The following is a 144179-nucleotide window of genomic DNA, read 5'->3' as shown; positions in this document are numbered from 1 at the left end:
CTTTCATAAAAGTTTCCCAATATGTCCTTTGTATGTAAAAGACCCGCAGCAAGAATGGTGCCAACCGAGGCTTTTGCAATGTTGCAGTGCAGGATCAACACAGCACGATAGTCGGTCGAGAACACTGCCATAACAAGAGTCAAATTCAGCAACTGTCCTGCGTTGACTAGTGCCTCGTTTATTCATGCAGTTCCAACAGGTATGTTTGGGCATATCATTGACTGTGAACCTGCTTCAAGACATATGATTCCTTTTGTGGATTCCAAGTCGTACCTCCTGCACTTCATTAGACTTAGTGATGCTATTGGGTCCATTGTAACATTTGCTTAAGGGCAATAAGGACAAGTGTCTTGATGACAATCTCTATTGGAGGTTTTTCTGGCAAAGTAATCTGAAACAGAACAGAGTTGTAGCAGTTTTGCAAACCTTTTGGGTATCTAATAATGAACCAAACTATAAATTGGCAGCAACTATCTTGGAATCCAATATGGCTACCATGATGTAAATGTTCTGATTGTTCTTCTCGATTCATATAATGTTGGTTTCATCACTGAAGTTAATTTTCTAACCTTAGTGGAGGCTGAAATATTGACCAAATCATGAATTCATGGCAGCCACCTTGGATTCCAATACGGCAGCTACACACAGCACTTGCCAGATTGGCGACATGACTTTTTTGACATGGAACAACTCTACCTGAAACGCACTGCTGCTGCACGTGGCCATGAGTTGTCTATGGAGTGACAGCTTTATCTTTTTTTTTTTCACCCTACCATCTCTGAGAAGCAGCAACATTCAGATTTGTTCCCCTAAGAGTAGTCATGGAAGAACCCTAAAGCTAAGGAATGAGAGACCTTTCATAAAGTATGAGCATCTATGCTATGTCATCGTGCTGCTGGTTAAACGGAAGTAATTGTTCTACATGGTCTTTAGTTTAGCCTGCACCTGCTTCCTTCTGACCTTAGGAAGGGCATTTTATGCTCACAGTCTCTAACATCTCCCTCCACTATAGTATTGGCCCAATGAAAAAAAATATTTCCAAACAAAGCTCAGTTCTCACATAATCCCTGGACCATTGCACCTGCAACAACGCTACAACACTGCTATCACACCTATCAGCAAAGGTGTTTGAGGAGCAGTGTGCGATTTCTCAAAAAAAGATTGTACATACAGTCTGAGATTTACCGCTGCTTGAATAATTGAATATGCTACCACTTTTAAGAGAGAAAGAAGCCCTCTTCAAGAACCTACATGTTTCAGATATTTTGTCAAAATTATAACTTCAAATTTTGGTGCCCTGGGTAGTGCTAGGTTGTGGGGGAAGCCAGCCCTTACTTCCTCACACAAGGGATGCTCAGTGCCAGCTCCCCAAACACAGGCTGTGATGAGATCCCTGGGGGCTGCCCTTTTTGGCACCCTTTCTAAATCAATGCTTGGGGCTGGTTCCTCAATTGCCCTCCAAGTTATGCCTCCCCCAAGTTTTCCTTAGTGCACTTAAGGGTGTTGCCAACTGTTGTGCTTCTAATTGCAAATGCTCAACCTGTGGCATTTTCTGAAAGGCCCTGCCTTTTGAGCAACGCTGTAAGACATAAGTTGCATTAAAAAGTGAATTGTAGTCATTTCTTCTGGGAGAAAAGAATATGACTGAAATATTCTGAAATCAAAAAGCAAGCAAAAGCCCTTCACATTTTATGATTCCTAAAATCTTACAGACCACAAGCCAGCCTCCAAATTGTCTGGAGTTTGACCCACTCAGGACATTCAAGGCTGGCACTACTGCTCAGGCCAGCTCTACTAAGCAACTGTGCAGCGGATAGTTGGCAATCCACAGTGGGGAGCTGGCAGAGAGAGTGATTAGGGGTTGAATTATGCCCTTGGGAGTGTCTCAGTGGAGCAGTGCTTCTCTAATCTGTTTTTTGGCACATTTGATTTTTTCTTTCTTTGTTTTTGTTTCCCTCAAAGTCCAAGGGAAAAGAGAGTAACAAAAGGAGGATGGATTTTAATAAAGTCCCCCATGTCTCTATATATATGTGCTTTGCTCTATATACATGTACTTTGCCAAGTCCAAAGGTGCAGAACCATCCTGCCTTCTACTTGACTTCAGACTGACATGGCTAACAACACACCTCTGCACAGGCTCAGAATACAGATCAGAACAGCTTAGAAAGATGCAGCTTAATTTAGAGGAGACAGTATAGCCTGTTCCATGGCTATACTGAACAGGCCATTGGGGACTGGTATTTGTTGCTGCCTGCAGAGCTTTAGGTACTTTTGTGCTGCTGAAGAGGCTCTGAAGTGTTTAGAAAGGAATGGAGCTGCTGCTGCCTTGTTACTCAAGCACTGAAGAATCCAGATGACGTACCCAGATGTTTTGCTGCCACACTAGACTGAGGAAGTGTCTCCAGCAGAGAAGATAAGAAAGGAATGTTTCTGATCTGAATGTAGACATGTGTACATGGCCCGATAAAATCTTGCACTAAAGCACGTGCAACAGAAACAAAGTAAGGGAAAATGTGAACATAGAATGCAAGTCATTTTATCTCCAAATAGTTTGGTTCTCAATACTGCTTGCAAATGTCTACATACACATTAAAGGCAGAATCTATTTCCTTTTATGAGACCAATATAAAATACAAAGCCACATAATTGCAGTTTTTGGCACTTCCAGGCAGCTTGAGACCCTGTTTTGCTCTTTGACAAAATACCCTGCCAGCTGAGTGCTGGAGGACCCCCCCTCCATGTTTGAGCGTGGAGTGGCATTCTACTCTAGGATTCTAGATTTTGTCCTCTGCCTGGCATTTGTTGGCCATGGAAGTCCCAACAAAGCTGCTTATGTATCAGTGGTTAGGGTACTTGTAACCATGTATCAATGGTTGGGGCACTGGGAAAACAAGACCCTAGGCTCTCCCTCACTTACATGGTGATTAAATCTCTGTTAGTCCTCCTTCTCAGTACAGTGCTTTACCCACCAAGCCACACATTATGATCACATAGAGCCCTATTTCTGCGGCTGATCCACTAGAACATGTATAAGAGGCAGTGGACCTATGTGATCTGAAGTCATGTAGGGCCTACTATTGCAACTTTTACTCAGGTTGACGTCTCCAATGAGGAGTCTCGCTGAAGTTGCAGGGATTATCCACAAGAGAAATCACTAGCCAAACAGAAGTACAGACTGTAGAACTGGGTCCTGGATCTGTCCAGTTCCCTTTAACCATCCAATCTACACCTTGGTAAAACACAGTCACAATAGTATTTGTCTTCCTTCCAAGGGTGTTGGGAGGATTCTTCAATTTATGCTTGCAACGTGCCCCAAAGCACCTGGGGGACAAATACTAAAAAGGTTGTTAACCTTTTGGAACCAAGCACCTGATAAAAAATGGAGTATGGAGGGTTGTTCCAGTTCAGAGGAGAAACTGATGATGGACTCTGATTTTTCTCTGATGTGATCCTATTTAGTTACAAAAAACGTTAGAGGTCCTGTTAACTTGAACACAGGAGGAATCAAACAACAGGAAACAATGTCCATTATCCCGGATCCTTTCCAGCCAGCCCTCTACCTAAAATCTTGCATGACTGTTTTTACAGATATGCTATTGGTGCTCCTGCAGCTGAGCTCTTCTCTTGCCTTCTGAGGGACTTCTGAGCCTACTTCTTCTCTTGCCCCTCCAGTTACAGCAAAGCCCCTCCTCCTACACCATTCAAATTCCAAAGGGATACACCAGATGTCTGTGTTGTGGGCAGTGACCTGTGCCAGTGCTTTGGGCTAGAGGCCACTCGTATTCCATAGAAGAGCTGACTACTGAATAGTACTTTCAGCTGTCTTAAATGAAAGGTGGAGCTTCACCCACCAGATGCAACCACATGTCAACCAACCCACATTATTTTATTTCTATTATCTTATTAGTATACTGATCACCTGTAACAGCTGGGCACTTGCTGCTAAACCAGGAATACAGATGCCCCGAGTGAGCAGCATTAAAAAACCATAAGAGATGGTGGCAGTGATGATGTGATTCTTCCAGTGGGGAAAAAGAGAGCGATGAATAAAAGTTAAAACAAGCATATGTCTTACACCATGCTCTGAAGTGAACTAGTTTCATGCTCAGCAAAGGAAGCAACTTCTAGAGGCAAGGAACCTCAGCAAGTCCTAGCAATTATTTATTCATCATAACTATTAATTTTTCATGATTATGTCTTCTAAGGGAGGAGAGTGCACCTTCCATAGTACCATATTTAGAGGTTTCATTTCACTGCAGCCCTATAGAGCATTCATGTAATACCAGCTTGTAATAAAGCATGTCACTCCCACAACCTGCTACAGTTCCCACAAGAAAAGATTTAAGTGATCTAGTTATTAGCTGAGGGACCTTGGTGAGCTCTTAAGTGAGTTTTCCTGAACACTGCTTTTAGAATTGGATTCAAATGTTATTTTAGAGGTGGGGAGCATCAGAGCTTCATCCTCAATATAAAGCAGAGAAGTTATTTTTCCTTTGACAGTACTGGTGTTAAAATTAGGCATATATTTCTACAGTTTGTCTTCAGCTTCCCTTTTTCAAACCACTGGCACCTGAAAAGATCTTTTTGTGCTGTGATATACTTACTCTATAAAGAAATCTCAAGGTGTATTTAAACTTTTTCAAGAATTAGCCAAGTATTGGAAAGGCCAAGGTCAGTTACATAGGTGTGTTGATTTATTTCACAAATTATCCACATTTCAGATGGCCAGCACAATTCATTTACAAAAGCAGAAGCACAAAACCTCCAGGAAAGAATAAGGTTCATTCATCCTTGGGGACAAGGAAGTATCAACAGTCAGAAGGGTCTGTGGTGATATTTGCCCTTCCTGGATGTAAGAAAGCAAGAATGCCTGGGACTCCTTCTAACAGATATTGGCAATGACTCCTTTGTGAAGGACCTTTCCCATCCACTTAGAAACATGCAAGAATCCCATCAGAATAAAAGAAACCAACATTCAACATTGGACCCTCATTGACTCAGTCTTTTTCCTCTGTATGAAGCCAGCTAATTGTCAGCCTACCAAGTAATTGTCAACTACCAACATCTAGCACCCCAACTGGTCAGCATTTAGGTCAGCACTTGCTGCAGAGGAAGCACTCATAAATAACCATTGATGAGTACAACCACACTAATCTGACTGATCCTCTCTCTACTGTCTGATTCCATTAGACACTGAACATACCCACTCTGCCTCCAAGAGGCTGCAGAGATGAACAGAAGAAGCTTGAAATCCCTCAGATCCATCGTCTCAGTTGGAATCCAAAAAGCCATTAGGGGCAACCCTTCTTCCAACTTCACCTCAGTGGCATAGGTCTACTAGGCTTAAGTTTTCTCTCACTTCCTGTTCTTTTAGAGCAAATGTGGGTATCCCTCCTACCCATTCTCTCCGTGCTCAACTTCCTAAATGTATGGACTGGAAGAGCCTACTGTCAGTGGTGCAACCCTACCAGGGCAGGGCCTTGCTGTCTGTATGCCCCAGCTCACAGAGATGAACAAGTGGTAGTGGATTTACACTGTACCCTACTAAAGAGTGAAGGGATAGCTGCCACATCCATCTCCTGCACTCACTGTACTGAGGTGCTTTCAAGCACAGTAGTACCAGGAGCTACCTACAGAGCAACACAGCCACCCATGTCACTACAGTATGCACTATAACAGCCCCAAGTGATGTGCCCAGAATCATACAAGAAGTCTGTGGAAATGGCAGGAACTGAACAAGTTATCTGCCTTGCAATTCTGTTCTTTACCTCTAAGATCTGCCTTCTTTCTACTGGAAAATGCTTTGCATTTTCCTCCCCTTTGCCTTCAGACCAGTCTAAAGGTTCAGTCACTGCAGTAGGCTAACAGCACCCCAGTGGATTAGCAATGCCCTTAACCTGTCAGGGAATTGCTTTCACCCCTTCACCCTGTTTAGATTGCCTAAATAGAAGCCTGTTCTGTACCACTGCCCTGTTCAGACAAGCTCTACTGCTTTGCTTGCTGTGCTGAGACAAGTAATAAAATGCAGTTATTCTTAGAAACTTATTCAATTTCTCCTTAGGTTAAAAAGACTGCAATCCACTAGCTCTTCTTATTGCAGATTATGGATGATAAAGATGAAGTGGAGATATAATTTTTCTTGACAGATATCCAAAGCTCATTCACACTGGCAGGTAGGCTATTCCTCCACTGAGTTTACATCCCCTCCCCATTTATTTGAATGCAATAACCTGAGTTAAGAGACATCCAAGTTATACATTCTATCTACCTTTCCTGGAAGCCCTGACATACCACTACCAATTCCTGTTGGTTTTGATGGGTTTTGTGTACCCAGAGATGGGGCTTCAATGTTTATTTTCTTTTTGCAAGAAATGTGATTTAATATAAAGACATGTAACATATTTCCAAACCCTGTGTATTGTTTGGGGGGTGACAATGTGCAATACCTTATTTACAGACAAGCTCATAGACTCCAAATAACTTAAATAACACACAAGTGACAGAACATGAGATAAACATACCATTTACTACCATTTCACCATTCCTGCAAATGACTGTATGCACATATTGTATGTATCATGGCATTCATAGATTATTCATACATACTTTTTGTGGCCTGGAATACAAGATTTTGTGGTACACAGCACTATTTCCCAGTGATATGGGAAACGTTGCCACAGACTGCACTTCAGCTGTTGTTTGCCATTTTAACATTGTTATCATTCATTCCAACTTGCTGGTGCCTCCAACATACAGACAAGGATATAGTTATATTAATATGAAAACTTTTTATATTTCTTGTTAACTTATTTTACTGGAATTTGTCTTGGATGATATTACATGAAAAGTATGAATGGCATTAAACTGTCATCTATAAAGAACCTAAATATAGAGGATTCCTCCTCTTGTCAACCAGGATTCTCTAGAGAGGGCTGATATCTATCTGCTGTATCCTGTTGTTAAATGTAACCTGTAGATCTCTGAGTTAGCTGGAGGACAGGTGAAGGCATAAATAGGCAGAAAACTCCCTGTTGACTATGCCCCAGGTGACATTCTAGTGCATTGTTTTTTCCTGCTCACAGAAAGAACTTTTGTTCATGAAATGCAGAGACTGCTACCACTTGTTTTGCATGAAAGCAAGTAAATAACAAATGCACAGGACACCTCTCACTTAGGGGAATTCACATCCTTTTAGAATCTATTTAAGCACAAGTAGGTTAGATGTGCATCTCACCTAATGGACTTATGAGAGGGGATGAGTGGCTTGTGTAACAGGAAGCTTAGGGTTTGTGATACTTTCAGGGAGCAACTGCAGCAGTATGAGCCCAGGCAGCTGAGCAGGGGTTAGCTTTAGGAAGAAAGGCAAGCAGCTTATCAAGCCCAGAGTGAACTCCTGTGGGTGGCTGGGGACATCACCTGACTGCAAAGGGGCAGAGCTTAGGGAAGATATAAACCTAGGACCTGAGTGGGCTGGGGACCAGGGGGTGGTAGTCTGGCCTTGCAGAGCTGCTGAGCAGGAAAGATGCAGAAGAGTTTCTGGCTGACACCTATGCCACCCTGGGGAAATGCAAGTGAGATGTCGCTGACTTGCCAGGGGAATAGGACTAAAGGTAGTAGGGAGTTGTGTGGTACAGCCAGGGAGCTGATGTTTATGTTCAGATCTGGTATGGAGTTTGTGTTTATAACCAGAGGGTTTATGCCTTTGTTATTACTTAAACTGGTAGACTGGGTTGGGACTATCGGGGTGGAGGAGATCCCAGCAGTGCCTGGACAGGGTGGAGATAGGGCCAGGGAGACCAAGTGCCAAAGCTGGTGAGGCAGAGGCTGGAACCCAGAAGCCAGGTCCAATACAATGGTCCTGGGCTAGAGAGCCCAGCAAGAGGAATGGGGTGGAGGCTGTGAAGGCCAAAGCCCCAACAAGGGAGAGTGATTGAATAGCAACATCTGGAAGGCATGGGCATTGCTGCAGAGGAGGTTGGAGACCACTAACAGCCCATAAGGCAACAGGTACCCTGGAGGCACAGATGGGTCAGGAAGGCCCACCTAGAGTAAGTGCAGGGCAAGAACCAATAGGATACAAGAGGGATCTGGTGGTGGTGGTCAGAGGGACTAGTTTGCTATAGCACCCTTGGGCAGCCTCCCTTTTCACATTGTAATAATTCCAACAAAAGCATGGCAGGAAAGGGAAGCAAGTGGGTACCCTATGGCTGAAAAATAGCAGGAGCTATGTGGCCACCAAGTGATGGTACAGCTGCCCCTGTGGCCCAGCACTTACTACACCTGGTACAAGCTTTACTAACCAGAGCTACAGCAAGGCCCAGAAACTTCATTATGTTTTGTGGGGTGCATATGTGGGTGCTAGTATAAAATCATGCCTTTAACATTTTAACTGACTTTACCAAATATTCTTTGCTATGAAATAATGAATCAGGCATCCTTCATAGAAAAGAAGGGTGGATATCATTTGGCTCTTCTGTAGGCATTTGTAATCCAAACAGGATTCTCTAATACAGCTTTCTATTTTAGGAGAAAAAGCAGCAGTAGCCTGGGCCCCCAGCAACTGAGAAATAGTTGAGCTGAGTATGCATCTGTGAGTGAGGATATAAGGAAAAAAGACTTGTGGAAAATGCTTGAGATGCAGGAGATGGGTATGGGAAGCATTCATAGGAACAGTGTTAAAGGGAAAACAGAAACGTAATTGGGGCTGGGGGCAGAAGAATAAAAGAGCACTTGAGAAATAAAAGGAAAAAAGGGCTAGCAGAGAGGGAAATGAAAAAGAAAGAGGGAAAGCATTTAAGTCATAGTAGAAAACAGGAAGAAAAAAATACCAGAATTAAAAACAAAAAAACAAAAACAAAAACAGAACACATTTTGAAAGATGGTAGGGGTGTATGAGAGGGGAATGTTGAATCAGAGTGAGAGATTTAGGGAGAAGGAAAGGAAAGAAAAACTGGATTAAAAATGATCACTGTAAAAGACTAAGGTAAAGAACTCCTGAATGAAGAGAGGGAGAAATGACACAAACAAGAATGAAATCAATCTGAAAATATTGCTATGGAAAGTTTGCTGCTAGATTTTAAATCTATGAATAATAATGCAATTAAAATACACATCTAACATACCTACAATACTCATATCTTTTTATACATATCTCAAGATGTACAAATATAATATCATACATACAGCTATAAAGATATAGATCATATATATAGGTTTATATGTTATAATCTTATTTATATGAAAGAGATAGGGATAGGGTCCAGAAATATCTTGAATATTGCCTAGAAAGGCAAAAGTAAATAATATTTTATCTTTGATCAATGTATTTGTTGGATAAAAAATGTTAATACAAGTGTGTAGGTGGAAAGCATTATGAAGTATTTGGCATTATGACAGACTGCATACTATAGCTGTTCTCCATGTGACTAGTATTTCTTATTTGCTATTTGGGAGTAAAGTATAAAATCTAATGGGCTTAGTGCCACTGGACTCATTTCTACACTGTGATTTTTTATTTTTTTTTTTTAATAAGAAGCAGAAAACTCTTTAAAGCACACATGCTTTATTCCTTGCTACTTGATTCTGAACCACACTTACAGGTTTTGCCTTCCTATTTTCAGACATTCACCAGGTTACATTGTCTGTCCGACTTCCCTTTAGGCCTATACTGGGTCTGCTGTATATCTTGTTCCAGGCTTTGCAAATCTTTCCTATTATGTTACTTAAGATGATGTTTACACAAAATTAATAGATGAGTAGGTTTGTGGAAAATGGCTAACAAAATAAAGTCATAGTGTTAGTGCCACATCCTAGCTTCTCCCTCAAGTTTAGTCCATGTACAGAGCAAGAGCAAAGTTCCTTTTCTAACTTCTCATAAAACTGTCACTCTTCATAGGGCTCATAAAAGATATATGCTCTGTGTTGAGGGCCAGATACTATTCTACTTGTTGCATCCAAGTGGGCTTAGGTACCCAAGTGTGATTCTATTCCACCCTGATCAAGTTCAGAAAATCTGTTAATGCATCTACTTGTGTAACACGCTGTCATCTGATCTCAGAAAAACAGAGGAGGAGGAATCATTCACATTTTGTGTTAATGATTTTTCAAGGACTAAACATTTGAGGGTGAAATAGAATTGTGCTTGGATACTTCAGGCCACTGGAAGAGAATGGATGGGATTGGATAATGGACATTAAGACGGATTCTAAGTTCTCTCTGGTGCCATTTTTCCATGGGAAGGTGGAGGGATTATATATATATATATAAAAAAAGTTTGTTAAAAAAAATTAGAGCTTGCTCTTCAAAAGCCACTTGAGTGGTTCCACCCAGGAGATGTTAAGGGAAGATTTGGGGTGTGGACCAAGAACACTGCTACATAAGAAGCACTCTGCTTCAGTACTGAGGAGGCAGGGTTTTACATAGGGCTAGGGGGTTTGGCTCTAGAAAGTTATAGAATGAAAGGACCAGAAGGGACCTGTAAGAACATCAAGTCCGGTCCCCTGCCATAGGCAGGAGGTTATTGGGCTCAAACAAGCTCAACGAGGTGTTCCTCTTGAACACCTCCAAGGATGGTGACTGCACCACCTCTGCTGGAAGTGTGTTCCAGATTCTAGACACCCTTACGGAAAAGAAGTTTTTCCTAATGCCGATCTAAATTTTTCCTCAATTAGCTTATGCCTGTTGGTCCTCGTCCTCCTTGGGGGTGCCTTTCTGAAGAGTTGCTCCCCTAGATCTTTGTGTTCACTCTTGACATACTTGTAGGCGGCCATCAAGTCACCTCTCAGTCTTCTCTTGCTGAGACTGAACAGGCCCAGTTCCTGGAGTCTCACCTCATAGGGCCTACCCTCCAAGCCCCTGATCATATGGGTGATCTTTCTCTGTACCCTTTCGAGCTCATTCACATCCTTCCTGAAATGCAGTGCCCAGAACTGGATGCAGTACTCCAGCTGTGGCCCCACTAATGCTGAATAGAAGGGGAGGAGCACCTCCCTAGATCTGTTAGTAACACATTGGCTGATGCAGGCCAGGAGTTATTTTTGCCCTGCTCTCAACTTCATCACATTGTTGGCTCATATTCATCTTCTGGTCGACTGTCATCTCCAGGTCCCCTTCAGATGTAGTGCCAGCTAGTCGATCACCACTCATGTAGTTGTGCTGAATGTTCTTTCTATCCAAATAAAGGACCTGGCACTTGTTCCTATTGAACCTCATCTGATTGCATTCACCCCATAGGATCAGTCTGTTGAGGTCATTCTGGATCCTTACTCCATCCTCAGATTTGCCCGTATTTCCCCACAGCTTGGGTGTCATCCTCAAACTTAACCATTGCACTTTCCACCCCCTCATCCAAGTAATTCATAAAGATGTTAAAGAGCATGGGACCAAGCACTGATTCCTGGGGGACACTACTAGAGATGGATGAGGGCATGCCATTGATTACAACACTCTGGGATTGGCCGCTGAGCTAATTGCCAACCCACTGTAGAGTGGTCTAGGCCAGTACCCTCCAACTTAATTGAAAGGATCTCATGGGAGACCGTATCAAAGACTTTGCTGGAGTCTAGGGAAATGATGTCAACCTCATGTCTCTTGTCCAGTTGGTTAGTTACTTGATCATAAAAGGACACCAGGTTTCTTAGGCATGATCTCCCCTCTACAAAGCCATGCTGATTGCTTCTTAATACCCCACCAGTTACAAGCTTACAAGATCTTTAGTACTTACTCCCCCAAAGAGTAAGAAATTTTGCTACAGGAAGATATTCTGTTCTTTAGACTGGAATAATCACTGGGTGTGGCTATGCTTTACTGCACAGTAGCATAGTTTACTATGCAGTAAGTATGTGTATCTACACATGCACACACTTACTGTGCAGTAAACCTTGCTAATCATGAGTAAATTTGCTATCTGCAAATCCAAGTAGCAAATTGACTTGTGATTACTTATTGCACAGTAGTGCTTGTGTAGACGCCTGACCAGGAGCAAATCTGCTCCTGGGCAGCTGGCCACCAGGGGGTGGTAGATTTCTCCCTGCCTCCAGGAGCTGCCTATTGCTGGGGTGGGCTCTGCTACTGGAGCCTGGGCAGGGACTATGTCCCCCTGCCCTGGCAGCAGGGAGTTCCAAGCCCCCACTCCAAAATCATGACCAGGGAGCAGGGGCTGGGAGAAAAAACTTACCTTCCAGCCTGATTTCCATGGTTGTGGGGCTTGTGCTGGGAGATCCTTATGGCTGGGAGATCTTTATCTCCCAGCACCAGTTCCGTGACCATGGGGCCAGCCCTGGGAGATAAGGATCTTTCAGCACTAGACCTGTGGTTGCAGAGTTGGTTCTGGGAGCTCTGTGCTGGCAGGGGCTGGGGAGCCTGTTTCCTGCCCAGCTCCATAATTGTGGAGCTGGGTAGGGAACAGCCTGGGGAGCTTCCCCAGGCTGTTCCCCACCCAGCTCCATGAAAGCAGAGTTGAGCAAAGAACAGGCTCTCCAGCCCCCACCCCATGATTTTGGAACAGGGTCAGGGAACTGTTTTGGTCAGGGGCAAGTCCTGGACCCATTCCATGATTGGGTTATCAAGGCACGGGGGTTTGGAAAGAGCTGCAGGGGAGGGTGGGTCCCAGCCCCCTGTCCCAGTCCACCAGTGGGGCAGCCAGCAGCTGCCTGGAAGCATTTACTCACAAGTAGTTTACTCATGAGTAAACTGCTTCAACATCAAATGCACGTGTAGACACACCTACTGAGAAGCACAGTGATCATTGGAGTGAATGTGATGCTTGCAAGATCTGTGTCTGGTTCCAGTCAGCTGTCAATAACAAGCATGAGCTTCACAGCACCAGCCCAAACTCTTTCCCTGGGAAACTTGGCCCTTGATACTAATTAGGTGCCTCTATATGAGACATGGATACCGCTGCACAGTAGCATTGTGTGGCAAAAAAACTGTGCTGAGATGCTAACGTACAGTAGCATTACTTAAAAGGCGTTCACTGACACTACTGCACAGTAACTCCAGTTAACGTGCATTTTTTTAGTACTTGATTATACAAGTACTAAATAAATGTGCAGTAAGCACTGCACAGTAGCGCCTCATGTAGACAGGCCCATCATCTCCAAAAATTCCTCCCTTTGTAGGTTATGTTATTTCCTTTGCCTGTCCAGTGAATTTGTGTGTTTTACTTTGGTACTGTTGCAGATAGTATCTTTTGTCATTTATTTACCTGTATAACTGGTTTGCATATATCTTTAATAACCATACGCTCATGATTGTATGTCCTGAGTTTTATCTATTTATTGTCTAATATCTCTTGTTTGTTTTTTTTTAACAGTTATTACTTTCTTTCTCCTTTCTCTAGTTGGTCAAATACTTCAGGCCCTATTTGGATGTTATCATTGTAGAGTTCATTTGCATATTCTGCCCTTTATTTGCGTATTGCATTGTTTTCAAGTTAGCAGTTTTCTATTCCTGTCTTCTACCACCATTGTTCTTGCTTAGTGTGTTTTGATTGTCTTCAGGGTCTCAAATGCTTTCTTGCTGTTGTTCTCAAAACCACTTTGAATTTCTTCACACTTGTTTAGAATTCAGTCTTCTTTCATCTTTCTTATTTCGCTTCTTACATTCCCATTTGCTTCTCTGTAATTGAGACAGCCAGATTCTGAATCAAAATGTTTAGCTTTCATTGATCACCTTATATTACACATTTCCATGATTTTGTTGTTCATCCATGGTTGATTCTCTTTCTCAGCTCTTCCAAGCAAGTCTTCTGATGTTTGTTTGATTACAAGAGTGAATCCATCTATAATACTAGCATTAAGGAGTGGTTCAAATTTTCCTGCAATTTTTATGCAAAAGTCAGCCTTTATTGTAGAATACCTGATCTTTTCTAGGTCATATTTGATTATTGGCTTGCAATCTTCTTCAGCTTTATTTTCATCATTACTAAATTGTGATCACCGCCAACAGCAGCTCCAGGAAATTATTTGGTCTTATTCAGGGTCATTCTCAATTAGAATCAAACAGATATGAGAATATAGCCTAACTGATTCTTGCAGGTGACATCAGGAGACATCCATGTCATTCTTCTTGATGGTTTATGTAGGTAAAGCGCGTTGGCAAATACAAGGTTATGTAGTTGTGTGAATTCCAGTAGTCTCAGGCCTCTGCTATTTGTTTCCTCCAGTCCATGATCCCCAGCTATGTTGTGCCATTCTCTATGTGCATCAGTGCCAACTTCACATTCCAGTCACCTTGTATGACAAGAATGCCTTTCTGTGGTGTCTGAGCTATTGTTTCTTTGAGTATGAAGAAACGGAAGAATTTTACAGCATCAGTGTAATTGCTGGTTTGTGCATACACTTGGATGATGACGACGTTGTTTGGTGAGGAAGGTATTTGGATAGAAATGATTCAGCTTGTAATTGGCTTGCACTCTAAAACACATTTGATCAAGTCTTTATGTACCAGAAAATCCAACTCCTCTCCCATGACTCTTTTCCTAGCCACTGTACCAAAACTTGTGTTCATCTTCTGTTAGGAGCTCTCCTGAGTGTTCTCATCAAACCTCTACAAGTCCAAGGATGTGTACTGTTACACATGGAACAACAACAGCAAGTTCTTCAGGTTTACCTGTTGTATGCAGTTTTCTCACATTCCAGATTTCAGTTGTAATTTCTTGTTTGGTGAGTTTGATTCTTGACCCAGTAGCATTGCTGGCCTCTCTACCTTGGGTGTGTTCAGCAGAGGAGGTCAGCTCAACAGTAGCATACTTTTCAACTTCATCCTGCTGAGTGCCAGTGAAGGGTGCGGTCATTGTAGATCTGGGCATTGACTGGGTTGGTATGAGGTTAGTTGAGTTGCTTTGCAACATTGGTGATTCTCAGGCAGAGTGACCTGGTGGGGTATATCTCCTCTACAGGTATGGATGGTCATTGGCTTGCAAGGAGCTGATCCACCAGGAGGACCTGGAAGCATTGAAAAGGACATCTCAAAAAAAGAAGTATAAGAAGCCATTAGAAGCCGAAGAATGAGAAAGCACTTGGGATAGACTCCCTACAGAACTCTCTTGAAGACAGGTGGCAGCATAACAAGCATGCTTCACAAAATTTGCAACATTGAAAATGTGGCCAACCCAGTGGATGAAATCAGTCATCATTCCCCTTCCTAAAAAAGGCAAATCTCCACCAACACAAACTACCTCACCATCGTTTTGATCAGCCATCCAAGCAAAGTACTTCTCAGAATAATACTGAACAGGCTCAATCCGCAAGTAGAGACTGTGCTGGCGGAAGAACAAGCTAGGTTCAGGTTAGGGAGAAGTACCACAGAGAAAATCTTCAACATCCAAGTACTATGTGAAAAGTACCATGATCACCAAAAAGAACTTCACCATAACTTCATAGACTTCAAGAAAGTTTTTGACAGGGTGTGGCACAAAACATTTTGGCTCACAATGAAGAAGCATAACAACAGCAGATTCTTGACAACACTAATACAAGAACTTTACAGCAATGCAAGTAGTGGACAATAACACCGTTGAATGGTTTGTGACTTCAGTAAGAGTGTGCCAAGGTTGCTTGCTGTCACCATGTCTTTTCAATTTCTTCCTCGAGCAAATCAGGTCAGATGCCTTTAGAGAATTTCACAGGAACTGTATCAGTTGGAGGGTGGAAGATCAACAGTCTGTGCTTTGCTGATATCATTGATCTGATAGCAGGGATGTCTGAAGAGCTTTAAGAACCTACAGAGATGCTAGACAAAACTGCAAAGAGCTGTGGAATGGAAATAAACACTGAGAAAAGCAAAGCGATGACAACCTCCAAGATCACCAACAGCAATGCTAATGGGAAGATCAGCAATGAAAAACTAGAAAGAGTAACAAGTTTTAAGTATCTGGGAGGCATCATCACAGAAAACTTAACATCTGAAAAGGAAGTCAAGATCAGAATAGCCATTGCCACCAGTCAACTGACAAAACTAAAGAAAATCTGGACAAGCATGTGAAGTATGGACACTTAACAAGAAGCTGGGGAACAGAAATGAGGCATTTGAAATGCACTGCTCTAGGAGACTGATGCATGTCTTGTACACTGAGCACTGGACCAATAAATCTGTCAAGCAGCAAATCAGTCAAGAAATTGGAACCTATGAACCATTATTGGAGGTTGTGTGATGAAGGAAGCTGCAATGGTTTGGACACATCAAGAGAAGGCCAGACACCCTTGCCAACACCATAATGCAGGGCACAGTGGAGGGAAAGATAAAAAGAGGTAGATCCAAGAAGAGCAGGGAAAACAATATTAAGGACTGGATGGGGCTTCAACTGACAGAATGCACTAACCTAGTCAAACACAAAGCAGAGTGGAGGAGGGTTGTGACAGCATCTACATTGATCACAGTGGTCTTGGGACTGACCTGACTTTCTTTCTGGCAACACCAGTGTCCAACACTTGTGTCCAGTTTAAAATTAAAAATACAAAAGAAAAACTCAGCATCATATTGATTTCTGGTTGATAGTCCATTTATGACCTTCAGCAACATTGTCCTTGGCTCCTGTGGAGAATTTCTCTGAGCTAGAGGTGCTGTTATTGTCCTCTTTGCTCATGCTGTGCACAGCCTGCTGGCATGAGCAAGCTCTTGCAAACTTGATAAATCCATTGCTGTTCTTGAATATCTTCCAAATTCCCAGTTTTGTCTTGGCTTATGTTGCTTGCCACAGTTTTCTCTAGTCTCTGACTTGGAACCCCACTTGGTTTTCTGCTTCAGGTCTCTTTTCCTGTATAATTTTGGATTCTCTCTAATCTCTACAGTGTCAGAACACCCTACAAAAGTTCATTCTGGACTGGACAACTTCGTTTCCATAGTATATTCTTATTGCTTTGTTGGGGGTCAAGTCTTGCTCTTTCAGTAGGCTCTGGATAAGCAATTTGTCCCAAATTCCAGTCACAGTCTGACTTCTCATCAGAGATAAAGTTTAGTTCAATAAATGTAAGATAAGTTCTGAAACCTTAAATCATTTACAGATTCCTGCATGTTCCCCCTTCCCTTTCATACTCCCCATGTGTAATGCAGGGGTCCTCACATTTTCAGGCCACAATTTCTTAGTTACCTTTTGCCCAAGCTAACCAAAAAAATATTAAAACAATCAAGTGCTTGAAACCCAGCTTCTGCCAGAAAAATGAGTCTGGCTGTTGGCAGGCACCCACCCTTTGTAGACATACAATATGTCTCCACTGCAAATGGCAGTATAGTGTAGAGACACCTGAGCTACCTTTAAACTGACACTTGACTAGTCACAGCAGCAGGAAGCCATGCCTGGGCTAACTTACCTTGCCAAGTAACAGGGTCAATTTATTCTTGGCAGGGTAATTTAGTCTGCATGGAGTCTGCAGTGTTGATATACCCACAGAGAAAATCACTGTCTGAACCTCCTCCATTTGTCCTCCACATTTCCACGATGTGTTAGCTATGCTGGGGCTTTTAACTGATCCATTTTTTCATTCGGGGTACTCTCTTACTCTTGCATTGTTCACTGTTTCTCCATGCTTGAACTGCTAGTAAGATATGTGCTTTATTCCCTGTCCAGGTACAACTGGTTGCGGATAGCCCCATCTGTATTCAATGTCTGGGCAACCTGGCCCTCAGAGGCGTACTCCCCAACACCACAACCTCCATGGAGCAACTGCATAGCTCAGGAGTGCTCAGCTCCCAGCCTACGGGCCAGCTCTGGCACCGGGTCATCTGGCCCATGGCACTCCCCACTAGTTTGAAAACCTGGCAGTAAGGGAGGCACCATGCCCCTGCTTCTAAATTTCTAGATTTGTAGGGAGCCCCATGGGCTAAATAGTATGGTTCTGTGGACTGGATTGGGTATGCAGGGCAAAATCCTGACACATGGGGCTGGGCAGGGGGTGACACGGGGCCCTGGGTCCCCATCTTTGCCTGTGGAGCCATCATGGAGCCTGAACTGGATTTTCAGGGCCAAGTGGAGGTAGCACAAGACCCAATCCAGTCCATGCACCAGCCCTGCGATTCTCATTGAGCATGACTGGTATAGCTCATCATCAATAGCTTGACCAAAGGCTTCTTCTGCCTGCTCTCATCTTGAACCAGTTTCTCAAGCCAGATGATGATTTGGTTCATGATGACTAGGTAGACACAAGGAAACACAGTTTCTCCATACATTTACTTAGTCTAATTTCTCACATACAGGTGCTGTTAAAATAGTTAGTCATGTTCAATAACAATCACCACAGGGGGCTAGATCCACTGGGGTGAATTAGCTACTGCAACAGGCAGCCTAACCTGTGAGTATACTCACACCAAGTAGAGTCCACAGGCCCTTATATATTGCATGAAGAAAGTTAGCACTTCAGAATTGGCTCCACAAAAGCCAGCACTTTGAGCCACCTGAGTGGGGTGATAAGAAATGCCAAGAAAAAGGATGAGGCTTAAACCCCTTCTTTCAAACATAGCCAGGCCCATAATTCTAGGCTTCAGGGAGGCAATTTTCTTTCCTCTGGATTCGTAATCATGACCCCTCCCCTGGATTGAAGAACCTATGGCAGAACAGTCCTTGCTCACAAGAAATACAGCCAAAAGGATAAGGAGGCTCTAGTCTCTGTCTGGTTCCGAGCAGGCCTTTGAAGCCAAAGCTCCTGCCTCCCCAAACAGTGCCATAACCCCAGGGCCAGGGCATTAGGCTGGCAGAGGAGCAGCACCCCAACACTCCCTCTGATGGGCAGGTGTGTTCTGTGGGTGACATGGGTGAAAAACACCTGGCTTGTGAACCCTGCCCAGGGTTAGATGCCAGACTGCCTGCTATCAACCAGCGTTGAATAGATATATTAGGACCAGAGCAGAAACCTAGGCACTTCAAGAACTTGAACCTGTTTCTACCAGTCTTTGGTGCACTAGAGTAGCTCTCCCCAGTGGCTAAAGCCAAGGGCTCTAGTGGGTAGTCAGGTACCAGTGAGAGATCAGAAGGCAAGTCAGCAGCCAGGGAACCAGAGCAAAAGCCAGGCCCAAGATACTAGGCTGAGGTCAGATACTAAAGTCAAAGTCAAGCCGAATCCATAAACCAGGAGGCAAGTGGAGGCAAAGAGTCAGAGCCAGGAACTGAAGAGAGAAGGTAGGGTCAGCTAACAAGGAGCTGGGGGCAGCAAATATACACAAGCTAGGTGCTGCCTGCAGCCAGGGGTACTGTTGCACACCAAGGATCAGGTATTAGGCTGGTTAGTTCCTTTATTGAGGAACTGGAGCCAATCGGGTAGCAAAAAAGTTGTGCAGACTGAAAAACAGGGCTGAAGGCCTGAGGGTGAAGGTCTCCCGGTTATTGAGGATACACAGATCTGGGCTGTAATATTTGTACTGCACTGAGATAGGGGAAGGCTTTAGCCCCCCCTCAAAACTAAAACATTTCTCTGCTTTCAGGTGAGGACCACACGTCCAAGGCTGATTACTTGAGCCAACAGAAAGAAGAATAGGGAAGGGGGCCTGGGTCCCAGCTAGAATAGCTTTGCTTATTAGCCTGGAGAATGTTAGGAAACATAGATGTCACCCAGTATTAGGCAAGAGTGGAATGGGTATTTGAGGACTTAAAGTTTTGCTGTAGGCACCTAAAGCAGTGTTTAAGTACCTAAGGCCCTTTATGCACATAGCACTGTGTCACTAGCTCCCCAGCCTGAACCATTCCAAAAAAAAGTCATTTTTTTTATTTCTTATTAAATCAAAGTGGTGCTACTGTCACCTTTGGACTAGTCCATCTGTCACATGCAGGAAGAATTATTTCAGGGGAAAAACCCATAAAAATTTTGGAAGCAGAAAGGCCAGGACTAAAGGCAGGGTTTTAGCACTGCTAGGAAACAGGCCAGCCCAGTACTCTCCATCTATAGATTTGTACAGAGCTTATTATTCCTGTTTCACAGAGGTGGAAACTGAAGCATGGAGAGGGGAAGTGAATTAGCCCAAGGCCACTTAACAGGTCAGTGGCAATAGCAAGAACAGAGCACAGGTCTCCCGTCTCCCAAGCCAGTGCCTGCTCTGTTGAATCCCAGCATCAATGCAAGGTCAGTCAGTAACTGCAGCTGAACACGAGCGATGAACTTCTTTGGTTTCCTCAGACCAAGGCTTCTCTTATAGGCCAGGGCTGAAGGAAACTGGCAGCGTACAAAAGGGTCCATCACTCCCACCTCTGCTTTAACTAGCCTGTAAATAGGCAGGATTCCAAGCTCCACATCTGTCAATCTTGCCCCTTTCACCAGCAGTAAATTCACTTTTATTACAGTAATAAAAAGCATCCTAATGGCCTTCTCTCCTTCAGCAGTGAAAGATTTAAATTTCTGCCCTAAAGAAAACATTTTTATATGATTAAGGCATAAATCACGTTGGATCAATGGGATTAACCTATATTTTTACGCTTTAAAAAAAATCTTATCCCTCGCCCTAGGAAGGACAGGGGATGGCTCTTGAGGTAGAAATATTTAATGCAAGCCTGGCAAGGACAGATGGAATGATTCTGAAAAACATGAGGTGGTATGTAGCATGCCTGGGGAGGGGTTAAACAGGCTGAGATAAGTATCAATATTCAAGTGTGGTAGAAGCTGCACCGGAGGTCAGCACTTTCTGCTAGTGCTGCCAATCACAAGAAGGGGTGCCATGTGTCCAGCTGACTGATAATCCATTTTGCTTACTGCTTCGTATGCTGTGAACACTAATAGGGGAAATAACACTGCAGGTTTCCTGAAGAAAGCTTCTCCTTGAAAGGGTACTCACGCTTTGTTGTGCCCCTGTAACACCCACCTCTTCCTGGGACAAGGTGAGGGTGCTAGGGAACACGATGTTGTCCCTTCTCTAGGAGCAGTTGTGTGAGCTAGCTCTATATTTTTACTGGGTGGTGTGTAATTAGATTTCCCTGTGTCCAGGCTGCAGCTACAGCTATAAGAAATCAATAGACCTAATGGAAAAGCTGTGCATGATTGCTAGGGCCCTGCAACAAATATGGCAAATCCTGTACTACTCTAGCTCTCTCAACGCTACCTGTTAATGGCTTTAAATAATGCAGAGCTATAGGAACAAACATGCTGGCTTACTGCATGGTACACACAATGCGGGAAGGGACAGGATGCTGTGGGCCAGGTTCTATTGCACCTGTTAAGCATAAGTGAACTGAGCTGCCCAAGTGCGATCCTGTTCCATCCTGCTAGTGTTCCTCACTGCTTTTTTGCGACTCAGTAAGACTGATTCAAGGGGAAAACTCCCAATCATGGGCCTGGATGATGAAGCAGGGAGAGGCCAGCAGCCTCTCTACCTTGTCCTGTGAGTGCTGCAGCTGCTGCAAGAATCTCAGAAATGTATTTCAGTTTCTTCTACCCTCATTGGAAGTCAGGTGATTCCTCGCTTCCCAGGGAAGACCCTTTTGACAATGACTTTTACCTGCCGACTCCCACACTGCTGCAAGGTGGTAGGATCAAAAACCAGCTGGCTCCAAGGTGATGCTGCTGAGGAAACTACGCTGGAGCAAAGAGTGCGAGAAAGAAGCCCTTCACACTGTATGCTTGCAGATGGGGTCTGGTAGATAATGCTAGTGGATAAGGAAAGCAAAGATCTCTACAAAAACATTGGCCCCAGTTCAGTATTGGTCAAGGACTCTGTTTTGTGAGTGCCACCAGCCCTCCACATTCACACTGATTTCAAACTTTTACACAGCTGGCATTTTTTGGAGAAGGTAAGAACTGGGATGAATTGCTGTATGCACGTGGCTTGATTTCTGCCCCCCCTCCCCCAGCAACTGCAACACGAGGCAAAATTATTTTGGCCTTTTTTTAAATCTGCCTTTGCAGAGCAGTTAACTGCTGTCATTCTACAGAAAGCAAATGTAACACTGCTGAGACGCCCGCCTACGACCAGCATTTCAAACGTGATTTTTCCACCAGTGAAATGCAGAAAATGTGATTGTTCTCTGATTGTAGCTGCCTCTTTCTTGCTGCACTCCAATGTCAAGCTTGTAACAGTTGTGTAACATCAGCAGTTCATCATGAATAAATCTCTGCAGCTCTATATTCAAACAGTGATTACCATTTACAAGACCTCACAGGCTACAAGACAAAGTCCCTGCCTCAAAGAGCTCGCATTCTACATAAAATATAAAAAAGGGTGCTGACATTTATAACTGCTGCTATAAATCAATTTGTTTTATATAGATTTTCTTAAATATTTATTGATATATCAGAGGCTCTTGAAAAAGTCCAAACCATGGCTCAGGCCTGCAAGTGCATGAGTATGCCAATTGCAAAGAGCACAACAGCCAGGGTGCTTCATATGTCAGAGGACTGCTGTTAAGGCAACACCTGTTGTAGTGCCAGAACATTACATAGGGCTCTTGTAAACATGATACCATTACCATGTACGCATGACAAAAATGTCACTATGTGGCTTAATGGTGTCACGCTGTACATGTGTGGGAGTTTTGGGGTTTTAAATAAGTTTGCATCATTGCAAACTAAACTACATCCTGATATATAGTTTAATTTGCAATGATGCATTGAAACCATTAATCAGCTCACCCCCCGGCCGTGAGAGAGGTGGGCAGGCTTCGCAGAAAAAGGGAATTGGGCCCTTCACTGTTTCTGTCTTCAGATGGCACCTGCTGAAGGCAGAATCAGTGAGGGGCCTGATCCTTCCCCCACCCCCCGGCAGAGCCTGCCTTCCTCTCCCATGGCCAGAATGTGAGCTGCTGATGAGCCAAGCAGCTCCTGAGCTGCAGGGGACCCCTGGTCCTTCCCTCCACTGTGGTGGCATGCCCCGCTGGATCTACCCAGGTGGATTGCTAGTGGGCTGGGTGCTGCCCCAGCTTGGGGTTGGAAAAGATTTGAATTGGGCCAGGTGCTGTCTCTGAGCTGTTTTGAACTATTGCCACTGTGATTCTGTTTCCAGCTCTGCTACAGATACACTGTGAAGCCCTGAGTAAACTTTCTTTTCCACATTTTCCTTTCTGGCATGCAGAAAACATGTTTTAGCCGAAGGCCCCCACAGCAATTTATTAAAGAGAAATCTATAGCAAAATTCATTTCTGTAGTAAACTGCTGTGGGGCCTTCAGCTAAAACTTGTTCTCTACATGCCAGGAAAGAAACTGTTGGAAAAAGTTTGCTCAGTAGCAGAGCTGGAAACAGAATCACAGTACCATCAGATCTCTGCCAACCAGGAGCAGTTATGACATTTGTGTGTTATGCATCATTGGAAATGATGATGAGTGGATGCTCCTTTTCATGGTGGAATATTTGTATTAAATGTAGTAAAATCAAATCAGGAAGCATAATAAGGCATATCTCTGCTGCTTGCTTAGCCATTTTTTTTAAGGCACACATCTCACACTGTACTGCAGGGATTGGGTGGTTATAAAAACTCTGTATTCAGTTGCAACAGGTTCAAAATACACAGATGCCACTATTAGGGCTGTGCAAAACAGCACCATTCCGTTTCAACTTCCATTTCGCCATTTCAACAGGACAGTGTTTTGTTTTGAGTTTTGTTTCATTTCAAAAACACTGTTCCATCTCGTTTTGTTGAAACTGTTTTGCTATTTCAATGCTGTTTCAAAGTTTCACCCGTAAGCTATAATGGGGATGCACAAAACTGCCTATAACTTTGTCATTTCTTGCCTGCTTTGGATGAAACTTGCAGGGTTGGTAGCCCCTTCTGAGGCCAAGATGCCTGCCAGGTTTCAATGAGATAGGATCGGGATCTGGAAAACTGCACCTCAAAGTCTTGAAAGCAAAACTTGTGTGACGTGTGTGTGTTCAGGCACAGCAGGGTGAAAATTGCAGGCATGGTAGCCCCTGCTAAAGCCAGGAAGCCTGCCAACTATCAAGGAGATAGGTGCAGGGATTTCTGGGAAACTGCACCTCAAACTGTTCAGAGCAAAACGTGTCACTTGTAAGTGTGCAGGCACAGAGAAAGCTCAGTTCAAACAATGCTTTTTATGCTATTTTTTTATCCCTCCCCCAGAGCACTGGGATTGAAAGGGACCTCAGGGAAGGATCACAGTCACTGACCAACTACACAGTCAATATGAGAACAGTCCTTCTCCCGTTTTCTCTCTCCCTTTCCTTAGTTTCTCTTTGGCAGCAAGCAAGCCCAGCTTCAAAATTTGAAACATTTCAAAACATTTCGTCTACCCTCATTTCATTTCAAGGCTGTTTCAAAGCCTTTTGTTCCATTTTGATTTTGCTGTTTGAAGTCCAATATTTTAGGTATCAATGAGATTCTCACAAAAACTGTCGCTCAGCTGCCACTGTACCAAAAAATGCCAATCTACCTATAAGCATCTAAATGTTTCCACTTGCTCGTACAAAACCACTTGAGTCCTGAACCCTGGCAGGATCCAAAAGCTAGACATTTTCCTGCCTGTTTGCTCAATGGGATCTTATCTCACAGGCAGAACATGGGTGGGGAGGCTAGTCATTCATTTGTGGCCTGTAAGAGACTGAGGTGCAAATCTCTCTTCTGCCTAATTGAGTGAAAGAATACCCCTGTCAATGGAGCACAGAGACATTCTTGCTCTCAGCTCTGGCCCAGTGATACTCTTATGTAATTATGGAGCAGCTTCAACAGAGGAGCTTCATGACACCCACTTCAGAACATCTTACAAGCCTATGAAACATTTCCAGATGTCAGATACTTTGGTTCAACATATTGCTCCAAATCCAGCAGTGGAAGTATTTGAACCTAGCTGTCCTACATCCTAAGTGGAGGCTTCATCTTGTGCGTGATAGGTAGGGTGTCCCTCATTGGGTTTTCTTCACTGTAACAGGGAGGCAAGCTCTCACCTGTCACAAGGGATGTTCCATAGAAAACTTACCAGGAGTCAAAGAAGTGGTGTGCTGGTGAGATGACATCATCAGGCAGTGTCCAGGCGCAGTAGTTTTCCACACCTGAAAAGAGATTTTGATTGAAGACTGGAAAGGAAAACGGGGTAAAGCAGTTAAAAGACTGCTGCCAGCAAGCCACTACCCCCAGAAGGGGACAGAGTCTGAGAGAAAGCAACTGAGTGGGGTTGCAATAACCTGTGTGGAGGCACAGGATCTTATCAGCAACAACTGGCTAGATAACGGATGCTTTCCCAGAGAAGCAGGAGCAACTTACCCAAGGAGGAGAGAGGTGACACCCTCTAGCAGCTAAGAAAGAAGTGGATCTGATAAACAGTGGGTTGAACCTAGAGAGAGAGAGAAAGATAAATGAACTGTTAAGGTGAACTCGGCCAATAATGCCTCTCTAGCTCTAAGGACAGCAATATATTGAAATTGATCAGACTGACTGATTCCTTTGCATGTGACTACATCAGGTATTTTTCCTCCGAAAACAGAGAGGAAGTAAATATCAGCTTGGCTATATCATCTGCAATATTCCTTTGTTTAATTATTTACATGTTCTCCCATTAAGGCGCAGCAGGCGAGTTGACAAATGAAGATCGCAGCCAGGTTTCAGATATAGATGGAAGAACCTTGAGACACCCAGCATACCTGTAACATTCAGAAAGGATTGAATTGGTTTGACAGCCTGTCCCCCAGAGAGGATCATGGCTGTGACAAGTGGAGGAAGCTGCCTTCTTTCTGCCCACAATAATGCTTCTCCTAAGCATTTCTAACTGACTAGCATAGGTGGCTTTCTATCCTGCTCAGTTTCTGTGTTTCTCCTCACTCTCCTCATCCCCAAGTATAGACTGAACATCCAGGTTGGGGATGTGCAGTTCACTAGTGGTAAGGCACCTAAAATCACTGTCTGGATTTTGCCCCATATATATGTGTATGTATATATATACACACACACACACACACACACACACACACACACACACACACACACACACACACAAATTATTTTGCCAGAAACATGGCAAATTGCTGTTTGATGAAAGATGGGGGCAATTGTTTAACATCCCTATGTATCTGTTGACATTAGAAAAACAACTCCAGTCAGAGCAACTCAATGAAAACCACATTTTCTAATGAGAACATTTCATATGTGAAATGCATTTCCTTGCAGAGATTGGAATGAATACTCAGGGGAGGAAGATGAAAAGAAGAACAGTGAGACAATCAGGTTGCAAATCAATCCAGTTCCAAATGCCAGTTTATTTTCTTTGTTCCCCTGACTTTGAAAAGTGCTATGCAAATATCTATCAAACAGTGACTGACAACAATATAGTACCCTTCATCCACAGGTCACAAACTGCAATTTTTTCAGGCAGATTTAAGATTTTCTATCTAAATACACACACACATCTGTTCAGCTGATGATGTGAAAGTTAAAAGTACATAAAATTAAAAGGATAAACTTTAAGACAAAAAACACTCTTTGAATATTTTTCACAATTATATTGCTATTACTATATGCTTATACCTAAAACCACTGGGAACAACCATTACAGAAAATGTCTCCTATTTTTTTTTAACTTCATACAGTTAACAAAGGTTACTTTTCCTTCTTCCCTTGTGCTCTGTTAGTTTCTTGTGTTTGTATGGGTCTCTCTCACAACAACAGAAGAAATTTAAGAGAATAAAGTTGGTAAAAGTTGTCAGTTATGTAAACCTGCCAAAGGGGCTCTGGGGTTGTGCAGCTCTATAAACCTCTTAAAATCTAGTTAAATTAAGAAATGAAAAAGGGATTAAAGTTAATAGTGTATTTTAACAGTATAAAAATACCCTGCAGGAACACTAAAGTTATTAAAATAAACAGCCATTAGGAAGCAAGGGATATCAGATTTAAGATTAACTTTAAAGAACCCCAAACATTTGAGAGAATGGAAATATCCAAATAAGGTACAAAGCTCATTTTCCCTTCATAATTCTGCCTTCCTAGTGATACCATAAGGAGAATCAGAAACGGATACAGTCTTACCCATCATAACTGTCTCATTGCATCCATGGTCTCCCCAAAACAGATACACCTGTATTCTATATAATTGAACAAATGCGTGCTGGAGGTCACTCGTCCAACAAGTTGAAGGAAAAGAGCTGAAGAAAGGGAGGGAAATCTACCAACTATAACATCTTGGAAGTGGATTATCTGGTAATCTGGGGGTGTTTGCTGAGGGGCAGAACCATGCTTTTTTTGAGAAATGAGGATAAAGCAGTTCTTCATGGAGTAACTGTACAAGCTGGCCCACCTGAGATAGACAGATTGAAGACTCAAAAAGGCAGAGAAGAAAGAAGAGGAACTGGAAAGGGGTCCATCCTCCCCGTGCTGTGTGGAAACTTGAATTTCAGTCCAATGGGAAAGTTAACGTGTGCAGAAATGACTCTGTTCTGAAGCAGAACAAAACTTGGAAACGGGCAGAAGGGACCTGAAACTGGACTTGCCCAGCATGTGGGCGCTGGCTCCCCATCACATCAGTTATAGAGCTGGACCACCCACCAACCTACCTGGTGGATGAGACAGGGAGCCAGCCAGTAGGAAGAAGACAGCCACCGAGCCCACAGCCTGGTAGCCCTGCCGCTGCAGCAGCTTGTCAGCTGGGCAACCAGGCAACTGGAACCAGTCAGCTAGGAGAACTGCAAACATGGGTGCCTGGGCTTCCCCAAAGGATATTCAGCAAGTGGCCAACGAGGTTGCAAGGGGAATCAGGAAGGGGAGCTGGCAGATGATCAAAAGTTATGTTGAAATCGACCCATTCCAACAATGGTTCCAACAAACTGGTATCTTCCAAAAGAAAACCTTTCTGACAGAAAAATTTTAAGTGAATTTAGTGCTAAAGATAAATGCTGGCTTGACAAGTCCTGGAGGCCAAGGTAGACTCTTCTCACTTTACATACCTGGATTACACTTGCCCAGTTTCAATTCTGCTCTCTGATGAAACAGAATTGTTGGCAGTAAGGCTGTCCCTCTCACATTTAGCCCAATAGCCTCATGGTTAGGGTACATGCCCAGAAAGTAGGCGATCCAGGTTTTAGGTCCCAGCCCTCCCCAGGGAAGGGCTTGAAACTGCATCTCCTATTACCTGACAGTATCAAAACAAGCCACAAGTAAACATCACCTTAGTGCTCCTCTTCAAGCTGACCTACTAGGCAAGCCAAAAGAGGAAGATGCAAGCCCTGGGGCAATAAAACAACCTGAAGGGTGTATGGCTTAGTGAAATGAACACTGCCCTAATTAAGACAGAGCCCTTGGCTCTTATTCCCACTGGGGTAGGAACTTCTCAACTACTCCCCTTCCATAGTCCCCAATAAGTATTAAATACCAGTTGCAGTGGCTCATCTTCAGGAAGAGGGCTGGAGAAAAAGCACTGGATGATAACCAACATGTGGCCTGATGGCTTCAACATTTTGCTAAGAAGTAGGACATACAGGTTCAAAACATGCCTAGATGAAGGAGGGTCTGGGTAAATACCCTAACTACTAGGCTATAGAGCTAAATCATGGGATGGTCCTGCTCCTTTTCTAGTGTCTAACCATGAGCTTTTGCCCAGCTACAATTGCAGGACTTACCTGGGTGAATGTACAGTACCTTGTACTCGCCTGGTTAAAACACAGCCCTACAGAGCACATTCAGTAGGTGTGAGAAATGCCTGTGCATCTAGTACTGAATACTAAATGGTGCATAAGTGCCAAAAGTTGCTGTTACACAGCTGTACAAAACCATGCCCCTTATGAAGGGCAGTTTATGTTATCATACGCTGTCAATCATTCTTTGGAAGCAATTGTAGAACTGCACACCTTGCTCGAGTTATTTAACCCCAGCAGTTTTTCCTGTCCAGAGCAGGGAGGCTGGACCCAATGATCTCTTGAGGTCCCTTCCATCCCTAAACTTCTGAGTCTAGACATATAAAGTGAAACAGGATTTTGCCTCTAGTTCCTCTGGTCACCAACAGAAATGCAAGCTTCCTCACTTTGTTTTCTGCCCTCAGTCAATGTGTTCTTCCTGATCTGGAGCAACCGGGGTGGGGGGGGTTCCTTCCAGGCTTTTCTTCCCTGTCAATAATGCCAACAAGACTGCCAGTTTGTGCCAACTATGCTGCTGGCGGTAGTTTTTCAGAATGTGGGCTCCTGTTCACTAGGAACTGACCTGGGAAAAAAAAGGCCATCACATTCTAGGGGCATTTGTAGATAACACTTTAAAGTAGGTTAAATGCTTTTTGCACCACTTTAATGGCATTGCTGTTTGCACATTCAGCAGTGTATTGTGTGTTAATTCCAGATGCTGTAGCACAGTCAGTGGCGTAACGCTCCTTAAATGACTTTGGGATGAAGCAAATGACTTTGAGACACTGCAAAGTAAAACACCCAAGAAGTTTTAGTTTCCTACCCCACAGCTGGAGAGGGAAGCAGTGGGCTCCGTGCAGCTCAGGGGCTGTGCAAGCAGCCCATCAGCACCCTGGTGTTGAGCCCAAAACTAATCTGCAGTCTAATTATTGCTATGCCAAAATAGCAGCTGCAGGGTCCAGTCAACGAAAGGGTGGAACTTCACCCCTTAGACCACTTCCAGCCCAATCTCCCATATCTAATCACCATTAGGTTGGACCTGAGAATTAACTGAGATATGAACTGGCTAATTACCAATCACTCCACAAGACTACAAGTGTTAAGGTTCACAAATGAGACAGTTTATATAATTGATATTTACACAGCCTATACAGTTAAACATCAAACATGTAACCCATAACACTAATTCAATAATCTCAGGTGCAGGGGACTCAAATTTAGATAACGGGTTGGGGAAACTTCATTCAACAGCTTGGCACCATAACTCTCTTCACCCGAGTCTCCGGTATCAAGGAATCACCGGGCCTCAGGTAAATCTCAGGGAGAGATACAAGGGATAAGGGTGATCCTGACAAGGGGGCAGAGGGCTGCTACTACAGCGTGTGCACACTCAATGGGTAATGCTGAGGAGCCAACCCTTGCTTTCCTGGTGAGATGTCTTATGGTGAAGGACATCTCCTTAGCTCACAGCAACCAGGCTGGAATGCCATGCTCCAAACTGTGATCAGTCCATGTGCACACACCAAGCCGCTCACAGTCTGATCACTCTTCTTTTTCTATCTCTCTCTCTCTTCATGCATCACCACCACACCAACACCAGCACACACTCACTTACTCACCCATGCACACCCACAGCTGTTGATCCCAGCCCTTTTTATTGGGCTTCTGCACTCCACACTTCCTCAAAGTGCACGTGCCACACTATTCTGGGTGGGCCTCAGGTGATTACATAATGGTATTAGTATATAGTTCATGCAGAGGTCAGACAGTGACCTACTTAACAGCATCTTAACCATGCACCATGTAACAAATCCATCTTGGCCTCTACAGTGGAAAGGTAGGCTCCACAGAAATAAAAAATAAAAAAAAAAAAAAAAGTGGTGAGCCTGATCTTCCCGCCCCCACCACCGAGCCTGCCTGAGCTGTGCGGGGGCACAGTGCTTCACTTCACAGCTGCACTGCCCCCTGGGATTGCCACAGCCCGGTGCCTGTGGGTGGGTGCCACTGCCATGCAGGGAAGCACCTCTCCTCCCCCTGCAGCTCAGGGACCACTCTACCCACCAGCAGCTCACCCTTCCCTCCCTGCCGCTGGAGAGGCAGGTGAAGATCGGGGTCCAAAACGGGTGTACATACTTTGCTTTAAATTGAAGCGGTGGTTTTTAAAAAAACCACCGCTTCAATTTAGGGAGAATTACACCCCCATGTTGTGTACAAATGCCCTAAACAAAACCAACAACTTCTGAAAGACTAATTCAAGCTGTTCCAGTTTTCTTCTGTCTCTATTGTGTATAATATAGCTGGAAAATTCCTTGGGGTTTTTGTGGGAAAAGAATAATAAAGAATGCCTTCAAACAGAATTCCTATTTGTTATTAGCTTGTGGAAATTTGCCTTATTCTAGAAGCTGTGACTATTTCATGCAGAGATCTCATCAGATCTTACAAGTTTAGTAGGGCTGGGCTATATCAGTTCCTAGGTGAGAGATGTGAGGAAAAGTTATTAGTCCATTCAGTAAGTACTAATCTTCTCTGTAGGCAGGTCTGCTCTAGGAGAGCAAGGTGCTTTTAGTGCAAATTCAGCTTATAACAGCAAAACAGCCGTTTTAGCACTATACTTCATTCTATCGTTACCACAGTTTTGACAGTATAACTGTGTCCACACTAAGGACTTCTGTTGGTCAGGAATCACAGCTCTTTGTACCGCTGACTGACAGATCCAAAACAACAGAAGCCTGTAGGGGAGATATGGCCTACACTGGCATTGTGACAGAAGCTACCATCTTTTGGTTGAGGCTACCCTAGCTGAAGAAACTAAAGCTCTTGTAGCCCTTTATGGGGATCTGGGCTAGTCTGACCCAGATAAATACATTTTGCCAACCAATATTACCTTTACCAATCCAATTCAATACAGCAATCTTAGAATCATAGAATCGTAGAAAATGAGGGTTGGAAGGGACCTCAGGAGGTCATCTAGTCCAACCTCCTGCTCAAAGCAGGACCAGCCCAAACTAGATCATTCCAGCCAGGGCTTTGTCAAGATGGGCCTTAAAACCTCCAAGGATGGAGAGTCCACCACCTCTCTAGGTAACCACCAGTGCTTCACCACCCTCCTATGAGAAAGGGTTTCCTAACATCCAACTTAAACCTCCCTTGCTGCAACTTGAGACCATAGCTGTCATGTCACCACTGAAAACAGTCTAGCTCCATCCTCTTTGGAACCATCCTTTAGATCAGGGCAAGCAATTATTTCAGGCGGAGGGCCGCTTACCCAGCTTTGGCAAGCTGTCAAGGGCCACATGGATAGCTTCGCCCCTTGACAAGTGCCCTGCGCCATCTTGGGACCAGTGTCCTAATGTCTTGGGACCAATGTCTCAGGGCCAGCACCAGCGGGGCCCAGAGGTTGGCAAGGGTCTGTGGAGCCGGGCTGGGCTGCATCAGCAGGGAGAGGGGGGAGATGGCTCAGGTCCATAGAGCCCCTGATGGCCAAGACCCTGTCCCCCTGCTCTGGGCCCCACTGCTGCTGGCCCTGGGACACCAGTGTGGGCCTCATATACCCACTCACTCACTCCCGGTACCCCCCACCTCTGCAATATTGCTAAGCGCGGTCTAGCATGTAGCCCCAACCCCCTACTCCCCAGCAGGGAATGAGTTGGTGCTTAGTGTGGGGGAAAAGTGGCCCCTCCCCCATCCTTTGGCCGGCGCTTCCTGCTGCAGCTGCTCACAGCCCATGCAGGGCTGTCCTGAACAGGCATAGGCAGCCCCATGCAGGCTCCAAGCAGCTGCAGCACAGGGTGCCAGCCATGGGGCACACAAGGGGCTGCTTTTCCCTGCACTCAGCAACAGCTTGTAACCCACCCACTGCTGGCCTGGGCCCCGCACCAGCTCCAAACTCGCTGGGCAGTGTTTGCCACCACAGCCTCTAGGCTGCCCAGTGCACGAGCTCCAGACAGGCAGCAGCAAACACTGCCTGGCACGGCAAGTGTGGGGACTGCAACTGCTGCCATCATGCACAGCCCCAGTGGGTGAGCCCTGGCACAGGGCCCAGGCTGGCTGTGGGGGTGGGTTACAAGCTGTTGCTGAGCATGGGAAAAAGCGGCCCCTCACCCACCCTATGGCCGGCATCCCATACTGCAGCCGTTTGCAGCCCATGGGGGGATGCCTGTGCCTACTCAGGACAGCCCTGTGCAGGCTGCAAGTGACTACAGCAGGGAGTGCCAGCTACAGGGTGGGGGAGGCGCCACTTTTTCCCGGGCTCAGCTTTTCCCTAGGCCGCTTTTCCCCGGGGCCCCTTCCTTGCCCAGGGTCCTCCCCTACCTTTCCCCACCTACCCCTCCCCTTACCTGAGCTTCAAGCGGGGTGTAGCCACATGGTCCCTGCTGGGGCTTCTGGCTGGTGGGGGCAGGCCCTGCTATTGTGGGAGCCCACCGGGCTTCCCCTGGGTCCTACTGCCCCTTGTTCCTGTCATTTTTGACAGGATAAATGTTAATTTTCTAAATTTTTTAGGGGACTCACAGGCCAGATAGAACGGCCTTGCAGTCATATTTTGCCCACCCCTGTTTTAAATAAACATTGCTATCAAATCCTCCTTCACTCTTCTCTTCTGCAGACTAAATAAAATCTGTACCCTCAGCCTCTCCTCAGAAGTCATGTGCCCCAGCCCCTGAACCATTTTTGTTGCTGCTGGACTCTGTCCAACTTATCCACATCCTTTCTATAGTGGGGAGCCCAAAACTGGACACAGTACTCCAGGTATGTTGTCACTAGTGCCAAGTAGAGGGGACTAGTTATTTTCCTTGATCTGCTGGCAATGCTTCTACTAATGAATCCCAGTATGCTGTTAATCTTCTTGGCAACAAGAGCACACTGCTGGCTCATATTCAGCTTATTGTCCACTGTAACCTCCAGGTCCTTTTCTGCAGAGCTGCTGTTCAGCCAGTCAGCCCCAGCCTGTATTGGTGCATGGGATTTTTCCATCCTAAGTGCAGGACTTTGCACTTCTCCTTGTTGAACCTCATGAGATTTCTTTTGGCCCGATCCTCCAATTTGTCTAGGTCACTCTGAATCCTAGCCCTACTCTCCAATGTATCTACTACCCCCCCGCTTTTGGTGTTATTTGTGAACTTGCCGAGGGTGCAATCCATCCCATCTTCGAGTTTGTTAATGAAGAGACTGAACAAAACTGGCTCCAGGACTGACCCCTGGGGCACTCCACTTGATACTGGCTGCCAGCTAGACACTGAGCCATTGTTTATATCCATAGAGCCTGACATTCCAGCTAGAATCTATCCACCTTACAGTCTATTCATCCAACCCATATTTCCTCAGCTTGCTTGCAGTAATGCTGTGGGAAACGGTATCAAAAGCCATGTTAAAGCCAAGGTATATTATGACCATGGCTTTCTCTGCATCCACTAAGCCAGTTCTCTCATCATAGAAGGCAATCAGGCCTGTCAGGCATGACTTGACCTTGGTGAATCCATGCTGACTGTTCCTTATCACCTTCTCCTCCAAATGTTTAGAAATGGATTCCTTGAGTATCTGCCCCATGATTTTTCTGGGAACCAAGGTGAGATTTTTCTGGTGGTCTGTAGTTCTCTGGATCCGCCTTCTTCCCTTACTTAGAGATAAGCACACAAATTTTCAAAGACAATGGCCAATGGTTCTGTAATCACATCAGCCAACACCCTCAGCACCCTTTAATGCATTGCATCTGGCCCCATGGACTTATACATGTCCAGCTTTTCTAAATAGTCCCTAACCTGTTCTTTCACCACTGAGGGCTGCTCACCTTCACCCCATACTGTGCTGTCCAGTGCAGCAGTGTGGGTGCTGACCTTGCCTATAAAGACTGAGGTAAAAAGGCAAAGTATTTAAGCCTTTTCCTTATCATCGGTCATTAGGTTGCCTCCCCCATTCAGTAAGAGACCCACACTTTCCCTGACTTTCCTCTTGGTGCTAACATACTTGTAGAAACCTTTCTAGTTATCCTTCACACCCTTGCTAGCTGCAACTCAAACTGCACTTTGGCCTTCCTGACTTCATCCCTAAATACTCAAGAAATATTCTTATACTCCTCCCAAGTTGTTTGTCCAAGCTTCTACTTCTTGTAAGCTTCCTTTCTGCGTTTAAGCTCACTGAACAGTTCTCTGCTAAGCCAAGCTGGTTGCTTGCCACATTTGCTATTCTTTCTGCACATCAGGATGGTTTGACCAATCCTAACCAGTTAAAGTGCTAAGTGGCCAAACCCCACCTGGGAATACATGACAGATTTGGGACTATTCAGCCTAGAAAAGGTAAGACTTCAAGGGGATTTGGTGGCAGCTCACAAATATATCAGGGAAGGGTATCAGGGGCTAGGCGAATGACTATTCAACACAGCACTCTAAAGAAAAACCAGAAGCAATGGTCATAAACTCCTAGAAGGCAGCTTCAGAAAAATGTCATGGTTTGTGTGACCAAACTCTGGAACAGATTCCCAGCAGGGATGGTGCAGGCACCTACCCTGGAGATCTTCAAAAGGAGACTGGACACATACCTTGCTGGGGTTATTTGACCCCAGCAGCTTTTTCTGCCCAGACCAGGGGAGGTGCACCTGATCTCAGGAGATCCTGTCCAGCCCTAAATTTCTGTGAATCTATTCATGCACCCTCAGCAAGTTTTCTTTAAAATACAACCAGCTTTCCTTTCCCCCTCAGACTGTTCCTCCCAGGGATCCTGCCTATCAAATTCCCTGATGGAATCAAAGTCTGCTTTTCTGAAGTCCAGGGTCCTTCACTTCTCACCTCAAACTGCCATGTAGTGCAACTGTATGTGGTTATACATTCCTTGTGATGCACATCCCTGGGTACTTACAGTCTCACGGAAGGGTGATGACATTCAGATAATATTTTGTAATGCTTTGGCATCCTCAGATGAAAGGTATGTATAAGCTGAACATACTTTGCCGTTGACACTTCACTCATGTAGATGTGGCTCAGTAGACAGGGGCAAAGGGAACTGGAGGACATCACCACCAGGCTGCTCCCAGAAAATGAGTTCATACTCATGTATGTGACCACATTGACATTCCACTCTGTGTAGATTGTGCTGATGTTCAAAATACAAGAGGAACCTGCTGCAGTGGGGAGCTGCTCCCCCTGGGGAGGAGGCTCTTCTCAGCCAGGCTGGCTGACCTGCTCCACCGGGCTTTAAACTAAGTCTGCTGGGGGATGGGGGGACTACTGCTCCTGCTGGCCCGCTGAACGGCCCTTGCAAAGCCAGCGGACCAAGGCACTTAAAGGGGCACTTAAGGGAGCCCACCCCTGCCCCAGCCCTGGTACAATCTGTGGGCAAGGCAAGAGCCCCCAAGGGCACACTTGCCTGCCTGTACACTAATGCCAGGAGCCTGGGCAACAAGCAGGACGAGCTCGTCCTCCTGCTCAATGCAAAGAAATATGATGTCATTGGGATAACGGAGACCTGGTGGGACTCCACCCATGACTGGACCACGGGGATAGAGGGCTATACCCTGTACAGGAGGGATCGTGTTGAAAAAAGGGGCGGGGGTGTAGCTCTCTATGTGAAGGAAAGCTACATGTCCCTGCAAGCTGATGTTGGCGACCGGCATGGACAGCTAGAGTCTACTACAGACCTCCCACTCAAAAGTCCCGAGCTTGACCAGGAGTTCGCCCAGGAACTGACTGAGGCCACTTGCTCCAGGACCTTGGTTGTCATGGGTGACTTCAATTACCCGGACATCTCGTGGGAAGATCACTCAGCTAAATCTGAGCGGGCGCAAAGCTTTCTCTCGTGCGTGGATGACCTCTACCTGACTCAAGAAGGGCCAACGAGAGGCAAAGCGCTGCTTGACCTGGTACTGGCTACAGGGGACGACCTAATCGGCGACCTAGTGATTGATGGGAAGTTGGGTGACAGCGACCACGAGCTGATCACCTTCACCATCCGCCGTAAAGCTGGCAAGTCAGTCAGCAACACAGAAGTCCTTGACTTCAGAAAAGCCGACTTTGACAAGCTCAAGAGGCTAGTCAGTCAGGCCCTCAGGGACCATAACTCCAGGGAGTTGGGAGTTCAAGAAGAGTGGTTGCTTCTCAAGGAAGCGATCCTCAGTGCACAAGCTAAATCTATTCCAACACGGAGGAAAGGCAGCAAGAAGGCACAGCAGCCCCCCTGGCTCTCCAGAGACCTAGCGGACCTACTGTGGCTAAAAAGGAAAGCCTACAAAGGATGGAGGATGGGATTCACCTCCAAGCAGGATTACTCCACGCTGGTCCAGTCCTGCAGGGAGCAAACCAGGAAAGCCAAGGCTGCAACTGAACTCCAACTAGCTTCAGGCATCAAGGACAACAAAAAGTCCTTTTTCAGATATGTGGGGAGCCGGAGGAAAAGCAAGGGCAATGTTGGACCCCTGCTAAACCAGATGGGGCAACTGACAACTGACGCCCAGGAAAAAGCCAACCTATTAAATAGGTACTTTGCGTCAGTCTTTCATCAGTCACACGGGATGCCCATGCCTGCTATGGGACAGGGAAATCTGGGTGAGGGGGATCCCCTACCCTCCATCAATGCTGACCTCGTGAAGGAACACCTTGAGAAGCTGGATACCTTCAAGTCAGCTGGCCCTGACAACCTGCACCCCAGGGTACTCAAGGAGCTGGCGAGCATCATAGCCCAGCCCCTGGCACGGATCTTTGAAAACTCCTGGCGCTCTGGTGTAGTGCCCGAAGACTGGAAGAAGGCCAATGTGGTGCCGATCTTCAAAAAAGGGAGGAGAGTGGATCCGGCTAACTACAGGCCCATTAGCCTGACTTCTATCCTGGGGAAGATCTTAGAAAAGTTTATTAAGGAGGCCATCCTTGAGGGACTGGCCCAGGCTAACATTCTAAGCGACAGCCAGCACAGGTTTGTTGCGGGTAGGTCTTGTTTGACCAATCTCATTTCCTTCTATGACTAGGTGACCTATCACCTGGACAAGGGAGAAGAGATTGATGTCATATATCTTGACTTCAAAAAAGCTTTTGATCTGGTATCCCATGATCACCTCTTGGCCAAACTGGCCGGTTGTGGCTTTGGCTCCACCACGATCCGCTGGCTGGGAAATTGGCTTCATGGTCGGACCCAGAGGGTTGTGATTGATGGCAGTCACTCATCGTGGTGCCCTGTGACCAGTGGGGTCCCTCAAGGCTCTGTCCTGGGACCCATACTGTTCAACATATTCATTAACGATGTGGACATTGGAGTCAGGAGTGGACTGGCCAAGTTCGCCGATGACACCAAACTTTGGGGCAAAGCATCCACGCCAGAAGATAGGCGGGTGATCCAGGCTGACCTGGACAAGCTCAGCAAATGGGCAGACGAGAACCTCATGGTGTTTAACACCGAAAAATGCAAGGTTCTCCACCTTGGGAGGAAAAACCTGCAGCACCCTTATAGGCTCGGCAGTGCTACGTTGGTTAGCACTACAGAAGAAAAAGACTTGGGGATCATCATTGACCACAAGATGAACATGAGCCTGCAATGCGATGCTGTGGCTAATAAAGCGACCAAAATGCTGGTTTGCATCCATAGATGCTTCTCGAGCAAATCCCGGGACGTCATTCTCCCCTTGTACTCGGCCTTGGTGAGGCCACAGCTGGAGTACTGCGTCCAGTTTTGGGCTCCACAATTCAAAAAGGATGTGGAGAAGCTTGAGAGAGTCCAGAGAAGAGCCACGCGCATGATTAGAGGTCAGGAAAACAGATCTTACTATGACAGGCTGAGAGCCATGGGGCTCTTTAGCCTGGAAAAGCGCAGGCTCAGGGGTGATCTGATGGCCACCTACAAGTTTATCAGGGGTGACCAGCAGGATCTGGGGGAACGTCTGTTCACCAGAGCGCCCCATGGGATGACGAGGTTGAACGGTCACAAACTCCTGCAAGACCGTTTCAGGCTGGACATAAGGAAGAATTTCTTTACTGTCCGAGCCCCCAAGGTCTGGAACAGTTTGCCAGCGGAGGTGGTTCAAGCACCTACACTGAACACCTTCAAGAGTAAATTGGATGCTTATCTTGCTGGGATCCTATGACCCCAGCTGACTTCCTGCCCTTTGGGCAGGGGGCCAGACTTGATGATCTCCCGAGGTCCCTTCCAGCCCTAATGTCTATGAAATCTATGAAAATGGTCATAGTGCAGTCCCCTTAGCGTCACAGGGCTTTTGAAACTCAGCTTCCCTTTGGGATGGCTTGGAATCAGAAGAGGTTACATTGGGGTGAGCCGAGCCCCACACTAAGGCAGCTAGGTTGTTTCTATTGTGGGAGGTAGGGTGTTGCACACAGTCTTGGCATGCCACATTATGATCCTGAGGCAGCAGAGACATGCCTGTTGCAGCCTATGTGGTGAGGCAGGTTGCAAGATGGGCGTGAGGGCCCATGGTCTTTGCCAGGATGCTTCTTGATGAAAAAAAATTAAAAATACAGGATTTTCCTTTCAAAGATATACTCCCCCCTGCAAAAAAAGGAAGGTTAAAATTAAGTTCATTCACCAAAACTGTGCAATGAAAAATAATTGAAATCATAGAAAAAAAAAAAGTTGACCAAAATTCAGTCAATTTATGTCAAACATTTCCCCCTACAATTATATCATTTTTCTGGGGTGCATCTTAGGGCCTATAAAACCTGGTGAGTTTTGCTGCTCCAAAATGAAATGTCTCCCTCTATGCATAGCTCGCAAGTCTCCTTTTCTTTTATTGCATGAAGTAGTTAACACAGTTGACATTTAAAATTATCCTCGCTGAATCTCTCAGCTTTCCTGGACATGAAAGGAGCAATTCACATACCTCAGCACTATTGTTTGGTGCTCTCAGCAGCATCACAGCCACCCTGCTTTGGTTATGCTGTTTGCATTTCTACAGTTTTCTTGCAACTGGAACAGTGAGAGACAGCTTACATAACAGAAAAAGCAAGATACTGTAGAAGATCTTCAGGGACCTGACAGTCTGCCTTTCCAGCAAACACTGGCAGTTTCTGAGCCTTGCATACCTGGCTTAAAGATCTGAAAGCAATACATACATGATTTGAAATTCTTTTATGCACTGCGTATCATTTTTATCTTTTGCTGTAATTCCTTTTTGCCGGGATCAGACTACTTTGGGAACCAGCTGCTCATAAACTCTGCCTGTGAAGGTTCAGGAGCCTTCCAGAAAGCTTTGGGACAATGGAAAGCTGCTTAATTCTTTGAGCCCTTGCAATGAACAACTCCTGTTGGTTAAACAACACCGTTTTGACACCAAATGCTCTTCCTTTGCTGAAGATGCTAAGTATCATGTTATGCAAACACCCCCAAAGCAGCTAGAGATATCCATTAGGAAGCAGACTCCTTGTTAACAGCGTTTTCCTCAGTGCTGTTTTGAACAACCGAGCTGCATTGTTCCATCCTGAAACAGAGAAGAGAAGGACAAGAAAAAGCATGATTTCCCTAGCTGTGGAACACCAATCATCTTTGGCTGCAAATCAAGTTACACATCTAAAAAAAACCGACTCAAACAACCGCTAAACTTTATTTTATCCACAGCAAATATTATACCACAGTACACTTATAGCCTCAGGTCAATTTTCCAGTTTCTGTTCCACAATACATTTTCATTTAATCATTGTTTATAAAAATAGACATTGTTACTATGGGGGGAGGGGGAAATCAAAGACCGAGGTGACCTTTCCCTGTCTCATAAATTGCCGTACTAAATAAAGTCAGAGCTGTTGGTCTCACATGTCCTCTTCCTAGGTCCTGTGTATCCACAGAGCACCAGGAAGTGCTGTATTGAATGCCATCTAGAATTTTTGAGCTCATCATTCATACAAGATGCAGACAGTATGGTTAAAGGATACAATGGAGCCCTTTGAAGCCCACTCCAAAGTCAAGCTGTAACACTGCTATTAATCATGCTTGCTACAGTGGTGCTGATGGGCCAGCTAAGAACAGGCCTCATTGTACTGAGCACTGTACAAACACAGAGAAGTCCATGCTTGCTACCCTGAAGAGCTTGTGCTGCTCTAAATAAGGCAAAACAGAGCGTGGGACGGGGCATGTCACACACAGTGCAACGGCTGCAAGTAGTATGTTGGTTCCATGATTTGGGTGGGTCTAGGGTGGCCATTCGAAGGGGAGCAAATGGCTGGAAAGAAAAATGCAAGGATGGGGGTGACAACAGTGTCAGGAGAGAAAAACACAGTGAAGCAGGAGTGGAAAGAAGCCGAGATGAAGCAGGGAGGGTGCAGGTCAGAGAAGATGGGAACAAACCGCCAAGCAGTACAGAGCTGAGGAAGTCCAATCAGAGCCACAGAAAGTCCTGTGCCTGTACAGAGGTCCCAGTTCTGCTGAAGATGCTTTTAGCAGCTGAAATCTCTGCAGTGTTCCCCAAAATCTGCCTAGCCAGAGACAAGGGAGACCCCCTCTGGGTGCTAGCACCAAAGAGTAGCGGCTGCCTCTCTTGCATGGTTCTGCATCCATAGGGTGCTTGGAAGAGCGACAGCCTCCATGAGGCCCAATTTTACCATCAAACCTAATGTGAAGTCCATTTTAACTGCTTCTGCTCTTCATTTAATCCCTGAACAAGTAGACTATCAAGTGCTGTGTTATTAACATCTGACTACCAACTTGAACCAGCACTCAGCAGCTACAGTAATAGGATCATAGGAAAGCAAAGCTGGAAGGGGCCTTATGAGATCATTTAGTCCAGCCCCTTGCTCAAGGCAGCATCATCCCTGAATAAATTATCCCAGCCAATGGTCAGTCTAGCCAGCTCTTGAATACTGCCAGAGATGGAGATTCCTGAGCCTTCCTATGTAACTTGTTCCAATACTTGACCATCCTCATAGGATGTTCTTCCTAATCTCCAACCTAAATTTCCTCTGCTGCAGCTTGAGGCCATTGCTCCTAGTCTTGTCCCCTACAGCTCCAAAGAAAAGGCTATCTTCAGACTCTTCATAAATCGCCCTGCAAGTACTTGAAGACTATTATCATATCCCTTCTCAGTCTTCTCTTTTCCAGCCTACATAACCCTAGCTGTCTCAGCCTTTCCTTGTAAGTCAGGCCTCCCAGGCTTCTAATCATGGAGATAACCTACTAATATTGGACTCAGGATTCAGTATAGAAAATTACTTATTACAGGAGGGGTATCATTCTCTTACATCACACCCCATCCTGCTGACCTGCCTCACCACACGAGCTATGGACAGGTGTCTCTCTACCACCTAACAGTTGCAACGAGGCACGCCAGGACCACGCCAAACTTCCTACTGCTCACAACAGAAGCAATGTAACTGTCTTAAGGTGTGGGGCAGGGCCCAGCCCTGTAACCTCTTCCGATTCCAGGTTCTGAAAAATACATGCTCTCATAGCACGCGTCTTGTCGAATGCAATGACCAAGAGACACACTGATCTCTTACATCCCAGGCTGAGGGTTGTTCTTCCATTAGCAAAGCCCAATCCTAGTATAATTTCAACTAACAACAAAATGACACCCAGTGGCAAAGACTGCACACTCCCCTGTTGCTCAGAACAAATAGGACCTCAGTGGCTAAAAATGAAAGGTGCAAAGGGCAATGTACTTTCAAGATGGGTTAAACTGAACAACAGCAGCTGGAACAGCACATGGTCACGTGGATTCAGAGCGCTTTTTCACTTCATTATCCCTGCTCACAAGCCCTAAGGGTCACACCAGTACTTCCCCTTCCTCTGACCACAGCATCCGAGACTAAAAGCTGCCTCTCAATACCTAGCCAAATCACAAAACTCTCTCCTACTACAAAGGACTAAATCGCAAGTCAGACAATGTATGAACACTTACTTAGGTCATGCTTCAGGACTTTGACAAGGGGTCAGGTAAGAGGCCTCTCTTCAAATGCAGAACACTGGGGGTGTGCGCCTTCAGGCTCCACAGTCTCCTCACTCTCACCCTGTGCCTGCATTTCATTGTGCTAGTTTTCGGTGCCTGTCTAAAGTGCAGGGGTATAGGTTGTAGCCGCATTCATCTAAGGACACAGGCAGACAAGAAATACTTTATTTCTTTGAGTAAACCAGCCATCTTTTTTTAGACCAACTCAAAGACTTGGAAAAAATTCTTCTTTGCAAGCTTTCAGGTACAAACACCCTTCATTAGGCAGAGGAAGCATCTGCCAATGGTCTGTGCTTTTCCTGGATGGAGGAGTAAAGCAGACAGAGACCAGTACCTATGCAAAAAGCCAGCCAGTGAAAATTTAGGGTTGGTCAATAGATGAGAGACAGATGGGGGGATGGAGGTGGGAGTGGGGAGGGGGCAAGGAGAATGAATATAGCTGTAGTCAAAGGATGAGGGTGGGGCAGCGGGGAAGGGAATAAATATAGCTGGTAAGAAGTGGAAGGTATACCAGGCGAGTCAGATGTTAAGCAAATTATAATGAGTCTAAACTGCAAGCATTTTGCTTTGCTCCACTTACTCAAAGGGAACTTTTCTTTTTGCTTTCCGGACCCGGGTCTTGGGCAGTGTGGGGTAGTGCTTGTCCCCTCACCAATGGCTCCAGAAGCATGTATAAAGAGGTAGAAAGCAGACATGACGAAGCTGCTTCTGCATAAAAGTGGACCCAACGTTGTCAGGATCCCCAAGTGGCATACAATAGGAGAGCATGCCTGACTGGCCTGTTTGACCCAGGCCTGCAAGTGTTGGGGCCAGTCCTGTTCTATCAGCAAGAGACATGCAGAACATCACCGAACATGCACCGTTTCTGCACCCCAGCATTGGCAGTCAGTGAAGCTGAGCCCCAGGCTTTGACTTTGAAGGAAAGGAAGACTGTACATGGCAGCTCCCTGAATTGCCTCCTGGTTTAAATATGAATATAGGACTACAGCCTGCTCAGATGGGGGGCTAGAGAAGTGAACCTGTTGAATCTTTACTGAGCGATTCATCCATCCCTCAGAAACAACTGGATGGAGAATGGTGGGTTTTGGCTGAGCTGGAACTGGACCTGGGAGGTGGAGTGGACAGTCTGCGGTGGCCTTAGACCAGGCTTTGGAAAGCAGCAGTATCAAAGAAGTCACAAACCCAGCCTGGGGGCAGGGAGCTTTATAAAACAAAAGAATATTTATTCAGAAAAAAAGCATTTCCCAGAAAACAGCTGAAAGCAGTAGCTTGCCATAACCAGCTTATCCACGTGCCTCACTTACCAGGTGGTCTGGAGTATTTCAGTTCTCTGTGGGGCTTGTTTCTTGTTTCACGCCTGTGAATTTTCAGCTCATCTCTCTTTCCTCCTGCCCCTCCTCGGCTCCCTGCCAGGTCTGGCCTGTCATTTATAATGTTATGACCTTTATCATCTCGGCCTTTTAGAACCAGGTCTTAGTTAGTCAATAGGCTTCTTCCCCAAGGGGACAAAACTTCAAAAGACTTGTTCTATCACATTGTCTCAGTACTGAGAATTTGCATTAATTATCCCATAGGCCTCCAGTCCCTACAGGAAGCCTTCTTTATCTGACCCACCTAGCTAGAACAGAATCACTGAAAAGCACATAAAACTACATACCACAAACATTTATCCATATTGTTTATGGATGCTAAAAGCAGCACCAAGCATTCAATTAATCCCTGCCCTCCCAGACACAGAAACTGAAGTTAGTTCCCATACAGTCAAGCTCAAACAGCTGTGGAAGTTCATAGAAGCAAGCCAGTAAGGGTGTGTAAAGTCCTGAGGGTACAACATTTCTGTGACACTGGGTTCAGCCCAGGAAAGAGAATATGCTATTTGAGCCAACATTTACTCTCCCCACCCCCAACATTATCATAGGAAGGGGTAGACAGGCCAGTCTAACTTGTCAGGCAGCCATGTAGGGCAGAAAAATCAAGGGGGTGGCAAAAACAGTGTGCATATACATTGTCCATGCTCACTAAGGGCCACCTTGGGAATCTGGCTACATGCAGAAGTGAGCAGGGAAGATCCAGCACTGCTAAGCTGCAGCTTTAGAGCTCGGCCTGCTGCCCACTCTCACCAGGTGCCAGGTACATTACACGGGAGGACAGGAACATTTTGTTTGCCTAGAATGGCAAAAAAATCTCTGCGCCACTCCTGGGGGTAGGGAAGCCAGGGACCGAGTGTAGAAGACTAAGGCTCCTAATTTAAACTCAGCTCTTATGCCTGCCAAGAACATACCAAATGACACTGTGGCAGTGTGATCTTCCTAAGTTGATATTCAATCTGAAACAACGCTGCTAGTCAGCACACACTACACCAATTCCTTCTCAGCGTGCTATTCATTTTAATATTCCTATGCGTCATTGTTTAATCACTAACTATTTCAGCACCACCATTGAGCTCTTCTGAGGTCACAGACAGCTCTTGAGTACAATAGTTCAACTTTTTAAAGAAAATGTATGCTTAACTCAGTTCAGTACATTTTAAATACAGGAATAAATATAGTTACAAGCAAAGATGCTGTGACACTTACAGAAAAGTCATTTTCTTTCTCTCCTTATTTAATAGGTTAAGAGTTGTTAAATCATGTAGAAAGTTTCCAGTGTACATAAGCAACCTCCTTAAGCACTCTCAATATGGGCCTTTATAACAGTGAATAAAAATCTAACCAGAAAAAGCTGATACTGGCAGCTTTTGGTTAAACAGTTTCTCAGCTTGCTTTAGGATGTGAGAGTATATGGATAAAAGGGTTTGTGTTTAGTACACGAGGCTACTAACATTTTGCTGCTGAAGTGAAAAGGTTGTTCTTCCAGGGATTTTCTGTGCTTCAAAGAAGTAACTTCAGAATTCAGATAGCAACAATTTAAAAGCTATTTGAGTCAAAAGTCCTAATTTCAACTGGAAGGAGTACAGTGCATTCACCTTATGTTAAATTCATTCAAACCCATTCATGCTTAAGGCTGATGCGTTTAAATTTAATGCACAAAAAGACAAAAAGGTAATATCCCAAACATGAACTCTTCGTAGAGAGGTACTGGAGAGTGAAATACACTTCTACATTGTGTAAAATGGTTTTGCATTTGCCAGTAGCAGAGCATCATACCTACAAGTTTTGATTATACCTAAGTGCCCGTGGTATGTGAACAATGCAAGCATTTCTTGTTTTCAAAGGGCAGCTCAGGCTCTTTACAAACTCTTGGGATGGATTTAACAAGGCTCAAGATATTCTTCCTGATGTAGGTCAACAATCACCATCATCTGCCACATACATTCAATTTCAGAGATAATGCAACAATTAACTTCCAACGCTTTTATGTTATAAATATGTCCATTTTTATGTAACCACATCTGCTCTGGCAGAATGGCCTTTGCTCTCTGATAAAAATCTATGGATCCTGCAGGAATTAAAGCCTGGTGAGTTTTGCAGAACTCAGCTGCTTTGAAAGGTGGTCATTATCCTTAATAGCACAACACCACACAGGACAAGAGAGGCCGTCTGTTTAGAAAAATGAGTGTGGGGTGTGGGGAAGAGATAGGCAAGAGGAGAAAAAGAGCTTTTACTAAGCCAGCAATTAAAGCACAGACCAGATAACAAATGCTGCAGCCATTACAGTTTTACTTCTGAGCTAGTGTGACTTGCGAGAGGCTTGGAGATGCAAGTGCTAAGAACCGGAAGATAAGGCATACTACTTAAAACAAAGCTACATGTACCTCACCTATCTTTTGTCTTCTGATCATACAAGAACTCAAGTCCAATTATGTAGACCAAGTTAGCTTTAGCTGCCCTCAGCGTACCACTGATGAACCTTTTCACCTTCAGTGCACAGTATAAACATCAGAGAAATTTGGGTTGTTGATCTCCTGGCTGTGTGTTTATTACCCGAGGCCTCTGGCTACTGTGACTTTGTCCATCAGCCTCTCAGGGTAAATCAGGAAGGTGCTGGGTCGTAGCAGGTAACTCAGTTTGCTACTGTTTATCCATAGTCAGGTAGTTAGCTCACCATTGACCAGAACTATAAATGTTACTCAGCAATCTAGCAGCCTTTAGATGACACCATGTGAACTCAGAACATCCCACAGCCATACCATGTTGAATATCTTCTTGAAGACAATAAAGCAATGAAGAATTCTCTGCACTCCCTGTGATAGTCTGGAACGTAGGGTTTGCTGCACCTTCCCTGCATCTCTGATGAAATACAAATAAATGGTGATGATAATGAGAACAACAACGAAAAAGGTTGTAACACTGAGTGCTTGGAAGTTAAGAAATGCCAAATTTCAGGCCACCCCAGTCAGTGTGGATTTGGTCCCCGTCTGCACTTGCATCACGCTAGTCCTTGATACATGATCACATCCTTTTTTCCACTGGACCTCTATTACATTTGATGTCTATGATGGATGGTGCACAGATTACAAGTGGCTATTCAGTCTTTTTGTTTCCCCTCCATGCTATTTCTGCCATGCTTAGAATATAAGATTATTAAATGTTCTCAAGGGCTTTTCTGTGACATTCATCACCTCAGTATCCCAGTACTTCACAAACAATCCCCCATCACCACACCTCAACTAAGGGGTGGCATTTCCTGATATCATAAAGGGAAAAGCTGAGGAAGAAAGAGATTACGGTCAAAATGTTATCATTAAGGTGGGGTGTCTACTATGGCTTGTCCATAAGATGCAAATCTACCCTGCCTTCTACTTGATATGCTTATTGCCTGACATTTCAGAGTGCTCACCATTATTTATTACCTTACATGTAAGTACAGTTCCCATTGACTTCAGTTGCAGCTGAGTGCTTACCACTTCTCAAAACAGGCACCAGGAGGTTCAAGTCAAACACCCAGAAAAGAAGGAACACACAGAACAGCTGCAGCCAGATGCAAATTTCAGCCACTTTAAGAGAAGGGGAACACACCGCAACAGCTCTTACGGTGTAACTGTTAGATTTAGTCTGGATTTAGGTCCTTGCACCCAGAGACCTAAATTTCTGCAACTCTAACTCTGAATGAAACCAGGTTAAAAGTAACAACACTTTTGCTTCACTCCTAGGAGCATGCAGACATAAAGTTGCATTGTAACATCTTATACAGATATAATTTGGCTATATTTAATCATACAACTGCCCCACCACCCCTAGTGATCACTTCAGACATTTGGTTTATGGGACAGAATTGACAACCATCACACAAGAACTCTGTGGCAGAAGTAGGGATTACATTTAATTTTCCAGGACATCATTCAACTGCTTTAACCCTGAATCTGTCTTTATTTCCTGTAAGCCTTGCCTCACTTGCTGCACACTTTCCAGCTTCTGCAAAAAAGTGTCCTACAAACAGTATCTTTTTTTAATACACCTTCTCAGACCTGTTTCAGTTCATAGCAGATCCATCAGGTGCCCTAAATGAAGCACAAGTCCCATGACAAAAATATCATGCCATCATGAAAATGATCATATGTAAATAAAGGCTGTGTCATAACACAAGGGCACAAAGACAGCAAATTAAGCTAGCAAAAGAAACCTCAGTTCTGCCATTCTTATTTTCTGAGTGCTTGACTTTCCAGGTTAATATTCATTAAGTGTAGGTAATTACTCACAGGAAAAACAAAAGTGTTTTAAAACAATTGAAGACAAAATTCCATCTGGCAGCATCATATTAATACCATGGTTCAGCAGCAGAACTAGAACCTTTACCACCCATGTGCAGACTTAAGCTAATGGATAAACTGATAGGACAAGTGGATTGTCATCCTCCACAGGGAACAGGATTAGAAGGGGAGAGAAAGAGAGACCCTTTGCTGCTGGGTTCACAGATCTTTCCTGACAGCAGAGAAAAAAATAGATTTTGGGAACCTGGGCTCCATTCAAGGCTCCAGTAGGCCCAGACACTTTGACAATTCCCCTAATTGGGACCCCCTTCTGCCCTACCTTCTCTGGTATGTCCCAGTCCTGTCTCTTCCTCATCCTGGCACCTAGCCCAAGTCCCACACTCATTAAAGTGAATCTAAAGCAGCTCAGGCACTGCCTACAGTACACAGCTGTCTGGAGTAGACATACCTCGGGGAGGTCATAAGCCCCACAGAAATTCAGACGTACCACTTGGACTTGAACAAAAAAAGCGAGGCCATGAGGCCAGTGCTGGGCATAGAAGAATGGGAACCACTGCCTGGATTGTAACAGCTAAAATCTCTGAAGCCTCTAGTTAACCCATAAGAACTAAGTTTCAACCTTGAACAAAATTTGGGAACATTTCCCCCCAGAATGGCAAAAGATACATCCTTAGCACAAAGGCCATGGTCAAAAACACCCTGCTCCAAAGGACTGCTGTAGTGCTTCAATGAAAAGGTTTCAAGAATTGTAAATAAAACGTTTTCCTCCAGCCCCATTCTCGGTCAGGACTGAACCATTCTGGCCAAATTATTCCAAACAATTCCACACGAGGCAGGCATCCAGCATGAAACGTTTTAGCTTGAGCAGTTAAAAGTACAAAGTTTTGACCAACTGGAAACAAGGTCTTATAGTCACAGGCTTGGCAACCCTAGCAGGGGGAGCCAATATTGACAGTCAGCCAGTGACATGGTAAAGAATGTTGTTGAGGGAGTTTTATGTAATTTTTTTAATGGAGATTCTTCTCAATTTTTCAGCCTGTTCTTTGTGAAGAACATCTAATAGCACCATGATAAAAATTTTAGTCACTTCATCTCATTTACTTGCTTCTGTTTAAGTACATAAACTGTCCAGGACTTGAGCCCAGCAATGATGATCAATTCTGTGAGCATGTCCAAATGAGTTAAGCCTAATGACTCCTTAATTTTCCTTTGGAGTGTCTAATAATCGCATTGGGTCGGCATATACCACACTGCAGAGTTGGCCATACTGTCAACCCATTCCCTTTTATCAGATAAATTGACTCCCGTGCATTTATCCTAGCCTTGGAAGATGCCAACCTCTGAAGTCTTAATCACAGATGCTGAGATAAGGACATGTCAAAAGACCTCTTCTATTGTTCTCTCTTGAAGGAAGCAAAAGAAAACCTTTCCATTTTTTTCATTCTATATTACACCATATGTAACAGTTTTTTTAAAAAAACAAATCATTTATAAAAGCAGAATTATGGGTGCTTATCTCTATAGTGCTTAGGGTCAAGTTAAACATACTTTAAGGGAAAACATAGTACTCTGAATTAAGAGGAGGGATTTTATTTCTCTCGATTTACAGCATATTATTACAAGAAATGAACTGCAGGTCTCCACCTTCCAATGCAGGTTTAACTGAGATCAAACCTCACTAAGCAGAAATAATATTTTAAAGTCATCTTTTATAAAAATAATAATAATAATAAAAATTGAACACAATGCACTGCATGAAATAACTATAAACTAATTACTGCCTTGGCACCAAAATACCATCACAAGCATTTAAAATCAACTTGTAGCTGAGCAGGCTCAAAAACCTAGCAAACAATGTAGACTATTCTATTTGTTTATTACTCTGTGCTGCCCCCTGCTGTTCCAAAGTGTTTTCCAGCACTTAAAACAGTGGGATCCTTTGAAAATTGTAGCATTAGAGTGGATCTAACGCTGGGGAAAAAAAACACTTCATTTTGAAAATGTGCGATGCCAAAGGCACCACACTAATGCTTATGCTGGATTTTGCAATTACCAAATTCCAACTTGCTTAACCACAGCAGTGCATCTCACTACTTTGCATACCTTAGTATCATAGCAAAAAGAAGAGCTTTCACAAGGTCATCTAGTCCAGCCCCCTGTCCAAGGCAGGTTCATCTGTCTGAAACCATACCATCCAAAGGTCCATCTAACCTTGGATACCTTTAAACCAATGTTAAAGAACCCCAAGTTTGAGACATTAGGCTTTTTCTCCATTGGCAGTTGAGAAAAAATCATGATTCTTCTAAGAATTATGATTTAAGCTGTAAACAGCTAGTTATTAAAATTTAATCTATTGGTAGCATACGTGTAAGTCTTAACACTACATGGGAAAAAAAAAAAATCAAGGAAACATTCTAATTATTGGTTATATTTAAATACTGAACATGTTTGTAACTGGGACAAACCCCAGATGATGCCAAAGCCGTGTAGTAGTAATAAGGTTACAAGACAGTGACAAGGCTTACACAGCCACACGTATACATTTAATACTTTTACATCCTACTTCTCCGCATGGTAGCAGAACAAATCTCTCCCTTATGTTTTGAGCTAGGAAAACGACAACTCTACTTCCAGCTCTTGCAGTTCTTCTGCTTTAACTCATTCTTTTTTTATATAGCACAGAATTAAGTACTATGAGTACAGTGCGCTGAGAAACTGAACTGTTGATAGGCACTTTTTCAGGATGCTGCACTGCTAGGATAAAAAGCACTGTAACCAAAACACTTTGTGCATCTGTATTTGCATTATAAACCCTTGCTTTGGGGAAAAGAAAAAATAGTTACATAAGCAAGTACAAGTGGTTGTCTTGTCCCAAGCATTGTGCTTTTTTATCTCATTTTCACGTCACGAATACCTACAATGGATCTGATTATTTAATAGTTCAACTTGTCGAAGCTTGTCCAGGTCAGCTTTATAAGAGGAGGACAGCCCTCATATTAGCAAGACCTAAATACTTTTCTCGGATCTGCCAACACAATGTTGAGTAGGCAAATTATTCCAGTCTCTCTGCCTTCATGAGTGAGGAGGGTAGCATTTGCTTTTATAGAGCGCTTTGAGATAAATGATGAAAAGGGCTGTACGAGCACTCTTTAACATCCAGTGATTAAATGTTTAGCTAAACATTTACCATTGGGAGCAGTGTCATAACCAAGACAGGGTGACCAGGGCAGCTACCACAGGGTGCCGACTTGGGGAGGGCAGAAAAAAGACCAGTGCCGCAGCCACATGGTCACGCCAGTGATGTTGTGGTAACTGGAAGTCACTGCTGCCAATGTGTGTGGGAGCTGCTCCAGGTGCCAGACCCTGTTATTATACCTCTGATTGGGAGCCTGAACTCTGGGCACATCTGGTGGAGTTTCTAAGAGACTGAATGATTTCAGAACACAACTGAAGTCAATTCTCAGCAGGACATGCGTGTTGAAGTCACTTAGATGCTTCTGAAAAAATCTCATGAAAATTTCTGAATAGGAGGTAGCCTACTCATTTTAAAACAAGGCAGGTTAGTTGTTGAACCCTAATTACTTGTCATTAATAATTACATCTGAGCCACTGTAGGCAAACAATGAAAAGAAGGTCAGAATCCTAGAAAGGCTCATGGCAGAAGGACAAGGGGAACCGTTCCATTTGGCATTCCCCCTCTTCTTCCAAGCTTTTCAGATATATTTTATCCCGTGTTAAAAAATAATGTATGGGTAGCCACTTGACACAGAGATCATCCTATACCGCTTCATAATAAGTCACCCAGAATACAAAGATCAAAGGCTGACATTGCTCTTTCTAGCAGCTATGGATGGGTATAGTGACTTGCTTCTGGAAGATTTCATAGACATTAGGGCTGGAAGGGACCTTGGAAGATCGAGTCCAGCCCCCCGTCCAAAGGGCGGGAAAAGTCAGCTGGGGTCATGGGATTCCAGCAAGATAAGCATCCAATTTGCTCTTGAAGGTGTTCATTGTAGGTGCTTGAACCACCTCCGATGGCAGGCTGTTCCAGACCTTGGGGGTTCGGACAGTAAAGAAATTCTTCCTTACGTCCAGCCTGAAACTGTCCTGTAGTAGTTTATGACCGTTTAACCTCATCATCCCTTGGGGCACTCTGGTGAACACACGTCCCCCCAGACCCTGGTGGTCACTGCTGATAAACTTACAGGTGGCCATCAGATCACCCCTGAGCCTGCGTTTTTTTTTAGGTTAAAGAGCCCCATGGTGCTGTCATCGTAAGGTATGTTTTCCTGACCTCTAATCATGCATGTGGCTCTTCTCTGCACTCTCTCAAGCTTCTCCACATCCTTTTTGAATTGTGAAGCCCAAAACTGGATGCAGTACTCCACCTGCGGCCTCACCAAGGCCGAGTACAAGGGAAGAATGACATCCCAGGATTTGCTTGAGAAGCATCTATGGATGCAAGCCAGTGTTTTGGTCGCTTTAGTAGCCGCAGCATCGCATTGCAGGCTCATGTTCCTCTTGTGGTCAATGATGACCCCCAAGTCTCTTTCTTCCGTGGTGCTAGCCAGTGTAGCACTGCCAAGCCTATAAGGATGCTGCAGGTTTTTCTTCCCAAGGTGGAGAACCTTGCATTTTTCAGTGTTAAACACCATCAGGTTCTCATCCGCCCATTTGCTGAGCCTGTCCAGGTCAGCCTGGATCACCCGCCTATCTTCTGGTATGGATGCTTTGCCCCAAAGTTTGGTGTCATCAGTGAACTTGGCCAGTCCACTTCTGACTCCAATATCCACATCATTAATGAAGATGTTGAACAATATGGGTCCAAGGACAGAGCCTTGGGGGACCCCACTGGTCACAGGGCACCATGATGATTGACTTCCATCAATTACTACCCTCTGGATCTGACCACAGAGCCAATTTTCCAGCCAGCGGATCGTGGTGGACCCATGGCCACAGTTGGCCAGTTTTGCCAAGAGGTGATCATGGGATACCAGATTGAAGGCTTTTTTGAAGTCAAGATATATGAATATATGACATCAATCTCTTCTCCCTTGTCCAGGTGACAGGTCACCTGGTCATAGAAGGAAATGAGATTGGTCAAGCAAGAGCTACCCGCAACAAACCCGTGCTGGCTATCCCTTAGGATGTTGGCTTCGGCCAGTCCATTAAGGATGGCTTCTTTAATGAACTTTTCTAAGACCTTCCCCAGGATAGAGGTCAGGCTGATGGGCCTATAGTTTGCTAGATCCACTTTCCTCCCTTTCTTGAAGCCAAGCACCACATTGGCTTTCTTCCAGTCTTCGGGCACTACACCAGAGCACCAGGAGTTCTTGAAGATTTGTGCCAGGGGCTGGGCTATGATGCTCACCAGCTCCTTTAGTACCCCATGGCATAGATTGCCAGGGCCGGCTGACTTGAAGGTATCCAGCCTCTCAAGGTGTTCCTTCACAAGGTCAGCATTGATGGAGGGCAGGGGATCTCCCTCACCTGGACCTCCCTGTCCCGTAGCAGGCATGGGCATCCCATGGGACTCATGAAAGACCGATGCAAAGTACCCATTTAATAGGTTGGCTTTTTCCTGGGCGTCAGTTGCCCCATCTGGTTCAGCAGATGTTCCCCTTGCTTTTCCTCTGGCTCCCCACATATCTGAAAAAGGACTTTTTGTTGTCCTTGATGCTCAAAGCTAGTTGGAGTTCAGCTAGTTGCAGCCCTGGCTTTCGCTTTTGAAGACAAAGATGTCTCCTTGATCTAGGGACCCACTCCTTTCACCCCAGTTACAAGTATGGGCTATTGCTCATAGACAAAGGGTCCCCTCTGTACAAAACGGTGACATTCATAGAAACCTGCCAAACATGTACAGTCTTTTTGTGTTTGGTGAAAGCTGATTGATTGCAGGAAATTTCCACTATAATGATCTGAAAGGGCCACTTACACAAAGATGCACTTCAGCCCCTGTTTCAAGAGGCTTTAACAGCAGTGTTGACTGCAATACAACTGCTTAGTATCTCTGTCTGATGGCCTTTTATCAGAGCCCTCTTCTGCAGCGTGGAATATTAGGAGTATATGAACAGTAACAATCAAAAAAGATGAGACTGAAAATAAGGCTCAGCCATTTGCCTGTTAGTGCAATGTCACTTTATATTGGGGGGGGGGTTTAAAAAAACAAACAAACAAACAAAAAAAAATCACTTTATTCCAAACTAGCCAATGCAAGAAACAACAGAAATGGCTGTTTGATTATATCTTTGGAAGCAGCCAGGTCTACTCTATGCCAGTGGTTCTCAACCTAAGGGCACCCTCAGCAAGTGCCAACTCAGTTTTCACTCATTTTATGACTACAGAAAAACAGAGCAATTCTGTTGCAAAGAACTCAGAAAGACCACAATGGCTCAGAATGTTTTTCACTATGAATTTCAACCTGAAATTTCTGAGTTTATCTTCAGGTAAAATGCTTCTGGTGCTTGCAGATGTGCATGAGGCTGCTCCAATATACTTCAATTACAGCACATCAGAACAGACTTGATTAATCGAGTCCGCTGCAGCATGCTAATTAGTGTGCTCCAGTCAGCCTCCACATCTTGTCCATCAGCATCCCCATGCTTCAAAATGGCAGTAGGGCTCTCGAATCAACTAAAGCTCAAACAAGTTTTAAAGCGCCCTGCCACCATTTTGAAGTGCGGGGATGCTGATACACGAGATGCTGTGGCGCTTTAATTAGAGTGGATCTTGGAGCCGCTCTAATTAAAGCATCTGCTTCCACCCCTCGAGCAAGTGTAAAAACGCCTTCTGGTTGAGAGCCACTGGGTCAAGATTAAACTGTTCTGTCAAGAGAAGTCCTAACAGAAGTCTGTGGGCTTCTGCATGTTGAGTGTTCTCACACTGATAAAACCCCAGGTTTTGGCCAGCTGAATACTACCACTCCTTTGCTGGCATATGACAGCTGACAAACCAGGTGTGGAAAGTCCCTCACTTTTGTCTGCTGGAGCAAACATCAGTGCTTTGTGCCAACTGCTCTGGACACTGATTTGAGCTTTCACAGCTAAATTTCAAACTGGCAGAAACCAACCCCTACATTTAAATTCTACTTTCATTTTAGGAAAATTCTCAGTTGCTGGCAGCTCCTGCACTGCTGTCCAGAGCAAGCTTATTGAAGTAAAAAAAATTAAAATGAGGGGGTAGGGCAGGGGTTCAGTTCTCTTTGTCTGTCTGTTACTGCTAGAAGTCTTACCAGCTCCGCATCTTTTTAAAATTAGCATCCTTGAGGATAGGGAACTTTTTTGACCATAGCAGCAAGGCTGACTGAAGGAGGTGACAAAAAGGGGGATTCCAGGGAGGACATGTTCGCAGAGCTGCTGAAACCCACTGAAGCGACCAAGAAGTACAAGAGAACCAGAAAGCTTGCTGACAGACTGGCAAGGGGCAGAAAGCAAGCCAGCATGCAGAAAGGGACACTCCTTGTCAAGCCACCCACCCACATATCTTGCAGAAACCAATAGGTTATTGGACCCAACAAAACCCACTGCATATCTCCCCAAGCCTATTTCACCATACGCAGGACACCCTGGTTGATGAGCCCTGCAACCCCACAACAGCCAAAGCACAGGCACTTCCACCATTGCACAGACCTACCACAACCTAAGGAGAGGGCAAGAGAATTAACTTCATGCATACTGATGATCAATTTTCACTTTCTCTTTTCATCTGGGAGTTTGCAAATCCCCTTCTTAATGGTTTTAGAGTCAGCTCTTAGTAACTGGTCCTTTGGTTTGGCCAGCTGCACACAGTTTACTCATTTTGTTTGTCTATCTGCTCAGGTTTCACACATTTTGGCACTGATCTGGTGTTAAAAACCTTGATGCCCTTCTACATGCACCTAGGCATACAAACTCTACCCCCTCTCCCAGTCAAGGCTGGGATGCTTTATAAGTTTCTGGCATGGGAAAAAAAAATAATCGAAGCATATCGGAAGACATGGCATTATTCCCTATAAGGTGATATCAAGTTTGTAAACTAATGTTCTCCGAATATGCAGTTTGAGAATATGGGTCTGTCTTGGCTTTGGGGTCAAAGCACTGGTGGAATTGTACTTGAGCCATTTTGGCCCCTGGTCAGTCAAGACCAACATTTTAAAATTCCACCCATTATAAATAATAATAATAATATTAATCATAATAATAAGTCAACACTGATCACACAACATCACTTGTTATTGCTCTGAAGCATTGCTTAGATGATGAGTGCCTTCTGTGCCACCTTGCTTGTTTTCAGACGGACCTGACAGTCTCACACAGTACAACTGTAGGCCAACTGTACAGTGACAAAAGAAAGGAACAACAGAGACCAATGATGAACACTGGGAAGAGATGGTTGCAGTCTCTTCTAATATATCCCACTACCATGCACTTGGCTCCACAAACGATATAGAGTCTAGACAGAGGCTTTTAAATTGGCAGGAATCTGCCATTGACATTATGAATCTGAACCACAAGTATGCATCATACACACACACACACACACACACACACACACGCGCGCGCGCACTTTTTTCTGAAAAAGAAACATTGAGTCTTGTTTTCACTGAGTATACTCAAAGTAAAACAAGATTTTTGGTAACTTATCTGCCCAATGTCTTTTTTTAACCTATATAACAATTGTAATGTCACTGTTTACCTGAAAGGAACATTCACTTTAATTATGGTTCTTTAAAAACTCCATGCTTTGAATTTAAAAAAAAAAAAAGCCTACCCTTCTCCCCCAAAACAAAACAAAAAACTGTGTGTAGTCATTCAAAACTGACTCTTAGATAAACTTGCAGAAAGGTTTCAGAGATTGTCTTCCCCTATGAATCCTTTCATCAATGCAAGGGGTATTAGATTTTACTGACAGACAGCCCATTGTCAGCAACAGATGCAAGCCACCAATGACATGGACTTGCATGGTAAAATAAAAGACATAAATACTGTTATACCTCTTTATTTAAAAAATAAAACAGGGAGGAACTTCTGTAAAAGAATACATCATGCCAACTTCAACCTTCTTCCAAGAAGCAATGTGGTCTTAAAAATGTATGTACATGCTTAAAATAAACTCTAGCTGTTAATCTCCCTAAAGTAATGCTGACTGATTCAGCCAATGAAAACTCAATCTTTGACATGGCTGTGGTCAGCAGCGTCTCTGTTTTCTAAGCTTACATGGTTATCAGCATTTTCATTCAAAGGCTGGGCACTGCTCATTTTACTCTCAGGTTCTATCCCACTGCTTTCCACAACGTTTTGGGAAGGTTCTTCACCCACGTCAGCTTCCATTTCCAGGACATCATGTTCCTTAGCTTTACTTGCCCCATCTGCTGCTTCCTCCACCAGTTCTGCATTGTCGTCTTGATTTCCTTCCTCCATTTTACTTCTCAAATCTTCTTCTTTCCTCTTTGCTTGAAACACTTCAACTCCCATCATCCTCAAGTAATGAAGTCTCTCATTCTTGGGCACAAAGGCTCGGAGTGAGGTCTTTCCATGCCAACCGCAGAGCACAACAGGACACTGGAGGGTATCAAGTTTGCTATGAAAAAAAGAAAGTAAGAAGTGGTAAAACATGAGAAAATTAACCTTGGGAATTTATTGATTCAGCAATAGTTTGCATTTAACAACTATACTCATGATCTTTACTAGAAGAAGTGTTTTATTTGAAATAAAACTAGTAATCCAGCATCTCTTGAAGCATCAACAAGGACAGGCAGTACAATCTGCCTTTTAAAATGACTGTAAGACTTGAAGGAACCATCAGATCATCCATGTAGATCTCCTATGTTCCAGGCCATTCAGTTACATCTGGTTACTCCTGTATTGAGTTTAGCAACTCATGTTGGGCACCTCTTTCAGGAAGGACTCATCTTGATTTGAAGATGCCAAGAGATGAAGAATTTTGCCTTGGGATACTGTTCCAATGGCTTAAGCGTCTATGCTATTAAAAGTGTGGTAACAGTTCCTTGTTCCTAACTTGTAGTCTTCACTTTCTGATTACTTCCTTTTATGCCCTTCTCTGACAGATTAAAGAGCCTTTAGAACTCCAGGCTTTCCCCTTAAGATAGAAAAATAATATGCACAAATACTTTGAGCTAAATTAAGTTTTAAGTCTAAACCATTTTCTCCATCCCATAATCACTTCTGTGGCCCTTTTCTGCATGTCTTCTGATCTTCCATTACAAGGTACCAGCTAAGGGAAATTTTTTTTTTAGTGCCAGAATGCTTTCCACACACAGAACAAACTGAGACAATCCAATTACAGCTTATTTAATGTTAATTAAAATGTAAGTTAAAAAAAACAAGAACAAAAGGCACCCACCCACCCTCTCAACATTGCCAGCAGCAAGCAGGAAACTTTCCCATTAAGCTATCATTTTTTGCAACATTTTATTTTTCATTTAAAGTAAAATTTTCCAGTCCATATAGTTTCAGAGGCTGTTTTCTAAATTTAAATCAAATGTAAACAAATGCCATCTTCTTAAGGTTAGTGAGAACTCCGGTGCTTCTGCTACTGCTTTACCAGAGAGATCAGAACTGGCCGATTATTTTTTTCCCCTATTTTAAACCCTGCAGGCAGCAGTGAAACTTAAAAAGAATTTTGTCATTTACACTGTGGAAATGTGTTTGACAAACTATTAGCAGCAACAGGAGCTGCCAGTAGAAACAGAGGCAGGCACTAAAGTGATTCACTGGGGAGATGTAGTCAAAAAACAGACCAGAGAGAGAAACAGTAAAGAGTAACCACTACAGCCCTTAGGTTTTGCTCCTGACTTTGCTGCACTACTCTCTCTCCTTCTCCTTCCCAACACTTATCTATCTGAAGCTAGCTGGCATAGTCCTAGAGATAATCTTAGAAACAGTTGACGCTCCCACTCTATTTACATTCAGAGCTTTGGCAATGATGGGTGGGAAGGGGAGTGCTTAGTTTTTCCTTTGCCATTTTTTTATTTGCAAGTCAGCTCTTCATCTACCCAGGTGACATTAGAAGTAAAAACCACAGTGTAAAATGTGAAAAACAACTGCAAGCCTAGGGGAAAAAAAAAAAATCAGGAGTCAAATTTACATAGACGATTGAAGCTATTAATATTTCTTGACCAAACCTGAAGAGGGGTAGTGACTGAGTATACGTGTCAGCATTAGTTTTAATCAAAAAACGTATTTAGTTCATAAGAACTAATCCTACAGTCATGATAAATAATTTTCATATTCAATCCTTATTGTTACAGAAAACTGCTCCTTGCATACTGCTCGGAACACTCCACAAACACTGAAAAAAACCTCACAGCAAGTATTTTCACAGTTAATTAAACTGAGGGTAAAAAGTTTAAGAAAAGGACTCACTGAAATGAGCTGTATGCTTTGGTTTCTATGTTCATGCCTATTGCTCTTGTAGTACAAAATGCTAAGAAATCAGTCAAGTCAAAAAAAAAGAGAATGGAAAGGCATCTACTTACTTTGGATCTGGATCATACCTCAGAACTATACTCCCCATAGCTAGAAGAAAGCAAATACATAAAACATGCTTAGAACCATACTAAAATACCTGTGACCTCAAGAGTTTATGAGACAGCAAAGGGTATTTTCGTGTCACTGTACAAATACTCTTATCCAACAACTAATTAACACTATCTGTATTAACACAAAAAAACCTGAACTGGAAGACACATTTCAGCTACATACTTTCAAAAAAAACTATGCAAAATGAAGTTAACAGATGAACAAATATATGTACAGAAAAAGCACTCCTCTCGCAAAGCAGGCTAAGAAGTACCATGAAAACAATCAACAGTTAATTAAAAGAGATGAAGAGAGTGGAGGGCTAACCAAAAGACTGAGTTACACTTTCTGAATTATACTTCTTCCCTACATTTTCACTTAACACACATGCCATCAGACACTGAAGTACCAGCAATGGCTATGGATAGAATATAATAATAACTGCCTGTAAGTTTTTAAAATGATAGCACTGCATTCAAAGTTCTGTCTGAATTTTTACTAGTAATACCTACAACTACTATAGATTAGTTTTACATAAACTAATCTAGTTTACTGTGCACTCTGGTTTATATGGGAGGCACAGTTAAGGTAATTAGAGAGACTGTATTCCTTATTATAAGCATCTCCAACATAAAAGAGAAGATAACATAGTCAGTATTTGGAGTAAGCATAATTTCCCCCTCATCCCCACCCCCGTTTGTTTGGGTAAAACATAGATGTTTAATTTTGACATGGCCAGTGCCATCTACTGCCATCCTTTTTAAAGTACACAATCAATAAATGCTCCTGCAAAGTCCAGGACTGGCTAAAAATTGAAACTGGAATATAGTTGGAAACGAATACTAACAGAGTTTAGAAACTTTGCTAGTCACACTTTCCACAGCCACCTCACAGCTTTGGAATTTCCATGCTACTAAGAAATCCCACACTTAGTGGATCTTTCGGAGGTTATCTTGTATGTAAGAATCAAGGCTCTCAAATCTGGCAGAATTTATACATCCTTGGTCTAATAAGCTTCCAGAGTTGGAACCAGATATGGTCACAGCCTCTGGAAGTACTCTTGGATTCAGCAATATTATGAATACAGTAACAGTTAGCATAGACATTTTTAGTGTTAGCCACAACTCCTAATACATCTATTTCTGTAGGTGGATTTCCAATTTGTCTGAAAGACTAATTCACAAGAATGAGATTCCAACTTAGAGAACAGTATTCATCTTTGTGTAGTAAATACAGAGAACTTACCCATGTCTTTGACGAGTTTTTGTGTCTCATTGCTAAATTTACTTAAAAATGGATTCTCTTGGGTAAGCAGCACTTTAACATCATCTATGCAAACATTTATAATCCTCGCATTAATGAATGGGTACAGTGTATATATTCCCTGGTGGTAAAAAATACAATTAATTTAAAAAAGAAAAGAATCCCTGCTTTTGGAAAAGGATTAAATTAAAAGCAAAAAAGCTCTGAATAATATTACAGCTAAACAATTTTGTTTCAATGCAGTTTAAAATATCAAAAGGTTGTAAGACTGCATCTCACAATCTGTTGGATTCAAAATAAGTATCACTATGGGGAACTCTAATAAAGTTCTCTCACGACTTGAAAACATGGTGCTTCAAAATTACCTCTTGTGCTAGTCTGAAGGCACAACCGAACTGTTCGCCATCACTGTTTCGAGACCAAACTTTTATTCCTGTGTTAATAACCTGTGAATTTTAAAGTAAAAGTATCAATACAATGTTTAATGGAAACAGTTTCAGAGTTAGGTAACTTGTCTTGAACTGCTTAATGAGCAACCAAAGAAAGAATATTTTTGCTGTAACAAGAACACTAAAATTCATAAATCAGAATTCAACATTCAAAATTAGGTTATATTTATCAGCGTAATTTAAGTTAGAATGCTCTAGGGAAAAACATGAATAAATGTTAGGGCACTCCACTTCTAACCTCTCCTATATCAACATTTGATAACCATCAAAAGAAGTGGTCTTTCAGTTAACGCACTGAACTGTTAACAAGAAGTGGCTTCAATTCTTAGTTCTACTAAGGATTTCCTATGTGAACCTGGGAAAGTTACACACAAAAACTTAATCTTGGGATCCTAAACCATGCTTTGGCACTCAAGGATTTAAGTTTAATATTGTCACCAGTTTCTTAAAATCTTTTTAATGTTCTTTCACTGCCTTTGACAGTGTTCCATCTATAAAACAGGGATAGATAAAATTCTCCTACTTTACAGATGTGTTGCAAAAATAAAACCCTGAAGTCTGTGAGATGTCTTCTACTCAGGCCTTCTATTCTTTATCTCTATGGCAGGCTTGTCCAACGTGCGGCCCTCCAAGCTGCCTTCTGAGGCCCGAGGTGCTGCGACGGGAAATGAAAGTAAACACTGTACTTTGTTTCGGGGGTTGGGGGAGGGGTGATGTGATACCGCTTCCTGTGAGGTCTTTGAATATGGCTTGCTGGCCCACTGGGTGATAAAAAGTTCATGATTCGGCCCCACATTCAAAATGGTTGGACACCCCTGCTCTATGGAATAGATAATTTTCCTCCTTTGCTTTCTTCCTCAGCTAGTTTAATTCATGAGAACTTTACTTCTCACCCCATGTCTGCTCAATGCCTTAGCAGCTTCACAGGATGGTTTTTATTTAAGACAGTGCTGTCCAACTGGCAGCCTCTGAGGGGTTAAATTGCAACCCCTGGGCTTCTGGTCCAGGCAACATTCTCCCGTTTGCTTTCTTCTTGCTACCAAAATTATGGGGTTGGCAACCCTGCAGTAGCGGTGCATTCACAGTGAATTTACAGGTTGATAAAACTTTAGTCTCTAAACACAATGAGAAAAAAAAATATGGATGACTTCAGTAAGAATATTTATTGGTCATGCTTCCGTAGGACACAGTTTAAGAAGCTGTTTCTGGACACAGATACTCCCTGCTTAACATCGTAGTTATAGTCTTGAAAAATGCGACTAAGCAAAATGATGTTAAGCAAATCTAATTACGTCACAGTAGCGACCTACTAGCAGGCGGCAGCCAAACAACCTTGTAACCAAATATTGCACGACTTTAAACAAGTATGTTATCTAATAGATCAGCTATGTAATAACAAAACAACATTAACCAGGATGACATTAAGTGACGAATACCTGCACAACCTACTTACTGGTTTTAGCAGCAATTTAGGGCAGGGGGAGCCAATCTTTTCTGGCTGCAGGCCAGAATGACCCACCCCAGGTCTGAAGTGGGTAGGCAGGTGCAGTGGTTTTTACACCTTGCTGCCTCCACCACAGGAGCCCATATTCACCCCACATCCTGATGCCCACAGCTCACACCATCCTCTTTCCCCCAGCCAGGCCCCCCAAACCTTATCCACTGCTACCCCAATCCCCCCATTCTGGCAAGGACCCCCACCCATCACTGTTAGCTTTGTACTCTTACGATTTATTTTTCCACATACATAAATACGTGCAAACACACACAAAGTCTCTTGTATGATCTCCAAGTGTTGTATTAGATTAGGCAGAATGCCACTGCATCTATTGTTAAGTCTTGTAAAATAATATTCCCTCCAAGAGTCCAAAAACTCAAGTACTTCTTCAACAAAATAGGAGGAATGGAGTCGTACTTTAAGTGAAATCCTAGCAGAAGACAGCTCTCACAGTAGAGCAAGGAAGCTTCCACTGATGTCTCTGGATTCATGGTAAAAATCTAAAAATAAGGAGTCCTACCTTCATTTTCTCACTGTTGTTCACCAGTACATTCCTTAGTTCCTTAGAAACCATGTACAGATGCCTCTTCTTTCCTTCCTGAGTCCGAGTAAGTAAATTCATTTTAGGAAATGAAGGATCCAATGCATAAAATTTCCTGTAAGAATAAACAGTGACACTTTAGATTGCCAGGCTTCTATATTCAGTGTATTAAAAATGATGACAAACACAGACTCTCCAGCAACTTCCCCATTCATTCATGACCACCACAGATGGCTAAGAGAGGCACTGCACAGGACTCATATTAACAGTGTTAGATGTCACAAAAAACTCCACATATTTTAAAAATGAAGTCAAAATGTTTCATATTAGAGTTATTCTGCAGGCTACTGAAAGTGAACATTTTAAACTTGTTTTTTTAAAGCTTCATTCAATTTTTACTTAAAACGAGTTAGATGTCAACATATCCACTTTATCTTAAAATTATGGAAAACGTGCTTTATTTGAGAGCCAAAATGAAGATATATTTTTCAACTACAGCTACAACGAAGACCTATTCACCTTGGAAAAACTAATCCTAGTTAGCTGGAATCCTTTACTGCAGAATGAAAGGACATAATTTCTCCTTACTGGATGGATGGAAACAGTGGGTCATCTTCAGAAAGGAACACAAATGGGTCTTCTTTAAAACCAAACAACTTCATTCTTTTCGATGGCGGTGGTCTAAAAACAAATGTTATTGCTTGGGTGAATAGTTTCTTAAAATTCTGTGGATTTAGATCATCATTTGGCAAATGAGTGGGAGTGCTGACTGAGTATGCGGAAGAGCAAACAACTCCATTTTCTTGTTGCTTCACTAGCAATACTGGTACTATAACTCTGAAAATTTAGATAGATGGATGTGGGGGAAAGAATGCATTAGCTAGAGGGATAGAAGTGTATCAAGCAGGCAACTGTGAAGGAGAGAAAGGAAAGAGTCAACTGAGAAAGCAGGTGGGAGAAAAAGAGGAAGGTGGTGGTCAAGAGAAAAGGAGAGGATTAATGGACTCCAGAAAAGCAGCATACCAGCATGCAGGACTAGCAGTTAATGCAGATACTATTAAGACTGCAAATGAAGTATTGGAGCCAACTAGAAATATCACACAGCTTTTTAAAACAAGCTCTATGCCTTCAAGATGCAGGGATATATTTAAAACGAGCAGTGATAGAGTTGGGTGCTCTTTTGGCTTGCCTCTAAAAACAGCCTCTTAATTTCACTATCAAAACCCTTTTCTCCTTGCTCTCTACTACTCTATCAGATGTTCAATTTCTATTCTAGAACACTGTGAACCCATCCTCTTTTCATACAAGTTCTGCTTGTGTACAGTGGAAGATCAGGACAGGATTAAGGCTTTTTTTGGAGACTAAGGGTATTAAACACATTGCTGACAGTGTACAGAAAAAAAACCCAGTTTAATTCTCCACCCTAAGGGGGATATAAATAATGCTGAATTATTTAACAGTGACCAAAACAATCAAGAATTGATATATATCCCACAGGCAAACTAATCCTTTTGCTGTATTTGGTTCTTCAGATTTGTAAAGACCAGTTATCCAGAGTTTACAATCTAAGTAGATAACCAAAAAGAAAAGGAACAGGGCAAGATAAAAGCAAATGACCATGTTGTAATAATAGTGTGTTTTCCTTTTTTAATTCTGCTTTTTAAATTATTTAAAATTAAGAACTAAACAAAACTGAGGTTTCCACAAAGCCTTCAAGGGTTACAAACAGGTATGGGACAGATGCTTAGATGCAATCTCTTACCCACATACTCCATCCTTCTTGCTTTGCTCACACTCTGAGTTCAGCGAGTCCTGAACTTCCCTTGCCTGCTCGTCTTCAGGAGGTTGTTCTTCAATAGTTTCTACAGAGCCATCTTCTGTAGTGCTGGTAGGTACTGCAGTATCTCCTGTTTTCTGCAACAATTTCCACTGAAGCTATTCCAGATTGTAATAAATGTTTTAGTGAAGGAAAATAAGTTATATTTAACTTGTCTACATACTCCTTTTTATTGAGTTTAGCACATATACTAAACACACTATATACACACATATACACACACACACACCCCTACCTATGGGGGGAGGGGCAAAAGAGCTTCCCAGTGTATGTGTGGGGGGCAAAAATGCTTACCAAAGGGCAAGTTACCCATTTAAAAGTTGCCTTTATTTGATCTACTGTCTTACACATCTCCAAGAATACATTGGCACATCACATTTAAGGGCAGAACATTCCAAATCAGTAGCCCAGTTATTTCTTGCCTAATAACATGGAGAAACCAGAGCTAGACAAAGCTTAATAACTTTATCCCACTGTACATGTTCCATAGCAGTGCTACTGTTTGAGCCTTAAAACAGTAAGCAGCACTGGAAAGTGCATTACTTTTGTATGAGCCTGATTTTTTTCATACTGTTTTGCAACATTTAGTTCCAAAGAGGTTCTAACTAATGGCATCAAGTAAGCAGAAAGACCTCTAAGTGATTTGTATGAGGAATATACCCCTTTAATATGAATTACTGAGGAGAGTGTTACATTGCCTTAGTTCGTTTAAAGAAAAAAGGTTTAGCTCCAGGTACAATACCACCTTGCTATTTTACTGGTCTACACAAGCCCATCATCCTACTTAAAAGAAAAGAGAGAAGAAAGATTTTCAAAAGGGCTTCAGGGATTTGGGTATACAAGTTCCACTGACTGACTTGCAGTCAAGACAACTCAAGATGAGACTGAAAACAGTTATACTAGATTACTTTGACCAATTTTTTTTCCAACAGGTTTCTAATTACATTTACAAAAGTTTCTAAAACACAACAAAAATATGTTTTCATCAAAGTTCCTTTTACCTTAGGCTGGCGTTTATTCCAGGGCATTGGAGACTTTTTTATTAATACAGCCACAAAGAAACCTCCAGTGTTCTGGTGATGTGGCAATATCCTAAGACTGGACCAAAAACAAAACAAAACAAAACAAGAAACAACATTACAGTCAATATAATTAGAATCCAGAAGTTTTTACATAATATTAAGAAGGAGTCACATTAACATTTACTGTGTGTCTAAATCAGCTGTTCTCAACCCATGGGCTGCTTGCAGCCCAATGAGCACACTGCTGTGGACTATGTGACATCCTGTTAAATGTAGGGGTGCACCGATAAAGATTTTTGGGGCCAATACCAGTGGCTGATTATTCAGCTGATACTGATGCAATTGCTGATATGCATCCCAACAGCTTGGACAGCAGTGCCTGGCTGAAGTGTGTGGGGGAAAAGGGGTGGGGGAGGGAGTGGGGTTTGGGACTCAGGCAGGGGCAGGAGCTACCCAGCCAGGGTGGGGTGCAGGACAGAGCTGTGACTAGCCTGGGAAGCATGAAGGGGGAGGGGGCAACTCCAGCTGCTGGCGCACCCCAAGGGAAAGCACAAAAGGGCATGTGCCCCCCAGGATCTGTGCACTGGGTGAAGGCGGGCTGCCGCTGTGAGCTAAAGATCAGATCTAATAAAATCAAACTATTTGGTGAAGGCATACCAACGCTCCAGGTGCATTGCTTTCAGTTTTTCCTCGTCTTTTATTGGGAACATGGTGGGTCGTATTTGTGCCTGTCTGTTAGAAGGCACCTCTTTCCAGTCCTCAAACCACTGCCCATCTTTTAGCATTACCTATGAAGGAACATATGAAAATTAAAATCTGAGGCTACTCTTTCATGATCACATAATCACCAAAGTTGTGGAGTGCTCAGTCATAATTTCTGATGAATCAACTGCTGATACAGTGATGGCATGTTCCCAGTTCTCAGAACTTTACTGCTTTCATGAATGACCAGAACTCTTCTTCCCCAAGTCTGTATATACAGTGTATTGTTAGACTGTGTGATAATAATTGTCTGGGCTAATTTTAAACTAACGAGGGACTGTTCAAATGCTCTAAACGCTGCTTTATACTCTAGCATGTTGATAAGGAACATGGGCACTTGTTCTCTGAACACATGCCAATCCACCTGGGCTTCCTCCCACTGGTAATGTTGGAAGCCTTGCTATCATATTGTTTTCACTGGTGCAGGAGGAGGAAAGGCAGCTCTTATTTATGCTTTCTTTTTCCACTAGAAGAAAAATCTATAAATATTTTAAGAACCCGAGTACAGGTTCTCTGAGCCGCATCCGTTTTCTTCAATTGCACCTGAGGGCACTGAAAGAGTCTTTGATACCATGCCACTGAATGAACATGATGTCCAATGGCCCAGAAGGTACAAGCAAATCTCATTAATATTCAGCAACTCAGCTGAGGTTGATTACTCAAAATAGATATAATAAGGAATATTTCAGAAGCTGTGTGCCTCCACTGCCCTAAAGTTCAGCTTTGCTTCAATAACTCTATAGTCTAAGCTAGTGTTCAAATGAACTTTTCTTCATTTACTTCCAAGAGCAAGAGTGCAAAAATAGTGGAGAATGATTAAAGAAGGTCTAATAAACAGCCATTTAGATATAGAAAAACTTCCAAATTGTGTCTATGTGTATGGCATTGATTTTCAACCAGGTTGCTGCAGCATCCTGAGGTACCCTGAGATCTTTTCAAGGGTGCCACTCAATGTTAGTACTGTTAGGTGTGCAACCACAAGTCCAAGATAAACCCAAAGGTTTCAAATAGGAATCCACAATGTCAAAAGAATACAGACCTGTTGTGATTTTTTGGCGTTCTTTGCAACAGAAGAATTGCTCTAGCATTTTTCTGTAGTCAAAAAAAAGAGTGAAAACAGAGAGCTAGCATTTTGAGGGGCGTTTTAATACTCTCAAGGGATGCCTTGAGTCTACAAATGTTGAGAACCACTGGTATATGGTTTCTGTGAAACCAAAGAAAAATTGCTTTTACTGAGAGGCTAAAGGGTAGTAGAGTAACTCTTCATACCAATAATGATTAGGTTTCATGCATTTCTGCGGCATATCACAGAATACTGGGACAGAAGACTGTTTTCTCTCTCTACCATTTATACAAATGATGCTTGTTCGTTGTTGGAGGCATGCACATTTGTAAGGTGCTGCTCAGGCATCTTTTAACATGTAGAAGGAGTTCTGTTTCCTTTCTCTGAATAGACTGTTGCCTTTGAATGGTAAATCCTCCTATATGACCTGCGTTTCCATTGGAATGCATAGCTGCTGCAATGAGGATAAGCATCTTGTCACTGGGGTAATCATTCTGGATTGTGAAGCTGTAACTAAACACAACATTTTGCTTTCATTGCTAACAGCCAAACTGTTCCTCGCTTTCTGCTTATCAAGAGAACTCAGTGTACATATGATTAAACTGTATTTCCCCAGAAGTTTTTGGTAATTTGAAATATGAAACAAAGTTTGCCAGCAAGCACATTTTTTTTCTAACGAGGTCCATTAACTTAGCCTTTGTCTGAAGGTGTTTTTTTGATTGGGTCCACTTAATCTCTTGGTTGGTTGCTGTGAAAGGAAACCAGGATACATTTATTCCATCAACTCAGAGGATTTTAATACTACTTTCTCAGTCTTTGTTGAAGGAGCAAAAAAGGCAAGAATCTGGCACATTGTCTTTGTGGGCTTTAAAATCACTTTGCTTATAGGATGAATGATTTTTCTTGGCACAGAAGTACAAAGGATAGTCATTAATTAATGAGGAGTTCCGTGCATCTTTAAAAGGCACTGAAAATTCTTCTGCTATCCATTTCCTGCTAACTGTAAAATTTTACAAGAAAAGAAAGTAAGGCATGTGCCACCACCTCAACTGGTGAAGATGTTGACAGAATCAGTTAGCAAAGCATCCTTCTGTTTAAGGGTGTATTTTTCTGACTGATCTTGTTGAGGAATGTAAACCTGATTTTCTTTAGGCAAGACATTTTTATTTCATAGTATTTCTTAGGAAAGGCCCTACTGTTGAATATAAAAAGGAATTCTGAACAGCTATTTCTACTATCTGTAAATGAATACCTGACCCAGATCCTGTTCTGCCTACTAAATATCTAAGACTTAGCAGCCATTTGGCCCCAAAAACACAAAGGTCTCTCCCTCATTAGAGCACTCCTACTCCCATTTTCTCCATGGGCAGCCTAGTGCACCTTCCAAGTCAACCCTTATTCCACCCTGCACAGACACACAGATCTACCATTCTCTGGGCAGGCTCATGAGCATCCAGAACATCAGGATCCAGCTTGTTCACAGGAGGAACATCTACCTGAAACTTCTGTCATGTTAGGACCCCAATGAAACATCTAACAGTAGCACTGACTTCAGTGAAAATTGAAAATACATTTTGTACTGAACCATCACTGGATAAAATGAACACACACCAATGGCATGCCCACCCCACTATGCCAATCATACCTCCTCTTGCTTCTTCTCCTTATGGCCGCACAATTCGTATACTCCTTTCCACCCAGTGGTCTAGCATCATCAAGGAGAATGGAGGATGCTCCTCAGCCCAGCATAGCTCAGAGCATGATGGTTACTGCACTCTTTTAGGAAGTATGTGGATTCATACCCCTTAAAGACTGAATGGGGCCTGGAAGGCATGTCTCTGACTTCTTGAACAAGTGCTCTAACTATAACAATGTTGAGAAAAAGATGGATTTCCCTCCATGTTCTCAGCTTTAGTTGCTTGGCATAGTTTTTCTCCAGGGAATCAAGGACTCACAGAGTCAAGTTTCAGTTCCATCTGAGAAGCACAAACAGAGCTTAGGTGGAGGTAGACATCTAAGTGGCCAACCCAAATCAATTATGGGCATATACAGTAGCTCAAGCCTGGCTTTCTAAAAATCTTTTCAAGCCAAAAAAGGAGGCAAAGAACTCTTGACACCTTAGGGGTTTTGTGGCTGCTGCCAATGATTTTAATTAGCAACCAAGACATTTAGAATTTGAAGGGAGTATCATATCAGCATCTTAGGAGAAGAATAGCATCTGGGCCCTTGAGTTGAGCTTGACTTCTTGCTTTTGGAAAAAATGAGTAAGAGATGTTACAAGCTAGAGGGACATAAATCTGCCCTAAACAATACACAGGCAAGCACACTGGTTATTGTTTAAGGCAACATAATGCCAACAGATGATAGTTTGGGCATAACAGTTGCCCAACTGCCATAAAAAGGAAAGAACTTAAAAGAAATAAGATGAACTCCTTATAACTTTCAAAGATTCTCTAAACCTATAGTAAATATCTAAAAAACTTTCAGAATTGTATACACCCCCGGACTACAATACAGCACAGTTGAACTAAACTACAAACACTGGATCAGAATGTACTGCCAAGAACAGTGAGAATGAACTAGGAGTAGCAGCTGGCCCACACCCTATCTTTTTTGTTCCTGTGGTACAAGGCATGAAGTTAGTGTGGTGTATGCATGGACCAAATCAGACATGGCTGGAAAAAATTCTCCAGTCTCAGGCAGTGGAACAGATGCTCACAGGACAGACAGTCAAAGAAATGTTAGAAATATTATTAAAAATGCATTATCAATAGCAGATTTAGGGAAAAAAAAAAAAAAACCACAGCTGCTACCCCTCCTTGTCTCCTTAATGGAAGAGGGAAGGGGGGGGTTGGAAATTGATGGGAAAAACCACCAAAAGCCCATTGTACTAAGGTATCACTCCCTCTCTGTCCTGCAAATTTACTATCTCTTTGTTACACTAAATCACACTTTCTTTCATGACCCCACATTCCTAAGGCTAAGATAAGAGCAAATGCCATTTTTGCCTTCAGGTTGAACCTTGAGTAACCTTGGGTTCCATCCACGCACGCGTGATAGCCTAATGCATATTAAGCCTACCCGCCCCGCATACTTAAGTAGTTAATTATAATGCACATGGGACGTATGAAGCGACATGTTTACATATATGTTTGTATGAACCGGAAATGAGTTGTAAAAATTCCTCCTTCTACACACGTGGTCAGGAGAGGGGGGATAAAAGCCTGCTAATAATTGTGCTCGGGGGCAGAGTGATTGATCTTTTGTCTCTCTCTCTGACCCTATTTGCAAATATATACCTTTTGTGTTGCTAATAGAGTGTGTCTGTGAAGGTCTTTTTCCACCTCCCGAGAAACGAACCACGATTTTTATATCAAAATTGGCGCCCAACGTGGGGCTTCTTGAGGACTACCCCGGAATTCAGTGACGGAGCACCTCCGGTACCAGGGATTTGTGCACACCGAGCCGACTTTGGACTCACCCTGGTATTTGAGGTTTAAGTCCAAATATCCGGGAAGTTAAAGGAAGTATCCTATGTAAATTCTGAGTTTCTGGAGAGGCAGACACACTTTGGAATTTGGATCGAGATCTCTGGGGTATCTGAGTGAGTATACGAATTCCCTTTGCCCAATCTGGTGTACGGATCTAAAACAAAGGATGTGTAAGTTTGCTGAGAAATTCTAGGCTTAGCTCTCATTGTAAATCATCTGTTGTTGAGATCTTTTTGGTATTTGGTGTGCCTTGGGCGCATTTTTGTGGGCAAATGGGTACGAATAGCTCTCGTGTAGAAAACAATATTGATACCCCTCTAAAAGTCTTATTACGTCATTTTAATAAATTTGCAAGGCCGGCCGATTATGGAATAAAAATGAAAAAAGGTGATTTAACTAAGTTTTGTCAACTCGAGTGGCCAACATTTGGGGTCCACTGGACCCCGAAAGGATCCTTTGTGCTAAAAGAAGTGATAGCTATCCATGAAATTGTTATGCAAAATGGGTATTGGAATCAGTTTCCTTATATTGATTGTTGGTTGTGGGTGGTTCAAAATCAGCCACCTTGGATTAAGAATTACTTAGCAAAGTCTCATGTGATGCTTGTTAAGAAAAAGGCTCGGGGGGGGCGCCTGTACTTCCTGAGTCTAATGAGGGGGGGAATTCTGAATTGGCTGAGTACCGGACCCGTGCTCCGGTTGCCCTGTCGGGTAGCAAAGATGAGTCAGACGCCTCCTCGGCATCCAGTCCTTCTGCACCACCGCCCCCTCCCTTAGAGAGACCACCACCGACGTAACAATGCATACCTAATGAGTTAGAGCGTGAGCCTCAGCCAAGTGCCTCATCTGAATCAGGAAATAAGGGTTATTATTTGCGCAAGCCTGTAGAGTCACAGCCGGTGTTGAACTGTCCGATGCGAGAGGTTATTGGGGAAGGAGGCACTGCAACTTTTGTCTACACCCCATTTAGCACTTCAGATTTATTTAACTAGAAGAATCAGAGCCCCTCTTTTCGTGAAGACCCTGAAAAGATGAGGGACCTGTTCCGATCTATTGGGCAGACTCATCGACCCACTTGGGCTGATGTCCAGATGATGCTCCAGACCCTCCTAACCCCGGAGGAGAGGAGATTAGTGTTAGGTACAGCAGAGCGTATTGCGGCAGCCAGAGTTGAGTCAGAGGGTGCTGCTGGTCGTACTCTGCGTGATACCTACCCGGTAGAAGAGCCGGGATGGGACAATCATACTGCAGAGGGCAGAGAGCTGAGTGCACGGTATTTGGGAATTATAGTGGAAGCAATGGGAAAGGCAGTGCCTCGGATTACCAATCTGTCTAAATTGTATGAGGTGAGACAGGGAAGAGAGGAGGATCCCTCAGCTTTCCTTGGGAGGCTGTATGAGGCGTTTCGCAGGTTTTCGGATCTGGATCCAGAAGCCCCAGATAACCAGCGCATGGTAAATCTTATGTTTATTGGTCAATCTGCTGCTGATATCCGTAAGAAGTTACAGAAAACTGAGGGAGGTGCTGGGAAACCGATTTCAGAGCTGGTGGAAATTGCATATAAGGTGTATGGGAATCGTGAGCAAGTGCAGGAGCGCAAGGAGGATAAAAAGGCTCAGCGACAGATGGCAGCACTAGCAGCTGCTATAACTGGAGGGAACCCTGGAAAGGCTGGGATACAGAAGAGGAAGGGAGAAAGAGTGGGAGCAGATGTTTGTGCTTATTGCAAGGAGAAAGGACACTGGAAGAGGGAATGCCCGAAGTTGACGTTGAAGGAGAAGAGAGAGGGGGAACCGAGAGGTCACCTCATGCGGGCAGAAGACAAGGGTGAGGATTCAGAATGAAGGGGACAGGGATCTAAGACCACTACCCTTCGGGTTGGAGCCCGAGAAGATCCCATGGTAACCATTAGGGTTGGTGGCAAAAACTTTGAAGCCTTGGTGGATACTGGGGCTACATTTTCAATGATTCCAGAAAAACCCCCCTGTGCAGGAACTAGCGAACAGCATGTACTTGTAGAAGGGATTGAGGGAATGCAAACTCGACTCCCTGTTTGTAAACCACTCCTCACCAAGGTGGGAGACCATTTGGTCGAGCACTCCTTTGTGTATTCTCCAAGTTGCCCGGTTGCACTCCTTGGGCGGGACTTACTCACAAAATTGCAAGCTGAGATCTTTTTCAGAGACGATCAGATGGTGGTCCAGCTACCTGTCAAGCAGAGCTCGAACTATCAGATGGCTCTCCTGGAGGACCGACGCCCTGCAGTAAGTCCAGAAGATCACATGACTGGAGTAGACCCCTCAGTATGGGCTGATGGAACCCCTGCGCGAGCTAAGTTCATCTCCCCGGTAAGGATCGTACTCAAGGAAGGGGAGGGGCCCGTTCGGGTAAAGCAGTACCCACTCAGCCGAGCGGCCAGAGCTGGACTCAAGCCGTTAATAGAGAAATACAAGAGGTACGGATGGCTAGTGGAAGGGTCTTCACCCTATAACACCCCCATTCTTGGAGTGCCAAAGGCAGATGGGGTCTCATACAGACTGGTCCAAGACTTACGGGCAGTAAATAAGAAGGTCCTTTCAGACCATCCTGTAGTCCCGAACCCTCACACGATTTTGACACAAGTACCGGGGGAAGCTGAAATATTTTCAGTGCTAGATTTGAAAGATGCTTTCTTCTCTATTCCTCTTCACCGAGAGAGTCAAAAATTGTTTGCTTTTGAATGGGAGGATCCAGATACTTTCCATAAAGCCCAACTCATGTGGACAGTTCTTCCACAAGGATTTATAGCAGCCCCCCATATTTACGGACTTGCCCTTCAGAAGGACTTGGGGGAATGGAAGGGATCACACCCCGCAGTGACTCTCCTCCAGTATGTGGATGACCTGCTAGTTGCAAGCCCAAACTTGCAGCTCTGCGAGGAAGCCACCAGGTCACTCCTAAACACTCTGGGAAAAAAAGGATATAAAGTCTCTAGAGAAAAAGCCCAAATATGTCAGCCTGAAGTCACATTTTTGGGATATAAGCTCTCAAAAGGAGTCAGAGCCCTGAGTGCAGATCGCATACAGGCGATTCAAGGTCTAACCCCACCTAAGTCACCCAAGGAGCTGCGAGCATTCCTAGGGCTAACTGGGTTCTGTCGACTATGGATACCAGATTACGGTGGGAAGGCTAGACCACTGTATGAATCCCTGACTAAGGAGAGTCTCACTAAATGGAAATGGAATAAAGAAATGCAGCATGCTTTTGATCTGCTGAAGGCAGCATTAACCCAGCCCCCTGCCTTAGCCATCCCAAACAGTAAAAAGCCATATCGACTGTATGTTCATGAGAATCGAGGGGTTGCATCAGGGGTGCTGACACAGCCATCGGGCCCGACCTGGAGACCCGTGGGATATTATTCAAAGGTTCTAGATCCAGTTGCACTCGGGTGGCCAGCCTGTCTTCGGGCTGTGGCAGCCACAGCAGTGGTTGTTGAAGAAGCCCAGAAGATAGTCATGGGTGCGGATATGGAAATACTCACTCCTCATGGAGTTCCCCAGATCCTAGGGACTGAGGGAGGGAAATTTCTTAACCCCTCCAGACAATCACGGTATGAGATATTTTTGCTCTCTAATCCAGGACTTACTTTCAAACATACTACAGCCTTAAACCCTGCAACCTTGCTGCCAGAGCCAGGGCAACCGACGCATGACTGCCTTGAGGTCCTGAATCAGACCACGCAGGTGCGACCTGATCTTGCTGAGGACCCAATTGAAGACCCAGATGTTGAATACTTTGTGGACGGCTCCAGCTCTGTCATCGATGGAAAAAGACGAACAGGATGTGCAGTGGTAACCTTGGATAAGGTAGTATGGAGGGAGTCATTGCCGAGCTCATGGTCGGCACAGGCCGCAGAACTCACTGCGCTCACCCGAGCATTACAGCTGGGGACAGACCAGCGAGTTAATATATACACTGACTCTCGCTATGCTTTTTCTACAGTCCATGCGCACGGACTATTGTGGAAAGAAAGGGGTTTCATTACTGCCTCTGGGAATAAGATTGCTAACGGCCCCCAGATTATCAAACTACTAGAGGCACTCCACCAGCCTAAAGAGGTAGCAATCATTCATGTGCGGGCCCATGGGAAGGCTGCTGAGAAAAAGCATAAGCTTGGAAATGCAAAGGCTGATGCAGCAGCAAAGGAAGCTGCATTTATTGGGGGAGAAGCGGAAGAGGTATCCAAGCAGGCTATGTCCCATGCCATATGGCCATACGTTCAGGATTTAGTCCCACAGTATTCCCCTGAAGAAGATAAATTTGCACAGAAAGCTTGTGCAGAAAAGAACTCCCAGGGGTGGTGGATAGTACCAGGAGGGAAAGTCATGATACCCAGGCCATTGCTTCGGGAGGTGCTGCAACAGCTCCATGCAAGAACCCATATGGGAGGTTTGGCCATGGGTGATCTAATGATCCGCCAAGCAGTAGCCCCAGGGCTATATGTAGAAGCTCAGCGCATTGCTACCAGGTGCATTACATGCCAGAAAGTAAACCCTCGAAGGAAACCCCCTGTGCCAATGGGAGGTAGACCCTGGGCAGCGTACCCTGGACAGGCATGGCAGATTGATTTTGCCGAGCTCCCACGATCCGGACATCACGGGTTTTTACTTGTCATGGTAGACCAGCTCTCTGGTTGGGTCGAGGCTTGGCCCACCAGGACTGCCACTGCAGCTGCAGTAGTGAAGTATTTGTTACAGGAGATCATTCCCCGGTATTCCCTGCCTGAGTCCATCGAGTCGGATCAAGGACAACACTTTGTGGGAAGAGTGGTTCAAGAAGTCGCACAAGCTCTCAAGGTTACTTGGAAACTACACACACCATGGAGACCACAGAGTTCAGGACAAGTGGAACGCATGAATAGAACTTTAAAGACTTTGCTCACCAAAATCTGTATTGAAACATGCCTTAAGTGGCCTCAAGCATTGCCGCTAGCTCTTACTTGTATTCGAAACACTCCCCGACGGGGCCTCAAATTGACCCCATATGAAATTATGTTTGGCAAGCCGCCTCGAGTCTTACCTCCTGGGATGCGAGAGAATGTAACTTTTGAATTAGGTAATAGTGAACTTCATACATATGTTATTGCCTTGCAGTCTGTCTTGTTTTCTCTTCACAGGTATGCAGCCTCCTTTCAGCGTCTGCCTTTAGATGTACCGGTACATGACTTCTCCCCGGGAGACTGGGTCTTGGTGCAGCGGTGGAAAAAGGAGCCTTTGACTGAGAGGTGGAGTGGCCCTTTCCAGGTACTTCTAACAACCCACACCGCTGTAAAGATTACTGGCCATGATCGTTGGATACACCATACCCGTGTGAAACGACATCCACAAGCGTCAGAGGACAACAACTCCCAAGACGAACTCACTCCGGAAGCTGAGTTGTCTTCGGAACAAGAAGCCAGCAAGTGGAGCTGTGAACCTACTGGTGATCTCCAAGTGCGCCTGAGATGGCTTAATCAAAGCTCAGAAAATTAGACAAGAAAGTAAAAGGGAAAATATGGTGGGAATCTTAGTGTGCCTTGTTGTTATCTGCATAATGAAAGAAGCAGAATTGAGCAGCCTTAACCGCTGGCTCACACCCTCGCTTTCCCAAATTGCTCCCCCAGGGACAAATTTGTATGTTGATATGATGGAAAGAATTGCAGGTACTTTTAATCTTACCAACTGCTGGGCCTGTGGGGGGCTTCGGGAGGCCAGAGGCCAGTGGCCTTGGAGGGCTTTTCCTTTGGCCCCGAAATGGCTAGTAAGTAGTAAGGCAGATGTTAAAAGTACTAGTCAAAAATGGGATGAGAACCACAGTTGGGAACTTTCCCAAGTGGCGTTAGGAGAGTATTGCACCAGTAATAATGGTACAGGAAAAAGGTTGGGACACAGCCGTTGCATATGGACTTTAAAAGTAAGATGGATGAACCTTACAAGATTAGAACGGCTTTATTATCCTAATAGCCCAGGGTATAATCGGCTAGTGTGGCAGCATCCCAATGGAACAATTGTGTGGTTTAATAAATATTGGAGTGCCACAAATCAAAGTGATGATCGGACAGATTGTACAGACAAGAACCAGGATGGGCTATGGGAATGTTCCATGAAAGGAGGCCACGCAGTTGCTGGTCCTTTGGGTCCAGAAGGAGGCTTGGGGTTTCCCGAGATGCCCTATGGTTGGGCCCCTCCAAATGCCACCAATAGAGAAAATAGGGCCTTAAGAGGATACTATTGGATTTGCGGACGACGGGCCTATACAATACTACCACAGGGGTGGACGGGAACTTGCTATATGGGAGTAATTGTACCAGCTTTCTTTTTGTTACCGTCTGAGGTTGGAAATAAGCTAGGAGTCTCTTTGTATGATGATTGGAAAAGGGCCAAGAGAAGTATTGATGTAAGTTTGACACAGGGTAGCTCCCAAAAGTGGAAGAAGGATGAGTGGCCCCCTCAGAGGATTATTGAGTATTATGGACCAGCTACATGGGCTAATGATGGGAGTTGGGGATACCGGACACCAATATATATGCTGAATAGAATCATCCGGTTGCAGGCAGTCTTGGAAGTAATTACTAACCAGACCGCCACTGCTCTCGAGTTATTGGCCCGACAAAGTTCTCAGATGAGAGCAGCCATATACCAAAATCGGATGGCCTTAGACTATTTACTTGCAGAGGAAGGCGGAGTCTGCGGAAAGCTCAACCTTTCTAACTGTTGCCTCCAAATAGATGACAACGGGAAAGCAGTCTTAGAGATTGCCAAAGAGATTAGAAAAATAGCCCATGTACCAATACAAACGTGGGAAACCACATGGAATAAGGACTGGTGGTTTCAATTATTTGGAGGACCCTGGTGGAAAAAGGTAGGGTTTGTGCTTTTGTGTGCTCTAACTGGTTTGATTTTTATCCCTTGCCTTATTCCTTGTCTCACTAGATTGATAACCACCACAGTGGAAGGAATGCAGGTTGCAGCAGTCCCTCTAAAAGCACAGACTGCTGCAAAGGTCATGGTCCTCAGAAAAATTCCTCGTAATTATCTTGATATGCCCGAATGAAGTAAAGATCAGAAAGCATCTCGAGGGGGGATATTGTTAGAAATATTATTAAAAATGCATTATCAATAGCAGATTTAGGGAAAAAAAAAAAAAACCACAGCTGCTACCCCTCCTTGTCTCCTTAATGGAAGAGGGAAGGGGGGGGTTGGAAATTGATGGGAAAAACCACCAAAAGCCCATTGTACTAAGGTATCACTCCCTCTCTGTCCTGCAAATTTACTATCTCTTTGTTACACTAAATCACACTTTCTTTCATGACCCCACATTCCTAAGGCTAAGATAAGAGCAAATGCCATTTTTGCCTTCAGGTTGAACCTTGAGTAACCTTGGGTTCCATCCACGCACGCGTAATAGCCTAATGCATATTAAGCCTACCCGCCCCGCATACTTAAGTAGTTAATTATAATGCACATGGGACGTATGAAGCGACATGTTTACATATATGTTTGTATGAACCGGAAATGAGTTGTAAAAATTCCTCCTTCTACACACGTGGTCAGGAGAGGGGGGATAAAAGCCTGCTAATAATTGTGCTCGGGGGCAGAGCGATTGATCTTTTGTCTCTCTCTCTGACCCTATTTGCAAATATATACCTTTTGTGTTGCTAATAGAGTGTGTCTGTGAAGGTCTTTTTCCACCTCCCGAGAAACGAACCACGATTTTTATATCAGAAAGGTAACACGCTTGCCTTTATGGCCAATGTTACAGCTGAGGTATACTTGTATGCCAGGCATTTAGCAAGCAAAAAGAAATGCTACATATTTGTAAGGATGTCAAGGTAATACTTCTGCAAAAACTCTCTTCTTTTCCATGACTTCCACTTGATTATTTCTCTCTTTCAGATCACACACGCTTTTATCACAACAAAAACCAAAATAGAACTGAGGGGAATTTTTTTCAATGGATATTAATTCTGCCAAAAGAGGCCGTTTCAATCATTCTGGAAGCAAATTCTTCCTGGGTAGTTTAGACTGGTAAATATTTCTGCAACTGCATACACAAGAGTGCCGAGTGAAAGGCAATTCATTTTATCCAAGACTTCAAGGATTAGGACCCTTACCCAGAATGCAGATGACCCAGATCCAGTGCTCTCCTCCATTTTAGGTTGTGGGTCCATAATACCTCATCTGCAAGGAAGAGCCCTAACCACTAAGCTATAAAGGAGCTTTCAATTTCTTTTGCTGATACTGTTCTACTTTGTACAGATAGAAAGAACATTTAATGGAGCAGAAAAATGGAGCCTCCCAGAAGAATGCTTAACCACCAGGCTACAAATTCACTCTCTCTCTCAACAAGTTTTTAAGCATCTTACACAAAGTGAAATAACTCTAGCAAGAGGTAGCAAGACAGACACCACAGAATATCCCATCGCAGTTGGTCTCCAAACCCAGGCTTAAGGGCAAAGACCTTTTTGATGCTGCCCAGGGAAATCAGAATCAAAACTGAGGTTGAAAGCAAGACGAAGGCATAATGTTTTCTACAGCATGATGGTTGCATAGCATTGTTGCCCACAGACCACCAAAGGTCCACTGCCTTCCAGACTGGTAGTTAGGATTCTTACTGAACAGGTGGATGATTTCAGTTCAAATCCCCTCCCTGCCCAATTCACGACAGGATTCTGAATCAAAGTTGCACTGCCAGAGACTTATGAAGAAATATATGATGTGAAAAACAAACATTTAAAAAGCAACTCTTGCAGGAAATGTTTACTACAATTTTTGGACTTCTTGTATTTGTATACCAATTTGTATACCCAAAAGACAGAGCAAGAATGAGATTATGGTGCACATCTCTACAGAAACAATAGGAATACCTTCCACTGTGTAATTCCTGGCATCCATTTCAAACCTGGCAACTCAGAAGAGACATCAGCAAGCTCTAAGGCACCTAAAAAGCCAAAAATGTAAATGAAAATTAAGTGATTGTAAAATATGAAGTGCTGAGAATTTGTTTAAATCAGCTCATGTAGAACGTTTCCAAACGTGATTTTCTAGAAATTATACACCAAGCTAATACAGCATTTGTTTATTTTTATTTCAAGAGGCTTCAAAACAAGTACCACATCTAAATTACTAAATATTATGTCCAACTTTTTATATTTCTGGTAAGCTCTTTATAGAAATTTGCTGACCTTATAGATGGCGAGTAAAGGCTGAAAAGTCAGTGTTACAGCAACATTAAACATTGGGAATAAGAGGAATGATATTCAATAAATCAGGATACAACAAACATCAGTCTTTTTTATCATTAATAGGTAGATTGCTCAGACCAATGAAATCATTCTCTTCAAAAGTTATTTTACCTTTGCAGTGACACAGTTAAAAATAATTTGGCATGTACTATTACTTTATGGTCTGTTATCTCAAGTAAGGAAAAAAAAAAATCAAAGCTTAATTAGAAAGAGGAGGGAGAACAAAGAAGAACTCTTGGCTAATGAGATAAAATGCTAATTTTCAGCCATGATGGGCCAGAAGTCATCATGCCTTAAATCTAGGGGTTTGCTAGCCAACAGTTCATCAACAGAACAGCTTTACCAATACGGAACTCATTAATTCATAAGATGTTTCAAGATGTCCTGAATACGAAAGGAACTTTTTATTATTACTGAGTTGTGTTAAATGAATAATAGTCCTTTAAAATAACACCTGTCCAATTTTTAAATTATAGGAACTCCTGAAAGGACAAGTAAAAGATTAAAGTTATTTTTCATTATTGATTCTACTTGTTTGCTTTGTGCACTCTACAGCACTCTTTCAGTTTGTTTTCTATAGTCAGTCACCTCTCATGTGTGCAGATATTACACAAAAATCTGAAGGAATTTTTTTTTTTAATTTAAAAAAGAAGGTAGAACCACCAAAAAAATCATTATGAGGATTGACAGACAAGGGTAAAATCTAACACTTGTTCTTCAAAGCTGATTTATTTCAAACTGGTGTCCCTTTGATATTCCTGACTGCATACAGAAACCTTAAAAAAATGTGAGCATAAACTACTGTTTCTCAGGCTTCTTAGACTCAAGGAACCCCTCAGAAAATGTCAGCTCTGAGTTTTCATTTGCTTTTTTTTTTGGTAGTCAAAAAGAGATCAATTCTGTTGCAAAGAACTCATATCACAAAAGGTCAGAATGTTTTTGACATTACGGACGGACTCCTTTTTGAAATCTCTGGGTTTATCTTGTGAACCATGTACGCGTTTGCACCTCAACAGTGCTAACATTGTGCAGCACCCCATGGTGCCATGGAAATGTGGCTGCAGTTTTATGCCAGTAAGTTTCATACAATCATATGACTGGAAATAATATGCCTGGTGCTGTCCACAGAAGCAACCATCAGCAGTCATGTCTGTATAAAAGTCACTCCAGTACAGATATAGGACAAGACTGTATGAATACAAATCTAAAGGTCAAATCAGGGATGGGCAATTATTTCAGCTGTTGGGCCACTTAATGAGTTTGACAGTTGTCAGAGGCCACACACAAAATCCTTCAGAAGATATCATTTAAAAAAGTTACAGACAAAAAACAAATCATGTACTAAAAATTAAACTTCTCTCTAAAATATTAAAACATTTCAAAAAATATTTTGTCCCAATTTATGATTTTGTAATATATATAAGTGATTGTGTAACAGCTCAAAATAAAATCTCTCTCTTGTATATTGTGTCTGTATGGGGGGTGAGGGGATATATGGGTGGGTATTTGAATGTGGCGGGGGGGAGCTGGCTGGCAGCAGGGAGAGGGGGTTTCAGGGGTGCATGCAGCAGAAGTAATTCGGGTTGTGTGGTGTGGTCTGCCCCATGATCCAGCCTGTGGCTGCTCCTGCCCACAGCTGCCCCATGCTCGCTGACAGCACTACAGTGGACCCAGCCAGCATGCACAGCTTCCCACTCGTGCTGCAGTCTTTTGGGTATTACTCAACTTCCCCAGCCTCCAGCAGTTTCTACTAATCGTCCAGCTGTGCTGCTTCAGGCAGGGAAGTGACAGTGGCCATGGGGACATGTGCCAGGCATCACACGCCCAGCCAGGCAAGAGGGAAGCTGCAGCTAGGCAGTTCCTGCCCCAGCACATGGAGCTCTGGGTCTAGGTCCCAGCCCCCTTCCACCCACCCAATACAAAAAGCAGCCACCTGCAGGCAGCTGAGTGGGTGAAAAGTGGCTGCCAACTGGCTGGCTCCCAGCTGGAACTTCCCCCACCCCCCAACCCTGACCTGACTGAGTATGTGGTGCCTGGCATGCATCACCATGGTTGTTGCCACTTCCCTGCATTACCGACTGCCTGGAATGGTGCAGCAGAAACAGGAGCAGGAGGAGAAGCTGTGGGAGGTGGGGCAAGCCAAGCAGTACCCAGGCAGCTGCAGCAGCACTGGGAGCAACCCTGCCAGGAAGTTGTGCACACTGACCAGGACGGTGCAGTCAATGGGTGCAGGATGTCCTGGGCAGGAGTGGGTGGGGCTTGGCCCTATGCAGAGCACCATGGGGGCAGCTGCAGGATGGATACAATCAATTGGATCTGGCCCACGGGCTGCATTTTGCTCACCCCAGGTTAAGATGAACACTCCTCTTAGCTGATTTAAAACAGGAAAGGGAGCAGCTCTACAGAAGCATGCATCGGCTGTAAAGATCTAGTTGCTGGACAACTGTCTATGATCTAACCTCATTGCCTGGCATGTAATATCCCTCAAATAAGTCTAGGTTACTTATTATTGACTTGCTAGAACCAATCATTCTTTCATCCTGGCACTGGGGGAAAGTATGTACCAGGAAGCACTGTTTCACAGCTCTGCAGTTTAAGTAGGCTGCTGTCTTATTCTGATATATTCACAGCAGCATAAGACCATGCTCCCCACAGCTGTGCTTAAGGCAATCACAAGCAGTGTAAAGGTGACAAGCCTCAGAATCAGCCAATGCCAGCCAACTTTAACAGTGGGGTTCTGAGTATTAAGAGGGCATATTCTTACTCAATTGTTAGGCTCTGTGTGTTGCATGTTTTTTACAGTAACAAAAACAAATATTTACTTCTGTTCATGTTGAAGAACAAACACAGCTGTCTGAAAGTATCTTGTGCACCTTGTTGGCAGAACTGTTTAAGATGCAAGTTGCATTTGTACAAATACAAGGCAAGAACACAGCACTGCTGGTGCCTTTGTGGCATGCAGAACGTTTATTAGTGCTGTTGATGCAACAGAAGCAAATAGCACATCTTCCCATGTGCCTTCTGAAAGCATCACCTGTCCTGAGACCAGCTGGCCCTAGACTACCCTAACTCAGGGCACTTCCCCCTGTTGTGTAAGTTATAGAGGTTTTACTTCATTTTTCTATTAAATATTTAACCAAGAGAGCTCACAGTCTCACCTTGACTTTTCTCCAGCAGAGAGGTGATGACAGCTTCATTTTCAACAGGATTCAGTGAACATGTAGAATAAACCATCCTGCCACCTTCTGCCAGCTGTTCAACACCACGAGTTGCAATTCTTAACTGCAACCTAACAGAAAATTATTGGTCAAACCAGATACCATGCAAGAACCAGCCAGATTCCCATAATTCTTGTAGAAAACATGCTGTCTAGAGCTGAAACTCTCCTGAAACATCGTAGCTAACTCTGGATGTGTCTACACTGCAAGTTAAATTTAGTTCTGGGGAGGGTAAATAAACCCATGCTGAGCTCTCTACTGCTGCTGCTAGAATGTACCTAACCCAGCTAATTTAATATTTAACATTTCCTCACTCCTCCTAAAGTGCCCAATTTCAGATCATTTTAATGTAAGCAGTCTAGCTTCTCCCTCAGTAATTCTAGCATTCAAATTAACAGTAACCTGAATACTACTAGAAACAGAAACAGTACAGTTCAAGCAAGATGATGGATTGAAAGTCTATAATGGGACCATTCCCACACACCTACAGTAAACCTAGTCTTCTGCATTCTAGAATACTTTTGCTTTAAATGCGTTTCCAGTGGCCCAGACACACCCCCCCCCAGCAGTGATCCTGGTTTTCTCTGATAAAAAACCCGCAAATTCTCTGATAAAAAACCCACAAAATCCATGATTAAAATAAGAGGCCCTCTACAGCCCCCACAGACCTGCTGGTGGCCCTCACTCCCCCCCTACAGCCACCCCTGCCTTGCTGGTGCCCCCTGCCCTGCCAGAAGGGGCACCCAGCTGCCAGGGCTATGGGGCCACAGCCCCTGTGCCACTTCCCCTGCTGCCCCTGTGCACAGGGGATGTGTTGCCAAGGCAGCGCAGAACTCACAGCAGTAAGGAGATCCCTGTGTGGCTCCACTGTTCCCTATATTGCAGGGTTGCACACACTGGGCTGTGGACACCCTGGGGGAGGGCAGCAGGGCAGGAGCTTGAGCCTACCCCCTCTCCAATCTGGGGGGGTGGAGGTACCCCCTGGCCCTCGGGAGTGGGCACGGCAGTGAGGAGCCAGCACCACCCCCACCCCTTGAATGAGCTGCTTGCAGGCCTATCATGCTTCCTGCCAGGGCCTTGTGGCCATGCATTGCAGTCCCGAGCCCCATGCACTGCCTGGCTGGGTAGCAGCTTCAGCCCCAGTCCCAGCCCTGCCCCTCATGCCTCGATCTCCCCCTCGCCCCCCAGCTTACCTATGGGAGCTGCTCTCCAGGCTGCCTAGGGCTATGTGCATTGTGCCCCCTGCCTGACTGCCCTCCTCCCACTCCCTCCCAGGCCCCTGCAAGCTGGAACTCTGCCAGACTGCAGAGAGCTCACTGCAAAACTGCAAAAAAAAAAAAAAAAAAAATCAACAGGTTTCTCTGCTAAAATGACAAATCCACATTTTACTGTGGTAAGTGGGGAAATCCATGTTTTACTGTTTTTCCGTAGGAAATGGAAAATCTGGATCCCTGCACATCAGCTACCTAGTCACACTAGAAAACAAACATGACTATCCAGTTGAACTAAGTTATTTTCCTCAAAACAGGGAAAACAGCAGCAATTTGTCATGCTGAAAAAAGTGTGCGCATACATATGCACAACGGCAGGCTATACATAACCAACCACATCTAAATAATTGTAAAGGGTTTACTATATCAAAATAATTTTATATCTCAACATTCAGAATTGATAATGCTCAATTTCTTAAAAGATTACAATTCACCAGAGAGACTTCAATTTAGTTTTAAAATGACTTATTGAACATTGGCTATCAAGCTGCAATGTCAAACACTCCCACCTGTATTTGTTATTTTACTGCAATAGCTGGGACGTCAAGTCACTTAGATTAAGACAAATCTGTGATTCGTATTTCAGTACCAATACCAACACAAGGATTCCACCAATATTCACATTTGATACTCTGGATTTTGCTTGGGTTTTAGTATACAAAATAGCTACTGCCATTCAAGCATGCACACTTGCCCATGGCTTCCAAATCCCCTCCTCTCCCACCTGTCCCAATGCTTAGCAACCACATCCTAGTTCCCCAATAATTCAGTACATTTAGATTCATAAGTCAATGAATACTGATACCTGTTTGGTATCATATAAGAATACAAAGAAAGTCTAGATTCATCCTCTCTTTACTGTAGACTAAATTCAAATTTGAACAATCATCCCATTCCCAGAAGAAAGCACAAGAATACTAACTCTTCATTGAAGGAAGAAGCGGCAATATTATATGACTTGTATTTCATCACACTGCTATGTTAAAGAATTATTCTTTTCCCCCAAACAGATACAAGGATTATAATATGCCTTTTACCCATGCAACTGCAAGCTATTTTGCGTTGTCCATTTTTTCCACACATCAATGTTTTTTCTCATGGTTCCATCTCCACTGCAACAGAAGTTTGCATGTTAATTCATATGCAAAATATTAAATTTATCATCTACTTTGGTTATCTCCTTAAAATACTTCTAACTGCATTTCTCTGTCTTTAAGTCAAAGAGGCTAACCACAGGGGATTCTATTTAAAAAGGGCCCTAAGCCTCTTAAAGGCCTTATTCTAGCATCTAGCATCAACCGCTATGACAGTGGAATAAGATTCAGCTAGCACCTGGCATTTCCACTAAAATCTGAGAAAGTTGAGTTAGAATTATTTGTAATTATTCCATTAGAGAATAAAGAACCACAATATGAAAACTTACTGGGATTTCATAGTTAGAAGGCATGACTGGGTTTGTTTTTGTTTTGGGGGTTCTTCTGTTTATTTTTTAGGAAGCCACACACTTCATTCTTAAAAATACAGCAAAATAATCAAGTATTTCATTACTAGTATATTAAGACGCAACTCTTCAGTCACTTCAGTTGGCTAGTTCTGAACACACGTGCAAACCTGCACTAAAGAATTTGCAATCCAATTTCTATCTTATGCTGAGATATCTTACCAGCTGCTCACTTAAACACATACTTTGTTGTCTACCCTGAGCAAGACCAACAGTTTAACTCTTATGTCTGAGCAACAGGAAAAAGTCAGGAGGGAAATAATATACAATAAAATCTCAAGAGACATGGGGACTACTAAATAAAACAATTCACTGTCCATCTTCTTTAAGACAGGTAAATAAGCATTTGGCAACCAATCAAAATATAACACAAAATCAGCCAGAGAACAACAGTCCCTTTGAACAATTTCAAATACAAGAACAAAGTAAACAGGTGTTAACAGAAGTAATTCCACTCTGAAAGAGGCTCCTGGCATTAGCACCTTCTTTTTTTAGATTGCTCCAATTCATTTTTACATTTCAATTCCTTTCACTCAACAAAAACAAAAGACAGCTGAGACAAAGGAATGGGACTCTACTCTGGTTCATATACTACAAACAAAATTGGCAGTATGGACATAAATATACATTTACAGCATTTACAGTTTTGCCAAAATAAGCTCTTCATAGAAAAATCTATGAAAAATAATTTTAAAATGTTAAATAAAGCCTTACATTATTTGAAGGAACTACTGCAGCACCAAGACCCCAACTATGAACAAGTAAAATAAACTTAACTGAATCTTCCTTTCATGGGTAATATAACCATAAGTTACAGTTCCACTGGATTACAAAAACTGTACTTGTCAATAATCTAAGACATGAAGGAAAACAGGCATGTGTTTATGTTTTAGAAGTCCTGTAATGATGACTGAAACTGGGAAGAACTGTTTGACTTTCAGATTTCATGCCACATTGACAGAGTTGGAGGAAAGGTTTGCTTTTAAAACCAAGTAGCTTTAACATCAAAAATCACTGCAATGATAATAAAGGAACTCCAAAATGCAAAGTTTGGAAAATTACATTTTAGACCAAAGAGCACATTAATGCTCTAAAAGAAATCATACATACATACAATTCTATTTATTTTGTTTCTGTTAATCCCCAAACTACAAGGATTAAAAAAAAAATGTCTAGCAGACTTCTGACATTTATCTGCACACATCTTCATCCATTAAGTGAAGCCAAGTACAAACTGGAGTAAGGCAAAATGTGCTTTTCTTAATCCCCTTGCATAATCTGATTTAAAAGAAGAAAGACCATGTTTGAAAATCCCTATATTTGAACCCTGCTTCGTTAAGCAGAAAAAGCAACAAATCAACAGTAAGTTTATGTTGCAAATAATACAGTTTTTTTTGCATAAAACAGTAAACACAAGATACCTGCAGGGAACATCACATAATATCCTGTCATAGAAAAGGATTTCCTTTTTCCCATTAATATCCATTTGTAGATTAGGAATGCTGGAGGCATCATGATTTACCACCATGATGCAAGGGCTGTTTAACCTCTTAGCTTGATGAACCAGCAAATAGCAGCGCTTGTTGTCAACATCATTAGCAATTACAAATCCCTCTGGGGATAGAAAACATAAAATTCACAGGTTAAAATGGAAACAGCTGCATCTTCCATTATAATACAGGAGTTCATATCAAGGCAATCCACTGAAAAGATTCAACAAAAATATGTATTCGGAGGCCAAAAAAGGAGGATTATTTTATGCCTTACAATTCATTAAATATATTGTTTGCTGTCTTTTTCTTTTGGTTGCATAAACTGTTTGCCTCTTTCTAGAGACTTCCATGAAAATCAGTATTTATTTCTATAGGTTGAAATGTTAGGCTGTGTCAAAATAATTCCTATAAAACCAAAAAAAAAAAGCACCTCTGAAGGGTGGAGTGGTCTGTTAAAGACAGAAACAATAAATTCTGGTGCTATGCAGCTGAAATAAAAGACTACACAGACCTTTAGCACAGAGACAATATGATCTAACCCCTGGAAAAAAAGGCAAAACTTCTGTGCTGGAAAACAGCTTGCAAGCAGCCAAACAGAGAAGACCCCATATGATTTACTGTCTACAACAGTAGTTCCCAACCTTTTTTTGCCACGACCCACTGCTAGAAGCAGAGTGCAGCAGCGGTGGTGGCCCAGAGAAGCTCCCGGCATGTGGCACAGCTCATCCTTTGTGTGCGGGGCTGCCAGCATTGCCCCCGCAACCCTTATTCGGGTCACGACCTGAGGTTGGGAACCACTGGTCTACAGGCATCAGAATGAAGACAAGCATTTTGAAGTTAAAAAATAAAAAAATAAAAGGAGGGTGGGTTCTTAAAGTGAAGGATTGGTGCAATTTAATCCAGCATCTATGGAAGAGCACTAAAACAAGAGCTAGCAAGGTCCTATCCACAAAGTGCAGACTAATTAAACAAACAATCTAATCATGCTTAATGTTACCACAACTCCTCTGCAAGCATATAATCCATATCTCCTCTTCGAGCCACTAAGTTTTAAAGACAACCTGCAGGTAACTTTAACAAGCGAATAGTTGGATGTGTGCCATGATGCCTCAAAGTAGGAGTCAATTAAAGAGGTCCTTTAAAAGTCTGAAGTCTACTATATACTCACTTCCCTTGTCTTCCTTGAACAGTAAAGCCAATGTCATTCAGCATATGAATACTGTATTTCCTCACATACAAGCCCTCAAATAATACACCCTGTTTTGGGAAGACAGAATGAAGGAAGATTTTTCTACTCATGGTTGAAAGCTGACTACATGGAACAGGGATAGTCTAACTCTTCAGCTCACTCACCCCTTCCTGGCTGCTCAGGCAAAAGCTAGTTTTAACCCTCTCACAGTTACTGCCAAATTGGCACCAGCTTTTTGGCTGCTTAGCTAAAAGCTATCATCAATTCTGCCCTTCCAATGAAGAAATCAACTTTCCCACTAAAGACGTGTGCCCCAAATTGGGAGGACTATTTTTTGAGGGGAAAGTGTGCAGTTAAACACAGTATATGGTTTTTGGATTTTTTTAACACTTGCATATCCTCTTAGGAAAAAAACAAAACACAAAAATAAAACAAAACATCTTTGCAATTTAAAGCCTCACAATCCCAAAGTGGTCCTGACAAACTCACCTGGAAAAGGAACGTTCATATCTGCATGCAACATTTCAATTAGCTGTGCAGTCTTAGACCCAGGCGCAGCACACATATCTAGAATCTAACAAGAAAAAAAAAAAAGTAAAAAAGAACATCAAAGTTTCTTAAGTTTTAGTTTTGATTTATTATAGCTTCTTGCTTAAATACGAGATGGTTTTCAGATACAAGATGATACAATTATGAAATGGACAAGTTTATTCTAACTACAACTTACATGAAATACCCCTGTTCTGCATGCATATACATACGTGGGAGCATGCATCCATCAGCTAAGATAGAAATATAATTCAGTTCTCCATATGCATGAACAATTATTATTGAAGTTAACAAAAATTGGGTATATTCATGAACCATACATTTACATTTAAGTGTTGTTATTTTTCTCATCTCAGATTGCTTTTTAACAGTAAATCCAAGATAGTTAGGCTGTAAAAGCTAGTTTGGACTCTCCCCACACATTTGTAATTAAACACAGTGAAAAGCCTCAGGTAAAAAAAAAAGCAAATACACAAATTCTGTACTCTGGAACAAAGAGTCAGGAACTCTCTCAAACTAACTGGCAGTGAACTCACTGGCAATTAACACATTCTGGCACAGAAAACCCAAAAGAGAAAACACCTCTAGGAAAGGTATGTTGCTTCAACTCTAAAAGCTACACACTACACTCTAATATAACAGCATAAAAGCATCATGGAAATATAAGCAAATAAAATGAGCAGACACTTAAGCTTTACAAAGGACTACATCTGCTGTTGGGAAAACTAAAGACACCTGTGGAGGAAGCAATGAAACATCTGTTTTCGCAGCTAACACTAAGAAAAAGAATAAAGAGAGCAACACCAAAGAACCTGGGCTCCTATTAAGGCTGACCAGCAAAATGACAGCAGATGAAAATAAAACTGCAGAACAAGGCAAAGGTTATGTAAACAACCACTGAAATTTAAAATCCATATTTAAAATAGGGTCATTAAGCCTTTAAATAAGACAACAGAAATAGAAAAGCTGGTAAAAAGAACAGACGTTTTCTCACAACAAGCTTCTTGCATTAAAATCTTGTATGTGTAACATCAATTAATTTGATTCCAGGTAAAATTCAGAAAGTGAGAAAGCATCTATCCTTTAATCTATTTACTCCATTAAAGATGACTAAGAAGAGTTTGGTTTGTTTAGTTTAGCTAAACAAAACTGAGAGAGACTATCACTGCCGTCTGTAAATACACCAGGGAGAAAACAGAGCTATTTAAAACTAAGAAACAATATTGGCATAAGAACAAATGGGCATAAATGGGCCATGAATAAATTCAAGATGGAAATTAGAAGATTTCCAGCTGTCAGAGGAGTGAGGCTTTGGTACAGCCTTCCAGTAGCAGCAGTATAGGGGCAAATTAATTAGCTGGTTAAGATGGAGCTAAAAAGTTATGAGTGGAACTGCTGAAATGGGCTGCCTGCAACAGCAAAGGAGTGGCTTTGATATGGGAGGTCCATTCCAAGCTTTCATGGAACTGGCAGACCAGCCAGCATAAAACAGTGACTTAGGATTCACTCAGACACTGTTTTGCTTTGGCATGTCATCAAAGTGAGAAAGTGATGTGTGTAAAAGCAGCTCTGTTTTTAAGTAAAATGCTTAAGGAGTTGGTGGGAGCAAACCAAATCAAACATTTAAATGGAAGTATGTTTACCTGAAAAAATATTTGACTTTTCAATACCCACAGAGAATAGTTCATCACTAGTTTGTGCACAACACACAGCATATGCTATCAAATAAAGCACCAAAGAGGTGGGTTTTGCATTTTTTCTTAATTTGTCAAAACTGTTTTGTTAACCAGACCAAACTTATTTAAGTTACCTTGTGATGAGGACTAACATTAAGCAGAAGGGGAGGAATCATACTGACAGCTTCCTGGCGACTAAGATTTCCCTAAAAGAAAAGAGCACATGTATATTTTGCATTCCACTACAAAGTCATGATTTGTTTTACAATAAAACAACTTCAGTGATTTATACAAGACATCAGTATGTCCTCTAGTTGCTAATGCATACTAAAAAAAAGTCTGATAATTCCAGCTATTACAACTGACGTTGTTACCATGTATTACAAATGTCATGGGAAATGCAAGTATCAAACACCAACTAACTGCAACACACCAGTTCACTAGTAACAAGATTCCTTCTTAAACAAAAATCTCTTTCCCTTATGATTATGGATATACTTTGGACTTTTAAGAGGAAGAAACTAGAGAATCTGGCTTCAGTCAAGTACAGGCAGGATAAACATTTCATGATTCTCCTTTAATTTAAATCCTAATGCTTATAAATCTCCTATTATACTCAAGAAAGCCCTGCCAGACATTTCCAAAAGCTCCATTTCTGAATGATGAGTCATCCTCAGCCATTCTAAGGCTTCCCTATAATGCCAGTTAAGTCCTGGCTTCAGCATGTGCTCAAGCTCACACCTGTCTAGAATTCCTACTTCAAACTCCCAAGCTTGCACCCCGGTAGCACTTCCATCTGCACTGGAAGCCCTTCTGAAGCTCTGAGACTCAGCATGCCCATCCTGTCTCCTTGTTTCTAACCCCCAAGTCCCCCTCCCTGCAGTATAGTTCTAGAAAGCATGCCCTGCAAGACAATTCATCAGTATATCCTCTAGTTCTTAATCCATAATTCTCGCTCTGGCCTTTCTATAACTCCCCTTTTCTTGACTGCTCAGTCAGAGCCTGGACTGCCTCACACCCCGCTGCCAAAAAGGGACGTGAAAACCTATACACCAGCTAAGAACGCAGAAGCATACTGCATAGTACATGCAGTATTAACAATTCAGTGTACAAATGTTGTGGACAGAAGGGATGAATTCAAGCAAAACCTAAAATGTTGGGGGCAGCCATACCCATAGATGCTTAACTCAGTATCTGACCTCAGGGGAGGGGGAAGGGGATGGAAATCAGCCCCTCTTAAGGCATCTTTAGTTGGGCAACCAAAAAGAGGTACTGGTCTCTTAAAATTAAGGCCAGGGGTTGTCAACCAAGGGTACTTAGAAAAGTGCTAGGGGGTACATACAGGCAGTCGGGGATGCAGCATTGCCACCCACCACCCCGTGCTGCCACTTCCCAGAAGCAGAGTTGGGGGTGGGGAAGGCACCACCCAGATGCTAGGAGAGGCCACACAGGCACCACCCAGATGCTAGGAGAGGCGGGGGAAGCTTGCTCACACACAGCAGCAGCCACCATCCACCATCCCACACAAGGCCCGCCCCCCCATGTCCAGCAGATGCCACCAAAAGGGGTACACTCCTTAAAAAAGGTTGAAAACCTCTAATTTAGGCCAAGGGGATGTGATAATCATTGCTGTGTTCTGGTCCTGTGAGATGAACCATTGTCCACAACAGTTAAGAATAAAATCAAATATAGCTGAAAAAAGATCAAACATGACATTAACTTAGCTCTTCAGAGATTACAGACCAGATTGAGCACCATATAAACTGCCCAATATGAGATGTTCTAGTTCTAAAGAGAAAAGTTAGCTCAGGATACAAAAAGTTTCAATTGTTACAACTTACACACTCTGTCTCGCTAACCAGAAACTGATGAAATTTTTCTAGTTCTGGTGACTTCCGCAAGATTTTTCTACTCAAGTTTGTGTGCCATGCTAGCTCTTCTGGATACCTGAAGAAACAGAAAAATGTCATATTTTAGAGTAATCCAATGTAAAAAACATTAATAATTAAAAACTTTTAGTCACCTTAAAACAACTAAAAAACCATTTAAATAATTTAGTACCGATCCAATTAATAACCTGTTGAAAAAAAAAAGCTGTAAAGAAGGCAGAAGACATGGACAAAATAACATGCCTTATTTAACCATCTTATGCATTTCAAGCTTCCGAACTATTCTGTTTCAAAAAAGGAACTGGAGTTATAACAGTGGAGTTGAAACCACACCTTTGGCCCATGTCAAGAACCAACTCAGTCCCAAGAAGGAAAATCTGCAATCTTAACAGAAGAGATCATTATCAGTTCACTTTGGCACCAGCAGAGACACCACAGTAACAATAGATTTTTATGCTACAAATCTTCATACTTGCATCACTGAGAATAGCACACAACCCTGCTGTGCACCTCAGATAGTCAGAATGATAACTCAGCCCATAAAAATTCTACTAGGCAATTTTTTGCTTGTGTTGTATGAAATGATCAAACTCATCACCAAATGCACAAAAAAAAAAGTACATCCAGCAAAATGAGAAATGCTGACCACAGATACTTCAGATAATCCTAGACTGGAATGCTTCAAAGGAAGTTCAATAACACTGAAGTAAAGGTCTCACTGTTCACACTTCTGAAATATAACTTGTTTGGGAATGCTGCGGTTTGAAATAATAAATAAAATGCTTTAGTTTTTAACAATGTCGTAACTGTCTTCTTGGGCCTTGTGAGATGGGCCCTGTGCCTGATTGGAACATATTCAAGCTATCACTTTATTGCAGGGGTGGACAATTATTTCAGCTAGAGGGCTACTTAATGAGTTTTGGTAAGCTGCTGAGGGCCGCAATGGTAGCCCTGCCCCTTGACAAGTGCCCCACCCCCTGGTCGCCATTTTGGGACCAGAAGTCCTGCCCCCTAACCCCTGACCTTTACCACCATATATCCCTACCCTTGCCCCCGGAAGCACTCGGGGGGAGGGGGATTGTCATCTTGGAACCAAAAAAATCATGCTAAACTCAAATATCTATACAGTTTATAAACTCACTACGGGGGACCAGAAGGGTTTGGGAGAGACCTTGTTTCCCCTAGCGCCCCCTGGCATAACAAGGAATAACAGCCACAAGTTGTTGGAGAGTAGGTTTAGATTAGACATCCATAAGAACTACTTCACAGTCAGGGTGGCTAGGATCTGGAACCAACTTCCAAGGGAAGTGGTGCTGACTCCTACCCTGGGGGTCTTTAAGAGGAGGCTTGATGCCCTCTTGCCCTGGCAGGGGGTCAGACTTGAAGATCTATAAGGTCCCTTCCGATCCTACTTCTATGATTTTATGATCTATTATAACATATTTTAATTTTATTTCAAAACAATATTTTGTCCTGATTTGTGTGTGTGTATAACGTATATAGAGGTGATTGCATAATAGGTCAAAACAGTATTACTCTTATATATTGTGTGTGGAGTATGCAGGGGAGAGTGTGTGGGGGGGGTTGCAAGGGGATGTGGCTGTGGTGTACAGGGTAGGGTATATGTATATGTGGGAAGGTTGTGGGCGGTGCGGGGGGTGTGAGGGAGGGTGGGGACTCCCCCACATGCCCCACCCCCATGAGTGGCAGCAGCAGCAGCAGCAGCGGCTGCCAGGCCTCAGGGTGTTCATGGCCAGCACAGGCCCTGCTGCCCAACAGCACGACTCCAGCCAGTTCGGATGGCAGCAGTGTGGACACAGGGTGGGCAAGGTGTGGGTGTGTGTGGGGCGTGAGGGATGATGGGAAGCTTGCAGACCGCCACACCCCCCCCCCCATGGAGAACATCCACTGGCAGTGGCAGTAACAGCAGGCCTCAGGCCCTTAGGGTGCTCGTAGTCTGTGCAGTCACAGCTGCCAGGCAGTGCATAGCTCAACCAGTTCTGGGAGTGGCATGTGGCAGCAAGGAGAGCAGCCAGGCTGGCCCGCCACATGGGGCTCATGTGCACCTCCAGGAACTTGCACACACCCAGGGGGAAACACTATGCAATAAAGCCAGCTACCTTTCCTACTCCTTGCTGTCACATGCAGCTCATGGGACCCTGCTGGGAAGCAGCACCACTTCCAGGGGAGACCTGTGAGCTGCACATGGCAGCAGAGAGTGGAGCCAGGCTAGTCCATCTCTATCATGTGGGACTCACGTGCCATTGGGGGGAAGCCCCGCACAATGAAGCCAGTAGCTTGGCTCCGCTCCCTGATGCCATGTGCAGTTCACAAGACTCTGCTGGAAGTGGTGCTGCCTGCTGACAGAGTCCTGCGAGCCACATGGGGTGGCATTGAGTAGGAAAAGCAGCTGGCTCCATTGCACAGCACTTCCCCCCTGGGGGTGTGCGAGTTCCTAGAGGTGCACATGAACCCCGTGTGGCGGGCCAGCCTGGCTGCATTCCTTGCTGTCACATGCAGCTCCCAGAACTGGTTGGAGCCATGCGCCACCTGGCAGCTGTGACTGCACAGACCATGAGCACCCCAAGGGCCTGAGGCCTGTTGTTGCTGCCGCTGGCAGTGGCTGTGCACCATGGGGGGGGGGCACGTGTGGGGGTCTGCAAGCCCCCTCCCCTCCTATCATTCCTCATACCCTGCCCACCTGAGCTCCACACTCCTGCCACCCTGTCAGGCACAGGCCCTGGGCTGCGCACTAGCACCAACCCCACGCTCCATGTTCCTACCCACCTGCAGCTTCCCTACCTGGTGCCTGGAGCGAATGCTGCAGCATGGACACAGGAGAGGTCAAGGCCAAGGAAGCCGAGTAGGTCACCTGGCAGCTGCAGCAGTGGCCCTACCTGGAAGCTGCATGTGCTGGCTGGGACCAGGATCCTCCTAAGCAGGAGGGTGGGAGTGAAGCATGCAGACTGGGTACAATTACTTGGCGAGTGCCTGCAGGCTGGATGACACCACCTGGCAGGATAGATTCAGCCTGCAGGCCATACATGACCTGTCCCTGCTTTATTGGGACTGGCATCAATGTAAAGTTACAACCACGCCACAACCTGGCTGGGACTGTTGCACTGTAAAAATAAAATGGCTGAGTGACAAATTTAGGTGAGCTGCCTGAAGAGATGGTAAGGCTTTTGGGCTAAGTTGACCATCAAATAGCCTGCGGCTGAATGAATTCAATCTTCACAGGTTAGCGTAAATTAAACCAGTAAGCAAGTGAACAGCCATTCACTTGATTCCAGAATTGCATGCCTGCAGTGGCTCAGGCCAGAAGCCGGGAGGCACTAGAGCACACTTCCCTGCTCAGCTGGAGCTCACAGCTTGGGCCAAGGCTAGCCCACCCACCCTGTGAGGAGGGGTTTGCAGGGAAGAGGAGGTGCAAAGCATCCTGGGATGCTGGGGGACAGAGTTAACTTGAATCTGGAGGGAATCAGGGCAAGAAGTTCAATAAACTGATTTAACCTAAATCAGTTAGGTCTGATACTTATCTTAAACCTGTTTCAGTCATTTTGCAAGTGGTATATGTGCACTGAACTGCTCTTGTGTTACAGATCCAAACTGGTTTCTGAACACTTATATACCAGTTTCAGTGTTAACTTTTGTCCCTAGCCTCGGATAACTTTAAGTATGTTTAAGTCACTTTGCAAAGAACATATTTAAGGGATTGTTAACCTGATGTTAAAATGAACAAATGTAAAGATTTGCAGTTTTTAACAGAACAGTATTTAAATTAAGAAAAAATATTATCCTTTAAAAATATATTTGTTAGCACCCTATCAGTGTCTGCAAGGTTCTTTTCTGAAAAGGGAATGATGAAGTAAGCCTATGTAGCACTTAAAGGTGCAGTAGGGTGCACAATTTTCAAATAAAACATTCTTTTCAAGTGGGTGGTTTTACTTAAAAAAGAACAACAACATAAAATATTCAATGCTATGGGAAGCTTCATTTTGTTTATTAAAACACATGTAACACATATAACAGCTGCTAAAACCAGTACTAATAAGCACCTTAAATTAACTTCTAATGGGAGCAACAATATGCAGAAGTAATTATTAGAATGCCTGCAGGAGTACAATACTTGATTAGCTATACCCAGCAGGATCTGGGTAGTAGGTACACTTCATTGCTACTAAGATTCCAATAGCTTTTATTTTTCAGGGAAAAATATTATCCCAGCTTACTTATGCTCCATAGCTCAACTTTTAGATCAGTTAATTCCACCACAAATGTATGTTAACTATTAGACTGAGAAGACTAATAGAGAAGAGGAAACAGCTCTTTGAAGTGATGCGCTCTAAATCTACAAAGAGTTCCTTTGTTTTCCTACCAGCTTAACGGTTGTGGCACTTCAATTTTCTGACCATCCACTACTAGGTCCTGCAGCTCCTTGAAATACTTGTTCTTCAAGCAGTGGAGAATTTCGTTTGCATGGCTGGGGAAAGAAAAAAGCCTATGTATGAAACTAGTCAACATCTGGGCCAATGCAGAAGACTTGCTTGTTAAAACAAACAAACAAGAAAAATCAACCTGAAAGACAGGACCCCATCCCAACTAATGTCATCAACAAAAAATCAATGCCACTTGTATTAATTCAACTTTACACTATCAACCAGATTTCAACATGGACTTCCATTGAAATTAGTGACATTTTAAGCAGTCACCACTTTCTCCGTTTCAGAAGTAACAAGCGAAAATAAAATTTCCACAGTTAACATTTCTAAATAACCCTGAGTTAACCTTCATAACACTAGCTCACTTGCATCCAATGATTTAAGGAAGTTTCAAGCTTTAAAGTTACCCTGAATTAGTTTTAATATTTAGGGCTGAAGTGTTGTTGCAGCCATGACAGTCCAGGAAATATCCAAGAGGCAAGGCTTTTTTATGAGATCTTTTATTGGACCAGTTGAGAGAACTGTTGGGCAAGCTTTTGGGCATCAAATGCCCTTCCTCTGGTTGTGCCCACTGAAGAGCACTTAAATATGTATTTGTCTTATGATCTTAGCTCAAATCTCGATTTTATTTCTCTCCTTGCATATTCCCTTATTTAGCCCATATATTTTTTATTCACCCATCCTGTACTTTCTCCAAATTAACACCACTTTATAAAAGTTGCAAAACCCAAGCGAAGTTATATTCGGAATATAACCTAACTAGTACATTGCAAAGCAAAAGCACAATATACTTGGAATTCTTGTCTCACATTTAGGAAAGTTGCATGTTGAAGGGGGAGCTAGATACATTATTTAACAAAGAAAAACAATGTGGAGGTGCACTTTATTATAGGCAGAGCGGTTATTATCCCTTATTAAGGCTACCTAGCACTTCCCATTGTAAGAACCTGTTTTCAGTTATTTATCAGCTTATCAAACATACTATGCAAAATGTTCATGCTGTATTTCTGCCTCAGTTGAATTTTGTGGGGACATTTCAACCAATGTTTCAGCTGTTTCCAAGAAGAAAAATATGACAACCACTTTGTGTTGAAAAACTCAGTGGGCACGTACTTGGAGGTACACACCTGAAATACAGTAAAGGCCTGTGGACCAGGATCATGCATTTTTCTGTTCCTACAAAAACTTGCCAAACTGCCGAAGTTACAGACCAGGGTCGTCCAACTGCAGCCTGCAAGGTGTTAAAATGCAGCCCACAGGCTCCTGCCCTTACTTCCCCGAGCACTCCAGCTGCTGCCACAAAGGTCTCTGGGATTTACCTCTCACTCTGATGGCATACACATAGGGGTTGGAGCAAGAAGATAAAGCCAGAGGGCCCAGGCTACCATAATATCCTGACCACCCAGAAACTGGACAGCCTTGTCATATACCACTGGAAGGATGGAGAGAAGAAATGCAATTTGCACATGTTCAGACTTGTAGATTTTAGCCACTAAATTTTAATGAAGGTTTTGCACAAACTGAGCTCACTCTGTCTCCTCAGAGCTTCTCCACATAACCAACCTTCACATATCATCCCCTCAGATCAACTGGGCATACTCCAGCCCAGGGCTGCAAAACTAGGCAGGCACAGGAACAGAGGTCAAGTGATTTTCCTCCCCTGTATTTTCAAAAGCACCATTTTCACTAATCAAGCAACACAGAGAAGAAAACAACCTCACTTGAACAATGAGCTGAAAAGAACCAGACTGGAACAAGAAAGGGAATGAGGAGAAAGTCTGACTGCGATGTAAGCGTGGGAGGAAGCCGACGACGATTAGAATAAAGCATGAGATAGAGGACAGGAGGACTGCCTGGGACAAGGCACTGAAATAGGAGAAGCCAAAGAAGTGCAGACTTGGGGCAGGTATACCAGAAGAATACAACTGAAATGAGGAACGAGGAAGAAGAGACCAGACTGGGATCAAAGGATAAGGCATAAAGGTGTGTCCTTAAAGCAGGATCCCTTCCTTACAGCCTAGGATGGAACCCAACTGTCACCATTCCTTTGCCACCAGCAAACAGCTGTGAAACACACTGATAACCTCTTTTTCCCTTCTGCAAGTGAGGTAATAGTTCACTACTGCTTCCATTTATATACTCATGTCCAAGGCAGGCATTTCAGTGGTGGATCTAAAGGTACCAACCCTGCTGTGCGACTGCAAAACTCTCATCCAGATACCACGTGATGAAATTCCTGCTTTCCCTCACCCCATAACTTCTTTCAAGATGAGATTGCACAGGCCCCCACTATCTTACAAAGAAAAAAAGCTGTAAGGTCTAGCACTCAAAAACCCCTGCCAAAAAAAACACAAAAGGTTAGCATAAAGGATATCCATGCAATTTTGATTTAGCCCCTGTATGCATATCAGTTATATTACAACTTTTACTCACATGGCATTTTTGTGAAAGTAATTTTTTGAAATGTTTGTAAGATGCTTATATATGATAAGCACAGCACAAACGTTGGAGACAAAATTACTAATTCTGTCATCAGATCACAGTTTGAGCAGCGTGCCTTACATAAGATATTGGGGGGGAGGGAGGGCGGCACACTGAAAGATAAGGACGAGTAAAATAAACTCCTGTTCATCAAGTAAACAACATGCTTCCAATGCAGTGAGGCAGGGATCTTGTAGAAAACGCAGTACATGACCCTGTAATACCTATGGAAGGGAAATGAACTAGTTAGACTGGGAATATCAAGTACATCCACATGGAAACATTGGTCATGTAATTACACAATGCCTCTGCAGATCTATGCTGGCACAGTCTGGCTAGCACAAGGAATAACAGCAATGAAAATCCAGTTGCAGAGCTTCATACTTAGGTGTCAGCCAAAATATAACCCCTTCAAGCACCCTGGACCAACACTCTGGTTTCTGACACATACTGAATTGGATGCTGCTGTGTCTTCACTATTACTGTTACCCATGTTAACTATATTACATGAACCCAACTTTGCAAAGGGTTTCATTTTGTTGCAAGGATGTGCCCTTACTGAGAATGTTTTCTTGCTCTGCAATATTCACCTTGACAACCTTCTTTCTGAGTTTTGAAAGAAAATGGAAGACAGTTTAAGAGAGCAACACTCAACCTTCTAACTCCGTAGGCCAGATAACTGATGTGGGGCTGCTCTGCAGGCCGTGGGGTGACCCACATGCACTGGTTTCAGCCAGCAGGCTGGAGATTGAACACTGCCAAACTAAGAATTTAGTTTTTCTCCAGCAAAAAACAAATACATAAATAGACATAGGATGTAAATGAAATAAACAGATGCTAGGACAAAGGTCAGCAAATCCAAGCACATGTGCTACAGCATGGCATGGGAGGCCATTTTGCTCAGCACACCACAACCGGCTCAGGCTCTGGGCAACTGCCATCAGCCATGGAGCCTTACCTGTTTGCAGCAGGTAGCAGGGAGGCTGCAAACAGCTCGGGCTCCATAACAGGCAGCAGCTGCCCAGAGCCTGGGCTGGCTGTGACAGGCAGCCAGGAAGCTGCAACCAGCACACTGGGGCCCAGAGCCCCGGACCAGCGCCATGGTGGCAGCAGCTGCACACATGCTTTGGGGCAGACAGCGGAGCCAGGGGTAGCGCAGCCTAGAGGGAAAAGCAGCCCCAGATGCATGAGCTTTAGGATTAGTGACACATGGGCAAAATGAAGAGCCAGACAGTAAGACAACTGTTAGATTTAAGGATCCTGGCTCAACTGCAGACCCAAGGAAGGTGGTGGGGAGGCAAGGGGTGTGGATGGGGCCCAGGGCAACAGGCACATGTCCCAGCTTTGCCAGAGCTCATGTCTTCACCTGTTTTTGTCTTGTAGGAAGGGAAATGCAACCAAGGAGGAGAATGCCTTTCCACCTGCTTTGCTTTTATTTGTGAGGGGATAGCAAAGACAGAGGGGATGGGACATACGCCAGCCAGCAGGGAACAGATCCACTCCAAGGCTGAGGCTGCTGCAACTCTCAAGCCAAAGCAACAATTCTGAGAAGGCATTAAGATGCACGGGTGAAATGGTTGTGGGGGGAGGATGTACAAGGAACACACAGCTGGAGGAAGCCAGAGGGAGTACAGGATCAATAAAACCAGCCATGGGCACCAGAGTCAGGGGAAACAGGAGCAGGGTATGCTGTTTCCCAGCTGCACTCCACCTGCTCCTCCTGGCTTGGAAACCTGTGGGAGTCGCCACTATGATTGCTGCCAGAATACACCGAACTATGGGATATAGTAAACACACTAGATGGTAGGGAGTAAATTCAGGTGGATTTAGGTAGACTGGGGAAGTGAGTGGATCAGAATAGGATTCAAAGATATGTGCAAAGTGCTGCACCTGGGGAGAAAGAATCACCAATACACCTATAGACTGGGAAGTACCATTTTAAGTAGCACAGCAGTTGAAAGGGATCTCGGACTCATAGTTGACGCACAAATGAACATGAGTCACCAATGTGACGAGGTAACAAATAAGACTAACTGCACTCTTTCCTGAATTAATAGGTGCATCACAAGCAGGTCTAGGGAGGCGATACTTCTCCTCTATGTGGCATTGGTGAGGTGGCAGCTGGAGTACTGCATCCAGTTTTGGATGCTGCACTTCAAGAAGGATGTGGATAATCTGGAAAGGGTTCAAAAGGAGGGCTACTCATATGGTTGAGGGCCTGCAGGTAAAATCTTTTGAAGACAGATTGAGGGACCTGAATCTCTTCAGCCTCCACAAGAGAAGACTGAGAAGTGCTCTCATGGCTGTCTACAAGCTCATTGGGAGGGGGGAGAAGGGGGTGGTCAGCAGGGAATAGGGGATACTCTGTTTACCTGGGTGCCCCTCAGGGTTACTAGAAAAAACAGCCATAAACTGAAGGAGAGTAGATTTAGATTGGACATCAGGGAGAATTTCTTTATGGTGAGGATTGCTGAAATATGAAATGGGCTTCCAAGGGAGGTGGTGCTTTCCCCTACCTTGGAGGTGTTCAAAAGGAGACAAGCATCTGGCTGGGGTTACTTGACCCTAGTGCTATTGCCTGCCCAGAGCAGGGGGTTGGACTTGATGATCTAGTAAGTCCCTTCCAACCCTAGAAATCTATGAAATATATGAAAGGGCAATACCGCCCACCACAAGGCTTCCTCGTGAGGAAAGCCCAAAGGCACAGATGCCCACTGCAGGAGGAAATGTGGAGGTAGTCCCCATCGCACAGGCCTGGGCAGGAAGACACAGAACTCAGACAAGACTCGACCCCGGTCTGTCCCCACCCTCCCCCCAGAATCCACACCTCTCTCCCCAGGCGGTGCCCTTCCTGTCCCTCCCTGCCCCACCCATGTCTTCAGCAGAGCAGGGTCTCTTTGCAGTGCCATGGGCTCTTTGGCAGGTGGCAAGAGCCTGCCTCAGCTGCTTGCAGTAGGCAGCTGCAAGGCTGCTCTGGGCCCAGTCCAAAGCCCTGGCCCAACTTGTTGCCAGCAGTGGTTGCATGTGCACCTCAAGGCCCACGGCAGGGAAGGGGCCAGGGCTGTGCTGACACAAGAATCAAGCTACTCACAGCTACCCTGCCATCTGCCCCCGGGACAGCAACATCTTCCAGCTTCCCTTAGCCTGTCCGGAACCAGATGGCAACAGTGCCTATATTTCCCTGTGGTACAACGCCAGGATTGTAAATGGGCACATTCTGCTTCCTGCCAGAGGGGCCAGCAAGTGCTGCAGAGAATAAGGATGCTGAAGGACAATGCTCTCTTCCAAGAATGGCATGTCCGTTCTCTCTCCCAGGACTCATTTAACCCTGGCTGATCGCCAGATTGCTTCTCCCTGGTTCCTGCCACATGCTCAAATATAGGTCAGAAAACAACCTAGAGAGACATTACACCAAGGGTCACCAAACAGCGGATCTTGATCCACCAGTAGATCTGGGAGCCTCTTGCGGTACATCCCAGGCTGGGGTGGGGGCTGAATGCCTGTGTGCATGCATGCGTGTGCCCCACCCCAGCTGGTCAGACCATGGAGGAGGGAACGGGTGGGAGCTAGATCGAGGCCCCTGCAGTGAGGGTCAGTGTTGTGGCAGCAGAAGCAGGGGTAACTTGAGTGGGACCCCGGCCGGGTGGGACTTATTTGGGGGTGCACCTCCCCAACAGCTAATTTTTTCTCCCTCTGCCTTGATATGTATCTCCCTTCCTTTCCCATAGACTTACCTGCTGGGCGAGGGTGGGGGGTAAGGGGAGTGGCAGCGGCACATGGTAGATCTTGGGTTGCTTTTAAACACCAAAGGTGATCTACTGAAAAAGGTTGGAGACCACTGCACTATACTGCTCAGCCCATCGGGGACTAAGAGAAAACTCTGGACCTCTTGTGTTACACCTCTTCAAGCACTAGTTTTTATGACTGGAAGGCACTTCTTATAGCTGGAGAGTTGTTTTTGTGGCATGACAACTCAGTCTAAAAGCCAATGGCGCGAAATGCCAGCGAACCGTGCAGTACGAGTGACATACAGCAGTGGCTAGAAAAATAAAACCCCTGCCCGTCTGCCCACGTGCACAAAGAACAGCCACTCTCCGAGGACAATCCGAGACTACGGGGAGGAGGCCCTACACCGACCCCCACCCCCCGAGCGAGGGGGACCACGGGCCTTTTTGCCCCTCACAGCAGGACACTCGGACTCAGGCCTGCGCTTCTCTCACCTCTTGTAGCCCGTAATGCGGAAGGTGGCGGGGAGCGGCTCCCGCAGCGCCGCCATGAACGGCTCCCACTCGCCCTCGGGCACGATGCGCAGCGCCGCGTAGTAGCGCTCAAACAGCGCGTTCTCCTTCACGATCTCGGGGTAGCCGCCGGCCCAGCCCTGCAACAGGCCCGCCGCAAGTCAGCCGGGGGCGGGAGGCAGGCTGCGCCACCCCGCTCTCCATAGCACTACCCGCCCATAACCACCATCCTCCGCTCATCCCCGCTCACCGCAGGGTCGCGGCCCTGCCCGTCCCCGCCTCCGCCCCGCTCCCGGCGCTGCTGCTGCTGCTGCCGCCGGCGGTCACGCTGCCTGCGGCCCATGGCGGCGCAGCCCTGTACGAGTCCCGCCGCGCGCCGGAAGATAATGTCAAAGGAAGAACAAGAGGCGCTAACGCCACCACCGCTCAATACGGTCAGCTAAACCACTGCGCATGCAAGACCCAGAGGGCCTCTCCTCACGAAAAGAAGTCCTCTCTAGAAGCTGCCCCGAGCCCGCCTGCTGGCAGGACCATTATACTGGAGCTGCCTTTGGCCCAGCCCCGCCAGCGAGCAGGGTACCTGCAAAGACAATGCCTTTCGGATTCCCTGAGCCGAGCAGGGAAAGATTTTCCGAAGCATCCCAGGAAGAAACTCAATGTAAACGTTAGGCATCATCCCGAGACACCCTTGCTTCTACGCATGCGTCTGCTGCAACTGAAAGGCAGGAGGGGGCCCAAGCTCCTCGCTTCCTATTGGCTGCCCGGAATGACTGATAGGATTTCCTGGGGGGAGGGGTAAGTTCAGGGATCCTGGAGCAGCAGGTCCACGCGGCGTCTGACACCGGCGCACGACGCAGCCTCGGTAGGCGTGGCCACGGCTGCTGCCGGCCCCGCCCCCCGGCGCCGATTGGCCGGCAGCGGGAGGATGCAGCAGAAAAGCCGAGGCCCCACACTGGTCTTTTTAGTGGTTGGCTGGGTGGGCGGTTGGGAAGCGGTTGGTAGGGATGGACAAGTTCTGGCGGGAGGTGGAGGGCCCGGCGGAGCGGCGGCTGCTGGCGACGCTAGGCTGCGGCTTGGCGGGCCTTGGGCTGGTGCTGGCGCTGGTGCTGCGCTGCGTGCAGCTACCCTACGGTCGCTACAGTTCGCCGTATTTCGGGCCCAGCCTGCCTGCCCGCGCCGCCTGGTTCGTACAGGAGCTGCCCGCGCTCCTCGTGCCGCTCGTTCTGATCAGCGGCGCCGCCCGCCTGCACCACAGTCCCAACCGCGTCTTGCTGGCTCTCTTCCTGATGCACTACCTGCACAGGTAGGCCTCCCCGGGGAACTGCCACATGCCCGGGCTGTTTCAGCTCCCCCTGTTAGCTTTTTCATGCCATCGGCAAGCCAAGCTGGAGTAATTGCCTCAGCCTGTCTCTATCTTGTCTCTTTATCTCCCCATCCTTATTGGCTGAAAGCCCTTTTGAGATTGGTGAGTGGCGATCAGGGGTATTCTCCTCCATGCAAATGCAGCAGTATTGGAGAGTGGCTGTAAGTTACAGCTTTCTTGGTGTGTTTAGGGTGACTTGTAGGTTCTTTGTCTATGGTCCATGGGTTTCTTGTGTATATAGTAGCTTTTATTTTACTACCTTGGATATTGATTGTGGTTTCCAAAAAGAAAATACTGGTGTTGGCGCTCAAGCGATTAGTCTCATGAAGGGGTGATGATTGTTGAATTTTTGGTGGAAATCAATTGGCGACTGCAAGGTTTTGGTCCAAATGATGTTATGTATGTATCTTTGGTATAGTAAGGGTTTGACTGAAGAATTCTTCTAGATTGGCATATTGTGGGGCCACTTTGCCCATAGTTTTACCAGCTTTGCCTGTCACTTTAGTGTGCATTCATTTATTAAGGGTATGTTTCTGGGGTCTCTGCAATTCCATCGATGTGCTGCTCATGTCACTTTTGTGTTCCTATATGAAGCTGTAGCTCTCGCTTCTGCTAGTCCTCACCCCCAGTGAAGCCAAATCCTGAAAAACAGCTCCAACAAGGCTGGGTTCCTCCCACCACCAAATGAGTCAAACATATGCCCATGTACACACTGCCTAAACGGGCATGCCTGAGCCAGCCCAAGTTCATCAGCACTGAGCCAATGCCCTCATATGCCTTGCACCCAGTTCATCAGAGCAACAATAAGATGCAGTCGGATCCTAGCATACTGGGTCTGATCAGCACTTTCAGTTGATACCCTCATAAGCCTCAAAACTCAGCAAGTCACAATCTCTTGTCACTAATGGTCCTAGTAAGTAATAACTCTCTTGATGAGCAGACCCCACCACAGTTTTGGGCATTACAGGGATCTTTGGCTTGGGTCAAATAGGGAGGTCAAAGGGAAGGAAGAGTAAGTGAGGTTCAGAGAGAGTATAGCAACAAGCTTGACCATAAGTTATTACTACTCTTTCTTTTATTGCCAAGTACATGAAGTTATGATACCAGTAGTAATAGGCATACAAGAGAGACAAATAAAACAATTGCAATATGACATGGTTTCAGCTAAGTATTTGGGGAAGTCTGGCTCGAGTTTGATCAGCAAAAGGCTGGTTTAAAAAGCTGTGCCTGGAGTAAGAAAACACAAGTCAGGTTCTTGGAGTGGGGGCCTCACCACTCTCTTTTTTTTTTCCTCCTCTTCCCCCTCCCCCCCCCCCTCCCCCCAACTCCCTCCTCAAAGCTTAAACCAGTTGAGGTTCCTAAGTGTTTGTTGGAGCTTGCAGACAGGCAGAGTCCTCAGCACGATCAGTGGAAGGATCCCAGGCAGAAAAGGCGTGGAACTAGTGCAGCTTTTGGATTCGGGCACCAAGACAAACTTGAACTTGGTTGTGGTCTTTGTAGAGATCTAAGAATGGCTCAAGGGAGAGCATTGGGCTTGTTTATGGGTAAATGATGGCTCGTATGCTGGATAATGGGAACTGATCACTCCTAGCTATGGGTGGCATTATTCTAAGGAAGTTTGCAATACAGATGGGTAGATCAAGTTTTTGGGGAACCAATAAGAGAGTTGTCACTAGAATTGGTCTAATAAATACTGAGCTGGATGTGTGTAGATGTGGGTTGATTTAGCATTTGGAGTTGCTTCACTCCTATCGCCCTTGTCTGGAGGGCTTTAGGTGAGTCTGCTATTTCATTTTCATTATTTTTTTGTAAGTCCTTCCTCTAATCAGTTCAGGCAGAGGTGGGGAAGGGGCGAGTCCTTGGTGAGTCAGATGGGCTGTGTACTATGCCAGCCAGGGTTCCCCAAGAAAGCATTGCTGAGAGGTAACAATAACTGTGCCCATGGTCTGGAGGAAGTGTTTATTGTTGAAAATGAAGCTGTTGTATATGAGTTCAGTGATATCCTGTGCGCTGTACTCTGAGTCATAATGTTGTTTCTCTAGGTACATTAGGCAGGCTTCGATGCCATCCTGGTGTGGGATGTTGGTATATAAGCTAGTGACTTCTCCAATGATACCTTCTAGCCACTGTGAAAGTGGTCTATGTTTTTTGAGTTTTTGCAGGAAGTCTGTTTTGTCTTGGATGAAACTCCATCTTTAGGTGATGAGCAGTTTTTAAAATGGATTAATGGAAACCTGATATTCTCTTAGGGTTCCATAGTTTTGAAGTGATAGGTTTGTTGGGGTTTCCTTCGTGGATTTTAAGGAGTGTTGGTATGAAACTCACTCATTTGAGCCCTACTTCTCTGTGGGCAAGGAGAACTCTGATTAACCACCAGCACCCATCCAACAAACAAAGCTTCTGACTGACTACAAAATATCTACTAAGCACAAAGCAATTAATCAACTAGGGTTGCCAGAATACAAGTAGTCAACTTTACTGGGACTGCCAGAATATAAGCAGATAGTTGCCAAAGACTCTTCACCACTTCAGTCTGTCTAGAGCTGTTACTCAGGAGGTACTCGCCACAGCTGGCTGCAGTGGGTAAGCTTCTTGGGTTATGCTGTTCCAAGTCTGAAAGCTTGGTCCTCCTTTAGCAATCCCTGCAGGCGTCTCCCTTAGAAATCCATGCAGGCAACTCAGCATGCAACAAACACTAACTTTACTTGCTTAGGCTATTGCCAATCATCAGTGCTAGCCAAGCTTGTTATATAATATTTTGGCTTACAGATTCTAAGAATACAAAAGCACATCCTTACACAGTGAGAACATCTTCCTGTTGTTTTTCTATTCCCATGTTTATTAGTGCCACATTATCTTCTTAACTTTTATAGTTCTGTTCTGAATGTTCCATGTTCCCTGGCACTTTACTGGGGTTAACTTCAGGCCACAACTGCTGCCAATTCTGAGGTCATCTTGGAAAGGCTTCTGAGAGTTTAGTCAACTTGACATGACAAGATTTGATGATTTTTTTTTTTTTCCTTGCAACAAGGAGCAGTTAAACCCTGATCCCTTCACCACCCACTCCAGGGACTTTAAGGCTTTTCTTGCACTTCTGGTGGAAGAGAAGTGATGATCCTTTTGAGGAGAAAAGGGAAGTTGCCGTGTGAGTGTTGTCTGTTGACTTTGATTTAGTTAAAGTTATCTTCATCTGCTGGTTTTATTTGGTGGTTGCATCTTAGAGATTCTGTGGCTCAGAAATGATACCTTGTATTACAACTAAGAAATTGGAGGCGGGGAGGAAATCTTTCTGCAGGTATCCAGGTTGTAGCCAGAAACCTGAGATCTTGAGTCAAGGCAGGAGCAGTGTAATCTGCATCATAACGGAGCCTGACAAGAGAGCTGAGAGATTCCTTACCAGCTAAGAACTGCCTGCCCAGAGAAGCTTTTTCCATCTATTGACTCCCCTGTGAATCCTATGAAATACGAACTTTCATTTCTACCCAGAACTTTTACAATCTTTTTTCTCCAATACCTGAGGAAGGTTGTTTGTGCCCAAAAGCTTGCAATTAAAGATTTTTGCACCAAAAAACAAAAAACTTGTTGGTCTGATAAAAGCTATCACCTCTACCATGAGCCCTGATTTATCTTTTTCAGTAAGCTTTTGGGTTCTCTCAACCCTTCATCAAACTCAGGGAAAACTTAAAGATGGTTTAAAAAAAAAAAAAAAAAAAAGTCCCCATAGGTAGGAAATGAACTTCATTTCATCACAGAGGAAGCTGAAGCTGGAACAAGTTTGTGCCTCTGGGTCCATGAGTGTCTTTGACTTGCTCTTTATGCTGATCAGGTGGGATTCTGTCCCTGGTGGTGTCATCTGACAAGCAGGGAAGTGTAAGAATTTTTTTTGTTCAGTAATGAAGTTTTAAAATCCAAAAAAAATCTTGGATACTGTTCTTCTAAAGCAGGGGTAGGCAACTTTTTTTTTCTGGATACAGGCTGGAATGACCTACTTCGGGTCTGGCAGGCAGGGTCTAGAAGCTGGCTACAACAGTTACTTGTCCCCATGGCAGCACAAGGAGAGAGTGTTGCAGCTGGCATTTGTCGCTGTAGCGGCAAGCACTCTACTGCCAGATGCTGCCAAAGCTCCATGCTTGTGGGCTGGATCCAATGGGTCCTTGTGCCATAGGTTGACCACTGTTCTAAAGATATGATGTACTTTAAGAAAGCTGCTGACTTAACCATTGTTTGTCTAGATGGAGTAGATTAGAACTGCAGGGTCTCAGTCCACATTGGATATGCTGAGGTGATCATGGCTATCCAGGACCCGACCTGTAGATCTTCCATATACTGCTTTCAACAACAAGAGTTAATGCCTTAAAACCTGAAACCTTTTAGAGGATGCCCTGAGAGAGACACAGAGGCATAGTTACCCTGATAGTTAGACCTAGGAACATGAGTATGTTCCTTCTTTTCCCCACTGAATATTAATACTATAAAATATTGAAAATATCTTTTCAAGGAACTTGAGCTTAATTTGCCTTTTAATGAGTTAAGGTTGCTTAAAAATAAATCTATAAATTAAAATAAACTTCCTTTTTACGAATTATTTCTCTTATCTTCAAATCCCTTCAGGGATGGGGAGAAGAAATTAATCTAACAATGCTGTAGTTGAGCAATGTTTTTAAAAATAAACAAACTTGAACTAGAAAAAAAACAAAGTTTGAACTGAGGAAGATGGACTTGGAGGAGACCTCCCAAGTGACTGGAGTCTGAACTGTTGGTTTCACAGGCAATCACTTCATAATCCCATGCATACATTTATTGAGCTGTCATAGTATCATAGTACTTGGGGTTGGAAGGGATCTAAATGGATCATCTGGTCTAACCCCCTGCCCCGGGCAGGAATGGGTGCCGGGGTCATATCACCCCAGCCAAATATCTGTCCAGCCTCCTCTTGTACGCTTTCCTACCTTGGGAGTCTTCTACCTCACTTGGGAGCCCATTCTAGGGCCTGGCAGTCTGAACTGTAAAGTATTGTGTCTTGATGTCCAGCCTGAACCTTCTCTCTAACAATTTTATGCCTGTTTATTCCTAGTGAGCCTGGGTGGTGCCTGGGGGAACACAGCCTCCCCTAATTTCCCACTGGTTCCCCCCCCCCCCCCCCGTGAGTTTGTAAATGGCCACCAGATCCCCTCTCAGCCACCTTTTGTGGAGGCTGAATAGGTTAAGGCCCCTTAGCCCCTCTTTGTAGGGCCTGCCCTGCTGCCCCCTGGCCATGCAGGTGGCCCCTCTGGACCCTCTTGATGCTAACCACATCCCTCTTGAAGTACGGCACCCAGAACTGGACACACTACTCCAACTGTGACCTGACCAATGCCACATAGGGGAAGGATCACCTCCCTGGACCTGCTTGTGATGCATCTGTAGATGCACAACAAGGTGTGGTTAGTTGGTCTTTCTCGCATTAGCTGCTCATGTTCATCTTGGAGTCAGCAATGACTCCAAGATCCCTTTCTGCCACCATATTGATGAGAAGGGTGTTCCCCCAGCCTATAGGTGTTGTGGTTCCTTCTCCCTAGATGCAGCACCTTGCACTAATCTGTGTTGAATTCCATGCTATTTTCATCTGCCCACCTCTGTAATTTGTCTAAATGTAGCTGGATTCTGTCCCTCCTCTCCAGTGTGCCCACCTTGCCCCACAACTTGGTGTCATCAGCGAGTTTGGACAGTGGGCATTCTACACCCACATCCAGATAACTGATGAAGATGATGAACAGTACAGGCCCCAGGACCGAGCCCTGGGGGACTCTACTGCCCATTTCCCTTCAGATGGAAAAACAACCTGTCCACCACCACCCTCTAGGTGTGACCATCTAGCCAATTTGCCACCCATCTGACTGTAGGCATCAATGCCACAGTCACCAAGGTGTTCTCTCTTCTTTTTTTTAAAGAATGTGGTGGGGAAACTGTCAAAGGCCTTCTTAAAGGCTGGGAGGACTACATCTACCCTGACACCCTCATTCAGGGACTTTGTGACCCTATCATAAGAAGAAAGTAAGTTAGTTGGTCAGGACCTGCCCTCAATGAACCCATGTTTGTTGACCCTGAGCATTACCTCCCCTGGTGGGCCCTTGGAGATGTGCTCCTTGATAAATTTCTCAAAGGTCTTCCCAAGGACTGCGGTGTAAGACTTGACAGGTAGTTATTGAAAACTTATTATTTCATATGTGCAGCTGTTCTGAGGAACTAAATACTACTTATTTAACCCTAAAGTATGGTATGCCTGGTGCTTCATCGAATGCAGAGCATACTACAATCCAGATATGCAAAAACAAAAAATGTGCAGAAGGGATACAACATAAAAGCATGGTTAGGAAAGGTAAGGTGCACCTTTTTTAGTTTAAAGACTTGTAAACTGTGGGGCAAACTCATGGGGATTCCCAGGGGGTCAGATCTTGATGCAGTGGTGGCTGGGGTTCCTTGAGCCTGAGAACAGCAGTCTTCTAGCTGCTTTGTTACTACTAGATCCCCAGCATGTTTTAAAAAAGCAGGCAATGCTTGAAAGCATTGTCATTAAAGTTTTCCACAAGGTGAGATGAAAAACTGTGCTGTCTTAAACACCAGTTATCTACAACACTTTTTTTTTAAATCATATAGATAGCCATGTTAAATTTTATCTGACCAAATCACATTATAATAAGATAAATGCACAGATTTTTTTTGAAAATCTAACTTTTATGATGGAGTATAAAATTGGATATTGGAACCTGATCCTGTAGTCTGTACCATCAGTGAAGCTACCCAGGATAAACTTTAAGTGTGTGCTTGTTTACCCTGCTGACTTCTGCAAGAATAAGTTCTATAAAAACATGCTGTATGCCTGCTGACTCCTAGAAGTATAAGGATTACAAATATGAGCTTAAAATCCATTTCCCGGTGAAATAACTAGCTCACTAATTTAATTTTTTTTCTGTTTATTCTAGGGCACTTATCTTTCCTTTCTTGATTCGTGGAGGAAAGCCAACACCACTCATAACTTTTTTACTAGCATTTATTTTTTGTCTCTGTAATGGGTATTTACAAGGTCGGAGCTTAAGTAATTATGCAGAATACCCTCCTGACTGGTTGCAACATCCTTGTTTCATTGCAGGTAAGTTTAAAAGCATTGTGAAAACTGAAAGCAAAGTGGATTCTCAGTATGTTTTGGGGGTAGGGTTTTTTGATCTCTTACTAGATGTGGTATATAGTTGCAAGAGCTAATGGTCAAGCTGTGGGGCATTGGGTACCTTTCCTCAGGTTACCTGATGCTCAGAATCTTGTCCAGCAGCTCTCCCAACTATACAGTTGGTCTAAAATAATTATTCAGTGTAATATTGTGCACAAATACAATGTTCCTGGATGTAGTTGTCTGTGCTAGTCTTTCACTAGGTTTCATAGTATGTGGTACTAGAATGGTGACTTTGTTGCAAAAATTTAGGAACATCTTTGAGAGAAGTTTTAAAGCATGCTTTTCTAGCAGGATTCTCTGCATTGATTTCCTCAGTGTCTTGGAGTTTGTTTGGTCAATTCAACTTAACACTATGAAAAGAAGAAAATTCACATATTAAATATTTCATTCAAGTGGAAACTTCTGATCAGACTGAAGTACTGTCTTTATGGCTAGATGCTCAATCCTACTATGAGCCCTGTGCAAGTAGAACTGTGCCCAGAAAGGCCTGCTGGTTCTTGTGGGGATTTCTCTCTCATTTAGTCTAGAAGCAAGTCCCAGAGTGGGTCTTAGACTTGATGGAAATGCAGGCATATTTCTTTCTTCTTGTTTTTGTTTCAGTGTTGTTAGTTGGATAAACCACACTTGGTAACAACAATTTTGACCGAACAAATCCAGAATTAGTGTTCCTGCCTTAATTATTTTTCTTTAGGATTTGCAGGATGGCTGATTGGTATAGTAATCAATATTCATTCTGACCACATCCTTAGAAGCCTGAGAAAACCAGGGGAAACTGGCTACAAAATACCAAAAGGTGAGTAAAATGCTGTAGAAATTTTTAAATTGTAAAGGAATACTTGAGGAAACATGATTCTCCACTTAGTGAGGTGTCCATTACAGCTCTCAGCAAATAACATTGAGATGATAAAAAAAAAAAAACAAACCACAAACCAATTCTAACTTTGGGGGACAGAGCTAACCCCTTTGTTTCTGGACTATACTTGAAACCAATTTCTTGCCTCTGGTTTAGTTATCATTAGTCAGCTAACGCCTTTTCCTGTCCCAGTACAAGTTTCTGGGAGCAGAGGACTCTTTTATAAATTCTAATCCTCAAAGCCTGTTGACATTCATTGCTTTACTGTGGTTTTTGTTTTTCTTGAGACATCGATTGTTCCAGGCACTACTGTTTCTTACTGTGCCTGTGCCTTGCTGTGTTCTCACAGTCCTTTGACAACTGACTGATTTCCTTATTCTCTTAGGTAGGGAACTACCCTTTTTTTTGTGTTTTTTAAAAAAAAAAAAAAAAAAAAAGCAAAATCACCAGAAGGGGGCAGGGGGACTAGTTTCTGTGAACCCTGCCACAAATTGAATGTAAAAGTGTTGCCACATGCTATAAGTGGCCCACTACTTTTAGTTTCCCTCAGTGCAGTTTAGGTAGATCCCTACTCTCAGGAATACTCAAAGTGAGCCTTGTTCCTGAACTTTGCTATCACTCTGACCTCTCCATCTGGCTTTCATTCTTAGTTCTAATGTGTAGTTGGTCAAAATGCTTGATGCTCCTCTGACAAGGTGCTCCCCCTAATCTTGACCAACCTGACCCAAAACATCCAGGCCACAAGAGGTCCATGCTTGCTCTGCAGTGATCAGCACTGGAGGGTTTTTGGAGGAACTGGATAATTACTTGCCACACAAGTAAAAGAATGCTTGTTATTTTAAGTGCATTTAAACCATTGGTGCTCAGCTTTTTGGCCCAACAAGCCAGATAAGTGGCACAGCACTAGCCTACTAGTTAGACATGAGGTTGGGGCCCAGATTGGGTCCTGTGCACCTGGATCCAGCTTTGCCATCAGAATCCCACCTCCTGCTGCCCTGTCCTGCCACCATGCAGGACCATGGTCTCTGGTCTACAGGGCTCCTTACAGGTCTGGAACTTTGGCAGCAGGGGAGTGGCAATTAATGCTGCCCCCCTTCCACCACTGAATTTTTAGACCTGTGGGAGATCTGGCAGGCAGATGATAATGGCCCATAGGCTGGATCTGGCCCATGGTCTGGGGCTTGTTTAAATCGGGGGTGCTCAATCTACAGTTTGTAAATGTCTTATTTTATTTCTGTATAACTGCCGTGCGGCACTCTCACACTTATGTAACCTTGTAGTTTTGGCTTCTAATCAAAATGAAAGCGTTATATTTTCCCACGCTTGTATTAAGCTGCACATGCATAGTTTGTAAGTTTCATTTCTTATCTATAAGTGTCATTCCTGCAGAAACTAAACTTATGTAGAAATCTGCCTAGTAACTATTATGTAAGAGAAAACTATCCTATCTCTATATGCTTAGCTTATATCATAGTTAGTGTCACAGGGGCAGTCCAACCAACATCTATAAAGAGGGACAGAGGCAAGAAGTAGTAGAGATGACAACTGGCGACCCTTCAGGCTTGATCACCCTGTAGCCAGTCCTCAGCCTCCCCGCCTGGGCGTATCCCAGTGAAAACCAAGGCCTTGAAAATCCGACAATTGACAACGATTCACCGTGTTACAGTTTTGTTATCCACCATCCTGTTCATGAGCTGTTGACCAGCCCTAAGACTAACTAGTGAGTAGCCATACCTATCCCGCAAAGGGTGGAAAGCAAGGGCTCGCTAATGAACCCTGTGGGCCAAGAGACCCCCTTTGTATCCGGCATACTGTAACTGAAGAAACATCGGAGACTCCACCTCCTTGACTGCCTCTCTCTTCATAGTTTAGACAGCATATCTATGCTTTCTATACTTACATTTACTGCAACTTCATTCCAGCTGGTCTCCCCTCTTATTCATAAGAGGGTGAGGCCAGGTGAGTGAATAAAACAAATTTTACTTTACCTTATATTTACTCTGTAATAACTTCTACCACTAACACCCCATCTCAATGAGCTGTTGACCAATTCTGGGACTTAAGGAGTTGGCAGCTGCACCTAGCCCATCGGGTTAGAATGAACACAAGGGCTTACTCCGGAACCCCGTGAACCAACAGACATCCTATAAACTTATTATAGAAAACTAACAACTTACTCTAAGTCGTCTACTTGCGCCAACTCGGCGAACCTCGAAGGCAGTCATAAAGCTACCTCCAATCCTGCCCCACAAGCCGCACGCTCGCCTACTCCGTAAAGCCCGCGGCTCCCCAAGCGGTGCTGAAATCGCTAGCCCAGCATTCCGCTACACAGTTAAGCACAAGTTAAGGCTTGTGCTCACTTCTGTTTTTGTTGCTTAATGTTTTGAATTTTGCTATGCGATTGTAAAATTCTTTTCATCGTAGCATTTGCTTATTGAATGCTGTGAGACTGTATGAGATATGGTCTCCATGAATAAGTGTGCTGGAGCTGACTCTAATGGTTTTGTGGGTGTAACTTGTATATAATGTTTTCAACAGGGTAATATTAATTCTAGACAAACATACTCAAGGCAAAAGTATTCTAAGGCTTTAAATCAAGTAAGTGGCAATGTTGAAGCAGTAAAGATGGTTATTTGGGTTTTTTCCCAAGAAAAACTTAAAAAAAACAAACTGACTTTAAACAACTAAATACTTGATTAAATATTTTTGTCATTAAGAAGAATACAATTCCAGAGCATTTAACGTTAATTTATTGAGGTACCTCAGTAGGTTACAGAAATTAAATGGGTTTGTCTGACTGAACAACCTCTTGAAAATGAACATGGCAATATATGGAAGGGTGGGTGTTTTATTTTTTGCCACTGTTTATGAACAAAAATCATAGTCTAGATCTAAGTAAGTAATCCTGGTTCTTGTGCCTTTCACATCTTAAAAGTGGTTACTGTCATGTGTACTTGTGGCACTTTTTCGACAAGATTGGCCAAGAGCTGCATCTGTACTTGTGGCCAGAATTTCTAGTGGACTCTACAGTCTATCTGCCAGTAGAGGTGCTAGCACATGGGTGGGCAACATGCAGGCCAGTTGTGGCCTGCCAGACCATTTTATCTGGCCATGGAGCCCCTAAAAAGTGTAGAAAATGAATATGTATCTGCTCCTGGCTACATGCCATGTGGCCCTCGATGGCTTGCCAAAACTCAGTAAGTGGCCTCTGCCCAAAATAATTGCCCATTTCTGTGCTAGCAGCAGGTACTTGTACCAAAACCTATTTGTGTATTTAGAGAACTTGAGTGACTTATGCATGCAATCACTGAACTAAACATAACGGAACTGTTTTCCTTTGTACATTGTCTCCGTTATACAAAAAAAACACTGCTAGGGAAAATGAGAACAATTTCTAGAAAATGAACTATAAACCTAATTCCCTTCCTTGCCCATATGCAGTATGAATAAGAGACTACAATAAAATGGTAGGAGTTCATGGCTTGAGTTGTATTAAAAGGATCATGAGATTCTTTGTATATTCAAGACAAGCAAGAACTATATTCCACTTCTATCACCTCTTTCCCTGTAAGACTTAAAGCAGAATGAAGATTGATTTTATTTATTTTTTGATAGAGCCTAAGCTTCAACTCATTCACCTATGTTTTTCATACTCGGCCAGAAGCTCAAACTGTAGCTGCTGCTGAAGACTGATATCTCCATAGCCAGATCTAAGAACTTGTAGAGCTAAAAATGGCCTACAAGGCTAGAACAGGAGGAGAGTACCCAGGAGTAATTAAAAGAGCAATATTACCAAAATAAAAAGTATCTTAATTAGTGGAACATCAAGGAGTTGATTGTTCATGCCTTGAGTTAAGTAAAGAACAAGGAGGCATTAAATTAGTTCTTCCTCCTACCCCACTTAGCTCCATGAACAGATATACTAGTGCTGCTGGAAACAGGAATTCAAGCTGGGGCAGGAATCAAAGCAGTGTGCCTTCTATTCCAGGCAAAAATCAGCAGTCCCATTTAAGATGCACTAGTCAATTTTAGGGGATTAATTACTTTTAGGGGAAAAAGGTGTATGTGGGTAAATAAATAGTTTGTCTTGCTAGTTGCTCACTGCAAAATACAAAGCAATTTTTCCAGCTTTTTTTTATAAGCTTACATGGTAAATCAGTTTGAGCTGTAAAGCAGTTCAGTCTTTCACATTTTCTCATTTAAAAAAAAAAAATTTTAGTAGCCTGACAAATCTATATAATAAATAAACTGCACTGACAGGATTGATTTCTATAGATCACTTTGGTATTGCTGTGTTTAGTGCCACTATTTAATAAAATAGATATACATGTTAATATTAGAGGAAAAAACTAGAGCCCTTTCTTCTATATAGTACAGGCAGTCCTTGACTTGTTTCAAGTTGCAACAGTTTATAAATTGAAACCATTTCAACTTTGTCAGTTTTGACTTACAACACTTGATTTGTTGCAATGCCATGCCAGCAAACAAGTTTGTGTTGCTCATCTCCTTGGAGAACATCTGTACAAATTTGCTTGGACACTTTCTTTAAGAAAGCAGGCAAGACTCCAGAAAAACTTGCTGCCAAGACTGCTGAGAAGACTCCAGCCAAGAGTTCTTCAAAAAGTCCAGCAAAGTCATGTCCAAGAAGTCCTTCCAAATCAAGATTGATTGCTGTTTACAATAAATACATTAATGTAGCTATATTACTCATCTATAATTGATCGAGTACAAAATTCTGGGGTATTTCTGGTGAGAACAGGGTATTGGGCCTTGGTTCAGGAACCAATCCCCTATTTGTAATATTGTTTCTTATGAGAAAATTGGTTCTGAGTTGCGTTTCAACTTAAGATGCAGTTTTTGGGAACCAATTATTGTAAGTCCGAGGACTGCCTAATAACTTCCTTAATATGAAAAAAGGCTTTAAGCTAATTGCAAACTGTCTTGCATGAAAGAACTATTTTTCTGCTTACAATAGCAGGTATTGCAACTGTTTTTCTACAGTGTGTTAATAAAGTAAATGTGTTGTTCCTTAGGAGGGATGTTTGAATATGTAACCGGAGCCAATTTTTTTGGCGAGATCCTCGAGTGGTTTGGATTTGCTTTGGCCTGCTGCAGCATTGAAAGTGCTGGTTTTGCTATGTGCACACTCTTCATTCTATCTTCTCGAGCAAGGCAGCACCATGAGTAAGCCTACAAAATTACAGAAGTCCTATTTCCTTTTCTAAATCATCTGTAACTTAAGAAATTATTGGTTGTTAAACGGGGATATAGGGGTTTGCATGTGTCTGACCCCTGAGACACTTATTGATTCTGAAATATTCTTTAAGGCTGCTTGCCTTTGGTTTAAAATAAAGAACTTTTTTTTTTCTTTTAAAACTCGGTACACTCCAGTGCCAAGCCCAGCACATGCCCAGAAGAGGCAGTTTGTTAGTTCAACCTGGCTTGGCTGTCTCTCTAGATTGGGTGCTTTAGTGGGGCTTTCTGGTGCTTTTATCTAATAGCTGTTTGAATCAACTCTTAGATAAAACCACCAAAAAGCCCTGCCAAAGTGCCTGATCTATACAGGCACCTGTGGAACTGAGTTGAAGTAATGTGCTGCTGCTTCCAGTAAACAATATGAGGTGTTTTGTTCTTGTGTCTTTTTTTCTTTCTGTTTCTCTTTTTAACATCTGCAAGCACCCCAAGTTAGTAACTCCTGTTGGTAAATCCTGGTTACTTGAAACTTGCTTTAGGTAAATTTAACTTGCTTAATTCATTTTTTTGCAGTTAAACACTACTTATTTAAGTAAATGCCAGGAAGGGAGAATTTTTCCCTTAAATTCCATTCCTGAGCTAACCTAGGTTGGAAGAGCTTATGTGAATTGAACCACCAAATTTTTTTACAAAGTAAATAAAAAAAATCTGATTGTCAAGTTGCCTATTTAAGAGGTATGGAACGAGGTTATGCTTTTTATACCTTTCCTTCTCATAAACTGTTGTATAAAATCCTCTGAGGGACTACAGAGAATAAGGTGGGGGCGGGGGATAAAAGCTCCTAACCTAGCAATGGCTAACTCTCTGAACAATTGATCAAATTGCTCCAAGTGGATGAGGCACTAGGTAACTTGTAAAAGTCACCCCTCTGATCTGTTGTGGTCCTGAAATTCTTTTTATTAAAACATTCTCCTATAAATCTTTCCAAATCAGTCTGAGAATAGCTGCTGTTGCAATAGTACATGCACTAAACTGTAGTACATGGGTGTTTTAATTACAGCCCATGGAGCCCTATCACCCAGCCTGCAGTGCTGCCTGTGGGTCTCTGACCAGCCTGCCATGTACAGCACCCTCTGGCACCAGCACCACATGCTGAATATGGTGCACAGAGCCTGTCTGGCATAGGCTCCATCACATGCAGCCCATCTGGGATGTGCATGGCATACAGCACATGTGTTGCCTTCCCTCTGGGGGGCCTGTCTAGGGCATGCACTGCATGTGGCAACCATACTAGACTAGCCCTGCACACTGGATCTGTTTGGGGCCAGTCCAGGTTGGGCCCATGGAGTGGCCCCATGTACTAGACCTAGTGTGCAGGGCTGGTTTGGTATGGGTGTCACACACAGCATGCATCTCAGACACCCCCTGTGCCATGTCCTGGGCTAGTGCATGGTGCATGCAGCACCCGTGCTGAAGCAGCCCTATAGGCTGGGTCTGACATATGGGGGCAGTCTGTGGTCCCAATCCAATACTGGACAGCCCCTGCATTCCTTCATCCCACCCCCTTGACACCCAATAACTTGCTCAAGGAAAGGATTTTTCATTTTCCTTTTATATCAAGCTTTTGACACCTTTTCTGTGATACAAAAGGAGAATGCACAATCCTTGCCGGTTCCTATTTGCGAGTTACATTTACCTACAGAAACTAATGAAAATTGAATAGACTGGAGGGGAAAAAAAGAGAAATTCACCAATGGCAAATGGAGAAAGTATGTTGTAGGGTGTGGAGAATGTTAGGCAAAATCTCTTCTAGGAAGACTAGAGTATGAACTTGGAACACTTGGCATTCCTTGGCATAAAATCAGTTTCTCTGTTGCTTTTTTGGAGTTAGTTATGCTTTGGTCATGCAGTCAGGTTGCTAATGTCAACCCTACAGTTACCTGTGAAGATCCCAGATTGAGAGTTCTCCTGTGTTTCCCATATTTTTTGTTTTTTTTATATAAACCTGGCTACAGTATTCTAAATAAATCTAGCAAATCGGATCTAACAATCTAAACTAGCTACCAGCATTCTAATCTGACCTTAAGTTTTTTCCTTACCAGAATAAAAACTTGCTTCAATTTGCAAGTGTGCCTTCATACCATATTCCATAGCTTCCATTTTACATCATCACAATGCTCAGCTGCCATTATGTTGAGCTTTTAATGATTCCTGGTCCATTCTTTGCACTGGCTTGACAAATAGAGTGCCTGTTAGTTTGATTTCTAAATCATTGGTAGCAGTAGGTTGGTTTTAATTTTTGCAGCCAGCACTCTGCCCCTTTTATGAGGCTGCATGTGCTAACTTTAAAATAGCTTGACATGCAGAGTAAGGCTAGGAGATGTAATTTTATAGTTTTAAAGCAATTGAAGTATGGATTAAATGTTTCTCTGTTGGAATCTTCCTACAATAGACTGTCTTCTCTTGTAATGCTTTGAAGATGTAATATTAACTAGGTTGGTTTGTATTTTTTTGCAGGTGGTACTTGGAAAAATTTGAAGACTACCCCAAATCCAGGAAAATTGTAATTCCTTTTCTGTATTGAGCTGTGCCTCGTATCCAGCTAGCTTTGAATGATGGTGACCGCTGTTCTGAAAGTGTTCAGTTCCTAGTTGGTACATGACAAGTGTCGTCCAAATGGATTTCTTTGAATACTAGTATGTAAAGGCTGCATCTTATGCTACTTTTGGCTTCCTAATGGGTAAAATACAGCTGAGTGGCAAGGAGGTGACATGAGAAAAGACAGCCCCAGTTTTCCTGGAAACAGCACAGTGCAGTAAATAAGATGGCAAGAGCATCCTGATCCTTGTCATTGGAACTAGCTTACTACAATGGTGCCTATCTCTCTTGTCTTTCTACCCACTGGTTCAGCTTTAGTTAAGTATGCTACTTCCAGAATGCCAGGATGAGCTACTTGCATTGCACTGTTTGGATGCGGTATTCGTGCATTAGGCAGCAATACAAGAATAGACTTCTGTTCAGAATTATGGCTACCCTGTAGACCAATAACAATAGTGAAGATGCTACTCAGACTTCCTCTTTCATGCATAGCTGTGCAAGACGGACATAATAGACCAATATAAAGCTGCTTGTGCTACCTATGTCAGTATTGGTTATGAAAAATGGATTAAGATTTATATATCTGCTTTTATGCATGTGGGAGTGTTATCTTGTGCTACTTAGTGGGTGGGTTCCCACTAACCTCTTATAAGAGATGCTACTTTCTTCTTTTACCACTTTTTTTTTTCCCTATATGAAAAATGTTTTGATTGCTAACCGTTGTCCTGAAAGCACTTAAAAATGTGTTTCCTGGGTATTTGTGATTGCTGGACCCTCAGCCTCCTGGTTCTCCTAGAGCAGTTCTTCATACCCACGTCTGTTAGGGCCCCTCTAGATGTTCTGGTAAAGCATCATAGGATCTGATTCATGATCCATATAATTGCATCTCCTGCCATGTTACACATGGCTGGAAGTGTGATTGGGGGATCCAGCATCAGACAGGGCTCCCAGCTGCAAGGGAATACGTTGCTACACATGCAAATAAAAGCTGGATAGAAACCAGCTATAAAGTTATTACACATTTTCCACCTCTAACACTATAGTTGGATGGACTTGTTTATGGTATGATTGGCTATACGTGCAAAGTAACAATCTCAGTTGTGCAATTACCCAGTTAATCATTTAATACATGTAGAGGGGATGGGCCTTTTTTTTTATTTAAAAAAAAAAAATAGTAAGCACTCGTTGTCCAGACCTTTGTCAGAAAGATGGAACAAAAAGGTTTTTCTGTCTTCCAAAATACTGGCATATTTCTACCTCTTAACTTTTTTTACCTTTTGCCTCTTCTCCCTCTTCCACTTCCTTTTCTCTCGTTTCCTCCTACCACCTCAATTTGCTGAAAGGCTTCAGGAAGCTCCGTTCTCTTCACTGAGTTCAGGTACCTTGTTCAAAAAAGCAATTTGTTGAATCTTAAATCTTTCTCCAAGTGTCCTTTAGGCATTGCTAAATGGTAAGGTAAATTTTAATCTATTTACAAATAGACTAAATTATAATTTAAATTGCTCCCTTCCTAATTGTTAAGCTTTCTGTCTCTCTTTTGTCACAATGCTCCAACTCCTCCAATCACGATCATCTTCCATTGTGGAAGGCATAATGAGGCTCCCTAGCCTCACTCAGAGCTTGCCTGCCACAACTTGAGCTAGGAGAAAGAAGAAGAATTATACCCTAAAAAAGCATTCACTCATGGGCCACCCAGGTATGTTTTAACTGAATTGTTTCACTTATTGTGCGAAGTCTACAGAAGATAACGAACTGTGTTGGCAAACCCTCTACCCAGACGCTGTTTCTTCACCAGTCCCTTAAGCTGCTGGCACTGCCTCGCACCAGTTCATACTTCTAATCCCCTTCCTCATTTCTTCTTTCTGATTTTCCTAAGCCCATCTTCAGCGGTCTTTGCTGCCTTTGAAACCCTAGGCAAGTGTCCCCACTTCTCACCAGCCAAACACAGGTTCATGGTTTCCCAGGTCTTCCATGGTCCTATCTTGACTTGGAGTCCCTGCACTGGAGATCCTCCATCGGTTGTCCCCTGAATTATCTTCCTTTCTTCAGGTGCCCAGAGCGCAAACTTTCTCTGGGTGTCTGTTGTGGCTGGTGGCTGCATCTGCTTTGATCTTCCTTGTTTTCTGCTGGTGTGTATTATTGTGAGTTGGCTATTAACCTTCCCCTTTCTCTCTCATGCAGGGGCAGGCAATTATTTTGGGTGGGGGGCTGCTTAGCCAGTTTTGCCCTGCCCCTTGAGGGCTGCCTTGGGACCAATGTCTTTGGTCCCAAGACATTGGGACATTGGTCCCATGTCCCAGGACCAGCCCTGGTGGGGCCCAAAGCGGGGCACAGGCTGGTAGGGGTCTATGGAGCTGGGCTGGGCTGCACCAGCAGGGAGAGAGGGGAGCTGGCCCAGCTCCATAGAGCCCCTGCTGGCTGGGACCCTGTGCTCCTGTCACCCCACTCTGGGCCCTGCTGGCACTGGTCCTGGGACACTGGTCCAGGCCCCATGCTCCTGTGCCCACTCACTCCCAGTGCCCCCCAGCCCTGTGATACAGGTGGGGGGCAGTGCACAGCGCTGACCCCCTGCACGCCAGCAGGGAAGAAGCCAGTGCTGAGTGCGTGGAAAAGTGGCCCTGTGGCCGGCACTCCCTGCTGCAGCTGCTTGCAGCACATGTGGGGCTGTCTGGAGCAGGCATGGGCAGCCCCACATGCCCTGCAAGTAGCTACAGCATGGGGCAGGTGAGTGGCCACTCCTTTTTTTCCTGCAGCTCAGCACCAGCTTGCAACTCAGCCCTATTACCAGCCTGGGTCTGGCTGGTGCCAGGCTCACCCACTGGGGCTGTGCACATCAGCAGCAGCTGTGGGGCCCCCCCCATCCCCCAACTTGCTATGCCAGGCAGTGTTGGCTGCTGCTGCCTGCCCAGAGTGCATGCTGGGCAGCGCAGAGGCGGTGGTGGCAAACACTGCCTGGCTCAGCAAGCAGGGAGACTGCAGCTTTGTTGCCAGGTGCAGCCCTGGCAGGTGAGCCTGGAGCTAGCACAGGGCCCAGGCTGGCAGTGGGGCTGGGTTACAAGGTGGTGCACAGAGTGGGGAAGTGGCCTGGCTGGTGCCCCACACTGCAGTTGCTCACAGCCTACCTGGGGCTGCCTGTGCTTGTTCCAAACAGCCTTGCATGGGCTGCAGGCAGCTGCAGTAGGGAGTGCTGGCCATGGGGCAGGGGAGGAGCTACCTTTCTCTGCACTGGGAAGGAGCCCAGGGAAAAGCAGCTCCTCCCTGCCCCATGGCCAGTGTTCCCTGCTGCAGCTGCTCACAGCCAGCAGGGCTGTCTGGAGCAGGCACAGGTAGCCCTCAGTGGGCTGTGAACAGCTGCAGCATGGGGTGCTGGCCACAGGGTGGGGGAGGGACTGCTGCTTCCCCCTTCCCCTCCCCCCCCTTGCACTCAGCTTTTCCCCAAGCTCCTTCCCTGTCCCCTTACCTGCAGTTCTGGCACGGGGCAGCATGTGGTCCCAGGCATGGGACCAGGTGGGCCCTGCTGTTGTGGGAACCTGCTGGGCTTCCCTTGGGTCCCTACAGGCCTTGGTTCCTGTCATTTTTTGACAGGAACCAAGGGCAGATTTAAATATTAGTTTAATTTTTTTTAGGGGCCTTGCAGGCTGGATAGAATGGCCTCATGGGCCAGATTTTGCCCACCCCTACTCTAACTCCTTCCCTTAGGCAATTGAGTCACTCTGCCCTCTGTGACCCTTGCCCAGTCACCAAGTGACAGGCTTCTATTCTTCACCCAGTTACATCCATGGTAGACAAAACCTGAGCCTTTCATGGGGGGTGGGGGGGGAAAGGGCAGGAAAGGCATGAAATCTTGTCACACTCCTCTAACTTTCTTCGTATCCATCCTAAAGACCATTCCTCTCCCCGTCTTTACTTTAATCTCAGAATGTTTGAATTACCTTTTAAGCTTGAAAGTACTGCCTTGAGATTCTGTCTATACTCAAAGCCTTTTCTTAATTTCAGTGGATGTTTGAGGGCATGTGTATTCTACTTTGGATCACCCACACTGAGAATTCAGGCTTCCCTTAATACACTGACTCCCATAGAGGTGCAACCCAATGGGATCATATGTCTCTTTGACTTGCCCACTTACTGCTAATTAATAGGGACAGAGCTTTCCTAAGATTCTAACTTTTTTTTCATTGCCTAGACTGGGTATATAGATACTTAAGCAGTACAGAATCCTGTTTGAATTCTCTTGCACCAGGGGTGGGCAAAACATGGCCCAGATGTGGCCTGCCAGGCCATTCTATCCAGCTCAGGGCCCCTAAAAAAAAAATTTAGAAAACTTAATATTAATCTGCCTCTGGCTGCCTATCATGCAGCCCTCAATGGCTTGCCAAAACTCAATAAGCGGCCCTCCACCCAAAATAATTGCCTGCCCCAGTCTTGGACAGTTCTGGTTCACCTGCTGGCCAACCAAAGTATAGCTTGAGACCAGTGCTAAATTACTTATCTAAAATGTAGATTGTTACCTGGTGAGGGCATGTATGGGTCCTCACTGTAGGAATTGGAGTTGTTTGTGTATCTTCCTGTGGTAAACCTATTATGGGGATGTGTGCATCTAGCAGGGGTTTGACATGGACTTGGATACTTGAGATATAACATTAATCTTAAGCTGCACTTCAGTTGTCCACTATATGGATGCTGCCCCTCGTGCTTCTCTGAACATATGCACTCTTTCCTTCTAATTCAAAGAATCATAGGAAAGAGTTCTTATAGAATAGGAAAGGCTTCTTACAGAAAAGTAAAGTTGTTTGTTAATAAACTGTATAGGATTTAAACGTTAATGCCTATCGTATCCTATTGTAATGCATCAAACTATGGCTTTAAATAAAGATGATAGATTGTCTGTGTTCTGTTTTTCTGTGTGCTTCAATTGTAGTATGCAACTGAGGTGGGAATGCTTACTTGGCTGCTTCACTCTTTCCTTAAATTATTCGGTGAAGCGTCCTGTATATCTAATAACCCTACAAAGAAACCTTTCACTTTTTGAGAGGTTTTTTCTGTCTTTTAACACTGGCATATCTTTGCTCTCTTTGTGAAATTTCAAGGAAAGAAAGCATTGGAAGTTGGGGTGCTGTTATTATTGCCTTTGGTTTAAAAAAAAAAATTCTAAATCTGTGGAGTGTTAGGTAGTTTTAAAGTTAGAACCAGTTTCATAGTACTCATAGGTTAAGGCTTAATGCCATCTGTGGTCTGCACAACTGTAACTTGCCACTGATAGGCCTGGTGAGCAGGGGTGTTACTAGGAGCCAGGACCCTAGGCTTCCTTAAGGAGCAGAGGAACCCAGGGGGGGGTTAAGCATGGCCAGAACACAGCTGTGTGCCTAGCCTACAGCCCAGGGATTCAGTTGGGTCTCCTGGGGTCCTTGAAGGTGGCAGTGTAGTGGCCACAAGCTAAGGTCATACTCACTGGGGGCGGTGGATGTGGACTTGAGACCAGTATCACCCCCTAGGCAGTAGAACTTGGGAGGCTGGAAAGCTTGTCAGGAGTAGAAGTACTGGGAGTCTTGCATCCTGGATGGCTCCAAACTGATTGTTTTGTCTCTGGACTGACAACAAACTGACAATACCCTAGCGTGATCTGGGTAGAATGGCTCAAAGATGATCCTTCCCTGAAGTGGTGCAACCTTAAGACATTTAGGCTGCCTATACATGTGCTAGTAGTTCTAATTAGAATGCATTAGGCCAGAAAGATAACAGGACATGAATATGCTGAAGGCTGCAGTTGTACAGGGAAGGGGAACAAGAAGCAACAAGAATGTGCTGTAGATAACAATCCTAGCAACACTTAGCGATGACGAAGGGCACTGATGGTCATAGTAGGGGATGGAAATAAAGTGCCATATAGGGGAATATAATATGCAAAGCAGGTAAACAGGGACAGGATTGTAAGATGGGAACAAGGTGGGGTCTATGTAAATCAACCTTGGTAAAAGACTGTTAGAAAAGATGCTCTGGGTCACTCAAGTTATGGGTACCCTGAGTGCTGTCTTGCAATAAAGCTGCTTTGTGAAGCCAATGCTTGTGCTGGCCCATTTGCTATCGTTGTTAGGCATCACATGGAGTTGGTCTAACAGAATGCATGAGAGCAGACTTGATTAATCAATCTGTTTTGCATTCTAACTGGAATGCTGCAGCATAGCCACAGTGTCATGTGTGTGGATGCACACACAGGGGCTTAAGATGTGTATAGATGTTTGGTTCCCCAGGGACACCTGTGCCATGCATGCTTTGGCACATTGGCAGGCTTCCCCAGGGACAATAGGGGAGGCTGGAGCCAGCCAGCAGCCTTACCTGGGGTGCTGGGGGCCTCCTAGGACTCCAGCTGTAGTGAATTTTTTTTTCTGTCCTTCAGTTGCAATGCAGCCCAGCTCCACTCTTCAGCAGCACATGCAAAGAACACCAGACTGCATAGTATGTGGTGCTGCAAACATGTTTGTAGCACCACATACTGCATGATTGCACTCATCTGGACATGCCGTGGAGGGGGGGGGTTGTTTTTGTTTTTGTTTTTTAAATGGCCACAGGGCACTTTTACCTAGACCTCATTTGTTGAGGCTTAGTTAAGGGTTAAGGATTAATGCACATGACAGGTGTTTTTAATTAGTGGCTGCCTGGGAACCACTCTAATTTAAAATACCCTGTGCCCACCCCCCCAAAAGCATATGTAGAGGCAGCCTTAGAGGGTACCAATCACAGTAGCACAGTTTAATGCCCTTTTTAATGCGTTAACCCTCCCATTTTAATGTACCCTGTAGAATAGCTTAAAGGTGACTTGTAACACTTATCCTTATTCCTAAATATTTAATTTGTGCAAGAGGCCAGTTAAAGCATTAAGGAGTTAATATCAATGTTTCCAATTCTCTTGATGGGTATTGTTAGACCCTGATTCCATGTGGCACCCAATGACTAAGGAGACGATGATCCAGTTGCTCATGGATCCTAATACCATTCTGTTACTCATTAGTCAGAGCAAGCAGGGAGGAAACACCAGCACACAGTGCTCGCAACAGCTTTATTCAGAATGGAGACTGCTTTGGATGAAGGTCCCAGAAATCAACTGACTGGGGACTTGCACTGAACATTAGTTCTTCTTGCATTTTATACACCTTGGTTCATGCATATTAATATTCACTCCACCTATGTCCCTCCTTGGGTTCAACCCATTTCTCTTCCCATCTCAAGCTTCTTCTCTGTTTGCTGTTTACTTCATTAACATGAAATTGCCTATGCATTTTATTAATGTACATGCTTCTCTGCCAAAAGTGCATGCATAAGGCTATGAACTTGAGTACTCCCGATCACTTGCTGGTTCTTTCTTGTTCTTTGCTGATTTCAGCACCAGCTCCAAGGTCGTCTGCTTTTACCTCCCAACAATAGCTGGTGGGCTGCATCTTGTTCTTCTTATACAAGGAATCGTGTATCCTGCACACTATTCCTTTTGTTAAAGAAACTACTTGCCTAAGCATCTGCAAGGTTAACTTAATATATCATTCTGCTTTGTGACCAGCAGCTTTGAAAGACAGACTAAAAGCCTTGTTTCAGCTGCAGATCCAATGCTCCCCAAAAATCCACATTGTTACCCTAACAGGTATTTTGAAGGTTTTTCTTGCCAGAAAGTGCACAACAGGTGTGCACATCCTAGCATGTGGAATATATGCTAGAAGGAAAAAAGGAATGTTGTAACACAAGTTAGAAGAGAATTGTATTAATTCTGACTTTAAATGCACTTATATAGTTTTGTAGCATTTGCACTGTTTCTGTAAATTGCATTCCAATGCATGGGCATGGTCAACTTTTGTTCTTAAATGTCTCTTTCTAGCTGAAGACTTTTCAGTGTATTGTAATGCAGTTTCTCCTGTCCTGTGTCCTTGTGATGAGGAGGTATTCAGCAGAATTTTCCTTCTTTGTGGAATTGGATTGGTCTGTACCATAAGCACTTCTGCCTTTGAACTTGTGACTTCTGGGCTGTCAACTGTACCCCTTAGTGCCCAGGCCACCTCAGCCCCCAGTCCCTACTACTATAAAACACCAACAGATGCTGCAGAGAGTACTGTTTGCTTGATAGAAGCAGCTATTTACCATTCATGTAGATTTCAGGACCATGTAGTTTGTATGTAGTTTTAATACTGTGTGAGGTCTACAACCTTCTCTGGAGCAGATTCATCTGTTCACAATGGACTGGACCCAAGTAATGGGTTGTGCTATTTTGTTAGCTTTTAAGTTGACTTTTTGAGGTATGTAGTAAAACTAAGCCACTAAACAAAGTCAACATATGACCATTAACCTAATATGCCTAATATAAACTGTGGGAACTATAAACTGGCTCAGAACTTTCCCCTTTTTACATCTAAAATTATATTTTAAATTGCCAAGACTTTACCAAATTCTTTCAACCAGATGTTATGTGAATGTAATTTTTCCTTTAAAGGAGAGCTAATCTTTACATTTTAGGTGTAATTGTTTCTTCAAGGAAGAAAATGTTACTGAGAGAATGAATAAATGAGTTGCAAATGCTTAAATACTTCTGGAACTGATGATCTAACTTTCAAGTGCCATAATACTTCAAAGGAGAAATTTAAAAAAATAGATTAGGATCAATAGTACATCCTTGCCTGGTAGGATCTGTCTGAAAAACAATCTTTCCTACAGTATAAGCAAAGGGTGAGATCCTGCAATCAACTGAGCTTGTGCATATCTTTAGATGTCTGTGTGGTCCCATAGGATGCAGACTAAACTTACAAAGGTGCAGGTTTGTAGAAGCACGACTCAAATATTGAGCCTAATAAAAATTTACCTTAAAACCTCCAGTTGAGGTTGCTGGACCTGAGGTTTATCAAAATCACCTAGGAGGGAATAAAAAAAAATTGAAGAAAATTGCTATTTGGCTAAATTGCTTTAAACAAAAACAGTTTGTCATCATACAGAAACTTGATTATGTTTGGCAGACATGACATACTTTTAAAATGCTATTAACATTGCTGTAAAGGAAGGACTTTTCAATCATATGCGAATCAGTGCACTTGGAGCTGTCCTGCTGCCTTCAGAGGGAACTTGATAGTTAGAGTAGTGACAGACAGATGTAACAGCCAGGGTCTGTGCCTGCAGTGGCAGTAGGAACTAGAGTGGCTGCACCAGCTGGGCTAGCAGCAGTGGCAGCTGTTGTTCATGTACACTCTAAGTGAAGGCTAGAGCTGGTCTAGATTTGCATACTGCTTATTATACTACCAGTTAAGGCTCTCATAAGCATTTTTAAGTGTGAATGTAGTCCAGTGCATCTCTGGGGTGGGTGGGGGGGTGGCTGTATAATCAATTCTTCTACTAAAGAAAATTGGAGATGAGACATCTTCCCCACCCTAGCTTAAAGCACGGAGTACATCATCTATTCATCAAAAGTGAGTAGGCTATTTTGGAAGGAGGAGCAGGGGGGCCTGGCTTATGCTTAGGGACCTACTGAATGTGGGGTGGCTGCCCCCCAATTATGCAGTCAAAATGGCCCAACAGCCATTTTGCAGGCAGAATGTAGTTCCCCCATGCCTTTGGCTGTGAGGGTGGCCCTGGCCTACTGGAGAGGAGTGGGACCACATGATGAGCTACTCTCTCAGCCAATCAGTGGTGAGGCTTGGGGGGGGCAATAACCAACTTGCTTGTGGCCCTTCAGGTGGGCAGATTTCCTCCCCCCCACCCCAGTAGGCTGCCATAGCTCCCTGAGGATTGCTGGCTCCCTCCGGGGAGCTGTTATGTTCTTTTCAGTAAATTGTCTTTTCCCTGTGATTTCACAGGCAATGCTAGATTTGATGAAATCTGCAAAATTGCTGTTCTGGTAGGTCCCTACATGTTCAGTTTTGAGCTGTATCCAACACAACTCTGTTGGTAAAGTCAGATCCAAGTTGCCTATTAGTGTTGTTCCACTAGTACAGCATTTTTTTTGAGGATAATGCATTACTTGTACCAGTATAACCCCAACTCAAGTGTTAGTCAAGAGCCTTGCTGTCTGCTTCTCTCCATGGGTTCCAAGTCAGACTGCCTGCCTAGCTCAGGCCCCAGGCTTATATCCTGCAAGCCCAGCCTCTTTTGGGTCATGTGGCTTCCTTGATTGCCCTCTGCCAAACCTGCAGCCTGCCTTCCCTTAAAGCACTGGGAACATCCAGGAAAGGAACAGAACATCTTAATGAACATGGATGCATGCAGACAGCAAACTCTTAATATTTATTTGTTAAGATGCAGTGTTTCTTTCTTGGATTGTGCTAGAGGCCAAAGTGAGATTCATGCAGGAGGAGAGAAGTTTATGTTGCTGCCTGGTTCTGCAAACATGAGTTCTTTTGCTCTCTTCTAGCAAGAAAACTTTTTGCCTGCCCCTCCCCCCCCATGTGAAGCTCTTCCATATGGCAAAAGCCCCTTTTGCAGTAGTTGCCCCCTTTAGGAGATGCTTTCTCTTTTCTACCTTTTCTTCATTCCTCTCTTTCTTTCTTTTATCATATCCATTATTATTTTTATATAAAATGTATTTGTAGTGCAAATAGAGCTTGTAGATGCTTTTACAAATGTACTTTAAGTTTTAAAGTAAGTTGTAACATGTAACAATGTTAGCAAGGACAGAAATCTCTGTATGGAGCTGGTCCCTGAATGAATCATGGTTGATTGTGTAACACAGTAGCTTGTCTGCATAAGCAGGTTAACAAGTGGCAATAAACAAGGAGTGGCAATTAACACCTACATACTACAGACTAAGGAGAGGAAAGAATCAATACAGAGCCAGGAACTCCCTGAAACTTCACTGTTAAAGGTACAGAAGCCCCATTGTGAGCTAAACAATTCTGGAAACAGACCCTTGGGGCCGAAATAGCCCCTGATCGACCACTTCTAGAGCTCTATTTTATCACGGCAGTGAATCAATCAAAATTCATCAACTGACTCCTGAGACTGCACTTACCTGTGGATGTGACCCCTGGGGCTGACAGCTGCCATCCAGCAGCTACCAAGAGGGACATCCCTTGAGGTCATTGACCCCTGGATTGGGTATGCCTGAGAAGTGGGGAGTCACCAAAGTCTGCCAGGGAAGGATAAAAGGCAGTGAAAAATGACCCCCAATGGCACCCTCTTTGACCTGACCCACACCCTGCCTGTCCAGCCAGAAGGACCAGCCAGGAACTCCCTTCTGCAGCAACTTCACAATGAAAGAAGCCTTGAGTGACCATCAACAGCAGACTTCAGTGCATGGGGATACAGATACCTTGACACTGGTGCTTAGTGTTCAGAACTAGCTACTCTGTGTGTGTGTGTGTGTGTGTGTGTGTGTGTGTGTGTGTGTGAGGGGATCAGTAGCAAGGTTTATGGTCTGATTTTTGCATCTGTCCAATAAACTAGAATTTTATGATGATCCTGTGAGTTGGTCCTTTGTAGCCAACACCCTGACCACCTCCGTGTGGCCATCAGTCAGAGACAGAAGAGCAGGAAAAGGAAAGGAAGGAGGTTCAAGCCCTACAAAAATAAAAAATCTTGCATTAACACGTCTAAGCTCCTTTTCTTGCTCAGTTTCTCCTCTAAACTTGTCTGGTCCCTGCAGTATTGAAGAGTTCTGCTCTCTCCAGTATGTGCACCTCACTCATCAACAAGCTCCTTGTTGAGCCCTACAATGTACTGCTGAACTTGCCTATCGCTGCTGTCATTCACAGCAATGGTGAGGCTGTAGGCTACACTCCTATTGTTGCATGCTGAGTTTAGCACTAGGCCTGTGCGAATAGGGAACTATTAGATTCGGATTCAGATTCAACTGATTTGGATGCCAGAGATCTGAATTGTTTTTCCAATTCGATTTGGCCGAATCGCTTCGGAAGATTCAGAGCCAATTCAAAGATTCAACCATAGAGTATAATGGGGAATCAATGAAATGGCTATTATTTTGTTGTCTTTTGGCTGACTCAGATGAAACTTGCAGAGCTGGTAGTTTATGCTGAGAGCATGAAACCTGCCACGTTTCAAGGTAACAAGCAAAACTTGTGTCATGTGTGTTAAGCCACAGTGGGGTGAAAACTGCAGGGGTGGTAGCTCTTGATGAGGCCACAAAACCTGACAAGTTTCAAGGAGATAGGTGCAGGGGTTTCTGATAAACTGCACCTCTACACTTTTACCTGCACTGCTACATCCCCTGCCCTGGCCTCCCCCCAGCCTTTCCCTCACCCCATGATGCCTCCATTTCCATTTTCACTGACAGGCTTTCTTGCCTGAATTGCATGCCAGGCCAGCCTCTGGCTTCTTTACTATTCCTTCCATCCAGGACCAGGAGACACACCAACTGCAGGTACTTCCTCAGCCTGACAAAGGGTTTTTCATCCCAAAAGCTTCCTAAGATATATTTTTCTAACTCCTTTGGTTTTTTTCACAATAAACATATAAACAGAAAAACCCAAGATAAACCATCACACAGCACGAATCACATATATCCAACATAACATCTTTACTTCTTGCTGTCAATTCCTTTATAAAAAAAGAGAGACTCTGTGACAGTTCCATCTGGCTACCTTCGATGCTGCTGGTGCTGTTGGTGTTGAGCCAGCTAAGCTATTTTGACCTGCTGTTGTTTACAGTGGTGGGCCGGACCAATGCTGTGGGGGAGGAGGAGACGTCACGAGGGCACACTGCCCTGTTGTGTAGAGGCCCCAGCACCAGAAAGGGTGCACCTGAACACCCACACAGTCCCACAGGCACCCATGTCATGACTTTTGTCTGCCTGTGGCCAGAGGTGTAGAGCCCCAGAATCCAGACTTCCCCTGAACCTATCTCCTTGACAGCTGGCAAGCTTTGTGGCCGCAGCTGGCCCTAGCAGGCCTGCAGTTTTCACCCCGCTGCACCTTAACACACACACAGTGTCATCTATGTCATGAGTTTTGCTTTTCAGCAGTTTCAGGTGTAGTTTCCCAGAAACCCCTGCCCCTAGCTCCTTGAAACTTGTCAGGCTTGGTGGCCTTAGCAAGAGCTACCATCCCTGCGGTTTTCACCCCACTGTGGCTTAACACACACACGTGACATGTATTTTGCTTTCAGGACTTTGAGGTGCAGTTTCCCAGAAACCCCTAAACCTATGTCCTTGAAACTTGGCAGACTTTATGCACCCAGCATGAGCTATCACCCCCTGCAATTTTGATCTGAATCAGCCAAAAAACAACAAAGTAATAGATATTTTATTGATTCGCCATTATACCCTATGGCCGAATCTCCAAATCGCCGAATCTTTTCCAAATCTTTTCCAAAGCAATTCAGAAGCTCCTAATCAATTCAGAAAGCCTAAAGCTTCTAGCAATTCAATTTTGATTCATAGATTCAGCCTCTGAATCATCCCAATCATCTCTGAATCTGAATCGTGATCCGAAGTTTTGCACAGCCCTATTTAGCACCCTTCAGCAAAGATGCACCAAAATGACAACTACTTTGGCTACAGAGAAATGGATGGTGACTATTTAGGTTTCATTTCACAAGCCTGAAAGTGCCATTTCAGTCTGTAACTGGTCAGTGAATGTCTGTAGCACCTGGCAATGCATACATCCACTCTTCAGTTGTTTCAACTTTCATTGCTACGTGACTAGCCATTTGTTGGTGGTTGTCAGAACTCTGCAACACAAGAGTTAATCTACACAGAGGCTATCTCTAAATCAGTGGTCACCAACAGGTTGATGTTGATTGACTAGTTGATCATGGAGCCTCTGACAGTTGATCTCAGTTTGGGAGGGTGCTAAGTGCATATGCGCTCAGCTCCCCCAACTGAGATCGACTGTCAAATGCTCCATGATTGGGAGCGGGGGGGGGGGGGCGTATGAACAGTTGAATGGTGGCAGGATGCACATGGCTGTGCTGAGCCTTGCCCCCTGGTGCCCAGGCCGGGCTGACTGAGTGGAATGATCCCCCTCTTTGCCCAGCTACTCCCCCTGCCACCGGGTGAGTGGGGTCAGAGCCTGGGCAGCTTGTAATGGTGTGCAGGGTGAGGGGAGAGCAGATTCTGGAATCAGATGCAGGGTTGGGGATCCTGCCTACCTGCTGCTACTGTCCTGGCTGAGCCTGCTTGGAGCAGCCGTGGAGCTCCTCTTGCTGGAACAGTAGAGGCAGTGGCAGGTGGGGAAGTGTGTCTCTGAGCAGGGAAGAGAATGGAGGGAAATTTTTACCTTTAAAAAGTCTTCTATTGCTGTGCCCTTGGCAATATTGTTATTGCTGTGCCCTTGCCCTGGGGGCAGGACAGGAGGTGGGGGCAGGGCAGGGGGTGTGGGAGGCATGTTGGGGGCTTAGTAGATCCTGGGATGCCCTTTACCTTTACTTTCAAAAAGTGATCTTCACTATAAAAGTTTGAAGATCACTAGTAATATATAGGAACACTACCCACCAGGGCAAATGTGACAGGTAGGCAGGACTGGAAGTCCCGTCCCCATCACTCCACCCTCTTTTCCCCTTATATGGTATGTGGCATCACAAACCCCACCCCCACCCCAGTCACACGGTGTGCGACAACACAAAGCCTGGCCCAGTCACACAGTGTTTGACATCACAAACCTTGCCCCCACCCCCAGTCACATGGTGTGTGTCACAGGCCAGCTGGGCACTGTGAGTATATCAATTTAGTTGCAGACTGACTGAGCACTGCAACTTTATTAGCCATTGGGCTTTTTGGTTCAGGATCGAGAAGGTGATGTTGGAAAGGAAAGAAATGACAAGTTTTACTTACAAAAAAGAATGTATTTTACTTATGACAACAAAAAATATAGTTTACATATATAATAGTTAATAAAAAGGTTAAGCTAATAAGCAGACAACATAACAATACAGATTAAAATTGACAATGATAATAAAACAGATAAAGAAATTAACTAAGAGTTTTCACTTGGTTAGTAACTTATCGGTAGTCCCTCGGTTAGAAGATGCACAGCAAGTTGAATCAGCGAAGTCAGACGTCTCTGAACTGGGCTGCTTGAAGGATACCAGTGGAAGCCTCTCAATCAGGATCTGGTTCTCACTCTCACAGGGAGTAAGGGATATCCATGGGGTATGGAACAGCAATGACTCTTCTGTTCCATCCTTCCCAAGGATTACTATGATGTGTGTGTTTTTTTATATTCTAATTATGCTAATTTTTTAGTTATATAGCCATTCATAATATTGCTTTATAGCTATTATCCTATGGGGTTAAAAGGTGTTAGAAATTATTATAATAAGTTACTGTCCAAGCTGGGGTTTATCCAATAAGCAAATTGCAACACAACATCTTCAGGTTTAAAATTAACATTACTCCGCCTAAATCCAGCGTCTTCAAAACTCTCTGAGTATGCTTTTTTGAGATGTCCTTTCTTGAAATGTACTAGATAGGCTGGGCATTTGAATCAATTTTTTATCATCATTTAGGCTACATTCTGAACAAGAAAGAACTATTAAGTCAGCTAATTTCACAGCTATAGCTTTGTCTTTGAAGTCTAGTCAGTTCCACAAACAGTTACAAGCTACATTTGCGAGTTACAAAAATACAAGCTGCATATTAGACAAAAGTTTCAAATGCCTCCAAGAAGCACATATTTATTGCTTATTAATTTCTTTGGTTCTGGCCATCACGGGTGTGGCATCAGCAACTCCACCCCCACCCCAGTCACATGGTGTGACATCAGTAACTCCGCCTCCACCCCAGTCACATGGTGTGTGACAGCACCACCACATAGTCCATGACATCAGAAGGACAGCCCATTCATCCCCCCAGAGCCCATCCCTCATGTTGCAAAGCCTGCCCTAGACCACACGGTACAGTTATGACCTATCAGGCCCCAGACTGCTCTAGCCCCCCAGGCACAGGCATGGCTTATAACGTAGCAGTGGAGGGGGGTGACCCCTCTAACAACCTGCCCCACCACCCCTGATCAATTAGCAGGGGTTTCAGAGGCCTCAGACCTCCCCAAGAACATCACCAAACCAACCAGAGTGAGTAGAGGGGTGGGGCTTAGGTTGCAAGCCCACCAGGTCTATCCGCTTTCCCAAGTGAGCCCTCTGTTTGCCTGAGACAGTGCTAAGGCAAGCAGGGCAGATAAAAATGAGTTTCAGGAGTATGAGATGGATTCCATGTCTACCAAAACAAGACCAGAACTCAAGCAGTTCGTATCAGACCTACCTATGGAGAGTGCGGACAACTCTGTTTCAAGGGGCTCTGCTGAAGTAACTAATGTAAATTATTTTTGTGGGGTGCTTTTCTTGTAACTGTCTGGGCCTGTGTTAATTACAATCTTTTTGCAGGTAGACAACGCCTTCACAGAAGGCTTCCAAAACCTGTACATTGGCACCCCGCTGAAAGTAAAGGTCTTTTACGTAAACTGTGTTTGTGTCCACCAACCCTGGCTTTGAGCCTGTGGAGATCACTGAGCAGGGCTACAAGGCCATGGAGGCCACTGAGCAGGGGTTTACAGGGGACTATTTTCAAATAAAAAAAGTAGCCCAACCCTGTTCAGAAGAAGGTTTCTTGTGTGACCTGGTTTTGAACAACTGTTCAAGTCAAGGCTGAAGACCTCTGTTAATGTTGTATTTCATTACCTGCTTAATAAACTTTGTTTTACCATGGTTTAAATTTGTTCTCAAGTGTCTGAATACACCACACAGGTGCTAGCATGGGGTGGGGGGCACAGTGGTTACCAGACATGTCTACACAGGAGGCTTTGTTAAAGGAAGTTTATTACTCTCCTGGTGAAGCTGGGAATTTTGGTGGGGTGAACATGCTTTTTGAAGCAGCCAAAAGGCAGAACAGAAGTGGGGTGGCTGCCTGGCTTTCAAATCCAGAATGCTTACACCCTATAAAAATTGGTGAGAAAACATTTTAAATGAATGTTTCAGATATCGATGCCCAAAGGCAGGCAGATTTAGTGGATATGCAGCAGTTTTCCAAGCACAGTCGTGGGGTTAAGTACATCATAACAGTGATAGACATATTATCAAAGTATTCCTGGGCCATGGGTCTAGAAAGACAAGTCAGGCAGTGAAATAGCTTGGGCCTTTAAAACCATTTTTACAGAGGACCGTATACCTCAAAAATTACAGACTGTTCAGGGGAAATCATTTTTTTTAAGTCTTTTAACAAATTGTTAAAACAGTATAATATTCACCATTTTATGATGAACAGTAAAGTGAAAATGGCAGTGGTAAAGGGGTTTAACAAAACATTAAAATCAAAGATATGGAGGTATTTTATAGCCCACAACCTTTCGCTATATTGATGCATTACCAGAGTTCATAAAGACCTACTACCAGTGTTCACAGAACTATTTGCACCAGGCCTGTTGATGTGAACTTCTCAAACTCTCCACAGGTGTGGAAAGCCGTGTATGGAGACTATTTCAAAATAAAAGCAGCAGCACCTGTGTTCAGAAAGGAGACTACATGAGGATGTCTAGGACCAAAGGGGAGTTTGAAAAAGGTTATGAGCAAACATTCACCGATGAGATTTTCATAGTGGATGAAGTCCTTAGACGTGCAGATGCCTATATGCTGCCTAAAAGATTAGAAAGATGAACCTATCAAGGGTTCTTTTTACCTTAATGAACTACAAAAAGTGAATCCCAAACAGGACAGAGTTTACAGGGTTGAAAAAGTTTTAGAAGGAAAAGGGAGAAAGAAGTGGTTGCTGCTGAAATGGTTGGGGTGGCCAGCTAAATTTAACAGCTCGGTGGAAGCCTCCCAAGCTTTTAATATGTAGGGATATCTCAGTCAGAAGGCTGAGATGTGCGATAGTGGCTTTTACATCACTTTGCCCAGCAACACCTGTGCCAGGATTTTTCCACTAAAAATGTGGCTCAAAACATAGCCTAAGATGTCTTTCAAGCTGTTCTGGATAAAGTGGTCAAGCCAACAAAGCAGAAGGGGTCCGGCCTCATGTATATCCAAAGAAGGAGCCTTAAAAGAAAGAGAGGCATACCACACTCAGATGTATAGGACCTCCCCAACTTCTTAAAAAGAAAATGTTAAGTCAACAGGTCAGCCATACACGAAAGACCAAGAAGCAGCCTGGGAGAAAGAAGGGGGCTCTTCTGGAGAGAACATATATTTTAATTGCCATGGCGTTTGTTCACTGTGGGTCTGAAGGATGCGCCAAATCTGAACTGGATGCGTTTCAAATAGGCCCTATGCAGACCAGCATTAAGAAAAGCCTGTATGTTGAGATCCCCTCTCCCACTCTCGGATATTACTGAGTCTGGCCCCCTTGACTTTTTCATTGCCAGGAACGGTGAAGTTTATATGGATCTGAGCAACACACTGCTGTATCTTTGCTGCAAGATTGTAAAAGCAGACAGAGCCAATCTTGATGCCGGGGCAGCGGTGGGTTTGGTGAATTACCCGCTGGCCTCTGTCTTCAGTCAGCTGGATGTCACTCTGAGAGATTGTCTCATAAGCCAGAGCAACAACTGTTACCCTTACTGAGCTTCCATCAAATAGGTCCTCAACTACAGTGATGACACCCTCACCACCCAATTTTCTGCCAGCCTGTTTTAAAAAGATACCCCCAGACATCATGAAACAGTCAGGCAGGATGGTGCTAAACACAGTTTTGGAGATGGGCAAAACTGACAGGCCAGAGTAAAAAGATAGAGCTGCTTGACCATCTCCATAGTGATTTTTTTTTTCCAAGAAAAACTTGCTGAATGCCATGGACTTGAAAATTAAACTGACTGTAAAGATGTCTTCTGCTTGATGGGTGCCGTAGTGTTTGGCCAATGTAAACTAAAACTCACATTCACCTCACTTTTTGTGAAAATCTGGAGGTAGCCCAGGGTGTCCAACTGGGCCGTGCAGAGGCCTTGTTTCTGGCCAATGCTAAATAACCCATAGACTGTCATGGGTATGAAAGCGTTTGGCATTCCTGCTGGCAGCCAAGTCAGCAGTCAGGAGAATCTGTTTTTGGGGCAGCTGCCTAAACTGTCATTATCGGGTTTGTGGATAATGATGCCTTTAGCGGGAATTATTCTAAGAATCCCTTTAACTTTAAACATTACAATATTAATTTTGTGGCCCTCTATATCTATGGACAACAAACCCCTACAAAACTCCTACTACCAGATTTTGAGAACAGTAACTGCATGAGAGAATACATGCAGCCGGTACAGACAGCTGGTAAACTTATGAAAGACCAGGCGCTGATAATCAATCATGAGGAGTTTGCCCTGGAGTATGCCTTGTTTGCCTTTGACCTGTCTCTTGACCAGGAGTGTGCTGATCATTATTCACTGATTAAAACCAGGAACCTGAGAGCAAAAATACACTTTGCTGTGTCTTTGCCCACCACGGTTAACATGAACGTGTACGGGGTCTTTGACAATATCATAGAAATAAATCAGAGGAGAAACGTCCTGTTTGACTACATGCGAACATAGATGCTGAATAGCTTGCCAGGGTTTTATCCTCAGACCCTTATGCCAAAGAGACTTTCTTAGACATTTTCCCCTGCGACTGGCTTCCTAAGACTTGACTGTCTCAAAGACCCTTGAGCTTGGTGATCAACATGCACCTGCATAATCAATCTGGAAAACACTGGCTGGCTGTTTACCTGAAGGATCAGATCCACGGGGAGTTTTTCGACTTGTATGGTGTTGGGGAAATTGGCCAGCTACTGCATAGCACCCATACACCGAAGGGTGTGCTCATACGCCAAGGAGCACTGGCCACGTCCCGTCTCTGGGCTCGTTCCTAGCCGCGATCAATTAGGCAGAGAACGAGGGAGTGTCAGCAAGATGATATATTTCTCTACAGAGGGGTTACTCAGGGCCCAGTAGACCAAGAGTTCCCCTGATCTGAGTTTGGTAGCACCTTTTACACTAACAGGTCATACATATACAAATATAGGTATACATAGGCATAAGGCATATATGCGTGCGCATCTTTGGGGAATTTCCATTAGCTTTGGGGTTTTGTTTTTTTCCTTGCTGTTACAGAGTTACAAAATGCACAGAACAAGTTTGCTTACTGTCAGCAAAAGGCTATCTTCAAGTTCAGCATTAGATCATCTGTTCAGCAAGGGGTCATCTGCTTTTCACGGGTTATATTGTTTTTCTGACAATGGTCACCCCCGCCAAACAGAGCTCTCTTTCCTCAAAGCATTATGTTGTTTTTAAACAAGAAAGCTACCGACACTGCTTTTCAGATGGAAGTTACAAGACCCCTGATCCGTCACCTGCAGATACCACTGCGTGTTTTTCCTGCACCACCATAGCAAGGGGCTATCATTTGAACAGATTTTAAAATTGTATTATTCCGATGATTTAATACAAAATGATAGGATGGTGATGCAGTTTGTAAAAAGTAAATATAGAACTTTCCGTGTGGCCAGGCCTGTTCAAAACATGTTTCAACATGCCCAGACATGCATTTCTTGCTATGACTTTCATGAACGATTTGTCTAAATAAAACACTCAGCTGATGCTGTATAAATGAAGCTGTTGCTGTTTAAACATTTGTGTGTGTGTGTGTGTTTTCATTTTAAAAAATCCTCTGTAGACAAAATTTGTAACAGTATAGAATAGTTTAATTCAAGCGTAAAACTCTACATGGAGAGCCAATGTCTTTTAGAGAGAGTTTTTCACTTCTTAGGCAGTGCTGTTGATGTTTCTTGGTTTGAGGCAGATGCTTTCAGGTGTTTCAAATTGGCACAGGGCACTAAGGTGCCTGCTTCTCTAAGAGCAGAGATTGCCTGGGGAGAGAGCCCAAAGAACCGGACAGGAGCCCAGATGTGGGTTACCATGGCAACTGGTTAATGAGGAAATTAGCCTGCACCTGCACCTGGTCAGCTGGCTGGAAGAGGCAGGGCCCTGGGCCAACATAAATCTCAGAGCTGGGACTAGTCAAGTCAGTTCCCTGCTCACAGCTGAAGGGGAAGCAGCCTCCAGGGAGGAATGGCCCCGAGATGCTGCAGCCGCCAGCTACGCTGCCCTTAGGGCTAACGGGGCCTCCGGAGCTCACAAGCTACCCTTGCCTATAAGACACTTAGTACCAGGAAAGAAGTTTTACTCTTTTAAAGAGGCAGAGCATACTCTGAACTTGGCTGTTCTGTCATAGTCCAGGGACTCATGTTTCATTTGCTGTTTTATAACACCGGTGGTTTGGGTGAGGCTACTGGGGAAGAAGGAGGCCTCATTAGGGGCCCACTACAGTGTAGGGACCCCAGTGCCAGTGTGGGTGCAGTGACTAGGGGGTGACCAGGCCCCGACACCAGAGAGTGCAGTGACAAAGGGGGAGACTAAAGCCCAGCACCAGTAAGGCACAGAGACGGGGCTGCAGAGAGCCCAGGGAGGACAAGGGGGCCAAATTATAGCAAGGCCTAGGCAAGACAATGTCAGTACCATCTGCAAGGCTTGGGGCATGGTAAAGGGGTGGTTGGCACTATGCATATAGCCCAGAAGGCTGAGAGTGTCTCAAGAGACATCCACCGTGAAGCGGGATACCAGGGTTCAGTAGGATCCAGCAAGGCTGTATCCAATCATAAAGGATCAAAGGCAGCCTCCATATATTAATAGTACCAGCAAGATGTGGGTGAGAGAGATAGAGGGTGCCTGTTGGGCAAGACTGGCATGGTTAAGGAGCCCTAGGGGTAACACGGCCATCCCTAGAAATTCCATCCTGTTAAACAGATGGTCATGATTCATCCCATAACAGAAGACGATACATTCAGCTCAGCCATGGCTTTCATAAAGATGACCTAACCTTTAGGTGGATGATTATTAGACCCGGCGTGAGTCCAAAGAGTTCCCCGGACTAAGCCGAGCATGTTAGAACCCTTAATGAGCATTCCTGTGTAGACAAAGCCCCCTTGATCATCCCAAGAAGAAATAACCTTGTGCTGGCTCAGCTTGGTGAGCAACAAGCATTTTTCCTGTATCGGACACACATGTTATTCAATACTTCCTGAACAACAGGATCGGGGTTTCTAAGGGTTTTCCAGCTTCTAGCGGGGTCTGTTCTGGCAGAAACAGGGTTAATTTCCCTCTCTCCAGATGACCCTGCTTTATGTAGGTCAGGTATTTCTGAAGCACAGCGACATACAGTTTAGCTTTATCATATTCTGCCAAACCCGGCCTTTGGAGAATATCCCTCATTTCAGCATCCAGTAAACTGGTTGCCTTGGTTCTGATATTTTCTGAGGTGGTGGCGGAGCCCTTAACTGCTCCAGGTGATGCTGGGCACCTGGTACATTTTTTCTGTGTACTCCATCACTGCTTAGTCAAAAGCCTCCTAATCAGAGGGAGAGCAAAACTTAAGAGAGGGCCTATAAATCTCCTAGACTGTTTCACCAGTTGTTTCTT

The 144179-nt window shown here is 44.0% G+C and overlaps 2 protein-coding genes across 3 annotated transcripts; one reads left to right on the top strand and one right to left on the bottom strand.

The window, feature by feature from the left end:
- Positions 1–56932: 56932 nt before the first annotated feature.
- NSUN2 (NOP2/Sun RNA methyltransferase 2) lies at positions 56933–105356 on the bottom strand. 2 transcript variants are annotated; one of them, XM_090039155.1, is made up of 19 exons: positions 105206–105356; positions 104608–104765; positions 97843–97947; positions 93417–93522; positions 91710–91781; positions 89840–89924; positions 88090–88282; positions 86205–86279; positions 83837–83967; positions 80301–80374; positions 66759–66889; positions 66081–66177; positions 65005–65177; positions 63831–63923; positions 63222–63357; positions 61120–61200; positions 60737–60875; positions 59449–59488; positions 56933–57530 (listed from the first exon to the last, which is right to left on the bottom strand). In XM_090039155.1, exons 1-19 carry the CDS (start codon positions 105299–105301, stop codon positions 57116–57118), a joined length of 2400 nt encoding a protein of 799 aa, XP_089895281.1. In that variant the 5' UTR covers positions 105302–105356; the 3' UTR covers positions 56933–57115. The 2 variants fall into 2 exon arrangements, with proteins under 2 accessions (XP_089895281.1, XP_089895282.1); XM_090039156.1 differs by lacking the exon at positions 105206–105356 and adding an exon at positions 104876–105091.
- Positions 105357–105561: 205 nt separating this feature from the next.
- On the top strand, positions 105562–133255 carry SRD5A1 (steroid 5 alpha-reductase 1). Its single transcript, XM_090039157.1, has 5 exons — positions 105562–105928; positions 112951–113117; positions 113887–113988; positions 119082–119232; positions 121759–133255. Exons 1-5 carry the CDS (start codon positions 105630–105632, stop codon positions 121823–121825), a joined length of 786 nt encoding a protein of 261 aa, XP_089895283.1. The 5' UTR covers positions 105562–105629; the 3' UTR covers positions 121826–133255.
- The last annotated feature ends 10924 nt before the right edge of the window (positions 133256–144179 follow it).

This window comes from Crocodylus siamensis, chromosome 3 (genome assembly GCF_052110815.1).
Source record: "Crocodylus siamensis isolate JL-2025a chromosome 3, ASM5211081v1, whole genome shotgun sequence".
Taxonomy (NCBI): domain Eukaryota; kingdom Metazoa; phylum Chordata; order Crocodylia; family Crocodylidae; genus Crocodylus; species Crocodylus siamensis.
This window is presented reverse-complemented; position numbering and strand designations above follow the sequence as displayed.

What these genes read in the sequence shown, in the direction of transcription:
- NSUN2 (XM_090039155.1), bottom strand. Translation starts at nt 105,301, where the DNA reads ATGATGCCTAACGTTTACATTGAGTTTCTTCCTGGGATGCTTCGGAAA. An exon ending in GTGCCACAACCGTTAAGCTG is followed by an intron (nt 93,523 to 97,842) that starts GTAGGAAAACAA and finishes CTGTTTCTTCAG; the next exon opens with GTATCCAGAAGAGCTAGCAT. An exon ending in TGGTTAGCGAGACAGAGTGT is followed by an intron (nt 91,782 to 93,416) that starts GTAAGTTGTAAC and finishes CTTTTCTTTTAG; the next exon opens with GGAAATCTTAGTCGCCAGGA.
- SRD5A1 (XM_090039157.1), top strand. Translation starts at nt 105,630, where the DNA reads ATGGACAAGTTCTGGCGGGAGGTGGAGGGCCCGGCGGAGCGGCGGCTG. An exon ending in CTGATGCACTACCTGCACAG is followed by an intron (nt 105,929 to 112,950) that starts GTAGGCCTCCCC and finishes TGTTTATTCTAG; the next exon opens with GGCACTTATCTTTCCTTTCT. An exon ending in ACATCCTTGTTTCATTGCAG is followed by an intron (nt 113,118 to 113,886) that starts GTAAGTTTAAAA and finishes ATTTTTCTTTAG; the next exon opens with GATTTGCAGGATGGCTGATT.